At 36.5% G+C, this 144,179-nt stretch overlaps 1 long non-coding RNA gene across 1 annotated transcript; it reads right to left on the bottom strand.

The window, feature by feature from the left end:
* Positions 1–35,956: 35,956 nt before the first annotated feature.
* On the bottom strand, positions 35,957–121,693 carry LOC130454082 (uncharacterized). Its single transcript, XR_008911754.1, has 5 exons — positions 121,603–121,693; positions 105,370–105,431; positions 103,669–103,842; positions 36,966–37,063; positions 35,957–36,506 (listed from the first exon to the last, which is right to left on the bottom strand). It is a non-coding gene; the product is annotated as an uncharacterized LOC130454082 (long non-coding RNA).
* Positions 121,694–144,179: the final 22,486 nt, after the last annotated feature.

The following is a 144,179-nucleotide window of genomic DNA, read 5'->3' as shown; positions in this document are numbered from 1 at the left end:
CAGACACTATCTGAGTTTGTAACCTATTGGCATAGTTCTTCAAGACAGTTGAATTCAATTCTATTAAATCTGGGAAACATTAGAATAAGACTCTTGTGAATGCCATGGTCTAAAATAATTTGAACCTGAATCTGATTGTAGGTCATATAATCAAACCTTAAAAAACAATACTTTTCCATTATTTATAAATTAGCGTACTTTCCTCTCCTCCCATTTACCACCCACATAATTTCTCTAGCCTGCAACAATTTCCTTTTTACCATTTGTGCCTGTTCAAGGTTAATCTTATTTTTTTAAATCCCATATCATTTGTTGAAGTTGCAAATGTTTACAGGCAATGTATTTTACCTGGTTTTGAACCACACTGAGGGAGGAGATGAACTAGTCAGAGTTTCCCTGAGCTGTTAAATATATTGAAGTAAAATCCTGATAGCTAATATTCAGTCATTTTCCTAAGAAATTATTATCTATCTCCCTATCTATTTTCCTTCCTTCCTTCCTTCCTTCCTTCCTTCCTTCCTTCCTTCCTTCCTTCCTTCCTTCCTTCCTTCCTTCCTTCCTTCCTTCCTTCCTTCCTTCCTTCCTTCCTTCCTTCCTTCTTTCCTATCTACTTACTTAGCCACCTACCTATCTATCTATCTATCTATCTATCTATCTATCTATCTATCTATGTACCTATCTGTCCATCCATCATCTATCTATCTATCTATCTATCTATCTATCTATCTATGTACCTATCTGTCCATCCATCATCTATCTATCTATCTATCTATCTATCTATCTATCTATCTATGTATATATCTATGTACCTATCTATCTATCTATCTATCTATCTATCTATGTATCTATCTATGTATCTATCTATGTATCTATCTATGTATCTATCTATGTACCTATCTATCTATCTATCTATCTATCTATCTATCTATCTATCTATCTATCTATCTATCTATGTATCTATCTATGTATCTATCTATGTACCTATCTCTCTATCCATCCATCTATCTATCTATCTATCTATCTATCTATCTATCTATCTATCTATCCGTCTCTGTAAGCACATGTTGGAAAAAATTAATCTGCTTAGCTTGAGATGGTAGCCATTAGCCATTTTCAGGGAACTCAGTGGCTCTTTTGAATGTTCCATTATCATCTAATTTATAGATTACAGAGCATACCCACAAAATTGATTTCAAGCAGATCAGTAGAGAAGTCGAGTGTATCGGAATGCTGACTTAGTGCTGGGAACACCTGGGTTCTAATTCTGCCTCTTGGCACTCACCTCCTTACTAACTGTGTGACCATGGGTTATTTTTTTATGCCTCAATTTCCTCATCTATAAAAAATGAGGACAACAATACCTGTATTACCTATTTCACAGGGTTGCTAGCGGGCTTAAATGATATAGTGTATGTATAGTGCTTTGCCAACCCTAAAGCACTAAATAAATGTTAGCTATTATTATAGTCCTCATGGCCTGAAGTTCAATTTGAAGACTGACATATTCCTACATTTATGAATTTCTATTTTCCATCTAAGATCACACATTGTTTTGCTTAGCTTTAAATACAGCTTTGTTTTTGCATGGCTGAGAGCTCCCAAGTGGCTGTCTAACACCTTCATCGCACTGGCTGATAGACAGTTGCTAGTCACTTAGAAAATTGTTTAATATTTCTTCTGTGTTCCCTGGAGAGCCTATGGCCCTTCCAATCCCCATTCATCAGTCCCTTTCTGCTTCCTCCCTGGAATTTGTGTGTCCTTTGTATGTCTAAATCCAATGCTTTTGTTTTCTCCATTTGACAAAAGGAATCAGCATTTAATAAGAACCAGTGAAATATCGGTGCTAATCCTGCTGCCCTCAGGGGAGTGGTGTGAGGATTCTTGAAGCTCTTTTATCAGCTCAGAACTGTATTTCTCTAACTAGAACCCTCCTCATATCATAAATACTTGTCACACAGGTGTCTTCAGCTGACAAGATAATGCCTTATCAATCATAAATTTCCCAAGTTATGCAGAAGCCCATTTCCATTCTGTTTGTTTTGTCATTTTTGGATGGTACAAAAGAGAAGTTGGAGGCATCCATCCATCCATCGGGGAAGAGCACCAAGTCACTATCTCCCACCCCCTTTCATTTAAAAAGGCAAATGACACATTTCTCCCTCATTTCAAGCAACAGATCGTCATTCATGCAAAAGCAGTTTCTCCTAATTAGACCATCATTTTGTTCTAGGGTATTGGGGAGACAAAAATGACATGAACGTTGTCTCTGGCAAACTCAAGTCCTAAATTGTTTAGTGAATTGCATATTTATGGAAGGACTAACATTCTAGCTAGGGCCACCACTTATTTCAAAAAGGTCTCACAAGTTGATTTAAAATATTAGGGCAAATATTAGTCTAAACAAGAAAATTCAAGTCTCAAGCAATTGGAACGATGCACCCCCACCCAGGGTGAGCTAGCTTCTAATCAATGCACCTCCTCTGGAGGATGACAGGTTGACTTGACCCAGGCTGCATTTGAAGCTCAGGTCCCAGATACTACAGAGCTAAGTTGGAGATCACTCAGTAATCCCTGCTGGCATATCTCCTCTGCTTAGACGCTGACATTTTTTTATAAGTACTTGGATTGCATTTTTTAAAAAGTGTTCCTCGATAAATAAGGTGAGTGTGACACTTCTCATACATTTTCAAGACCTGTAAGTCATCCCTACCTCATTTAATTGAAAGAACTGATAAGGTTCCAGACTAGAAATGTGCTTTTTCTCTGGCTCTGACCCATGCCTGATATGTTGTCCCTCCTCTATTCTGACTGCAGACTTCCCTGGCTTCATTTAAGTCCCAATTAAAATCTTGCTATCTACAGCAAGCTTTCCTCAACTCCTCCTAATTCCAAAATATTCCATCTTTTAATTATTTCTTCCTTAGCCTGTATATAGCTGGCATAGTATAACATCCATTTGTATGGTGCCTCCTCCATTAGATTAAAAGCCTCTTGAGGGAAGGGGCTGCCTTTTGCTTCTTTGTATCCCTATTCGTGGCTCACAGCATTGATCATTTCATTGATTGTTAGGTAATTGTCTAATCACCTAGTCCAATTCACATCAAATTCAAAGAGAAACTATTTCTTTTAGGATTAAGTCCTAAATGAAGTACAAATGCATGAAAAAATCTTTGATTAAGTATTTCATTTCTGCAAAACAGAGTGCTAAATATTGGAGACCTAAACAGAAAAGTGCTTTCAAGAAGTTCCCATCCTAATAGAGAAGATAACATATAGAGAAAATTTCAGCTGCATGTCGGGTCAAAAATACCTGATGGTCCTCAGGGTACAGGGCAATACAGATGGTAATACCTCTTCTATAAGGTTTTTGCACTGATCAAATCATATTAGTTTCTGACAAACTTTTTGACTGCCAAGCACTTTTGTGTAAGAGAACTCTCTTTTTGAGTCCTCAGTAGCTGTGAATGTAGCACCCACACAGGCAAATGTCAAGCCACAGACAACATTGGATTTATTTCTCAGAAAGATGGCAATGAAAGCTGGGCTAAAAGAGGACCAATAGGGATGGATAGACTGACTTACTCAGAGCTCTCAAGCTAACCTGTCTGTCAGTGACAGTGTGACAGAAATTGATATTTGTAATGTTGAGGAAGGCGAATCCTTCTCTATAGTGATGTCTCCCTTCAAAAACAACGAAAGGGTCTGGTTTAGAAGCAGACTAATGGATCGGAAGGTCCTGCTGCTCCAATGGCTCCATGGCTTACTGGGATACTTCCATTAAACTTTCAGGGGAAGTGGTTTTGGAAGTGTTGATAGTGGTTTAACTTACTTGGCATATGCCACCTTCAACCTTTTCCTCAAGGTGCCTTCATTGGATGAGCTGACTTACCTGCTATGCAGGTGGTAGTTGACTGGCAGTTAGTGAGAAAATATATCCTTTTGTTGATAGTACTTATTTTCCTAAATGATGGCAAGGTTTGGCTGGAACCAATTGGCTGGACCAGTGTTCTGGAAAGCACTATTTTTCTTCAGGTTCTTGGTTTTAGGATATAGGGCTACCAATTGTGAGTCTCATAGCAGGTATAGGTCAATGTGGGGGTGATTTACTTACCTGGTATATGCCACCTCTTCTCTGTCTTTCATGGTACCTTCAGTTTTAGCTAAATACCTTAAAATCAATATTCAAAGCATTTTTCTTCAAGGCACCTACATAAATGCCTTACCAAAAAGATAGAAATACAAAATAGCTCTGTCAAAGACCATATTTTTACAGCTGAAAGGGACTCTAGAGGCCATGTAGTCCAAACTTTTCATAATGCATATGAGGAAACTGAGGCCCAGAGAGGTTAAGGGACTTGCCAAAGATAATACAAGTAGTAAATGCCAGAATCAGGATTTGAATCGAGGTCCCTCTTTTTCCAAGTGAGTAACTAATAATATACTGTCTGCTTCTAACCCCTTTTTTTGATTACCTACATTGCATCAAGCCCTTCCCATGTAAGCATTCATTTTTTACTACCTCTCCAGACATCTCTACCATTATCCCCTTCCTAAACTTTCTTTATTCAATTTGTTTTAATTCAATTTCATTCAGATTCAATTCTCATTATTGGCAAGGCTCTCTGCTAGGTGTGGAGATACAAAAAAACAATGAAAGAATACGACCTGATCTCTGTCCTTGAAGAACTTATAGTAAATGTAGAGGATAGAACTGGTATATACATATTCCAAATATGAAAAAAAAACATAAGCTATGATAAGGATTAAAAAGATCCAAAATGTTCCAAGAAAATGTAAGGGTGGAGATTTGTTTTTGTTGTTGAGATCAGGAAAATATTCATAAAGTAAGAAACGTTTGAACTGATTCTTGAAGGAGGATTGGTGGAGATAGTAGCAGAGCACATTCCAGGAAAGTTTAGTTCATATCTGATGTTCTTTTCTTTTTCCCTTTTTGGTCTCATGTATTCCTTTGGCAATCTGATAAGGCATATAAACCTTTTTCTTCCAAAAATGTTCCTAAATACATAACATAAAATGCATAAGATTGCAAAGGAAACCAATTATGTAGAAATAAAAGAATACTTTTTTCCATCACAAGTGATAGTCCCATAGAAATCTATACTAAGACCCCTCAGAGGATCTATAGATTTGAGTTTTAGAATCTCTGGTAAATACAACTGTAAGGAGGTGAGGCAATGCAGGGCAGAAGGACAAAGTACTAAGTAGTCAAGTCAAGGCAGAAGAATATATGAAGGAGAGGTGTGTGAAACAAGATTGGAGAGGTAGAGAGGAAGAACTTAAATGTTATTCTTAGGAATAAGGTGCCACTGCTGATTTTTGAAAAGGGAAGTGAGATAATTGCATCACTGTCCATCCTTCCTGTTACACTGTCAGTGATTCTTTCCTGTGCACAATATCCACCAGAACTTTATTCCTCTTAACACCTGACAATGATTTAGAAAGTATTGACACTATGACAATCCCCAGGCAGTGGTATGAATGAAAATATAAATTGTCATTCAATTGTTTTAGTTATGTCCAACTTCATGACCCCTTTTGAGGTTCCCTTGACAAAGATACTGGAGTGATTTGGTAATTCCTTCTCCATAAAGTAAAGATGAGGCAAATAGGGTTAAGTGAAATGCCCTGGGTCACATTGCCAAGAAGTGCCAGAGGCTGGATTTGAACTCATGAAGATGAATCATCCCGATTCCAATTTCAGTGCTCTATTCACTGTGCCATATATCTTCCCAAATAGAAATGGGGGCCACTAAAACCTCAAAAAGAGGATCCCTGTAGCTTCAGATAGATGTAGAAAACCACTTCCTAACATCATATAGTTCCATTGTATTTCTATTAATTTTGTTATATGTGTTTTCTAGTTACATTTAATCAGGTTATACCTAACTCAGGAATATTGCTGGTAACATATGGACCTTAATCCCTAGAGAAGGGGAGCAAATAGTTAGATTCTGTGCCCTTTTTTCTAGGCCTGAGCAAGTTGCTAATGCCTAATAATTTCTCCCTAAATCTTCTTAAAATTCAGCCATTTTTGCATAAGAAAACCTTAGAAAGTACTCTATAAACCTAAACATATCAGATGTAATATAAATTGGCAATCTTCTAACTTTTTGCCTCAAGTAAGGCCAGAATCTTAAATTGTGCTGAAAGTTAATGATATGCTTCACTTGATCAACAAGATGGACAAATAGTCACTTTACATATATATGTATTTTAATTTTTAAATCTTCAAAAATGGAATCAGTCACTTGATGTAGAACAAGAATAGTTGAATTAGCTGAAAAAATCATAATTTAATACTAGATTTCCATAATTGCTGAAGTAATTACTAATCAATATCTCCTACCTCTACCGATTGGCCTCCATGATTTTGTCAGGGACACAAGCTGACTCCTGGGTTTGGACTATTTTAGCAATTTCCTTTTAGTTAATAAATTATGATGACCTTAATGGCCCCCTACCGAATCCATGGATGAAAAACAAAGCAATGATGATTTCTATAGTCTACTGGCAAGAATGGGGAGGGGGATTGGTCTTCAGTAGAAGAGAAGAGTCAGTGGTTTGATTCAAGGTAGGGGACTAAAAGTAGATTCTCAACCAACAGAATAAAAGGGTCCTCCTGAAAAGAATTTGATTGGGAGAAAAGTTATGTACCTGCCTTGCTTATTTCATGATGGGTTTAATTTGGACATAGTTGATGAAAAGAGAGACCATATTCTTGTGACTCCATGCATATAATCCTAACCCAGGAGGAAGGATCCCTGAGTTCTTACAGGTTGCTAGTACGCAGAAGCATGAGAAGGGGGCATGGATACAGAGGTGAATTAGCATAACCTTTATGAAGGAGAATTTTGATGGCGAGCTTAGGAAACAGAATTAGACTGCATGATTGGGATACAGAGTAATTTATCCCATATAGTACTGCTTTTATCCCAAATTATTTCCCTCATTAATGGATGCTTCAAAGAGAGAAGTACAGAGGAAGGTAGAGGTGATCAGGCAAGATATATAAAGGTAATAATAGAAACTGGCAAAAAGAGAGCACAAACCTGGTACTTCATAACCCTAAGAGGAACCCAAAGAGATAAAAAGTTGGAGGATAAAAATTCTGAATAGATTGGGATAGAAAAGTATTAATCAAGAGCTCATAGCAAAGAAACAGGCTGGAGGGAAGTACAGTCAGGGAAATTTAACAAATATAAGACATTGGAGGAGAAAATTTTGAACCAAATAAGTTAATGGAAAAATAAATGAGGCAAAAGAGGAAAATAAATAGATGACCCACTAAATAAATGTATTAAAATTTTAAAAAACCAAGTCTAGTAAAAATACAAAGAGAGATAGAATGGATACATAGTAATGAAGGAAGTTGTTAGAGAAGAAATTCTGCATAACAGCAAAATAGTTTAAGCAAAACTAATCATAGGCAAGATATTGACAAAGAATGAGTAAGATTAAAAAAATGAAGGAAAATATGTCTAATTCCAATTGTGAATGATCAATCAATTAAAAAGAGAGAGTGATGCAGGACAGTATAATTTGTACCTTGTAGGAAGCACATCTTAAAAAAAAATAAAGAAGAGCAGCATCAAAATGATAGTATTGAACAAAAATTTACTAGGCTATAGGTGAATTTGAAAGAGCCTGAGTCAATCTCTTTATCATACAAAGGGAAAACAAAAATTCACATTTTGTGATGTTTTTATGCTTTAATTTTCATGCCAATTTTCACAAAGGTGCAACGCACAAGCATTATATATATATATATATATATATATATTCCTTTGTCTTCCAATTCAGTAATTTTCAGAAATAAATAAAAATCTTAATTTTATAAAAGTCATACCTAGTCCTTAACTTGTTTCTTATTTACATTTCATTTAGATTTATCCAGATTTTAGAGGGATATATTCAGATCCTCACTAATATAATTTTACTATTTCTTTCTATAGAGTAACTTATTTAATACTATGCTATTTGGCAAACATGTTAAATATTTATATTAATTCAATGTCAATGGTACCTTAAAACATAATGTAAGAATAAATTCTTATTTATAAGTTTTAATCAAGTCTTTTTATTTTGCCTTGTCTAAGATCATGGTTACTACCCCTGATTTTTTAAATTCACAACAATCACAAGTGATATTTTCTCAGGTTCCTTATTTGAATTCTGTGAATCTTTTTTGGGTCACGTACACTCCTTATAGAAACATATATGCTTGAATTCATCTTTGTTCTATGTGTTACCCACTTCTTTTTCATGGGTGAGTTAATCCCATTTACAGTTTTAATTATTAGTGACATATTTGGCAGCATTCGATCCTTTCCCCTCTCTTCTTTCCTTCCCGCCACTATTACTACTCTTTCCAAAGGAGGTGTTAAGAGAGAAGTTTGCTCAACACTACCAATCTATATTTGATAAAAATATATTTTTTTTCCATTTTTTCTCTTCTTTTCCCTTGCAATAGTCCTCCACCATGGATTATCTCCCTTACTTTCCTTTTCCACATTCCAAAGATGAATTGAATTTCCTCAATGGTTAATAGTCCCTTGCAAATTTCAACCTCTGTGATATCTTCTAACATCTCTCTACATCAATTTCCTTTCCTTTTTTCTGTCTTTAATTGCATTATGTAGCTAATGTATTCCTTCACCAAACTCCTGTGTTTGGATGTATTTGTATATATGTATATTAAACCCTCTTCTGTCCAATTCAGATGAAAGTGAAATTCATATATAGTTTATTTTCTCCAACAATTCCTTCATTTTGAATAATCTTCCTGCTCATCCACCCTGATTAGTAAATTAAATCTAAAAATTCCCCAAAGAATTCCTTTTTTCTTCTTTGTTTGTTTTTCTTTTTCTTTCTTTCTTTCTTTCTTTCTTTCTTTCTTTCTTTCTTTCTTTCTTTCTTTCTTTCTTTCTTTCTTTCTTTCTTTCTTTCTTTCTTTCTTTCTTTCTTTCTTTCTTTCTTTCTTTCTTTCTTTCTTTCTTTCTTTCTTTCTTTCTTTCTTTCTTTCTTTCTTTCTTTCTTTCTTTCTTTCTTTCTTTCTTTCTTTCTTTCTTTCTTTCTTTCTTTCTTTCTTTCTTTCTTTCTCCTCTAAGGGTTATCAACATAAAACAAATTGTTATAAGGCTTTCTATTTTATTTATTCTCTTAACACTTAAAAAAAACCCTCTGTGTTAGAACATAATCATTACATCATTGTATAGTTCCTTCCAATTGTTCAAATGAATTAAAATTTGTGTTTTTCTTGACTTTGTTGATGTCTTTTTTAAAAAAACCTTTACTTTTCATCTTTGAATCAATATTATGTTTTGGTTCTGAGGCAGAAGAGTGGTAAGGGCTAGTGAATGGGGGTCAAGTGACTTGCCCAGGGTCACACAGCTATAAAATATCTGAGGCCAGATTTGAACCCAAGATATCCTGTCTCCATGCCACTGAGCCATCTAGCTTCCCCCTGATGTCTTTCAATGTATTTACTCAGTTCAGTCTCTTTACCTGGAATATGTGAAAGATTTTTTTAAATTACATGAACGGCTCAATCCCCCTACCCCTCTATTCAGCTATCACAAATAAATTAGTGATGTGGGTAAGCTTCTTATTTATTTTGTTTTAATATTTCCTGTCATCTCATAAAGTCATGGATTTCTGTTTGGTCCAATCTAATTTTCAGAAAATATATTACTTGAGTAAGGTTTTACCCCACCTCTTCTAATTTATTTGTAATTGCTTTAAATCATATTATTTTTTCTTGAAAATCATCATATCTTTTTCATTCTTTCCTTTAGAATTCACATTTAATCTGCATAATAATTAAAAAACAAAAAATCAAAAATCCTTCTAGCTTCATTCTTCCCAAATCCTCATAGAATTGCAGAAAATCTTTGTTTTTATTTCCATTGCTTGAAAATGGTGAACCTTTTTTTTCTTTTGAGGTTGCTTTTGAGCATTCCATGCTACTTAATACTTCTGATTCCTTAACATTTTCTTCTGCTAAATAATTTTTCCAGGCTTATTTCCTGAATTGTGAATTTCTTTTAGGACCAGGCTCTGTATACTTATCATAGGTATGCTTCAGTTTTTTTTTTTTTACTAATCTATATCATTTAGGGTCTTGGTGAAGAAAATTGTTTCATTTTGTTTGTTCTTGTGTTCATAGCACAGTACTAGTATATATTGTTCTTCATTTGATTTGCCAGGGGTGGTAAAGACTGGAGTTGATATATGCTGTTCTAGGGTAGGTACTTGAGACTGGCTGTACAAAGGTCAGTGTTTTTCATAGATACTAACACTGAAAATATGTGGCGGTGCCCTGCACAATGCGATTCTGATCAGGGGTCTCTGTCAGTTGATTTCCCAAACTAAATCTTACAGACTTCTGCGTCTAAGATCCTTGAGTAAACTATGGTCCTGGTTTTTAATATTCCTGACATAGAACATAGCTTCAGGCCCTAGACTTCTCTAGTTTATTATACTACCTTCCAAAAGCATTTCCTCTAGCTTGGGTTTTTCTGGCAAGATTCCTTTCCCTGTTCCTCAGTGTTTTTGAAGGAAGATAAAACACAATTACTGTTTTGTATTTCTTGATCATTATTTGTCCTCATGCTCTTTAAATATATACCTATATAAATGTAATATATATATATATATATATATATATATATATATATATATATATATGCATGCTATGGAGTGGGCCAGCCTCCCACAGGGAATGGGGTCTTGGAGGTGGGACAGTGTCAGCGGAATAATGAATGGGATACAGCTTTCTATTCAACCCACAGCACAGGTTTCATAGGATAAACTGCTCTGCCTTGGCTGAGGCTTGGCTTTATTTTATACCCTCATGATCACACATCTACTTGGCACACAGTTTCATTCTCAAAATACATTTTTCCATAAAACCTAATAATAGACATAAAACCTAAGGAGATAGTCAACAAAACATTCTTGCTATGTGCAGGGTCAGAGGGAAGAATTAACATGACCCTTATATAGGTTGGAGAATTCAGAGAACATATTTGCCAGAAGTTTTTATGCCTAGAAAAGAGGATCCTATCTAAGTGGGTTTATAAGAATCCTTAGGTTTAATTTTTTTTTGTTTTTGTTTTGTTTTAGTTTTTTAAAAAATATTTTATTTGGTCATTTTCATACACTATTCATTGGAAACAGAGATCATTTTCTTTTTCTCCTCCCCACCCCCCCCAACCCTCCCCTAGCTGATGCGCGATTCCACTGGGTATCACATGTGTCCTTGCTCTGAACCCATTTCCTTGTTGTTGGTATTTGCATTAGGGTGCTCATTTAGCATCTCTCCTCGATCATGTCCCCTCAACCTCTATAGTCAAGCAGTTGCCTTTCCTAGATGTTTTTACTCTCGTGGTTTGTCCTCTGCTTGAGGATAGTGTTTTTTCTCATAGATCCCTGCAGATTGTTGAGGGACATTGCATTGCCTTTAATGGAGAAGTCCATTACGTTTGATTGTACCACATTGTATCAGTCTCTGTGTACAATGTTCTCCTGCTTCTGCTCCTCTCACTCTGCATTACTTCCTAGAGGTTGTTCCAGTCTCCAAGGAATTCCTCCACTTTATTATTCCTTTTAGCACAATAGTATTCCATCACCAACATATACCACAATTTGTTCAGCCATTCCCCAATTGAAGGGCATCCCCTCATCTTCCAATTTTTGGCCACCACAAAGAATGCAGCTATGAATATTCTTGTACAAGTCTTTTTTCTTATTATCTCTTTGGAGTACAAACCCAGCAGTGCTATGGCTGGATCAAAGGGCAGACAGTCTTTTATTGCCCTTTGGTCATAGTTGCAAATTACCCTCCAGAATGGTTGGATCAATTCACAACTCCATCAGCAATGAATTAATGTCCCTACTTTGCCACATCCCCTCCAGCATTCATTACTTTCCTTTGCTGTCATGTTGGCCAATCTACTAGGTGTGAGGTGATACCTCAGAGTTGTTTTGATTTGCATCTCTCTGATAATAAGAGATGTAGAACACTTTTTCATGTGCTTATTAATAGTTTTGATTTCTTTAACTGAAAATTGCCTATTCATATCCCTTGCCCATTTTTCAATTGGAAAATGGCTTGATTTTTTGTACAACTGGTTTAGCTCTTTATAAATTTGAGTAATTAGACCTTTGTCAGAGGTTTTTGTTATGAAGATTGTTTCCCAATTTGTTGCTTCCCTTCTAATTTTAGTTATATTGGCTTTGTTTGTAGAAAACCTTTTTAATTTGATTTAGTCAAAATTATTTATTTTACTAAGTCTTGCTTGGTTTTAAAATCTTTCCCTTCCCAAAGGTCTGACACGTATACTATTCTTTGTTCACCTAATTTACTTATAGTTTCCTTCTTTATATTCAAGTCATTCACCCATTCTGAGTTTATCTTGGTGTAGAGTGTAAGATGTTGATACAAACCTAATCTCTCCCTCACTGTCTTCCAATTTTCCAAGCAGTTTTTTATCAAATAGTGGATTTTTGTCCCAAAAGCTGGGGTCTTTGGGTTTGTCATAGACTGTCTTGCTGAGGTCATTTACTCCATGTCTATTCCAATGATCCTCCTTTCTGTCTCTTATCCAGTACCAAATTGTTTTGATGGCCATTGCTTTGTAATATAGTTTGAGATCTGGGACTGCAAGGAAACCTTCCTTTGTATTTTTTTTTTCATTATTTCCCTGGATATCCTTGATCCTTTGTTCTTCCAGTTGAACTTTGTTATGGTTTCTTAGGTTTAACTTTATAAGTGGGATCTCCTGGAAATATTCTGGGGGTACAGAGTGAGACTCCTGTATTAACCCTGCAAGCATGTTGATCTCATCTATTTTTTCTCAGCGTTAAGTAAGAATAATAATCATAGCAATTCCAATAATAAGAGAATGTTAATAAGGAAAGTCATGGGGGGGGGGTTTCAGTGGATGTTTCCATCCTTCCTGGGGGCTGCTTTGCAATCCCCAGTTTCCACGTGTGACTGTGTCAAACAGCGTGGTCTTTGATGGCTCCTGGCACAAATATATATACATGCACACAAATATGTACACACACACACACACACACACATATATATATCACTTTTGGAGAAACTATGGGAGAATTGGGCTATTCTAGTTCTTATTCAGTCATCTTGAGGAAAGTCATAGGGATGAATTCTAAGGAAGAAGAGATGAATCAAATTACAAAAAAATGGATTATTTTGACTACAGAAGGGAAGCAGTTGATTGAGAAAAAATGTATTAAACATCTGTGAGAGATCTCTGTCTCTGTCTCTATCTGTTGGTCTCTTTCTCCTTCTCTGTCTTCCTTTCTCTGTTCCTTCTTTGTATATATATTGTGCATGTATATACATATATGTGCAAGATATATAATGTAGTATTGAGTAAACTTCTCTCTAAACACATGTGTATTTCTATTTATATATAATGTACATATAAAGAAGTTATTAGAGATATTATTACATTGTCCCCGAATCAATTGTTTCACTTTTAATCTTATTTGCATGAATTTTGTTTGTGTACAATATTTCCATTTTAGACACATACACACATATTCACATAAGTGTGCATGTGTTCATATCATCATTTCCTGTCTGGCTGTCACTTATACTCCATTATTATCTCTAGAAGTTCATCTTAGAAAGAAGATCACATCAAATGAAATTCACACTATCTCAATATCCTGTGCTTCTCAGTCCCCTTCCTTCTTTTTGCCAAAGGCTCAGGGTGGACATGAGAAAATTCATCACCTCTTCTATTTCTGGTGGGGGACCAGGGTAGCCACTTTCTGATTTCCCACTTAACTATAAGTCTTCATCATGGTATATTAGGTGTCACCTCTCTTCTCTCTCCTTTCCCTCATTTCCTTTTTTATCTCCTTTTAATATGTGTTGTCATTCACAATTACATTATGAGCTCACTGGGACAGGAATTATCTTTTTCTTTGTGTCCCCAGTGCTTGGTGTAGAACTTGGCACATAGTTATTAATAAATGAATATTTATTAGCTGATGCTATACACATGCAGATATATAAGTATATAGGCATAGTTGCTTATATATATGTGAAAAGGAATAAACTTTTTAATAAACAAATAATAGCACTAGACACTGTACCAAATTTGTTTTTACAAATATCTCATTTCAAGCTCACAATACCCTTGTGATTTGGGGCTATAATTAATCCCTCTTTTACAGTTGAAGATGTTAAATGACTTTCACAGGATCACATAATTAGTGTCTGTGTGTATATATACACAGCTACATATACTGACATATAATATATACATATACATAGATAATCCCCAAGTGAAAATTAGTCAATGATATGAACCAACAATTCTTGAATTACATTATTATGAAAATTATATAAAGGAAGATTCTGAATTACTAATAGTAAGAAAATACAGATCAGAGGGTGTAAGGTTTTACCTTACACTCAACAAATTAGCAAAAAATGAAAGGTGAGCATAGTGTGTTGGAAGGCTGTGAGCTTTTGGGTGGTGTTCTAAATTGACCTAAATATTATCAAAAGCAATATGGAATTAGTTAAGAAAGTGACTGAGATTCTCTTACATATGTACCATTAGATATATTCAACAATACAAGAATGACCCTATATGCACCAGAATATTTATTGCAGTATTTTTTAGAACTACAAAAAATGTAGAAGCCTACTGAGTGAGAAATTAATAAACAATTCCTGGTACAGGAATGTAATATAATGTTATCATTAAGAAATAAGGTATAAAAAAGAACTAAGGAATACAATGAAATGGATATGAACTAATGTAATATAGGATAAATAAAATCAGAAAAAAATTTAGTACATGGTGATTACAACAATGCAAATAATAAAAATTTTTAATGGAATGGCAACATATTACCATAGCAAGTTTGACTCCAAAGAAGAACTATTAGAAGGAATCTCCTGTTTATATCTTTATAGATCTGGGGGACTTTTTTATATGTTGTTTAGTTTTCTTAAACCCCCACATCCCCACTTTTATTTTTCTTTGTTATATAGAATGAACTTTTTAGATGGTGAATCATTGGAAAAATCTAGATAATGCATAAACAAAAAGGATAAAACATAATATTTTAATTTTAAAAAGTCTTTAATGGCCTTTATAAAGGCCACTTGTGGTCAGGTCGGAAGCATCATAATCACTATAATGTAGAGAATTAACATAAGAAGTTAGGTTTAATAATAATATCCGATATATCAAATTTTAATTCATTGCTTCCATTGCTGGGTTATTTGTTTTTGGTTTAAAAAGCACTAGACATAAAAGAAAAACCACATTTACTGATTTGTGTTTTCACTGCATTTATGAAATAATTGATAGGTTGTCATTTTGAGTTGACGGGCTTCTTTACAAACTCCCTCTATTAAGTCTACTGTCATATGTGATTTGCTTGCATTTCCAAAATGCCTTACACTTGTTTGATGACCTTAAAGTCATGAAAGATTGGACTCTGGTGATGCTAAGAAATATGACCTTTATATTTAACATTGGGAATATTTCTACATCTATTTAGCTGGAAAGTAAAGATTCTGGATTAGCATTGGTTATGGCTAGAATTCTTTTGATTAGTGGAATCAATCATGAGGGATCTTCAAGGATTTCAAACAATCTGCCACTTCTTTTGGTTTTGCATATAAATAACCAGCTTGAAAGCATGCCTTTGAGAGTACAGTGAAGAGAGGTAACAAGTAATAGCTTGCTTTTGTTTACTTTGTTGTTCTTTTAAGTTATGAAACCCCTGGATACCTTTTTGAAAGTTGCCCTTATTAATGATGCCTACATAACCTCCCGATAGACAAAGAACTTTTAGAGGAAACCCAGGAAGAAAGAAATTAGTGGGCAGGTTTAATTACATAGAACTGTCTAATTAAGTCAGCATATATATATATATATATATATATATATATATATATATATATATATATATATATATATACACACACACACACACACACACACACACATACACATATGTGATTTGTCCACAGCTGCATTAAAAAGGAGTTTTTTGAGAACACACTTTAGAAACTGGCAGAATAGGTGTGACCACATTCCCCATCTGTCTTTCTCAAGTCTGCCACAACTAAAACTTCATTCTTTTCCTATAAATAACCCCTGGGAAAGGTAAGAGAAAAAGCCATAATTTAGAATATAGGATCAATGAATTTATCACTGTTCTTACTTTAATGATTATGAGGTGGGGTGGGGTTAGCAAAAGACAAGTGGGAGGAGAGAAATAATCCCTGGCTACTTGAATAGAAGAATGGAATAGCTCCATGCATTTACAGTATTTACAGTATAGGGAGGCATAGTTTCCATAGAAAGTATATCCCTATAATTTGAGGAAACAATTAAACATTTTCCATTTATGAATTTAAAACTAATGAGAATTCATATAAGTAGATGGGATAGGAATAGCCATATGGATAAAGCTTCTCTGACAATATCCTAAAATGTGATTAACTAAAGTAATTATGTAGTAACACTAAGGTGTCTTCCAATTCTCATCAAGAAGTCCAGATGTCCCATTGCATCCTGTCAGGGAGTTTCTAATCTAAAACATCACAATAAAACTAAATCATTGTCATAGAGACCTGAAATCAACTTAAGTACTTTTAGACCTCCACGCTAAATGTCGAGTTGAAGACACAGAGGCCCAGAGATATTAAGTTGGTCATGGTCATGTAACTAATAAGGGATAAAACTATAAACTGATTCCAAGACCAGTGCTATTTTGTTTTCCAACTGATCTTTAATTATATAGCTCTAAGTCTCCTTACCACCTTGACTGTACTTCCCTTAATGTGTGACAGTCTCCATCCTGAAATATAGTGCCTAGAACAGAACAGAATAACCTACATAAAATCATTATCAGGGCAGAGTTCAATGGGGGTCTATCGCTTACTGTTTTTGACATTATGAATCTATTAATTTGGCTTAGAATTACATTAGCATTTTTGCTGATCATGTCATATTGTTGGCTCATAATGAATTTATGATCCATTAAAAACCCTCAGTCCTTTCCCACATAGAATATATAAGAAAGTATATAACATATAACAATTTATATAGAACATGAACTAGTATTTACCCATTATTTTGCACCATCCTCTACTTATGCATCCAAACTTTCAAAATAGAGTATAGGACTAAATGATTATCCTTATTTCATTTTATATTATTATGCTTTATTTACCAGTTTGACTTGCCAAGACCCTTTTAGTTCCCAATTCTATACAATATCCACACCAGCCCAACTTTGTGTTGTTTCTGCATTTGATAATGAGGCAGCCAGGTGAGTCAGGGGATAGAGCAGTGGGCTTGGAGTCAGGAAGACCAGAGTTCAAATCTGATCTCAACACTTCCTAGAGGTGTGAGCCTAGGTGTCATATAACCTTTGTTTCTGGAGAAAGAAATGGCATACTAGTCAGTATCTGCCAAGAAAACCCTATGGCAATATTGGCATACTATGGTCCACAGGATCACAAAGAGTCATCACAAATGAACAACAATAAATGCATCCGGCAAGTATTACATCTATCTCATCTCATTCTGTAGATAATGTTGAACAGAACATAACTAAGAATAGAACCCAGCTATTGGCATGGGTCCATTAAATATCACTTCTTAAGGCAGTTCATTGTACTACTTCAGAATCCATGACCATCAGGATATCATGAAAGCTTCTCGCTAAAGACTTGTGGAGACACAAATATATTGTGTCTACAGTATTTCACTGGTCTACCAATCTGGTAACTCTGTTTCAAAATAGATTATACTCTCATGATACTTTTTTTTTCTACTCTGGGGGAATCATGTTCCCTGACAAGTAGATAGGAGTCTTCTTGACCAATTGGCTTTGAAGTTAAGATGCATATAAGATGTAGGTGAACTCAGCATTACTTGCCTTCTAACAGAGATATATTAGTCTCAGGATACAGAATTCCTTTTTGATTTGAGAAATGCAGGAGTTTGTTTTGCTTGCCTATACTATATATCAGTGATGGCGAACCTTTTAGAGGCTGTGTGCTGTGACCCACTCCCTGTCCCCCAAGACTGTGTGTCATGCCCTGCCCCCACAAATTGAATTCTGCCTCCACTTTACCCCACACAGGGGAGTGATGAAGTGCCCCCTTTAGACTGCTGGGTGGAGGGATGGGTGAAGTGAAAAGAATGTCCTCAACTCAGGTGAAGAGGGGGAGGGGAGTGGCCCAAGCACTTTGCTCCCCTCCAACTGTGCTACCTGTGAGCCACCAACCTTACCCCCTGTGAGCTTCCATTGGCTGCTGCGCAGAGGGGCAGGGGATGTGAAAAAATGTCTTCAGGCATGGGGGAGAGGTGGAGAGGCATAGCTCCATTTGAGTCCATCTGCCTTTCTAGTAATAAACTGTAGGCAAAGGCATACATGCCGACAGAGAGCACTCTGTGTACCCTCTTTGGCAAATGTGCCATACATTCACCATCACAGGTATATATTGTAACTTTTTTTTTATTCCAGTTGAAGAAGATGAGAAACAAAAAAGATATATTTGTTTATTTAAAGATAATTAAAATTTTACAAAATAGGTGCATCAGGATATTGGAGCTTGATGCTATGGTTTTATTAAGATCATCCTTAGTTTCATTTAAAAAATTATAGACTTGCCTAGATAGTTAAGTTGAAAAACATTGTATTTGACATGAATAAATCTAAGTTTCAATCATAGAGACTTGATTTATTAGCAATCTGATCTTAGACATGTTGCATATCTTTTCTGGACTTCAGTTTTCTCATTTGTTACATGGGAGAAAGAGAGATAGGCTATATGATCTCTAAGGTACCATCTAATTCTCGAGCTATGAGCCTATGAGTCTATATTCCTATGCAATTTTCTTATTCAACAAAGCAACTTTCTTATTTTAATTAGATTTCCCAAACAGACTTTTTTTCTTCTGGGAAAAGAGTGTGTTGATGAGCCTGCTGTAAGAGTCCCAGCCCACTGGGCAGTGATGCTTCTTACAGTAAATTAATAAAGTTACACACTAGTTAATAGTATGTCTCCTGTGAGCTTGGTTAGTGTGATTCCTTTGCCCCCTTGTCCTTGTGTGAAGTCATAAAGTCAAGTTCGCAATATCTGAATGCTAGAACCAGATGCTGGGCCCAGAATAATCCCAAGAAATACTTTAGACTTCCCTTTCAGTGGCCCCCTAGGGGCACACATGCAGGGTCCAAGGGTATTGAACAATATAAACAAAGATAGGAGATCTAGCTAGTATGTTGTTCAGGCACGCTCAACTTTTTGTGATCCCATTTGAGATTTTCTTGGCAAAGACATTGGAATGCTTTGCCTTTGCCTCTCCAGCTCATTTTACAGATGAGGAACTTCGAAGCAAGGGTTAAATGACTTGCCCAGGGTCACACAGCTAGTAATATCTGAGGCTAGATTTGAACTCAGGAAGATGAGTCTTCCTGACTTCAAGCCCAATACTCAGGCTACTGTGTCACCTAACTGCCTCATTGAGAAATAAGTACAAAGTCTCTGTCAGCCCCTTAATCTGCTCAATACACAAAAGATATGACTCAGACTCTCAGGGCTAAATTGTCAGAGGAGATAACCTGGGCAAAATTCACAAGCCCCTTTTTATTCACGCCAGTGTCAAACAGGATCCCCAATCTGCAATTCCAAAGGAAGCACAAATGAACAGAACTTTAATTCTTCAGTTCACCAATTTTTGGTTTCTTTAAACTGTTACCTTCTTTTTTGAATCCATGTTGAAGAAGAACAATAATAGCTAGGCATTTGGAATTAAATGACTTGCCTAGCATCACACAGTTAGGAAGTATTTGAGGTCAAATCTGAACCCAGGACCTCCCATTTCTAAGCCTAGCTCACAATTCACTGAGCCACCTAGCTACTCCCACCAGTTCTGATAATTAGGTTTAAGCACTCACTCTCTCTTACTTCTTTTACTTGCCTTTTCCTGTCACAAACTTTCTAAAAGAAGGGTTGACTCTTTACTTCTGATTACATTTGCTGATTTTTGACATTTTTATCACTTTCCTACGTTGAGGTCATTTGGCATTCTGGTCCGTCCTCATTTCCACATTGTCACCTTCTCGGTTGAATCAGAAACTTCAGAACCTGAGTTCAAATATATAAATAAATGTATCAAAAGTACACTTATTATACCTAAAAAAGTAAGCCAACAAATGAAGTCACCCATGAGACTTAGCCTAAATCACTCTTTGGTTTTTCTTTATCATCATCTTAACTGCATGCCTACTAATAGGGAAATGGTCTTGAAAGGAGTCTTTAAACCAAGGGTTTCTGGGACTTTTCCTATTATGGACCCCTATGGCTCTCTGGGGAAGCCTCTGGATTGCTTCTCAAAACAACGATTTTTATATGTATTACGTGAAATAAACAGAATTACAAAAGCAATCAATTTTAGTGAAATGCATACATACCTATATGTGTATAGATCTAGGTCTGTATGTCCATATATCTATATACATAAACGATTTCACAAAGCCAAGGTTAAAAAGCCTGCTCAGAATTCTTTCTTAACCAGCTTCTCAATCTGGCCAGGGCTGGCCATATTGGTGGTTTGTAGAAGTACAGTATTTCATTTAGAAGTCACTCGTATACAAAAGTCTGAACATAGACTAATGTCTGAGGCAGAGAACAATTAGCAAATTAATGAATTGTGCCAAATTTTATCATCTTCTTCACGAAGGTAATTGTTGACTTAAGAAGTGCATTTTGCCTCGCTGATAGTACATTTGTAAAAGAAAATGTTTTTGCAGCTATTTTGCTGGCATCCTAGAACTTCAAAAGTGAATTAACATTTCACAACAGGGAACAGAGCTCAGTCAACCTTTCTTTTACTAGAACAGTAATGAAACCACAAAGCTTTCCTTAAACAAGCAGTTACCAGTGGGAGGTGAAGTGTTAACTTAAACTCAACTAAGGAATTTATCAATCTTTCCTTCCCCAATGCAGATACTGGTCTTAAAGGAGAGATTATGAAATTCATTAAAAGAATATTTCAGTAATGCTATTTCTTTCTTTTTTTTTTACCTTTTGGGGGGCAGCTGGGTGGCTCAGTGGATTGAGAGTCAGGCTTAGGGACGGGAGGTCCTGGGTTCAAATCTGACCTCAGATACTTCCCAGCTGTGTGACCCTGGGCAAGTCACTTGACCCCCATTGCCTAGCCCTTACCACTCTTCTGCCTTGGAGCCAATACACAGTATTGACTCCAAGACGGAAGTTAAGAGTTAAAACAACAACAACAACAAAAAAAAACCCCTTACCTTTTGTCTTAAATTCAATCCTTGTATTGGTTCCCAGGAAGAAGAGCAATAAGGGCTAGACAGTCAGTGGAGGTTAAGTGACTTGGCCACTATCACACAACTAGGAAATATCTGGAGTCAGATCTGAGTCCAGGACTTCTCATCTCTAGGTCTGAGTCATCTATGTAAATGGTTGCCTTTCCAATTCAATTATTCTCAATAGAGGGTCTATTGGCTTAACCAGGGTACCAAAGGGGATACTGACACACAAAATATTAAAAATGTTTACCATAAAGTTTCAAGTCAACAAATATGCACATGAGTTTTTGTTTGTTTCTTATTTTGGCAAGGCACGTTCCAGCTTGTAAATCCCCTCTACCAATGCAAAGCTATATATAATCTATAATTATGGTCTTGAGTATTTTGGGGAGACACTAAGAGGTTAAAAGTCTTGCCCAGTATAAAACAGCCAGTAATTATCAGAGAAGCAACAGGAATCCAGATCTTCCTTACTCTGAGGCTGGACATTATTCAGGATGTCATTCTGCCTCTCACAAAGTTAATCATGTAAAATGTTCATTTGTGCTAATGATTTGCTTGCAAAATTTTTTCCCTTTTCTTTTTAAAATTAGATTATATTTCTGGGCTGGAGGTTCAGTGACTTGTCCCTTTTTTGACCAGGACACTGATGAGCTCCATGAATTGAAATTTATGGATTCCCTTGTTACTGATATGCCACCTGGCTCCTTTGAATTATTACAGTCACCAAATGAATTTTATAGTCCATTGGGGGCTGTCCATGCTTGTTAAGGTGATATTTCTATCGCTGGCGTTGCATGGAATCTCATCTCCTTCCTGGTGATCATTTTCCTCAATCAGCTGACTCTTATTTTCTTCTTGAAAGGGCCTCTAAACTGGGTGGTTTTTAATTTTTATCAGGCCAGCCAAAGTATGGCGTTTGAATAAAAATACATTTAACTGTAGATTATCCTTCTGGGGATTATTTTCATTGTAGATAACACATCTTTGAAGACATGATAGAGCCCTGGGACCCCATAAAATATGACATGAAAGGGCTACCTTCTCGCTCAACTCCCCTGATTTTGTGAACTAGCCCCCCTGGGTGAGCTGGAGATTGCCCCTTTGCTTCCCTTGGGTCTAGAGGCACTTTCAAAAAACTGTGCTTGCTTTTTCTGTCCTTCTATTGTCCAGCCTAACATAAAAGTCTACCAGCTGGATGTGTGTGTGTGTCAAAGGTCAAGAAGGGAAGAGCTTGGTTTTCCTAAACATTCTCCTAAGCCCTAACCCAATTGTTCTTTAAGAGTCTCTGGAGAATTTGCCATCAGGACATATAACAGAGCTTAAAATGTTTCCTTAAGAGTCTCTGACATTCAGCGTAGTTTAGCCTACCCTCTCCATCTTCTCCCCAAGCAAAAAATGTTTTGCTTTTTTTCATCCCAAATTGGGAAAATTCTGTGTGCCTCCTCAGCAATCTCCTTATTATCCTCCTTGTAGGCAGAGAATTGGAATGGGGTTATTTAAAGGGCAGTCATCAAAGGAGACAAAGAAAAAAAGCCTGAATTTACTGCCCGTCCTCCCTCCCAGTTCTAAACTCTTGCCTGTCACTTTCTTCAAACCCACTCCTTCTCATTCTATTTGATCTCCATATCTGGGACTCAGACATTGCTGTTTTACTCTTTCAAGGAGGAAGGACCTATGCTAATGATCCACTATCTTCCTGCTATTAGCACAGATAATTATGAGTTGAATACAGCAAAAAGTGTGAGTATACATTTAGATCAAGCAAAATAAAGGAAGGACTTTTAGTGAAACACAACTTGATTCTGTTACAAACTTAAATGAGCCAAAATTGATTTTCCTGGATTTTTGGCATGCATCAAGGCATCATACTTTGCAAACTGAAAAGAACCTTCAAGGTCTTCCAGTATAGAAGTGTTAAACACATCACCAACAGGCAAATGCAGGCCACAACACTCTGTAGACCAGCCCAAATAATAATGAAATGCATTTTTCACATTCAACAAAATAAATCAATCACAAGTTACATTAATGTGATGTTTTCTAAGTCAACATGTGGCTAGCAAGAATTCTTGTGTATGGTTTAGTAACTATTTCTATTTGATAGAACCCATTTCTATTTGAATTTGACACCACTGATCCAGTGCAATTTTCTTTCATATATGACAGAATTGAGGTTTAGTTAAGCTATTTGCCTAAAGTTGTATAGATAGTAAGAGACAGAACTGAGATTTGAAATATGGAGAATGCCCATTGATTTTCCAAGTAGAGCAGTATATAATGGAGCTTGCTCCATGCCAAGAGAATCAAGCTTACTTTCTTTATTCTCATCAGGAGAAACAGGCTCTCTAATCTTATTGAAAATAATAAAATAATACTCTAGTGGTTCTATGTTGCATAACATGATCCATGAACTAATTGCTATTATTGGATCATAGCAATCACCAGGGATCCAGTTCAAGATTTTCCAGCAAGATATGAAAGGAACCGAAGTCCCTAGTTTGGCAGTGGAAAAAGAACCAAACTTGAAGTCAGAAGACCGGAATTCAAATCTTGTTTCAGACACTAGCTACTTGACCATGGGCAAATCGTTTAACCTTAACCTCAGTTTTTCCATCTGTAAAATGAGGGGAGTGGACTTAATGGACTCTTTCTAGCTCTAAATCTATGATTCAAGGATTGCATATGATTTTTCTTAGCTCTTTTAGACTAACTAAAGGCATTTGGAAGGTTGCCTTTAAAGAGACCAAATGGCTCAGAGAATCTGGCAACTCCTTTATGGAAGGTTATGCCCTGCTCTAACAGTCTATCATTTTCACTCTGCCTATTGGCTCTTCCCATGTAATATCTAGTCCTAGAGGCTTCTTCTTCCTAATATTTTGAATCTGTTAGAAGCATTTAACAGCATTCACAAAGATTATTTTCTCTTCTGGTGTCTACCATGTTCTTATATCAAATCCCTGATATCCCAATGGCCACTGAAATTACAAGAGTATATTAATGAATGTCTCTATTAGGGACTTAGAATCCTTCAGCATTTTCTGAACAAGGAATCTATGTGATACCATTTAGTGATATGGTCCCTCTAGGCATTCCATCACAAGGCACTGATTCCAGGTTCAATGATGCTTCCTTGGTCCAGGGTGAGTTCTCATATTGTTTAAGGATACCTTCCCTCCTAGGATATAGAGTGTAGATAATAGATAGAGCACTGGAATCGGCGTGAGTAAAATCAAACTTAGAATTTCACTTTAGAGACTTGCTAGCTTTGTGATCTTAGACAAGTCGCTTAATGTCTCTGAGAACCAGTTACCTAAGGTGTAAAATGGAGAAAATAATAACACCTTCCTCAACAGGTTGTTGTAAAGATCAAAAGAGATAATCTATGCCAAGTCCTCTGCAAATCTTAAAACACTGTAAAAACTCAAAGCCCAATATTCTGATTTCTACAGTCCTCTGAAAGGCGCTAGAGAAACTGAGAGTACAAAAGCCTGAGATCTGAATTATCTCATAAACAGCCTACATACAGCCCTAGAAATATCCCCAGGAAGACCATGCTTAAATATAAATGCATAGTTTACCAAAACAAATCAATAAACATTTATAAAACTTTTAAACTATGCCAGGCAGTATGCCAAGTTTTGGGAGTACAGAAAGAGACAAAAGCCAATCCCTGCCCTCAAGAAGCTTTCATTCTCATGGGGGAGACAACATGAAAACAAGTAATTACATGGCAAGCAATAAATAGGATATTTCAAACTTTGATTGTTTAAAAGTGCACAAAAACTTCAAGAACTCCTGAAAGTAATCTTGTTTTGAAAAAGAACCCAGTTCTTACATTTACAAGGAAAAGAAGAGCAGCAAAATTAGATTTTAAATCTTCCATTGTGCTCAGATAATGTCAATGATGTTTATAGCTGACTTTTTTTTAACACTTACCTTCTGTCTTAGAATCAATACTAAATGGTTATTCCAAGGCAGAAGAGCAGTAAAGACAGGCAACTGAGGTTAAGTGATTTGTCCAGGGTACATAGCCATGAAGTATATGAGGTCAAATTTGAACCCAAGACTTCTCCAGGTCAAGCTATCTACTGACACACCTAGCTTCCCTCATCATTCTTTGGAAATTACAAAACATTACACACACACACACACACACACACACACACACACACACACTCATATTATATAGAAAGTAAGAGTTTACATTTAAGGTTTTTTGCTAATATGAAAATTCTAAAGTAGTATTGTAGTCGCTGGTTTAAAGATTCTAAAACTAAGTAAAAAATTACTTTTTGTAGCTTTATTTACAAAGAGATAGAAAGAGTAAAAATGGAAAAAGGGAGCTAAAGAGACAGGTTTAACAAGCCTATTAGCCCTTCTTCACTGAATTTAGGCGCAGCCTTGCAAGTGCTTCCCCATGTCTGGTGGTGTCATCAGCTAGAGTTCCACCACTGCAGCCTCCTCCAAAGCCAAGGCAGGGATTCTCTGGAACCAATTTCTCCAGAAACCAGGAAAAGAACCCACCCAATATGAACTCCAAAGGAGAAGACCAAAGGCCAAGTCACAAAGTAAAGTCCCTCAACGCAAAAGTCCAAAGGAGAAGATCCAACAGCAGTCCTCCAAGAAGCAATCCAAGAGCCAAGGTTGAAGGTCCCCTGGACAAGACGTTCAGGACTTTTTTAGTCCTTTTTCCACCTTACTTCCTGTCCCTTCCTCCACTTTACAGGAAACAATTGCAGTCTTTCAATTTGCGTAGCAATATCCAGGGGGCAGGGTAGGTCACCCATTTTAGTAAGTGACTTGCACACTCTCCTACTTAGTGTTAAGTAAGGATGTTTTTAAATGTTGCTGATTGAAAGACAACGTCTGATTCACTCTTCACAATAGTATATATATATATATATATTATATACAAAGCATTTATATTGTTTATATACACATTTTATATATATCTACAAAGAATTATATATTTATATATACACATACATATTTTATATATATATATATACAAAGTATTTATATACCCACATATATACATGTGTGTTTATATGTAAGTATACACACATTTATATATATGAAATGATAAGATTTGAAATTATATGAAATGAAGATGATATGATATGATATGACATGGAGAAATGGGACTGCAATGATTGAAATGTCAGGAACACTCACTGTCATGAGTTTATATATATATATATACAACAATCTCTTGTGGGCAGTATTGTTGACTCCATTTTACAAATGAGGGAACTGAAGCTGAGAGATTAAGTAACTTGTGCCAAAGCAAACAACTAGGCAGTTCCGGATGGAGAATTTGAACCCAATTCTCTCTTAAATTCAGTTCTCATATTTAGCCCCTGCTAGTATCACTCACTTAGCAAAGTAATTTTCTGTCACTTAAAGCTTCCGTTCAGTATCCAGACTTTCACTGGACGTGAGTAGACTAAATCAGATCACTAATTTCAATGTCTTTTATTTCTCCTGTTAGGTTCTATTAAGAAACCTGTTCACATTTCCCACCTTTCTCTTAGACCTCCATGAAATATTAAAATAATCTCCTTCATGGAGAATCTGTGCAAAGACATAGACAAGGATGAGAAAGGATTGGGAGCCACGGGCTAGGTGGGAGACCCCCACCCCTGATGTCATAATATGTACTTGTCACCCATTTTATTCTCTTGAATTATGGCCAGAGCTTCCATGAGAAGCAAAGCTCTGGGAAGTCCCACAATATTCCTGGATCCCCCTCCAGAAAGGTGATTCACACTGATAATGGGGAAATGAGGGTTCAGTTATTAGGATGTCAGGGCTGGAGTCAGGAAGACTCATCTTCAAGAGTTTAAATCTGACCTTAAATATTTACTAGCTGTGTGACCCTGGGCAAGTCACTTAACCTTTTTGTCTCAGTTTCCTCATCTGTAAAATGAGCTAGAAAAGAAAATGTCAAACCACTCCAGCATCTTTGCCAAGAAAACCTCAAATGGGATCACAAAGTGTCAGACAGGATGGAAAAATGACTGAACAGCAGCAGTAGAGGAATAATGATGGAGCCAAAGTCAGACGCTAAATGAGAGAGTAAAGCAGAAGCCAGACTATGTCAGGAATCAGAGTTTTTCCAAATATCAAGTCCAAAGCGGGAACAATAGAAAGCAGACAGACAGTGCTTTCACAATTCTCCAAGTCACAAAAGTGAGCCCAGGAGTCAAGAAGGGTGCTATCAGCAATATTCAGGAAAAGAACACTTGTCTGATATAACCTTGCTCCTGGAAGCTTCTCCAGCCTCTGGCAGTGGAACTCAAACTTCTCTCCAGTCTTATTCTGATGCATTTGCTCTATGCCCCCTTCTTGCTCAGCTGTGCTAATGCTATAGAATCTATTTCAGAGCATCCCCTCAGAGCTAGGCTCTCTCCATTTCCAATTCGCCTAAGATCAAGAGAATGTGAAGAGGGAAAAATACAAAGGAAAGGAAAGGAAGAGGAAAACTACAGATCACTTGTCAGTGGCAAGGCATTTAGAGGCATTGAGAGATTAGGAAATTTTCTCAGCTTCCTTCCTTGAGTACTATAGACCCTGGATGTAGATTTTTCATCTCTGGCTACAACTGAAATTTCTTGGCTTGGTTTAGGGAAATTAACCCCAGAGAGAATTTCCAGTCACTGCAGAGACTGTTACAGGACTACTTTTTGAGAATATTTAAAGGAGATACAAGCCTAAAAAGGAAAGGTTATATTTGATGCCTTGGGGAACTTTTGAACACAAAGGACTTAGTTATAGCTAAGGTTTACATAGCTATTTAAGATTTATAAAGGGCTTACACACATTATCTCATCTGAGCCTCCCAAGGCATTTGGGTCTTTGGTGCTATTATTATCCCTCAAGACTATCTACGGGCCATTAAAACTCACCACCACTTCCTTGCTATCCTTTGATGGTGACACTCTCATGAAAGATAGAAAAGGCATCAGCAACAGGTGGAAAGAACACTTCAGTCAGCTTCTCAACCGACCCTCTTCAGTTGACCAAAGCGCCCTTGACCAGATCCCCCAAAACCGCTCCACTGAACAACTTGATGTCCCTCCTTCAATAGAGGAAGTCCAAAAAGCCATTAAACAAATGAGTGCAGGCAAGGCACCCGGTAAAGACGGGATCCCAACTGAGGTGTACAAGGCCTTAAATGGAAAGGCGCTCCAGGCATTCCACATAGTGCTGACCAGCATATGGGAAGAGGAAGACATGCCCCCAGAACTCAGAGATGCCTCCATCGTAGCCCTATACAAGAACAAAGGCTCACGAGCAGCCTGTGACAACTACAGAGGCATCTCACTACTCTCCACTGCCGGGAAGATCCTCGCCCATGTTATACTCAACAGACTCCTGTCATCTGTTTCAGAGCAGAACCTGCCTGGATCACAATGTGGCTTCAGACCAGATCGCAGCACCATCGACATGGTCTTCACAGTGAGGCAAATGTAGGAAAAATGCCTTGAGCAGAACCTGAGTCTCTACATTGTCTTCATAGACCTGACAAAGGCGTTCGACACAGTGAACAGAGACGCATTGTGGGTGATCCTCAGCAAGCTCAGTTGCCCAGCAAAATTCGCCAAACTGATCCAGCTCTTTCATGTCGACATGACAGGGGAAGTCCTGGTGGAGAGACTTCTGATTGCTTCAACATCTCCAATGGCGTGAAACAAGGCTGTGTCCTCGCTCCGGTACTATTCAACCTATACTTCACCCAAGTATTACGACATGCTGTGATGGATCTAGACCTGGGCATCTACATCAAATACTGACTGGATGGCTAACTATTTGACCTTCGCTGCCTGACCGCAAAAACAAAGACAACAGAGAGACTCATCCTGGAAGCTCTCTTCGCAGATGACTGTGCTCTCATGGCCCACCAAGAAAATCATTCCCAAACCATTGTGGACAGGTTCTCCACCGCAACAAGACTGTTTGGCCTGACTATCAGCCTCAGCAAAACAGAGGTGCTGTTCCAACCTGCACCAGGGGGGCCAACTAACCAGCCGTGCATTGCAATCAACGGCACGCAGCTTTCTAACGCCAACACTTTCAAGTACCTGGGCAGCACCATCGCCAACGACGGGTCCCTAGAGCACGAGATTAATGCCAGGATCCAAAAGGCCAGCCAGGCACTTGGGCGGCTGCACTGCAAAGTCCTCCAACACAGAGGTGTAAGCACTGCGACGAAGCTCAAAGTGTACAACGCAGCGGTCCTCAGCTCGCTCCTGTACGGTTGTGAGACATGGACACTGTACCGGAAGCACATGAAATAGCTGGAGCAGTTCCACCAACGCTCCCTCCGGTCAAGCATGAGGATCCGATGGCAGGACCAAATCACCAACCAGGAAGTCCTCAATGGAGCCAACTCCACCAGCATCGAAGTCCTGGTCCTCAAGACCCAGCTACGATGGTCTGGACACGTCATCTGCATGGACCCACAGCGAATACCAAGACAGGTATTCTATGGTGAGCTGTCAGCTGGACTCAGGAAACAAGGCCGACCAAAGAAAAGATTCAAGGATCAGCTAAAGTCCAACTTGAAGTGGGCTGGCATGACACCAAAGCAACTAGAACTCGCTGCCTCTCACAGAAGCAGCTGGCGAACCCACATTCACCACGCAGCCACCACCTTTGAAGATGAGCAACGTCGATGTCTTTCCGCTGCGCATGAACGCCGACACCAGGCCACAGCCGCACCTCCAGTAAAAACTGGCATCCCAGGCCCCATGTGCCACAGACTCTGCGCCTCAGTCTTTGGACTCCAAAGCCACATGAGGGTACACCGTAGATGATAATGCACAAAGACAATCGTCATTCTCAGTCACCGAGAGACTACCACTACTACTACTACAGATAAGCAAACTGAGATAAGATAATAATGATTAAGTGGGTTGCCCTCAGGATCATATTTTTAGTATGGGTTGTATATTTACCATTTGGCAACAGAATTTGAGCTTCACTTTGTATAGCTCCAAGCTCAGCACTTTATTCACCATGCCCCCTATCTGCCAAAATCTAATTCAAACTAAGGGACCATCTGTGTCATTTGGGCCAAGCTCCTCAATTGGAAAGTGACTAACTTATCTATGGTTACACGTATTTCCTAACTACAAATCTACTACTCTTAGCATATCACTATTTTTTCAAACCCCTACCTTGCATCTTAGAATAAATACTGCATATTGGTTCCAAGACAGAAGAGTGGTAAGGACTAAGAAATGGGGGACAAATAGCTTGCCCAAAGTCACAGAACTAGAAAGTGTCTGAGGTCAGATTTGAACCCTGAGCCACCTAAATGTCCCTCCTAATCACACCTATTAAAGCATCCAATTTACTCCTGGAGATTTGTATTTTTTAGAGTAAATTTCTTAGTGTAAATATTTTTTTAAAAAAACTGTGTATTGGCTCCAAGGCAGAAGAGTGGCAAGGGCTAGGCAATGGGGGTCAAGTGACTTGCCCAGGGTCACACAGCTGGGAAGTGGCTGAGGCCAGATTGGAACCTAGGACCTCCCATCTCTAGGCCTGGCTCTCAATCCACTGAGCTACCCAGCTGCCCCCCTTAGTGTAAATATTTTGAGATGAATATTTTCTTTATAGAAGATTGGTCTCAATTCTGTGGCTTTCTAAAACTTCTCCCTGAACCATTGACTGCTAAAACCTAGGTATCCAAGAGATGAGTATGGAGAAAATAGGAAATGACTTTCAGAGCTCAATGTTGTCACTGAATTGCTTTCCCTGTGGAGTCATGTTATTATTCACTACATATTAGCATTTTACTTGGTGCTATACTTAATGAAAATAAATACATTCATATGCTTTCTGAGGATGCTTACAGTTTAAAGAGAAAGCACACTGTACTGGGGATATAATTCTTTAGGAAAATTTATAAAATCCCGGAACAGAGGAGCTTTTCTTTTTTTATTTTATTTAGTCAATTTAGAATATTTTCCCTTGGTTACAAGAATCTTGTTCTCTCCCTCCCCTTCCCCAACCCCCTCCTGTAGTCGACACACAATTCCACTGGCTTTTGTCATTATCACTACCACCAATAATACCTCACTGATCAAGAACAAACATTTCTTTCTAGAAGGAAACTGTCAAAGTATCTGATAGGTAATATTTTTCCTGTTGGTAACTTGCCTTAGTCATACCATAATGGAAAGGTTTCTAGAATGGCCGTATTACATTGAAAACTTGGCTAATTTTCATTTATTTGATATATTTTCTGAAGAACTTATATTCTTCAATTCATGGATAAGTTACATTCATGAAAATCTCTGCATCAAATTATGTTGTTGCTTTGATATGTGTAAAGATTCATAATAAAAACTTAACCACCAACTTGCCTTTCTAGCTGGCCTTAATACACCTGTATAATGCTAATTAATAACTCTTAGGGCACACTCGCCTTTTACAAGATCGAGAATCTTTTATAAGAATTTTTATTTTGGATAGTTCATCAAAGCTCCTAAAGTCCTATCTGACATTCAGCTCAGAAGGTGAATTTAATAGCTGCAAGACTCCTTAGAGATCACAAGAAACCATGATATTTCATGGCACACCCTTCACAGACTAATATGTATATATGTATATGTATAATATATAATATGTGCCTATTATACACATATATCTTTAAGATTCATTTTTAACAGGACAAAAGATGGCCCGAAGACATTATAAAATCACACTAAAGAATTCAGCAAGCCTGTTTAAATCACACATTTAAAGAGAAAAAAATTTCCCCTTGATAGAAGAATAATAATGATCTAAATAACTTCCAAAAATAACACACGAACTACACAGGGTTACAATAATAATCCTGAACACATAATGGAATATGCTGAAGAAAAGAGCTGGATAGTCTTATGGAAGACTTCACAAGCTGAGAGAAAAATTTCTTAATATACTGTACCTCGTTATTGGCCCTCAGGAAATGCAACCAGTTGACAGAGAGCTGTAGATCTCATCTTTGACCTTTTATTGAACTAGATGGATTCTGAGGTACCTTCCAATGATTCTGTGTCCAGATTTAGATCTTTTCTTTCAGATGAATTTTTCTTCTCTTCTCTTTTTAAACTTAAAAAATATTTCTTGCTTCAAGATGAATTTATTTACATCTATTAGTAAGGTTTTTTTTTATGTGCATTTTCCCCCTTCTCATGGGTGCTGCCCTCCCTTTGTTGCATCTTATTTTTGAAAAGTCAGCTTTTATTTAATTCAATGCAACAAATTTATTAAGCACTTGGGCTATTTCTAGCTTTTGAAGGGAGGATCCAGGGAATATTTAAGAAAAGAGGAGATGGAGACATTCAGAAATATAGACAAAGAGACAGACACCCAGTGAAACTGAGATTCAAAGAGTAAGGAGAGAGAGGGAGTGGGAGAGGCACAGTGAAAGAGAAATGAAGAGAGAGAGAGAGAGAGAGAGAGAGAGAGAGAGAGAGAGAGAGAGAGAGAGAGAGAGAGAGAGAGAGAGAGAGAGAGAGAGAGAGAGGAAGAGAGAGAGAGGAAAAGAGAGAGAGTGAGGAAGAGAGAGAGGAAGAGAGAGAGACAGAGAGAGAGAGAGAGAGAGAGAGAGAGAGAGAGAGAGAGAGAGAGAGAGAGAGAGAGAGAGAGAGAGAGAGAGAGAGAGAGAGAGAGAGAGAGAGAGAGAGAGAGAGAGAGAGAGGAGAAGGAGGGAGGGGAGAGGGAAACAGGAGACAGAGAGAGAAAGAAGGAAAAAGAGACAGAGAAAGGCAGAGAGAGAGACAAAGAAATAGAGAGAGAGAGAGAGAGAGAGAGAGAGAGAGAGAGAGAGAGAGAGAGAGAGAGAGAGAGAGAGAAAGGAGAAGGAGGGAGGGGAGAGGGAAACAGGAGACAGAGAGAAAGAAGGAAAAAGAGACAAAGAAAGGCAGAGAGAGACAAAGAGAGAAAGAGAGAGAGAGAATAAAAATGTAGTTTTAATGAAATCAAATATCAGGTGAGGCATTAAATAAGGTATAATGTAGACACACCAAATGAATTCACTCCTTTTGCTGATCAAGATATGAATACAGAATGATAATTTTTACCTATCATATTCCAATATGCTACAATCTATAATTTCACCATTGTGTCCAGCCCCTCTATTAGTTCAGATTGCAACCCTACTATGACTTAACATATGGCCTGTGCTATATATCAAGCTGCCATGACCAAATGAAAAAGTGTGACATAATTGTATATAATTATAATGAATTTATTTAACCCAATATCTGTATATTATACTTAAATGATTTTAGTTGAGGTAGTCTTATGCTATTTATGCTCTATAATAATTTACATTTTACTGTGAAATGATACATACATGGGACATCTAAAAATCTTAGTGTGGTATAAAGATTTAATAGTTTAGAATCTCAGAATCTCCTGTACTATCTCTCTTCATTCTAGCCTAGTAGATAAATCCTAAAAGGAAGATTAGGAGTCATCTAGTCCAGTCTTTTTATTTTACTCTTCCCAATAACCCTGAGAGATACATAGAAGTGGTGTTATCAACGGAGTCTCAATAAAATGATTTACTTAACATCTTATGGCTAATAAGTGGCAGATTTTGCCTTTCTAATTGAAGATATACTAGATGTTCTGATACTATGCCAGTGACTTCATGAATTAACACATACAAGAGTTAACAAGTAGAAGAAGCCTATTCTTTGCCATTTAGTTTGGGAGAGGTTTCTTATTTGTTTTTCAGTGATGAAATCTATCATTAACATTCAAAGAAATTGATATATGGGGCAGCGAGGTGACTTAGTGAGTTGAGAACTTGGCCCAGCAACTCTCTTCTCAGATACTTCCCAGCTGTGTGATTCTGGGCAAGTCACTTGACCCCCATTGCCAACCCCTTATTGCTCTTCTGCCTTGGAATCAATACACAGTATTGATCCTAAGAGGGAAGGTAAGGGTTTAAAAAATTAGTATATAAATCTCTGCTATAAATCTAATCTCAACTGAGATACGCAGTCTCCCTGAGAATGACCCTATGACTAGGTTCTAGACTGGAATAGTTAATGGAAAGTTGAATTTCCCTGGAAGTGCTGGGTTCACTTCTGTCCCAATACATACAAAATTATATACCAATCACTTTATCCACTTGAGCCTTAATTTATATGCATTGTGTAATGGGATCCCAATATCTCTAGTAGTCATGAGGCTTAAATGATATCCTGTATGAGAATTTCTTAGAAAGTTATAAAGCACAATATCAGTCTCTTATTATTTTCCTCTTTCTAGAAAAACATACTATCATTTTTAAAAATTTATATCATTAGAAGATTAAGCTTTTTTTATTTTAATCACTTTCCCTCTTAACCTTTGTTGGCCTTAGTTTCCTCATTTGTAAAATGAGGGCATTGGATGAGTAGATCTATGAGATCCCTTGCAATTCTGACATTCCATGGTTCTAGGACTGAGCCCTCATCATTCTTTCAGTAGCCTGCCTGGCAGAGTTCCACAGGTAATTGTTGCCCTCTAAGGAATGCTTTTAGATGATTATGGTGCTTAGGGATGGTTTTCATTTTACCTAAAGCGAACAAGCAGTTGCTCTATTTATTATTTCATGAGGCCCTATTCCCCATTTCTGGATTGCTTCTTTTCTCTATGTTCCTTAATTATTCGGGAAGATTGGGAGGGGTAGGGAGAATGTTTTGGCTTCTCTTTTTCTCCCTCTCTGCCATCCTCATTAAGTCTTCCTTTTATTTTTTTTTCTTTATCTCTGTGTCTTCCCTCCTACTCTGTCACCAAAAAAAAAGTCCTTTTAATGTTAAAAAAATCTTTGAAAATGATACCGTCTCTGTCACTTCCCTCTTTTTAAATTATAAACTAAAATAAAAATTGGCGTATTGATAAAAGCCTCTGAGGCTGTTGCCTGCTGCTTCTTGGTGATTAGGTGTGAGAAGGTGGCCTTTCTCAGTTCTGATAGAAAATATGCAAATGATGATATTTAAACCAAAATGACAGCATGGTAGAGGAGGAGCAGGAGGTGCATTTGTTTTCTCCCTCCCATATTGACTCTCTTTTGTATGGCTGTCCAGGAAACTGCTCAGCCCTCCTTAGACAAAGAATTAGAGATTAAGGGGGGGGGGTGTGCACAACTACATACTAATATTTCTAGTTGGGTAGAAAATATTCTTGGCCTCAGTTCAAGAATTATAAAATTTTCCTTTATTTATATCAAATGCCAGCATTTTATTTCAGACTAATTTTACTTGGTCCAGTGTTTTCTAGTCCCTAAAGGCTTCTTCAGTGGAAAAAAAATGCAGTTTTTACAAGATAGGTCCATATCTGATAATTGCTAAGTGGAAACAAGAGTAGACTTTTAAATTCTGAAATTCCATGATCTTTCCTGAGGACTTAAGTAGCCATTTTGTAGTTCAATCAACTTTCCTTAATAACAGATGTAAAAAAGATTTTTGGCATTTCTGCAATTGGACGTTTTATTGGATTATATATATATATATATGTATACACACACACACACACACACATATATATATATATATGCTGTAAAATTTAATGGAGAAAAGGAGTTGAAACAGGACTTGTGTGCATGCTTTGGGATTCACATATCAAAGATCTGAGATTCCAACTAGTGTGAGATCTCTACCAATGCCATCTATGTTTTTGTTGGTATAAAAAAATCTGCCGGTGAAGTTTCCAGGCCATCTACAACTAAGATCCTTGAAATTTTTAATAGTTTTATATAGTTTAAGAATAATAGTCTAATAGTTTTAATAGTTTTGTTCTTTATATGTGTATCCCCTGTACCTCGGACATGCTAGATATTTATTAAGATATTATTGATCGATTGATTGATTGATTAGTTGAGAGGTCTTAGAGAGTTTCTTGAAACTTAGCTTAATACATATACAGAATATACAATTGGCAATATCAGTCTTGGGATGAAAGTCAGTGACTTCTAACTTTCAGGCTGCTACTGCTGATGATAATGGTGTGGAGATGATGAAGTTGATATAGACTTGCTGATGGTCACGTAGGTAGTAGTGCATGGTGGAGCTGAGATTCAAGTCTAGGTCTTCACACATGCTGTTTCTACTTTATTTTTTCCATGTCAGGATACACTAGAAAGAATTTTCATATGTATAGATTAGGGCTGAAACTAGAACTGATCATAATAGGGGGTGATTATTTTTTCAAACATAACAGTACGCATAGCTGAATTAATTGGACTATTCTCTCCCACAATTTCTTTTATAGTCCTGAAGAATATATCTGGTATATTTGATCCCATTTGAAAAAAGTCTGGAATTATAATTTCATTGGTATAAGGAACAGTTCCAAGAAAACTCATTGTAAGGAAGGTGTCAGCACCTGATCTACTGGAAGTTTCCAGAGGCAGTGAGAGGTTGAATGTCTTGCCCAGAGGCACACAGCCAGTATTTGTCCAAACTGGCCTTGTGTCTTCATCTTCCTGATTCTAATGGCAGGTACAGCTCCCCACTTCCAATACTATGGTCCTTTAGTTTGAATTAAAAGGAACTCTAAGGAGCATTTTCACTTTCAGCATACAAGTATTATACCTGGATGGCTCTGAGAAAATTGGGCAGCTGATCCTCCTTACTGCAGCAAAGGCAGGAGACCACTGAGAATGTGATCTGAGACCATATTTTCCAAGCTCCTGGAAGAAGATCAATTAAACATTAAAATATTTGATTAAAACATAACATAAAATGAGGGAGGGGGGAGCTGTGTCTTTTAAGTTGAGGGATCTGGTATGTGTTCCCCTTGGCATATGGTGTACCAGCCGTTGTCCTTTCTATACCAATGCAACACTGTCACTTCTGAGAAAGTTGAAAGGGCCACGTGTACCTTTCATTTCTTGTGGCATCATTATTAAACAGTGTCTGTTGAAATAGGCCTTTGGGATCCTCTTCACAAAAAAAGATTTACGACTCAGAATGGATGTGGAAGAGAGGAAGTTAGTATTCTTACTGTAACATTTCAAAATCATTTTGGGCTATTATGTTAGATAGGTACATGAAGAAAGGTCCCTCCTAATCTCTAATTTTAGTCACATGAACTAGAAAAATCTGGGAAAAGGAAGGTGTAGATAATTCACAATTGTCTGTTGAAGAATAGCCTTGTTTTTTTCCCTAGATAAAAACAGATCTTTTTCTTCTTTTTATTTTTTCCCCAATAAAATTTATCATTTTCCTAAAGTCTTTAAAAGAAAAAGAGGTCTGGGGAAGAAGAGACTTAAATATCTTTCTGTCTCTGCCCAGTTGTTTAGATATATCCTTTGAATATCTGGGTAATATGGATCAAAAACCCAGCAGTACTATAACCACCTGCCTCCTTCCCACATTGAGATAAAAAGAGAGAAGGGCTCAATGAACTTGGAGTAGGAGGCAATGGATTTTTTGAGGCAGTTGAAATGGTAAGAAACCTTAGTGTTTTACTATAATTATTATTTATTCTATAGTATGAAAAGACTTGGCATAGTCTTCACAAAAACTATTGGGTGCATTTTGAATCATGTACTAAGACTGATAGCTGTATTTGTCATTCTAGGGACAAGTGGAGTTCTAGTAAAATAGAATAGAATAAAAGTCAATAAAATATAGTTACTCAAATATACCACTACCAAACAAACCATATAATCTTTATTAAAATGAAATATTTGACACTATTCACATTCAGAGGAAAAACAATGGGAGTAGAAACACAGAAGAAAAACAACTGCTTGATTTCATGTGTCAGATGGGATGTAATTGGGGATGTAGATTCTAAATGAACATCCTAATGCAAACACCAACAACATGGAAATAGGTTCTGACCAAGAACACATGTAATACCCAGTGGAATTGCATGTGGGCTATGGGAAGGGTGGGGGAGCGGAGGGAGGAATAGAATATGATTTTTGTAACCAAGGAATAATGTTTGAAATTGACCAAATAAACATTAAAAAAAAGAAATATTTATTAATTTTTGAAATTTATATCATTTAAATTTCTTCCCCCATATCACTCTCCTTCCTTCCACTAGAAAGCCATCTCACATAAAAACTTTTTTTTGTTTTACCTACATGTTCTGTTTTAGAGTTCATACAAGTATCAGTTCTAACGTAGAAGAGTGGCAAGGGCTAGGCAATTGGAGTTAAGTGACTTGTCTAGAATCACACAGCTAGGAAATATCTGAGGTCAGATTTAAACCCAGGTCCTACTACTATCTCCAGGCCTAGCTATCATCCACTGAGCAATCTCTCTTTCCCCAAAGCTTGTTTTAAAGAAGAGAAAAATAATAAAGCTCTTTATTGCATTGAATAAATCTAAAAATATATGTTACTCACCTGTGTGCTCCACACCTCTGCAAAGATGAGGATAAAGGTATCTTCTAATTTTTCATCTTTGGAACAAAACTTGTTCTTTTTCATTTTATTTTTTTAATTTTTATATATTTATTTATTGAGTCAATTTAGAACATTATTCCTTGGTTACAAGAATCATATTATTTCCCTCCTTCCCCTCCCCTCACCCTTCCTGTAGCTGATGCACACTTTTACTGGGTATTACATGTGTCCTTGATCAAAACCCATTTCCATGTTGTTGGTGTTTGCATTAGGATGTTCATTTAGAGACTACATTCCCAGCTATGTCCCCTCAACCCATGTAATCAAGCAATTGTTTTTCTTCTGTGTTTCTATTCCCACAGTTTTCCATCTGAACCTGAATAGTGTTCTTTCTCATAGGTCCCTCCAAGTTGTTCAGGATCACTGAATTGCCACTAATGGAGAAGTCCATTATATTTGATTGTACCACAGTGTATCAGTCTCTGTATACAATGTTCTTGTGGTTCTGCTCCTCCCACTCTGCATCAATGCCTGGAGATTGTTCCAGTCTCCATGGAATTCCTCCAGTTTATTATTTCTTTGAGCACAATAGTATTCTATCACCAACATATACCACAATTTGTTCAGCCATTTGCCAATCAAAGGGTATCCCCTCATTTTCCAATTTTTTGCCACCACAAAGAGCACAGCTATGAATATTCTTGTACAAGTCTTTTTCCTTATTATCTCTTTGGGGTACAAACCCAGCAGTGGTATGGCTGGATCAAAGGGCAGACAGTCTTTTAGTGCCCTTTGGGCGTAGTTGCAAATTATCCTTCAGAATGGTTGGATCAATTCACAACTCTACCAGCAATGAATTAATGCCCCAACTTTACCACATCCCCTACAGCATTCATTACTTTCCATTGCTGTCATGTTAACCAATCTGCTGGGTGTGAGGTGATACCTTAGAGTTGTTTTGATTTGCATCTCTCTGATTATAAGAGATTTAGAACACTTCTTCATGTGCTTATTAATTGTTTTGATTTCTTTAACTGAAAATTGCTTATTCATGTCCCTTGCCCATTTATCTATTGGAGAATGGCTTGATTTTTTGTACAATTGATTTAGCTTTTTATAAATTTGAGTAATTAGACCTTTGTCAGAGGTTTTTGTTATGAAGATTGTTTCCCACTTTGTTGCTTCCCTTCTAATTTTGGTTGCATTGGTTTTGTTTGTACAAAAACTTTTTAATTTGATGTAGTCAAAATTATTTATTTTATATTTTGTGATTTTTTTTCTAGCTCTTGCTTGGTTTTAAAGTCTTTCCTTTCCCAAAGATCTGACAAGTATACTATTCTGTGTTCACCTAATTTGCTTATAGTTTCCTTCTTTATATTCAAGTCATTCACCCATTCTGAGTTTATCTTGGTGTAGGGTGTGAGACTTTGATCCAAACCTAATCTCTTCCATACTGTCTTCCAATTTTCCCAGCAATTTTTATCAAATAGTGGATTTTGGTTCCAAAAGCTGGGATCCTTAGGCTAATCATAGACTGTCTTGCTGTGGTCACTTACCCCAAGCCTGTTCCACTGATCCTCCTTTCTGTCTCTTAGCCAGTACCAAATTGTTTTGATGGCTATTTCTTTATCGTATAGTTTGAGACCTGGGACTGCAAGGCCTCCTTCCTTTGCATTTTTTTTTCATTATTTCCCTGGATATCCTTGATCTTTTGTTCTTCCAAATGAATTTTGTTATGTTTTTTTCTAATTCAGTAAAAAAGTTTTTGGTAGTTCAATGGGTATGGCACTAAATAAGTAAATTAATTTGGGTAGGATGGTCATTTTTATTATGTTAGCTCATCATACCCAGGAGCAATCATTGTTTTTCCAATTGTTTAGATCTAGTTTTAATTTTGAGGAAAGTGCTTTGTAGTTGTGTTCATATAGTTCCTATTGGTCTCAGCAGATAGGTTCCTAACTATTTTATATTGTCTAGGGATTATAAATGCAATTTCTCTTTCTAATTTTTGTTGCTGAGATGTGTTGGAAATATATAGAAATGCTGATGACTTATGTGGTTTTATTTTATTTCCTGCAACTTTGCTAAAGTTGTTGATTATTTCTACTAGCTTTTTGGTTGATTCTCTAGGATTATTTAAGTAGACCATCATATCATCTGCAAAGAGTGATAGCTTGGTCTCCTCAATGCCTGTTTTAATACCTTCAATTTCTTTTTCTTCTTTAATTGCTACAGCTAGTGTTTCTAGTACAATGCTACATAATAGAGGTGATAATGAAGTGATAATATAATAATATTATATTAATGAGGTGATAAATAATAGAGGTGATAAACAAGGAGGGCATCCTTGTTTCACTCCTGATCTTATTGAGAAGGCTTCTATTTTATGCTTCTTTTTCATTTTAGAACATTCATATCTTTAATTTTTTGGGTGGTTATTCTTCTCACTTAACATTGCTGTATTCATTGTATATATTTTTCTTTGGCTCCTCTTACTTCACTTTGAATCTGTTCATGTGAATTTTTATATGCTTCTCTGTTTTCATCATATTTGTCATTTCCTACAGGACTGTTTTACAGTATCTTTAATATACATAAGTACACACAAAATCTAATTGATTAGATGTGGAAAACATTCAAAAACAAATAAATATGATCATAAGTGAAACTCTGATACTAAGCTTTTATGCGAATCTTTTTCTGCTTGACGCTTCACTTGGGATAGCTACAATATTTCACAGTCTGACAAAAATTGTAGCTTTTTTTTTTCTAAATCAAAATTGAAATTATTTACCAGTCTATAAGAATTGTTTAATCTTCCTACATTCCTAACTATTCAGGTAATGAAATAAACAGATTATTTAATGGGGGGGAAGGGGAGAGCAATGTAATCTAAAGATTATACTTTGTGTGCATTATCCCAGAGTTTTAAAAGAATGTGGGTGACCATTTCTGATGTATAAAAAGATAAATTTCTTAGTTATGAAGATGTCTTAAAGCAACTCAACATTATCTTTAAGATGAGGGATTTTGGATCCCATTGTGAAGGGACTGCTTCTTTTTTCTTTTATATATTCCACGTGGAAATCTTTTAAATCCCAAACCTTTTTTAGGAAGGAAGAAAGGTGACTGAAAGTTGGAGGTTTTGAAAGAAAGAAGTAAGAGAGTTGAAGTTTTTATGCTTTTATAGCTTAGAAAAGGTTTTCTAGTGTTTGATATGGAAGCATTCTCCTCATATGAGCAAAAGCCAAAATCATTCATTCAAAAAATTTAAGAGTTTAAAAAGACCTCAGTACTCATGGATATAATCTGACAAATAAGTGGAGATAAAATTTCTCTAAAATGTTTCTAGGAATTGCTTTAGCAATATGCATTTATTAATAATTTTGTGGGGTTTTTTTTGTCATTTTTCAGTCCTGTCTGACTTTGTGATCCTGTTCAAGATTTTCTTGGCAAAGATAATGTATTGGTTTGTCATTTCATTTTCCAGCTTATTTTACAGATGAGGAAACTGAGCCAAGCAGGGTTAAGTGACTTGTCCAGTGTTACACAGCTAGAATCTGAGGCCATATTTGAACTCACATCTTCCTTACTCCAGACCTGGCTTTCAATTCATTGTTTCACCTACCTGCTCAATTAAAAGCTTACTACTTGCCATTCTGTGCCAAAAAAAAAAAAGATAAAAATAGTTCCTGCTTTCAAAGAGTTTACATTCTGGTGGTGAAGAAATATGTATGGTGTTAAAAATGAATAAGAGACACAAAAGTAGATACAAGATAACGCTAATGTCGGGGGGGGGCGGGCAACAAGGAAAGGCTTATAGGGGCAACAAGGAAAGGTGGCATATGAGCCAAGGAAAGCAAGTATTCTAAAAGCAGGGTGAGGAGTGAGAGTTTTCCAGGAAAGGGAGATAGTTGTTGCAAGAACCATGTCAATAGGAGATCACATGTCACATGTAATAAATAATACTTACCCCACTATAGATGAATATTAGAGCACATGGAGGAGTAACATATACAATAACTGAGAATAAGGAACGGACCAAGTTGTGAAGAAGTTGAACTTTCTAATAGAAAAATTTTTTTGGTTCCTAAAGTACAAAGGAAAGCACAGGTGAAATGATCATGCCATTGGGCAGATTGCATGTGGTTTAGAAGAGAATGACAAAAGAAGTTCAAGCACTAAATTTAAATAGTTTCTTCAGGGGGGTTATCTGAGAAAGGGGAGAACTGTAAGGCAGCAGTATTGGGGATAGCAGGTTCTAGTTTGGGTTTTTTTTAGGAGAAAGGGAGAGATTTAGGCACAACTATAGGCAACAGAGAAGGAATGAGTAGATAGAGAGACAGTGATAAGAGGGATAATATTCTGGAGAAGATACTATATACTAGAATCAAAGAGACATTTGGCTTTTCAAAAATAATATTTACATCACTATCAGAGTTAGAAGTGAAAGAGGAGAAAGTAGAGAATAATGTTGAGGTTGTGAAATGAGGAAAATAACGATCTCGTAGTCAATGGCCTCAACTTTTCTATGAAGAATGAGGTAAGTTACTTAGCTGAGAGGATGGACTTGAAGAAAGAAGAGCAAGTTTAGAATAGACATTGAAAAGAGTAGGAGACAGGATTGTCTTGTTGCAGTAAGAGATCAGTTGAGATTAAATAATACTGACCCAGCCAGTATGATTTTCTGACTTCTTCTACCACCATTCAGCAGCATGCAAGCAGCATCAAAGGAAGCAGATAATCAGTTTAATCCAAGGCTGGTATGTATCCCAACATGATATGTTGTGGGAAAAGATTATGGAATAAGAAATTTTAGCATATAAGATAGTGGAAATTTGAACTTATTCAAAAGGAATCAAAATTGAAATGGGAGGAAAATCTGGGAAAGTAGGTATTGGAAGTCATAGTGATGATGAATAAATTCAAGGATAATAAAGAGATACAAAGAGATGGGACAAAAAAAAGATTTGATCAGATAAAGAATTTTAGTTCTTCAACATGGAAATGGAAATACATGCTAAATGGCAAGATCAAAGTTATGACTCATCATGTGTAGTGCTAAAATAAAGTTGATAAAGTTTATCAGATTTAGAAAGATTAAGGAACTATATGTTTGGATATTTGAGGGAATATCAACAAGAAGTGATCCCTTCTGGAAGACCTTAAGTGAACAATCCTATATTTTTGTGTAGAAGTCATTCTAGTGCCAGAAAAATTAGGAGATTTCATTCATTATCATAGTTACTGTGATTAGTAACTGGTATGCCCTATAAAGCCCATTCTTATGTATATCAACAGTTCCTAGTCAGGCAGATGATGCCTATGTAGTAAGTTGAGTCTCAGAAGAATGCACAAAAAAGGACCAGTGCTGAAAGTCACTCTCTCCTTTATCCACATACTGAGAAAGTCTCCTACTTTCCATTTGGACATCACAGTTCACAGATCCTGAAGTAAATAGGAAAGAACTGGTGGGTTTTTATTTATTTATTTTATTTTATTTGGTCAATTTCAAATATTATTTCTTGGTTACAAAAATAATATTCTATTCCTTCCTCCTCCCCCCCCCCCAGCCCTGCCCTTTGCCGATGCGCAATTCCACTGGGTATTACATGTGTTCTTGATCAGAACCTATTACCAGGCTATTGGTGTTTGCACTAGGATGTTCATTTAGAGTCTACATCCCCAGTAATATCCCCCTTGACCCATGTAATCAAGCAGTTGTTTTTCTTCTGTGTTTCTACGCCCACAGTTTTTCCTCTGAATGTGGATAGCATCTTTCTCATACATCTCTCCGAGTTGTTCAGGATCACTGCATTGACACTAATGGAGAAGTCCATTGCTTTCGTTTGTACCACAGTGTATCAGTCTCTGTGTACAATATTCTTATGGTTCTGCTATGGCTGGATCAAAGGGCAGACAGTCTTTTAGCACTCTTAGAGCATTGTTCCAAATTGTCCTCCAAAATTGGGTTGGGTCAATTCACAACTCCACCAGCAATGAATTAATGTCCTAACTTTGCCACATCCCCTCCAGCATTCACTACTTTCCTTTGCTGTCATGTTAACCAATCTGCTGGGTGTGAGGTGATACCTCAGACTTGTTTTGATTTGCATCTCTCTGATTATAAGAGATTTAGAACACTTTTTCATGTGCTTATTAATGGTTTTGATTTCTTTGACTGAAAATTGTCCATTCATGTCCCTTACCCATTTATCTATTGGAGAATGACTTGATTTTTTTGTACAATTGATTTAGCTCTTTGTAAATTTCAGTAATTAGACCTTCTTCAGAGGTTTTTCTTATGAAGATTATTTCCCAATTTGATACTTCCCTTCTAATTTTGGTTACATTGGTTTTGTTTGTACAAAACCTTTTTAATTTGATGTAATCAAAATTATTTATTTTACATTTTGTGACTTTTTCTAAGTCTTGCTTGGTTTTAAAATCCTTTCACAAAGGTCTGACATATATACTCTTCTGTGTTCACATAATTTGCTTATAGTGAGGTGTTGATCCAAACCTAATCTCTCCCATACAGTCTTCCAATTTTCTCAGAAGTATTTTATCAATTTTTATCAAATAGTGGATTTTGGTCCCTAAAGCTGGGACCTTTGGGCTTACAATAGATTGTCTAGCTGAAGTCACTTACCCCAAGTTAATTCCACTGATCCTCCTTTCTGTCTCTTAGTCAGTATCATATTGTTTTGATGACCACTGCTTTATAGTATAGTTTGAGATCTGGGACTGCAATGCCATCTTCCTTTGCATTTTTTTTTCATGATTTCCCTGGATATCCTTGATCTTTTTTCTTCCATTTCTTCCAAATTAAATTATAATATATATATATATATATATATTTATATATATAATATAACTTATAACAAAGTTAAACCATAACAGGTTTTTTTCTGGGTATGGCACTAAATAAGTAAATAAGTGTGGGTAGGATGGTCATATTTATTATGTTATCTAATCCTCCTCTTGAGCAATTAATGTTTTTCCAATTGTTTAGATCTAGTTTTAATTGTGTGGAAATGTTTTGTAGTTGTGTTCATATAGTGCCCGTGTTTGTCTCGGCAGATAGATTCCTAAGTATTTTATATTGTCTAGGGTGATTTTAAATGGAATTTCTCTTTCTAATTTTTGCTGCTGAGCTGTGTTGGAGATATATAGAAATGCTGATGACTTATATGGGTTTATTTTATTTCCTGCACCTTTGCTAAAGTTGTTGATTATATCCACTAGCTTTTTAGTTGATTCTCCAGGATTCTTTAAGTAGACCATCATATCATCCACAAAGAAGGATAGCTTGTTCTATTCCTTGCCAATTTTAATACCTTCAATTTATTTTTCTTCTCTAATTGCTACTGCTAGTGTTTCTAGTACAATGTTAAATAATAGCGGTGATGATGGGCATCCTTGTTTCACTCCTGATCTTATTGGGAATGCATCTAGTTTATCCCCATTGCACATGATGTTGGGTGATGGTTTTAGATAGTTTTCAGTAGGAATGAGTGTTGTATTTTGTGAGACTTTTTCTGAGTCTATTGAGATAATCATGTGTTTTTTGTTGGTTTGCTTGTTGATATTGTCAATTATGTGGATGGTTTTCCTAATATTGAACCATCCTTGCATGCCTGATATAAATCCCACCTGACCATAGTGAATAACCCTCCTGATCACTTGCTGGAGTCTTTTTGCTAGTATCTTATTTAAGATTTTTGCATCTATGTTCATTAAGGAAATTGGTCTATAGTTATCTTTCTCTATTTTTGCCCTGCCTGACTTTGGAATCAGTACCATATTTGTGTCATAAAAGGAATTTGGTAGAACTCCGTCTTTGCTTATTATATCAAATAGTTTGTATAGTATTGGGATTAGCTGTTCTTTGAATGTTTGATAAAATTTGCTTGTGAATCCATCAGGCCCTGGGAATTTTTTCTTACGGAGTTCTTTGATGGCTTGTTCAATTTCTTTTTCTGATATGGGGCTATTTAAGAATTTTAATTCTTCTTCTGTTAATCTTGCTAATTTATATTTTTATAAATATTCATCCATATCACCTAGATTGACATATTTATTGCCGTATAATTGGGCAAAATAGTTTTTAATGATTGCCTTAATTTCCTCTTCATTGGAGGTGAGGTCTCCCTTTTAATCTATGATACTGTTAATTTCATTTTCTGCTTTCCTTTTTTAATTAGATTGACAAGTACTTTCTCTATTTTGTTTTTTTTTAATACCAGCTTCTAATCTTATTAATTAGTTCAATAGTTCTATCACTTTTTATTTTATTAATTTTTCCTTAATTTTTAGGATCTCTAAATTAGTTTTCTTCCAGGAGTTTTTAATTTGTTTTCTTTCATTGCAGGTCCAATTCATTTACCTCTGCCCTCCCTAATTTGTTAATATATGAACTCAAGGATATAAATTGCCCCCCGAGTACTGCTTTGGCTGCATCCCATAGATTTTGAAAGGATGTCTAATCACTGTCATTTTCTTCAGTGAAATTATTAATTGTTTCTATGATTTGTTCTCTAACTGATTTTGGCGAATCATATTATTTAATTTCAAATTAAATTTTGATTTGGCTCTCCATGTACCCTTATTCATCATTATTTTTATTGTGTTATGATCTGAAAAGGTTGCATTTATTATTTCTGCTTTACTGCATTTGTTTGCCATGTTTATGTCTTAGTACATGATCAATCTTTGTGAATGTACCATGTGCTGCTGAAAAGAAGGCATATTCCTTTTTGTCCCTCAGTATTTATTTTTCTCCATATATCTATTAGCTCTAATTTTTCTAATATTTCATTCACCACTTTAACCTCTTTCTTATTTATTTTTTATTTGATTTATCTAAATTTGATAGTGGTAGATTCAAGTCTTCCACTACCATAGTTTTACTATCTATTTCCTCCTTCAATTCCACTAGTTTCTCCTTTAGAAATCTGGATGCTATACCATTTGGTGCATACATGTTGATTACTGATATTTCCTCATTGTCTATACTCCCTTTTATCAGGATGTATTTACCTTCCCTATCCCTTTTAATCAGATCTATTTTACTTTGGCTTTTTCAGATATCATGTATGCAACTCCTGCCTTCTTTCTATCAGTTGAGGTCAATGGGTTTTGCTCCAACCTTTAATTCTAACCTTGTGAGTATCTACCCACCTCAGGTGTGTTTCTTGTTGACAACATATGGTAGGATTTTGGATTCTAAGCTACTCTCATATTTGTTTTCATTTTTTTGGGGAGAGTTCATCCCATTCATGTTCAAAGTTATGTGTGTCACTTGTGTATTCCCCATCATTTTGATATTGCTATTTTCTTTTAAACCAGTGGTTTACTTTTGATCAATCACCCTAATCCCCTCCCTTAATATGCTTCCCTTTCTGGCTGCTCCATTTTTGTTCCCTTCTTATTTATTTTTAGGGTCTGTTAAATTCTTTCCCCCCTCTCTTTCCCTCCCTTTTTGTACTCCCCCCTTCCTACCCCACCTTAGTTTTCCCGTATCAATCTCCCTGTAGGATAAGATAGAATTCAAGACCCCAATGGATCTAGATGCTCTTCCCTCTCAGAATTGATTTCTCTGAGAGTAAGGACTAAGTATGAAATATTAGCACTCTCTTCCTTTCTCTCTTATAAGAGTATTCTTCCCCTCCCCTTCCCATGTGTATCTTTGTATGATAAAGATTATCTTATTTATTTTATATCTTCAAGTTTCTCTTGGTGCCATCATCAATTCTCCCCACTCCCTTTTTCTTTTTGCATATCATCTTAAAGCCCTCAATGTCCCAAATTACTCCTGTGAATGATTCTTCTAATTACTATAAAAGTGAATATAATTTTTGAGTTACAAATCATATTTTCTGCATATATAAATATATATAATTTGATCTAATTATAGTCCTTAAAGAAGAGAGTTTGAATAAAAAACATTTTCCCCTTTTTTTCTTAATTACCTTTTCATGTTTCTCTTGATCTTTGAATCCCAAGGGCCTAGAGGTGCCCCTTACTCCCTCGCTGATTCTGGCGCATACTAGCTCTGACTCTGGCTCCGTAGGTGGGGTGGGGAAGGGTAGATCACCTCACGTTTTGATGGGAGATTTCTCACCCCCTTATAGTGTGGAAATGCCCAAATCCCACCTGCCTTTAATGCTGCGCCCTACTGTAGTGTCCCTTCATTCTTATGAATTTGGTTTTTTTGCTCTTTTGAGGTAGTCTACATTGGTGGGTGCTAAGGAGAGGAAGAGTCTTGTGTCTAGACTGCCACCATGTTTATCCAGAAGTCAACTGATGGGTTTTTATTTGAATTATCATACCACTGGGCAGATTGCAGGTGGTTTAGAAAAGAGTGATAAAAGAAGTCCAAGCACTAAATTTCACTGATCTTTATGTAGAAGCCTGAAAGGGAAGAGAAACTTAATTTATTCTAACTAGGCTTATCTAGTTTGAATGACAGAAATGCCTAATCATTTCACACTACTGAAGAGCAGATGTTTTTGAGCAAGTCCTGGTATATACTTGTACAAGCATCTATGGGTCCCAAGTTGATATCCATGGAGGCTCCTGGGCTCTCTTGCAATTAAAGACACTGTCAATTATCATGGCATGTCCTCAAGTCTGGTCTTGTGGCATAAAACTCATCCAGATATAAAGATTCCTGATTTATTTTCTTTCTTATTTTTATATTTCCCCTCTTTCCTAAACTCTAGATATGATACCTCATTTCTATTAAAGTATAGATAGAAATAGTATATTGTAATTTAATTAAAATTGAGAAAATAAAAAAAAATTAAGAAGGTAGGAAATATACCCCTAATTCATTCAGGTATTCTATTATTAGTTGTTTTTTTGTGTTGTTTTTTTTTTCAAAATTGTCAGATGAGTCAGAATTTCAAAAAAGAAAACAATTAAAGTTTGTCATTACAGCTGTAGAAGGAATTGCCTTCTTCCCACTGGAGATCATTAGGGAGCTCAGACAGTTTTTCACAGACCTATGCCACACTATACTACCCTGGGAACTCACTGATAAGTAAACCTGGCTTAGGGAAGTGACTTTTCCCCTATGTCTTTAAATTCTTTCCCAATGTTTATCACTCTCTGCCCTTTCAGGAAAAAATAATCTGGTTTAATGAGTAATGGATTCCTGAAAAGGTCATGGCCCTGAGCAGGAGGTAGACCTGCCACCTAGCTTATCTTTGCTCTGGTTTCCTCATTGCTTCCCCCTATAAGTTCTGAAATGATGGAAAGTAGGAAACAGGGACCACTATTTACCTTAGAGAACACATAATCAAGAAGCAAAGGAAAATGAAAGAGTTCTATCACACACAGACCCCAGCAAGAGCCTTGTCACACTGAGTCCTTATTTAGTTCTCTCACACCTGGTGGTACTAGTTTATTTTCGGGAGAGGCTACTATAATACTTAAAAGAAGTCCTAAATTTGTGGATAATCCATTCTAAGGGTTCTAGCTATTTTTTGTGTGATGGATACCTTTGGAAATCTGGTGAAGCTGATATACCCATTCTCAGAATAAGGTATTTAAATGCATAAAGTAAAATGCATAGAATTACAAAGGAAACCAATTATATTGAAATACATTAATCTAAATATTTTTTAAAGTTCTTTGTCCCAAAGATAGAAATCCTGTATTGTCCAATCTCCTAATTTTACACATGAGAAATCTGAGAACTAAAGGAGAAGTGAATTACCCAGTATCATCAAGAAATCCAGTATCAACAAATGCACTGATGCAGAGTGAAATAAGCAGAACCAGGAGAACATTGTACACAATAACAGCAATATTTGTGAAATGATCAAATGTGAGAGAATTAGATATTGTCAGCAATACAAAGATGTAGGACAATTCTGAGGGACTTATGAGAAAGATGCTATCCACCTCCAGAGAAAGCACTGTTGGAGTTGGAATGTAGATGAAAGGATATGATTTTTCAATTGTTTCTTTGGATATGTCTTGAGGTTTTGTTTTATAATATTATTCACTTATGAAAATGAATACTATAGAAACATGTTTTATGTGATAATACATGTTTAACCCAAATAGAATTGCTTGCCAGCACCAGGAGAGGAGAGGGAAGAAGAGAGAAGGTTTGGATCATATGACTTTGGAAAATTAATGTGGAAATTTGTTATTACATTTAATTAGTAAAAAGAAAGAAAAAAAAGCAAAAAAACCCTGAAAAAAATAATGAAATTTAATGTTAGTTCTGGGATTCAAACTAGGATTAGTTCTTAAACCAAAGTTTCCTAACTCCAATTTCAGCATTCTGCATTACTGGATCACATTCCAGTCCTGAGGTTTGCATCATACACTATAACCAAATGGACCACTGATTGCACTGTGGGAAATAAGTTCTGTGAGCAGTAAGTCCAAGTTCTCACACACCATTCCCATCCCATTTTTTTTTAAAGAAAAGACTAGAAATATATGAGGAAGGCAAGAGACAAGGGTGGATATTTGGGGACTGAGAGAAATGAAATGTTTAGAAGGTCCAGAAAAAGATTTGAGTTATCTTTCCTGACCCTCCTACTTTCTTTACACTTTCTTATCCCTAGACTTGAAAAAATGGGATTTTCTCACTAGAGAATATATATCTTTTAGACATCTTGACCTAGAGGCTAACAACAGTAAGGGGATTTTTTAGTGTGCCATAGGAATGTGGCATTTTATCATAAAGCTAGGAAGAGTGAAAGAGATGGAAAACTGAGTTAGCACTATCTTAATTTTTCTGTTCTCAAGGGTTCCACTTGAGATCCAGTGTTTAGTATAAAAGTCTCTACTACTTGAGATTATATCTTCCTAAACATCTAGCAGGCTTATAACCAATGTGTTCAAATTCTTCCTCTGGTCCTCTTGACATTTCATGGACAAAAGTATAACATATAGACTGTACATTATTGTGCAAACATAATTAGGCAAATATGGATCAGACCTCATATGTAGTAAAAAAATCCCTACAAAGTGGCCAAAGTTTGCTTATAAATAAAATAATATTTTTATGAATTGTAAATGTTTATTTTGTATTTCAGTGAAAACTGAGTCTAACAAGATGAAATTTTGTAGTGAGATCCTAAATAAAAGGACGGGCTTATATGCATTTCATTTGTAAGAGATTCATGATGTTCTTAATGGTCATACCCCTACCTGCATTCCACTTATGAACTGTTTAACAACTACAGAATATCAGAAGTTATTGAATTTTTTCAAGATCTTTTAGGTCTTTCTTCAGGTTATAATACATTAAGAAAATTTCAATTAAAAAAGAATCTAAAGTAAATATGTAGGAAAAATCAAGTAGTACAATAATGTCCAATTCTGTCCATTCCTGCTTATATAAGAAGCGGTTTAATTTAATGCAAACTCTCATATTGGTAGTGCTCAAGGTTGTTTGTAAGAAGGGGTTGTGTTGTAGTTGGAATATTTCTCAGGATTCACCACCTGCCAACAACACTGCCTTGCTACCTGTTGGTGACACCAATCACAGGTCCTTTTGCATGCTCCCTTAAAGCCTTTTGACACTGTGGCTCTGTTTAGCTCTAACAACATCCTCTCCCTCCATTTCTACTGGTAATGTTATATGAAATTTTGTTCTTTGTTTGAAGCTATTATTTACTAAGATCCTTTGGAACTATTATTTTTTGGGGGGGGGCTTCTTCCTATGTGGGAGTAAGGAAGAATGTTGTGACTCTTTTATGTTACTGCCTGGTGACAAATAACTATTAAAAAGGTGGTCATGGAGGGTAGCTCTTTTATTAATAATATTTTTTAATTATACCAGTCAGGACACAAAAGAGCTATGTGGGAATTCCCTCAAGACCTTTAATTAATCAATTAATTAACTAATTAAATTAAAAGTTTGTTCACTCATTTATTTATTTATTCATTCATTCATTTATCATGTGTTATTTTATTTATTTATCCATGTATTCATGTATTCATTCATTCCTTCCTTCATTTATTTATTATGATCTCCCATCCTCCCTCCAACATCAAGGAGTGGAAAGTCTCTTAGTTATTACTCCTTTTCAGATTAGAGTAAGTCATTTCATCTCCTATGATGTCCAGACAACTAGGCTCATAGGCCCTACAAATTGCTTGTAAGTTTCAATAAGCCTACCAGATTTTATGAAAAGGAGAAGAAAAGGAGATGAAATGGTCACCTTTATTCTGCCTTCTTGATGCTGAGCCAAGATTCTCTCTTATACTGTTTCTTAGAGTTATGGAAGTTGAGCTTAAGAATGTTTCCTTGCTTTTAGAAAGGCTTTTTATACTTTTCCTATGTATAGCCCTTTAGAGTGTCCTCATTTTTGTTCCCACAAATCTTCTGTTTTCTTTTTTTCTTCAGAGTTTCCATGCTCTAACAAGACCGTTGCCCTTTATCTTCTTTTATCTACCTCCTATCCCTTAGGAATACAAACAGTGGGCTAGGACCTTTCCTATTAGTTCTATAAGAGCTAATTTCCTGGGCTACTCTAATTTTGTACCTGGTAGAGGTCCATTGGGACTTCTGTCCCTGGCACCCAAAAAGATTCATTGGAATCGCTGGAACAGTGTATTCCTCTCCTTATGAGAATAGTTATCAAATGAGCAATAGGTAGGGCCTGTGTTGGAGATATAATTTCTAAAGGAAAGACATTATTTGGTAGCACTAATGCCAGCTCCTGATTGTATAGAACTTTACAGGATATAATTTAATTTAATGAGCATTTATGTGCCAGACATTATGCTATTTGTAGGAGTTACAAAACCAAAAACGAAACAGTCTGTTCCTTCAAGGATCTTATATTCTAATGCAGAAAACAACATAAACACAAGTAAGAAATATAAAACACATTCAAAGTAAATTCTGTAGGTGTGGATAATGGGAACATTAACTATAGGGGGAATCAGAAAATGACTTATGTAGAAGCTAGACATTTAGTTGTTCATTGAACTGAACCAGAAATTCCAAGAGAAAGATAAGAATGGAGAATATTATAGGAAAAGACAGTTATTTCCTCACAACAACCCTGATTTTGCATGTTTGTTTTTAAGTTAAAATGTCTTCCAAACTAACCAATAGGAATTTTAGTCATATATATTCAATAGCTGAATAGTCTTGTTTTCAAAGAAAATTCTCTTTGTTATGTGATTTGTCATATTCCATGTGCCTCATCTTATTATAGCCAATTATTAAAAAAAATTCTATGGTTTTCATTCCTAGTTCTAGTGGGAAATTTGGGGTGTGGTTTCATTTTCAAAGATTTTCAAAGGGAGTTAGAATAATTATATTGTTGTTCTGTTGTTTGGGTCATTTCCAATTCTCCATGATTCTATTTTTGGGTTTTCTTGGCAAACTGCTATAGTGGTTTGCTATTTCCTTCTCCAACTCATTTTATAGATGAAGAAATTGAAGCAAACAGGGTTATATGACTTGCAAAGGATCACATAGTAAATGTCTAAGGCTAATTTGAACTCAAGAATATAAATCTTTCTGACTCCAGGAATGACTATTTATCTACTGTTTTACGTAAATTTCCAGAGAGATAATTGCTAACATTTATGCAGTGTTTTAAAAGTGTCTTTATGAAACCCTTTACATATATCATCTAATTTAGTATTTGACTTACATAGAAAACATGAACCATAATATGATTTGCTTTAGGGCATAATTTGCTGCACTGGTAATACTTTAGGACTTTTTTGTTGACTACAGTGATCCCTCACCTATTGCATGAGTTATGCTCCAGAGACCAGCCCTGCCTCCCATGATAGGTGAAAATCCAGGAAGTAGAGGGAGAGGAAACAGACTGATGCTCCAGTCATTGAGTCAATCAGTGCCCAGGATACAGAACACAGCTCTGTAGTTGATTTTTCATTCCTTTCATTCCCTAAGACAATAGTGTGCCATGTACAATCTCACATTGGCTAAGTTGCAAAAACAGTAGTACTGCATTTCCATTGTATACAATAACATGTATTCATCTGCAAAATCCCACAATATAATGAAAACTCCACGATACAGAATTAGATTTTTTTTTAACCCATGATACAGTGAAGCCGCAATAAATGAACCACAATATAGCAAGGGACAACTCTTAGCTGTCTAATGTTTTTGGGTACAATTATATGACCAATATTGGCCTTCTTTAGCACTTTTCAAAGGAGTGGCTGTTCTAAAACTGCATAGGGGTGTCTTTTACCTGATCCTCACCTGAGGTTTTCTCTGTCCCTTTTACCTTAATGATCATTGTTTGTTTTATAACAAATAAAATTGCATTTGGTTAAAAAAAGTTGTGTCCCACAACACTGCTTCAACAAAAGTGGTATAAGTTTAATGACCCCCACTTGATAGATGAAGAAATTAAGACTGAGAAAATTTCCTGTCCCTGTTCACATAGCTAATAAGTAGTAGACCTCAGGTCCAATTCTGTCCTTATGTTAAGTCCAATTCTCTTCCCACTCTAAAATGGTATGTTGTCAGGGTACTCTTGGCAGAAAGGAAGCAGGTCTGGCAATATTTTCTGTCTTTAGTGCCTTACTCTTTATGGATACCCTTTCTAAAAACTAGCTCAAAACCATGATGATCAGTCATTGACTTTTAGAAGTATTCACTCATTTTTTAATATCTTTGCTATGTATTTCTTCCCACCAAAGAATCAGTCTATTCTTCCTCTCTTTACCTGGTAAGTCTGGCTATCCAAGGCCTTGAGAATGTTATGGGGTCACATAAACAGAGAGGAAAGAATTCCTAATTCCATAGAGAACATTTAAACCGAAAATTGCAGACACATCTGTGTGATTCACTCAGAGCGGAAATGAAACTTATAGATTGCTCTTGCTGCCCTCCTCTTTCCCTGACGCTTTACTTTTGAGTTGTTACTGAGAGAGCGATGGCACAATGTCAAGCTATTTTTGTCAAGTATGGAAAACTCTATTAGCCACATTAAGCAAAGCAGAACTTATTCTGGTCACTACATATATTAGCCAATAGACACTTCCTAATATACTAGGCACCAACAAAAATGTGTTTATATAGTCATCGTGGAAATTGTCAGACAATATATCACTCGACAGCTGTCACATAAAGTAAAGCATTAAGGAGAATGCTTAGGGAGATTTTTATGTTGTTCTAGAAACTCAATCCTAATAAATCATCTTGCTGAATGGGGCCCTCTTTCTAGCTTTCTGTTATAGACATTGTACATAATCATATTTGGGTTGGCTTATGGAATACTCAAGCTACAGGGAGATGATGACCAAGCTGACTTGATAGAGTATGTTACTTTTCCTCTCGGTTATCATCCTTTGGGATGGTACACATAATGACAAATAATTGATACCTACCAAATAATTGCACATATTTTCAAGTTCTGAAAAAAGCATAACATGTGGAGTCAAGAAGAGTATGACATGCTTTGAATTCCATCATGGAAATTTACTGGCTGATTGAACATTAGCAAGTCATTTAACTCAGTTCAAAAATCTAGTAGGTAAGTCATCTGTCTAGCATAATAATTTAGAAGCAGTATGATGTAGTAGATAGAGTCCTGAACTTGGAGTCAAGAAAACTTGGGTTCAAATCTTTCCCATGACATTTGCTAGTTCTGGGGTCCTGGAGGAGTTAACCACTGTGGAATTCAATTCCCCCTCTGAAAATGAGGGGGTAAATGACCTTTGAGATATTTTTCCAAGTAATAACCAATATAGTCTATCACACATGATTGTTATAAGGATTACTCAATCATAAACTTTTATTAATTACCGATGTAAAAGTCAGCCCCTGCCCTCAAGGTGCCCGTAACGGAGTGAGACAGTTTATGTTTAACAATTTGCAAACTAAAAGTGCAATATCAATGAAGGCAATTGATATTATTGCCATTATGATTTTTGTTGCATGCTTCAACCTTGAGGGATTCCAGTGGAAGGCAAAGAGGAATGTGTCTCTTTAGAAGTTCAGATATAAATGATTTCTTCTCCCTTGTCCTCATTACAAAATGAGTTTCTCCCACCATCTTCCACCAAAACTTCCTTTCAGCCATATTCTGACAGAAACAAGAAGCAAGGTGAAGTACAATGTTATGATGATCTCTATAGAAATATATTTTTGAAGTTTAATTTGGGTTCATCTTTTACCTGGCAAAATGATGGGAAAAACTATGTAATAACTTTTCCCTGCTCTCTTCCTCAGCTCCTAAAGGTAAATATAGCTACACCATTCTAATTTTTTTTCTAACCTCGCATTTTCTTTCCATTATTTTTAATTAGATTTCTAAAAGAGGCGCTTTTGGGGGTAGGGATCAATTCTCTTTTTTTCCCCAGTATCTTTCCCTGTCACATGTGATTTGTCATTTCCTATGTTGCACACACACACACCCCACACTCACACACACACTCACACACTACATGCATGAAATTAAAACCAGTTACTTTAATGAAGATCTGAGTATATAATACAGAAAACAATCTGATCCCCAAAAAGCAGCCCTGGAAAACTGAAAACTAAAAAGATACGAGGCAGGAAGCTGGCATCTTGACAGTGTACTGGCATGGAACAGTTAGAGACATCACAATAACAGTTTGGATTTCAACATTGTTGTTAAATAAAAAGACTATCTTAGTGTAAGCAACTGGAGACCACTCTTACAGTCTCCAGTGTGGGGCTCAGTCTTGTGGCAGTTTCTAGCATACACTCCTGACTGAATTGTAGGAAGATGGAATAAAAGCATCAGGAGCTCTCACTCAACCAAATACCACATTTAGGAAGGGAATAAAACAGCGAACTGGCATTTCTGTTTGTAATTTAGTAGTAGTCAACTGAGGTAATTATTATCAGCCACATTACTGTTTACCATACTTTCTAAGGTATTTCATCCCATTCCCCAAATGTAGCATACCTAAAATGGATTAGTATGAAGAAATTGCTTTGTGAAACTTATAGCTTTATACAAATTATTATTATTATTATTAATTAAAGATTTTTTAAATATTGGTCATATTCATGAAACTATTTTAAACTATTAAAGCTTAAAACTGTATTAAGACCTTTGGGATACTCGATATATGTAGCCATATAAGTTTACTTGAAATCTTTTTAAAACAGTACATTTATTTATTAAATTATTTCATGTTCTTTCTTCACCTGCAGAGTAAAACTCTCCTTTCTTAAAAAAGGAATAAAGCAAGAAAAGAATTAAGTGAAAAAATTTTAAATGATTTTATTTGATTATCAACATAGCATTCTCTCCTAGTAGTTCATTCCCCCTCTCTTCCATAGAGATATGCTTTATTATCCATTCTCTGAGACCCTTAATGGTTTTCATTTATTGATCTTTTCATTTTTTACATTATTTATCATGTCTACTGTTCTTTTGGTTCTGCATATTAGACTTTGCATCTGTTCATTCAAGTCTTCCCAAATTTCACTGACATATTCCTAGTGACATTCTTAATGTTCCATTCTACAATAATATCTCATTACTTTCCTGTGCCATAGTTTAAAAAATACTTATAACATTATTATATTACTTCGGGGTTTTAGTCACAGAATTCTAAGATTTAGAACTAGAAGGAAATTTAATGATTAACCTCCTTAATTTTACACCTCTGCAAATCAGTGGCTAAATAGATGAAGCTATTTGCCTATTAAGAATCAGAAATGATGTTCAAACCCAAATATGATAATCCTTTATCTTTTAACTCTTTTAGTTGAGGAGTTCAGACAATTCACAGTTTAGAAGAAAAAGAAAATAATTTGTACTCAGGTCGGGATGCAATTAATATTCAGTCCATACACTCACAGTGGGGAACCTTGACTAACAAGAAAGGCAGGTGTTTAGGAAAGCTCAATATTCAAGAAAGCAGGGTTCTACATAGCTCCCTGCCATCATTTGTATTTCATCTGAGTATGTATTGTTATTTTCATTATAATACGTGGCACAAGAGAAAATTGGTTATCTGATCCTCATTTGTTTACTCATCTATCTATCTATCTGTTTTGGTACTTTTATGAGTTGATACTTTATGATCAAATATAGATATCATTTCTTAAAGGATTCTGTAAATCTAGAAAATAATCAGCAAGTCAGCAATTTGCTAAAAATAAAAATAAAAATACTACAATAATTTAGCCTTAAGACCTAAAAGGGAAAAAAAAATGAGAGACTGTGTAAACAAAGTGACAGTTCCCATGGGCTAGGTATGTATTGGATGGTGCATCTGGAGGAATATCCATGCACTCTTGGCACAGTGCTTCGTGGGAACTATTGAGAAGCAAAATGCCAGTTAATTGGACAATTAATACAGGTATTATATATTTCAGCACTACACTAAGGTCTATAGGGGTTAGATCAATGCATGTGTGATGATTGTCTTGGGTGTTGCTATAGTCCGCTGCTCAACAAAAATTATTTTTCTGAAAGCTCTTAGATTTAGAAATTCTTTCGACTGCCTTGAGTTTTGCTAGGTTCATGAGACTTCATGACCCCAGGGCTTTATATAGATGTAGGAGTTTAACAGATTATATTAAACATTTGATAAAAATATAATAATCTGACACCCTTAATCTGAGCTTCCATCAGAATTTTGGGAGTGTCTTTCTCTTTTGGCAGTTCAATCTCATATTTTCTATATTTCATAACCTTTCACAGGTAGTTCATACTCTAGAAATATATATTTCATTGTGTAACAATTCAGAAATCAGATTACTTCTCTGTATCATAAACAATTTGGATTAAATAGTCTCAAATATTCCTTCTGACTATAAAAATCACTGAATATGACAGGATTATCTTTACATGTAATCTTAGGTATGACATAGTCAAACACCCATTAATTCTATCCAATAGCTTAAGAAATAGACCACTAAAACTGATTTCTTGAGCTTAGGGAACACCTTAGTGTTTATGATTTGGTAGACAAATCTGGTGTTACCTGATATACAAAGAGCTTAGTAAATTGCCCAGGGGATTGGAATCTATGTCTTCCTGAAACTGAACCTAAAACTCTCTCCACTATGCCAAGTTGCCTTGCTGAATATATAGCATCTTTTACCCCATAGTCCTAGCATAGTGAGAGCCAAATTACATATTTAAATTGAGGAAATGTAACCATTAGTTTATAATTTACAGATGTCGACATGATTTACATTGCATGAAAAATCATGTACATATTTGAAAATTATAGGTTAATGGGTGTACTTCTCCAATTTGAACATATGCTTTAGATTTCTGTATGTTGAAGAATTGCACATTACAAGAGAATGCCATGCATTCAGCAATGGTTTTCTCAGACCTTGTCAGAAATCAGGGTAAATTTATATTAATGCCATACATACTCACGCATTAACAAGTAAATATTTTTGTTTGTTATTCTGTGTATGCAATAGGGAGGTAGCATATTTTATTTAAAATAATGATGAAAATTGAAGCTTGCACAAATTTATATATTGCTTACTACATAAATAGTAAATTTACTACGTGATAGTAAATTTATATAGTGCTTACTACATATACAAATTAGAAACACCATTGGATACCAGAAGGAGAAATTGCCTAATGATTAGAGCAGAGGGCTAAGAGTCATGCACCATGGATTTGACTCATCACTGTTCCAAGCTTACTGTGGAAGTAAAGTTCCTTAACCTTTGTATCTTTTTTTACCCTATTTGTAGAGTGATAGTTGTCATATAATCAGGGTCTGAAATAGTCTCTGCTTCAGCCTGTGACTTGTCCTAGGGCACTAGGATAGACATGGGTAGTACTGGCTCAATAGCCTCAAGCAGGACTATCTTGCTATTGTTGTGTAGTTTTTCAGACATGTCTTACTCTTCCTGACCCCATTTTTGGGTTTTCTTGTCAAAAATATTGGAGTAGTTTGCCATTTTCTTCTCCAGGTCATTTTATAGATGAGGAAACTGAGGCAAACAGGGTGAAGTGACTTGCCCACCATGGTCACATAGCTAGTAAGTCTTGTGAGGTCAGATTTGAACTTACTATGGCATGATATTAAATGGGAGCAGGGCAATGTCTTTCATATCTCCCTATATCAGGGAATCCTTCTTAACCCTTTCAAATTCTAGTATTTGAGGTAGAAATGTGGGTTCAGCAACTGATCTCTGAGTCTGACAATGTATTATACATGGAAAATATGGTGAGAAGGAAGCTTCCATGACGAAGGCATTGAGAAGCAGCCTCCCTCAATGGTTGCTACAGTTTGAAGATATTTCCACCAGTTAATGGTGATGAGGTGATTTTGTCTGTGACACAGAAAACCCCAGGCATTTGGGAATACCTGTGGAAACCAGAAAGAAAAAACTAGGGAATTTCACTTATATTAACTCTCCCTGCTAACTCAGTTTACCCTTTTAAAACTAGTTTATTACTCTTAAATTTGCCTCAGGACATTAATTTAATTCTACATACCTAAAATATCTTTTTTTTTTTTTTACTGAGCTCCCTCAAAGAAGGGAAAATAAAGAAAGATTCCAATGAAACAAAGTCAAAAATGAACCCAGATAGTTAGGTACAGTCATGAAAATTAGGGTATAGTTATTACTGAGCTATGAATCTAGGAAAGGCTACTGAAATGCTTGTGTTCTGAGGATGTTCAGTTGGTACCGAGCTGATAGCTACAAGTGGGAATGCTATTTACCATCAGCACACAGAATAAAAGTGAAATGATGCTTTCCCTCTTGTGTCAAGTGACAACTTACACAGTCAGCAAGTCTCCAAACAATTATTAATTTATTACTATTTCCTAGACACTGTGTGAAGCACTGGGGATGTGAGAAAAGGAGGAGTAAGTCTCTGTACCAAAGAGCTAACAATTTAATGGAGGAGACAATACCCAGGCAACTCTGTACAAAAGAAAAATGCAGAGGGTAAATTGAGGGTAATGCCAGAGAGAAGGACGAAAACAAACATTTATTGTCTATTATTTGAATTAAATTGTGCTAATCGTTTTATAAATAACTCATTAACCTTCTAGCTTTTAAATTATAGTTCATTAGCATAAATGTTTTATTGGTATATATGAACCCTTTGAAGTCAGGGTTGTCTTATTTATTTTTTATCTATTCTATAGTCTAGCACAATGCTTCATATGGAACGAATGCCTGATTTATGTATGTTGAATGTTTCATGCTAATGCCATTCACTTAATTCTTATGGGTTAATGTGTTAGCTATCCTGGGTCATATAGTCATATATTAAAGGCTTTCTACACTGTCGTGCAAAGGGTTGTCTTTTAAAGAATTTTCAGGTATCATGACTAGGTCTATATCCCAAAAAGATCAGAAAAGGGGAAAGGACATATTTGTATAGAAATATTTATAGAAGCTCTTTTTGTGTTATCAAGGAATTAGAAATTGAAGGATTCTATGTGACCCTGGGCAAGTCACTTGACCCCCATTGCCTAGCCCTTACCACTCTTCTACCTTGGAGCCAATACACAGTATTGACTCCAAGACAGAAGGTAAGGGTTTAATAAAAAAGAAATTGAAGGATTAATTGGAGAATGGCTAAACAGATCATGGTTTATGATTAAGATGGAATACTATTGCAATATAAGAAATCATGAGCAGGATGATTTCAGAAAAAGCTGTAAAAACCTATATGAACTGATATAGAATGAAGTAAGAAGAAACAGGAGAACATTATAAACTGTAAAATACTGTACATCAATCAACTGTAATAGACTTAGCTACTCTCAGCAATATAATGATTCGGGACAGTCGTGAAGGACTCATGACAAAGAATGCTCTTCACTGCTGGTCAGAAGATAGATCAAAGCATATTGTTTTTCATTTTAGTTCATTTGTTTTTAGTAGGGGGGTTTGGTTTTGAAATGAGAATTCTTTCACAACAATGAACAATACTGAAATATTTTTTGTGTGATCATACATGTATAATGCAGACCAATTTGTTTGTCATCTTTGGGAGTGGGGAATGAAGGGAGCGAGGGAAGGAGACAATTTGAATCTTATAATTTCAGAAAACATGTTAAAAATTATAAAAACATGTTATTGGGAAAGTAAAGTATTTTCTAAAAATTTCAGATATTTTGTCAGGCGGTTGGCACAAATATCTTTTTGCCATGGCATAGCTTCAGTTACACTATATAGACATCCTGTAATTGCTGCTAACTCCTAGAACCAAGCTAAACTAAATAGATCAATGACACTGGCTTGATGGAACAGCTCTTGGGCTAGCACTTTGGGGAGGGGAATATCTGGTAAGTGGGATTCTTAATAGATTCAATCATTCTCATCTGACAGCAAGATTGGGATGACAGTTTGGAGGGCCTGTACTGCAGTCGTATTACAAAAAGTTCTGTGCTGTCTAGTGAAATAAAATAGTAGGCACTGATTTGCATATAATCTGCATATGATTTACAGGCAATTCAGTTATTGTGCAAATGTACAGAAATATACTTTTCCCTTCATCCCCCTAGCGTTATTCCATGTGATGTTTACTCTTGTCACTGAAAAACAAATCTGGTTTAATTTTCTGTTCAAAGGTATTGTTATTTAAAAAAAAAACAATTTGTCACTGTCTTAAAGGAATTTCTAAGAAAAACCACCTAAATCTGGCACAAATCAGTTAACTTAGAGTTTTCTCCTTTTTGGAAACTCAAGTATTGCATCCTCTCAAGGAGAGATATGTTAGAGAGCAAGAACATACTAAACAAACTATTCAAGGCAAAGATGTAATAGCCTAGAAAAAAGTTCCTTTGATTGTGTGACAGAAACCAGAGAAAGAGGATTCTTTCTTTCTTTCAAAACAAAAACAAACAAAATACCTTACCTTCTATCTTAGAATCAATGTTAAGTATTAGTTCCAAGAGAGAAGAATGGGAAGGGCTAGACAATTGGAGTTAAGTGATTTGCCTACCATCACACAGAGGGCTAAGGAGATCACATTTGAACCCAGGTTCTCCTGTCTCCTGAACCTGGCTCTTTATCTACCAAGTTAGCTGCCCTTTGAAAAAGGGTTCTTTCAGAAAGGATTTTGGCACCGACAGAGAACAGTCATTTGAGATTGAGTTAAGTCAAGAATGACAGGGAAAAATGTATCTAATTTTTTTGTAGAATGGAATAATGGAGGACTTGAACATGAAAACTTGACTCAGATACTTTCTAGTATAAATTGTTACTTTAGTATTGAAGTTTTGTGCCAGTATCATATTTATTAACTTGTGAATAATTCATAAATGCTTGTTGATAGTTATTGAAGTATTTCTCCACCATTCTCTCATCAATGTTGCTAAAATTTTCTCTTACCCTTCCTCCTCATGTACCAGATCGTTATTCATTCAAACAGATCTGTCTATATCTGTATCTGTCTCTATATATCATCTCTTTATATATCCATATGCATTTCTAGATCTAAAATTAGAAATAGACATAAACATAGACACAGATATAGATATCACATAAATCCTGCTTGGTTCATTAGCACTACCACATTCCTTTTCAAACCTCCTCAGTGCTAATCTTTTGGATCAGTCTCAAAGACATGGAGAGTAGTATCACTTATTTCCCTAATAATAGTATTTCTGTCCTGTTCATCTATGACAAAGCCCCTTCCCATAACTTGAAAAAATACACTCTTTGACCATAATCTCATCTCCTTCTACTTCCTCTTTTTTCACTAATTCTGAACCAAGAAGATTTATTTTCTAGCTTCTTCTGTTCTACTGTTGCTGCAATGACATACAGTTCAGCCAGAATCCAGATTAAAAGTATTACCTAAGAAATGGAAAATACTTAAAGCAAAGATCCAGGCAAATTCAACAACAACTTAGTGGTCCTGTTTTTCATGCTTATCTAAATAGAAACATTCCCAGGAGTCCCAAATCAGTAGAGAAGCAAACATTACTGTTTTTCAAATCATCTTTCCCCTTGTCTGCCTCCAACCTTTCTGCTTTCCTCTTTATTTTCAATTCCATGTCAAATAGCTTTCTGTGTGTTGCCTTCTCATCCCAAAGCCCTGCCTCTCTTTGGACCTTTGGTTTTAGACTCACAAACACACACACACACACACACACACACACACACACACACACACACGCAATTAAATGCAGGCTTTGACTTTTCGCCTGGGAAACTGGAGGGATAAGGTGAGCTAAGCTTTTAATTACAAGTACCCATTCTGGGAGGCAGGGAATTTGAGCTGCAGGCAAACCACTGCTGCTCTGCTTAATCCCGTCTTTCAGGGAAGCAAAATAAAAAAAAGTCCATCTATGAAAGGTTGACTTAATATATTGGACATTATTCTTTTTTAGATTTTTCTGAGTAGACAGTGCTTTAAAACCTTGTGAAATTATTATTGTTGTTATTAAAGTGACATCCTAATGTGTCTATAGTCCTTTGATCATTTTTAGTTTATTCTATTATTGTTCTAGCTCCTTTGTCAAAAGTTGTCTCTTCATCGACTGGGATGTTAGCATTCTGCACTTTTGTAACCCCTTTCATCCAGAATCCCAAATTACTTTGCAAATACTAATTATTGTAATTGAATGTCACAGGCAAATTGTTTAGAGTGGTTAAGCTGTTTCACTCCCAATTTACAGATTAAAGACTAGAATATAGAGAGTTTAGCAAGTTTTTGGAGACTTCACTAGTTTTGGTGGAGCAGCTGGCTATGACTTCTACTGACCTTATCCTCTAGGATATCTTCGTTCAATGTACATGTTAGATAATAATCCATCTCTGAATTATAATCCGAGTGAGAGATGATACTGTCATAGACTGTCACTAAGGATTCAAGTATAGGAACATTTTTCCCTGGAACATAGTAAGCATTAAAACTTCATGCCCATCTTTATCAATCAAATATTCAATTAGTATTTGTTATTTCCCTACCATGTTACAGGCATTATGATAGGTCTAAGGATTTATAGATATTAAAAAAAAACTGTTCCTGCCCTCAAGTAGTCTTATTCATTCTTGTAAGGAGCATTTTAAAGTTTATACATGTTATACATATTCAAAATAAATACAAAGTAATTTTGAAGGGAAAACTAAGTAGGAGTCAGATCTAATTGACTTCAGAATTTGCAATCCCTACAAAACAAGAATGAATTTGTTATTTTCTAGATCTTCTAGATGTGAAAAAATGTTAATAAAAGACATTGAATTGTAAATTCTGTAGATGTGCAGACATTCTACTCATCAATATATTGTTAAACTTTTACCACCATACTCCTAAATGTGTTAATTACCACAACCATTTACCACCACCCCCTGAGGGTGGAGGGAAATGGGAGAAGGATCAAGAGAGCACTCATGTAGAATGTGGCAGATGGACTGGAAAGACACTTGGCATCCAAATAGTTGGAGGTAAGGAGGAAGTGAATACCAAGCATAGACTGGGGGTGGAGATATACTTTTATGTGTAAGAAAGTACATTTTGTGACTGTAGAGTGATTGAAGGAGAATATTGTAATAAACCTGAAAAAGTTTGGCCAGAACCAAGTTAGGAAGGGCTAGATCTGCGGAATCAGAGAGTGTATATTTGATCCTAGAGATAATTGGAAGACACTGTAATTTATTGAAGACTGGGAAGTGACATATACCTATAATTTATAAATGTCACTTTGGCAGCTATATGGAAGATGAATTATAGGGGGAGGGGAAGAGAATTAGACAAGGATCATTTAGCAGGCTATTGGAATAGTTTTAGCAAATTACATTAAGGTCAGAACTAGGATGGTGGTCCTATGAATTCAGAGAAGGATTTAGATGCAAGACATTCTGTGAAAGTTTAATAAATAAGACTTAGAAACTGGATATCTGATGTGAGGGAAAAGGAAAAGGCAAGGATGACATTGAGGTTGTAAACCTGGGGGTCTGGAATAATGGTGGTGACCTCAATAGAAATCAGGGTCTATTATTTTAAAATGTTCATTCACTTCATTGCTAAGTTACATATAAGGAATACAAGACTTAGTAGGGCTATGTTACTTACTCAAGATGATAATGTAGTTGTGGCAAACAAAAAGGTGACCTCCTCTCCCTCCCTCTTTTCTCTCCCTCCTTCCCCTCCCTCCCTCAGTCCCTCCGTCCCTCTCTCTCTCTCTCTCTCTCTCTCTCTCTCTCTCTCTCTCTCTCTCTCTCTCTCTCTCTCTCTCTCTGTGTCTGTCTCTCTCTGTCTCTCTCTCTTTGTCTCTCTGTCTCTGTCTCTGTCTCTCTCTTTCTCTCTGTCTCTCTGTCTCTCTGTCTCTCTCTCTCTCTCTCTCTCTCTCTCTCTCTCTCTCTGTCTCTCTCTCTCCCTCCTTCTCTCTGTTCCCCTCCACCCTTCTCCTGTCTGTCTGTCTGTCTCTGGGTGTGTCTGTCTGCCTCTTTCTCTCTCTCATTTATCTACAAATGAAGCATCTATTTAGTGCTTAATATGTGTACAGTACCATCATAAGGGATATGGCTACAAACAAAAGTGAGACAGTCCTTGCTCTCAAAGAACTCCCATTCTAATGAAGAAGAGAACACAGAAGAATTCAGCTGCAAGTCAGATGGAAAAGTCCCATGATCCTTAAGGACCAGCAGCAAAGCAGATGGTGATGCCTCATCTTAACATCATTCCCACTGACAAAATAACATTAATTTCTCATGTCGAACCATTTGACAATGCCAAGGACTTTGATGGCAGTAACCTTCTTTTCTGGGCCTTTAGTCACTGTGGCTTTTATACCTACAGGAACATTTCCCAGGATGCCTCTGCAAAGGAGTTCATTCCTAGAATGATGGTTGAAGGCACTGGCTTGAAAGTGTCTTTATTATCAAGGCTCTAAGTTAGGTCCAAGTCTGTGGTGTATATCCCTCAGAGTCAGAAGCAAAATGGTGGCTATGGTAATGATGGTGTGACTTTCTAGACACAGGATAACCCCTGTCTCTCCTTCAGGGTACCATGCTGCTTCAGCTGTGCTGGTTTGCCTGCTTTGTGTGTGGCAGTTGGTGAGCAATTTGTGGGGACAGTGGCCCCTTCTCCTCAGGATTTACTTCCCCATATGATTGTTGCAAAGTAAAGGCTTAAAGCAGGACTGCTAATCTGGGGAATGCAGCCATTTCCAGAGTTTCTTAGTCTATTGGCCATCTGGTGGAAGACTTATTATTATTTTTAAACACCCACTGTATGCCAGTCACTGTGCTAAGGGTAGTTTAGCTTAGTATTTAAGCCATTTTGTTAAATCTTTCCAAGTGTCAGAATAGACTCCTACAGACATCTGGGGCAGAAATACAGAACCAAGGGCAACAAAGTACAAGCAAGACAACTTGCTGATACCTCGCAAACTTAATAGCAGGGAAGAAAAAGAATATCTGGGCTCTAGATGGCACAAGAAAAGGTCAAATATTTTTTCAGGGACATTTGACATCTTTGATGTCATGGGCAGAGAAAGGTCAGGATTAGCTGGCTATAAAGGCATAGGTGTATAAGTTCCAAGCAAATCACTAAAAATGCCAAGAAGTATTGGTCCCAAAGAAGAGAAATCCTGCTTTAAAAGAGATTAAGAACAAAATGTCAGAGTCCATTTTTTTAACCGACTAACATGAAATAATAAGAATTATTCCCATTTCAGAAATGAGATGAAACTCAGGTGGATGGAACAAAGTCTTAGGAATGTGAGTATATCTTGAAACTGTTTATGCATCAGGACCTCAACAAGGAATATAGAGGAGATATCCATCATCTTTGGTAACTACTCATTAATCCTTTGCCATACGGACTCTTGCTTTTCACACGGCCCATTCACCTGCCTTCTCTAGTCACAGTAGCTGAAGGTACCCCAGAGACCACAGCAAGCTATTTAATCTGCAAAGCTAGACTAACCTATATGTACAGGAAGATAAGCGTAGAGAAAGAGGCCTTTTACCACAGGTAATAGGTGGCCAGAGACTCTGCTGGACATTAAGATTCTAAGTAAACTAACATGACATTAAGAAATATCAAGTTCTTTTTGTTTCCAGGTAGATATTTAGAGGCTGACAGTAAGCCTATGCAGTGTGGTCTCTTTTGCCTAGAGTCAGGGGAAATTAAAAGGCTCACTTTGGCCTGAATGAATTTTTATCAGAATTGCAAAGCCTTCCCAGTGAAATGAGCAAGTGTTGCCTCATTTCCTCTTGGGCTGAGTTTCATAGAGAATTGACCCACTGTGTCTTAACCTAGGGGAAATTCTTTTCTTGGCTCCCCTTTGAATCAGGTGCATTTATTACTTGGATCTTTCTGAAGTGCTGGATAGTATGTGGAAGAAGAAAAGGGAGCAGCTAAATGATTGGGAGAACAATGTTAATAAAAAGCTTTAATCAGGAGCAATATACTACAGGAAATTTTATTCTTGACACACAGTTTCTTTAATTCATTTCTCACTTATGGCCAGATGATTGCTAGAAACTTTGTTTAGAGGCATCTTTACGTCACAAAATTGATCCACAGACTATAACTATCACCTAATTTCTGCAGCCCACTCAAATAAATTTCATTAAATTTCTTTCTCATTCTCTGCTTTCCCCCCTACTCCCCACAATTATGCATGGAACAGTTAATAATAGTTTGAAGCATTCTCAATGTGACTGTGGTTTGGGAGGTGGGATGGGGATGTGAGAATGCCTATTAGTAATTTGGTATGCTGCCAGCCAAGGCTCTGGATTCAAAAAGTTCCCATAAGCCCTCCATTCTCTTTTTCATATTTATTGTCACCCAGCAAAACACCCTGGCCCATAGCACTCATTCTGAGGTAACTACTAATTCTTTTGGGTGATATATCTATGATCAGGTCAAATATGGGCAGCCTGTTACAACTCTTTGAAGGTTGAGGAAAGAGAACATTTATTGGCTCAAGCTTCACTTATTTCATAAGTAAATCCGGTTAGCTGGAGGACTTTTAAAAAAATCCTTGGAAATGCCAGGAAATTCTGCTTGGTCTCCAACCCCAGGATTTCCTTGGAATCACATTATTCTGAATTACATTAGTCTTTTGAAATTTAGATTTTTCTTTTCCTTACCCTGCTCTTAGTGATTTTCTGATGAAAACCAGAACAGTAAATGGAAGTAGGGCCCCTGTAATGGTTCTTATTTTGAAAAAAAAATTCTTCCCCTCTACTTCCTTCTTTCTTCTTCTTCCTCCTTCTCTTCATTCCTCTGCTCTGAGATTTATGTAATACTTTAAAGATTGCTTAATATGGATACTGAGTGTATCTACAAGTTATCACTGTATTCAGGATGTTGGCCAACATGCTTTAAAAGATATCTCTAATTATAATATTCCTGTGGCAAATGGATTTATGGAAAAAAACAGAACAATATGTATTTTATACAAAAACTAGTAGCAGACATTGAGATGATCCTCAGGGTTTTTGGAATGAGATTGGGAAATTTGCCCTGAATACATTCTGGACTAAGAATTCCAACCTAGTTATCCTAATCTTCTGATGAAAGGACCATTAAAAGAAACCCTACACATAACCCAGTAGGGTTAGGTACTTATAAGTCTGGGGTTCAACAAGTATCATGGATATAAATAGTGGGTGTACTGATTAGACAGATAGGATCTATAGATAAATGTTATAACAGCTTAGAGGTAGTTTGTTTTTCTTGCTCCAAAGGATGGAGCAAGGAATAAATGGTCAAAATTGCAAAGGGACAATTTGAGGTTTAATGGAAAAAAAACAAAGCAAAACAATCTTTATTTATTTTTGTATTTTATTTATTTGTTTTTTCCCATGAAATTGATTTTTAATTGAGTAATCTTATAAGACCAAATCCTCCAAACATAGATCCAAATAAACAAGTGAAAATCCTATACTTTCATCTTCATTCTGACTCCAAAAGTTTTTTTTTTCCTTTGGAGGTAGATGGCACTCCACATTCTAAGTTCCTCAGAATTGTCCTGGATCTTTCTATTGCTGAGAGGAGCTACGTGCATCATAGCTGATCCTTTCACAATATTGCACTTACTCTGTATAATGTTCTCCTTGCTTTGCTTATTTCACTCTGTGTAAATTCAGGAAAGTCTTTCCAGCTGTTTCAGAAATCATCCTGTTCATCATTCCTTACAGCACAATAATATTCAATCATCATCATCTATCACAGTTTGTTCAGCCATTCCCCAACTGATGGACATCCCTTCAATTTACAATTTTTTGCCACCACAAAAAAGCAGGTATTTTTTTTTGTACAAGTAACTCTTTCCTTCCTTTTTTGAACTCTTTGGGATAAAGGCAATGCATTGCATAACAAACATTCTTAACCATTGAAGTTGATCCAAAGCAGAATGGTCATCTTTAGAAGTTAGCAAATATCTCTTACTGGTGAAGGTGGATGTAATGGGGTTGGGGAAGAGTCAATAATTAAAAAACAAGTCAACTAGCATTTATTAAATGATTAAAATGTGCCAAGTACTAGGCTAAGTGCTTGGGATACAAAGAAATGAGGGAAAAGTCCTTGCCTTTAAGAACCTCATATCAAACGAAGGAAACAAAATGAAAACAACAGATAATCTTAGAAGGAAGAGACTATTATTGAGTGAAACTGAGAATATCTTTTTGGGGAAGATTTTCCTACAAAACTTGAAAGACCACTTAGGTTGTAAAGGAGATTCATATTCAGTTATCAGTTGGATAAGATGACTTCCAAGATTTCTACCAACTTTAGGCATCTGTAATTCTATGACATGACTAGGCTTAATATCCCATGATTAATCAGGAAGAGCAGGAACTCATTGATTACCAAAGCTTTGCTCCCCAAGTTTAGGTAAAGATTATCTTTCAGGATGGAAGGCCATCATTGTGGGGCACTGAATGCCAGGGCTATGAATGACACCCAGTTTTGATTCAAACAATGTAGTCTTTATCAAGGACAATGGGAACCCATTGGATAAACACATCAAGGTACTAATTCCAACAAGTCTCCAGTGACTGGAGGGCAAGCATTCTAAATTCCTTACCAAGCCAGACCTTCCTTTGACAGGCCAGGGACTATGACTACAGGAGGGAGACAATTTACAGAGCAGTCCCCAACTAAGAATAGGACCTGGGAAAAGGAGAGGATTTTCCCTTTCCATTCTTACTGCCTTCCAGGATGGAGGGAAAATCAAATTCTGTAAAGTAATAAAAAATATTTTATATATTTAAAAAAACCCAACTTGATTATGAATCACTTTCCCCCTAATTCTTCATAAGCTCAGAAATGTTCCCTTCCCATAAACCTGAAAAGATTCCAGAACTGACCCAAGTAGCTGTGTGGCCAAAGAGTCACCCCAGAAGGTATTTAGCTAGTCAGCCATGAGTATGAAAAATGGAACAAAGTGTTTATGGACAGTTTTTGAACTCAGGGCCTGTGCTGGCATCATATCAACCCAAAAGTTAGTATTTATGCATTCCTGCTCATAGCATTTTAAAATGATATAAAGCAATAATTAGTCCCTGAAGAGGACTGTGTGTGAGTAGAAGAAAGCAAAGGATGGTTGAGGTGAGCAACAGCCATTTCAGTGAAATCCATTTGAATAATTGTTGCAGAGATTGAATGATAGTTACTTTGTATGGGTCAGTTTCTTAGAGGATTTTATTTATGAATATCTCTCTCAAAGTAGAATCTCTAAAAAGTGACTCTTTCTAACCTAAAACTACCAGTAGACATACTTGTCTCTGCATTGGAAAACAATCACCACACTCTCTCTAAGAGTGTTTAGTCATTCTTTTTTTTTTAACCTTCTACCCTAGAATCAATGGTGTGATTTGGTTCCAAGGCAGAAGAGCAGGAAAGGCTAGGCAATGGGTGTTAAATGACTTGCCCAGGGTCACACAGCTAGGAAGTGTCCGAGTCACATTTGAACCCAGGACCTCCCATCTCTAGGCCTGGGTTCTAAGAGTGTTTATACTTACTGATATTTTAACCTCTCTAAATTCACCTGCTCCACAGAAGGACATAAAGCAGAGTTAGACCTTATCTAGCCTGAACTTCCATTCTAAAAATATTCCATTGAATTTAAAGCAAATGGGGGATGGAATATGAATACATTTTATTATATTTATACTCACCCCCCATTATGTATTTACCTATATATACCTACATATGTGGGTGTACATGTATATATGTCTAGTGTCTAGATATATGCATGTGTATATAGGTATGTATACATCATATATTTATATATGTATATAAACTTACATGTTTACATACTATATAAAACATACAGTATACATGGGCTTGCATATACACATAAGCCTATAAATATACATACACATTTATTTGTTTATATACATATATATATATATATATATATCCTGCCATGATCTGTAGGACCGAAGGACTGAGGACAGGAAAAAAAAGTTATTGTTCTATCCAGAGATCTTGATTGTCAGAAAAAAAATCTTTCACTAATTATGGTTAATATTCCTGAATAACATTTCTCCAAACTAGATGAGGCTTCAGACAAGGAGAGAGAACAACACTTAAATTCTTGTTGGTGTTGGTGTTGTCATTCTAAAGCATTTATAAAGTGTGTAATGAAATAGATTTTTTCTCAAGAGGCACATTTCTCTGAGTCAGAGATAAAGAGAATAGCAGATTTGTTTCAGAAGCCAAAAAAAAATCGACACCCAATACATTTGTTAAATTATAAGTGATCATAAAAACTAAGTCTAAACATTCCTCTTTCCAAGTACTAATCATAACTGACCTTAGCTTTAAAAAAGCTGCCAAGAAAAAAATTCCTTCTTCATAATACCATAGCTTATGCTTACACATATATCATCTAGAAGAGCATTACAGGAGCCAAAGCATTTGGGGCTAGAATTATAGATGAGATTAGCTGGATTCTACTCCAAGAATATCTTTATGGTGATCACTTGTCACTTGTCATTACACATAAATCCCATTGGTCTTCTGCTCTCCGTTTCAGTTTGGGCTTAACTTACACTTGAAAAATCATTTTTTATCTCCATCCTCTCTTTTTCTAGATCATGTGAGTCAGTTTATTCATCTGACTGACTGCCAATTTGCCCTGACTTTACTGTTACCAGTCCCATCCAATTTCCCTGTTTCTTCCTTTAAGCTTGAGCCATAAAAGGAATTTTTCATTTACTTATTATCAGTGACTGAAAGCATACATGTGTTGAAGCAGTGTGTTGAACACGTTGATAAGTTCTAATAAGTGACTCAGGACAGCTTGCTCCAGCTAGCATGCTATATGTGGCCTTGTTAAGAGAACACTTTTCTTAGAGTTGGAAGATTTGGGTTCAAGTCCAGACCTTGTCACTTACTTGATGTAATTAATTAAATTATTTTACCTTTTGACCTTCATTTTTTTCATGTTTAAAATAAAGGGTTGGGCTTAGTGGGGAAAACTCTATTGAATTTGAAACCAGGGTTCCTGGAATCAAATCCTGCTTCTTTTAAAATCCTACATGATAGACTGGGTTGCCTTAAATTAAAACAGAATAGTTTGTCATTTACTCTGGACCGGAGAGAAATAAGTAAAATCTACTTGAAAACATCTTGCTTGTAAATATTTGTCAGATTCTGTTTTTCTTTTTTGTATTAAAATCCAAAAGATGGATGCATACAAAACAAAATAAATGAAGATAATTTTCTCCCATAAAATTCTGTATGACATTTAATAATAATGATAATATAATAATAGATATAGAAGCAGTAGAAGCTAGCATAACATATTGTTTATGAAGCACTTTACATATGATATCTCATTGATCTCTACCCCACACCCCCCAGAAAACTTAGAAAGTATATTATTATCATCCCCAATTTACAGATGAGGAAACTGGGGCAGACTTGGTTTATGACTTGCTGAGGTTCACAGTTAGAATGTGTCTGAGTCTGGTTTTGAACCAGCTCCAAGTCCAACTCTCTATCTTGTTTGCCACCTGATTGTCACTTAATATCACTAAACTTCAATTGCATCATTGATATAATGGAGAGATTGGACTGGATGACTCATTAAGGTTCCTTCCCACTGTAAACCTACAATCTGATGATGACTGAGTTCCTTCCCAGCTTTAGCACTCTGTGATTCTCTAGCTTATTGAGGAAAGAACAACAAAAATGTATTTCAGTGTGTTCAGATGTCCTATTATGATACTGTAGAAAAATGTATAAGTAAATGTATGTATACACACATAGAGAGAGAGAGAAGCATATATATATATATATGTATATATATATATATACACATAGAGAAAAAAATGTAAAATAAAAAAAAATCTTCCCCTCCAAAAAATACGAGTATATGAGTATTTTGGAGTCAAATTCCGTCAATAGATCACAGTATATTTGTTTCTAGATACACTAATATTTCGTTTTATCATTTTCTCTGTGACAACTGAGGTTTGAAAATGATCTGAGCTGGTTTAGGATAGAAGAAAGCTTTCTTTCCAGAGAAACTGAGATTTTTAGCTTTGAGTTCCCCAAATCAGGATGATTTAATGCAGGTCTTGAGGCTTCTTGGAGCAGCTATTTTAGGAACCTTGAAAAGTTAGAACAGCTCAGAGGTACCGACCCCAGTCTTTGAGTGCCCAGGAGAGGAAAGATGAATCTAATCATGTTGCTAAATTCCACCTTGGTTATCTATGAGGATGATAGGTTTAAGGAAGAAGCTTAGGGGTGGAGCTAGGCACTGAGAGGAAAATTAATAAATACATAAATAAACCACACTTCCTATGTGGCTAGAATAGCTGGTATTTATATAGCATTTTTGAAGTTTGACAAAGAGCTTTACATACATTTTCTCATTTGATCTTCAATCAATAAATTCCTATGAGATAATACTGTGGTTTAAATTGGGAAGTAGAGCTCTAATAGCACTGAGGGCCTAAACCTTCTTTATACCTGGAGCTTGCTCAACTTATATATATACATAGAGAGAATGGAATGTACATTTCCTGAGAGCAGGAATTATTTTTCTTTGTATCCTGTAGGACCGAAGAGAATATCTGGAACAGAATAATAAGCCAACAAGTCAACAAATATGCACTTAACACCTGCCATATGCCAGACACTTTCTTGGGTGCTAGGAAGACAAAGAAAGGCAAAAGACAGCCCCTATCCTTAAAGAACTTATAATTTAATGATGGATATTTAGGCTTTGTTGATTGGGGCAGCTTGGTGGCACAATGGAGATATTATCAGACCTGAAGACTATAAGACTCACCTTCAAGAGTTCATGTATTCATGTATGTATATACTTATACTACATATATACTGTATGTATATACTTATATACATATGTATATAAATATTTGTAAATATATATATATATATATATATCTTTAGATACCCAGACATGTACTGTCTGTGTGTCTCAAAGCAAGCCAACTAAGCTGTTTGCCTTAATCCAATCAAGAAGGGAATGACAAGCTATTCCAATATTTTTGCCAAGAAAACACCATTATTAGAGTTGATGGTCCATTGAGTCACAAAGAGTTGCACCTGACCAATGACTTAACAACTTCCTGAACCCTAGCAGATCCTTGATCCAATCTGCCATGTCTTGGTGACTCTCCCAATAAACCATTCTGCCATTTAATACTCATAATTTAATGGGCAGACTTGATACATGAATATTTATAGAGTAAGACTCCCACAAAGGCTGAGTAGGTTTTTTTTCTGTATAAATGGTTCACTTAAACATAAAATTAATGAGTATTTATTGAACTAACTGTATCAACTCATGACTCAAATAGCTAAAGAGTCAAAAATACTTCTTTCCTTCATAATCCCCAAAGGCTCATTAGGAAACAATTCAATGGTCAGTAGTGAAAATCAATTCATTTTCAAACAAAATGATAAATCTATAGTGTCTGTGAGTAGGAGCTTAAAGCTAGCCTATGGCTATGGCCTCAACTGCCTTCTCAGTACAATTTTTCAAAGCTTAAAATGGTCTCTTCATCAATCTTCACATTCTCCCTTGCTTCCTTCATTCTAGCTTCCTCATTCTAGGTTCAATACTCTTATCTTTTGGGTCTGCACAACATATTTCAGTGTGTAATTAATGTAGTGGGTGACAATCTCCATTTCACAGATGGGTACTCCTAAGCATATCGTTTCCTTTCTCCAATTTTCTTTTGTAAATACTAAGTTAAACTATGAGCTAATTTCACTTAAATGCCATTTAGGGTTTTTGGATGTTTAAATGGCTTTCCTAGGGTTCTTGAACAGATTAAACACAAGGACCTGAATAGTTTACCCCATATCACTTACTTTGTCACCTCTTTCCTCTTCCAAATTCCTCTTAAAAACCAATTTCTTCTGCACTCTAAGAATAATGCAATCAGGGCAACAGGATCAAATGGACTCCAGTAGTAATTAGTTTACCTTGGAAATTTTTTTAAGAAAGTTCAAAAGCAAGAGAATGTTTCACCAACATAAATTAGCCACTTTTTTCAGCTGAAAGGCTTTCTTTCTAAAACATCTCTACTGTCTGTCATCTTTGGACTTATAGGCCTTAGAAGTCCCTTCTACCTTTCCATATCCAGTATAATGCTAAGTATATATAAGGAAATTACTAGACTCTGAGGCCCATTTCCTTCCCTGTACCTTCTGGTTAGCCATTGGAAGGTAATAGAGGGAATATGGAGAAGTAGAAGAATTTTTTTTCCTTTTACAAGGAAAATAATCCCATTATTTTTTCCCTTTGCTTCTTAATTTGGTTTGAATAGATTCAACATGAATTTGTAATACCTAATAATAAAAGCAATAACTGTTCCTGATGCCATGCTCTAAGGTTTACAAAGTACTTTAACACATTACTATCTTCATTTTACACATGAGGAAAAAGAGGTAGCAAGAGGTTAAGTGTCTTGCACACTGTCATACAACTAGTGTGTTAGGCAAGATTTGAATTCAGAGCTTTTTTACTCTAGTATCACTGTACCACCTAGTTTCCACCCAATCATACAATTCTGTGAGAAGAGCACAGAATCAATTTGGGTAGAGAAAACTGAAGTCTGGAAACATTAAGGAACTTGCTCAAGGTGACATTGGCAGTGTTAGAGGTGGATTTGTATCTAGGATTATTGATTTCTGACCTAGCTCTCTTTCTCTTGCAACATTTTTTTTTGCCTTCATGATCCTCTACTGTTAGACATCAACTGACCTTACAAATTTTAACCTCCTCTATGGTCTCCTCACTACCTCCAAATTAGTCAAAACATGTATTAAGCACCTATTTTGTGAGAAGCACTGTGCTAAATATTTCAGATATCAAAAAGAGGCAAAAGATAGTCTGTCCTCAAGGACCTTACACTCTAACACATACGATCATATTTTTAACCTCTAAGCTTTGGTTTGCTCTCTTAGTGGTGTATATTTCCTTGACTTCCCTCCAAATAGAGCATGGTACCAACTTTTCTGTGAGCCTTTCACTAAATATGCAGCAGATGATGAATCATTGTTGATTCTTTATTCATCTAATGTCTCTTCAATTCATGCATTCCTTTTCATTTCCATTTCTATTTTCTAATAAATATCCTCAATCCCCTTTTTGCCACTGTAATAGTTTACTAACTAGTGTCTCTGGCTCTACTCTCTCCCCTTTCCAATCAAATTAAACATAATTTCCAATGACCCTTCCCCAAATTAGTCTTCACTGAATTCAAGGTAAATCTAAACTCCATTCTCTTACATTGTCGCAGAGATTGCATTACTTGGGTCAAAATGGAAAAGTATTCTGGTTGCCACTGGTGTGAAATTCAATAAGTATATTGTGAAAATGGAGTAAATTTTTAAATATTTGAGTGTGAATAAATCTACTTTGTCTATTATAAAGATGTTTTAATTTTCATGTAGATTTATTTTATCCCCCTTTCCTAGATTACCTCTTCTCATGCATATATGTTCATGCTCAGCTTATGAATTCATTTTGGTCTTAGAATAGGCAAAGTATAATTTAAAATGACAACTTGTTAAAAAATAAGTGTTAAAAAACAAATATTAGTAATCCTTGTTTATGTGGTAGTATGTCCTAGAAATCATATTATAAATCACATCTTATTTTCTCAAAAAAACAAAATATTTTATTTCAGATTTGTTTTCCTGGACAAGGACTTAGCATAAAATAAAGATTTATTTAATACTGTTATAAAGAATATGTGACCTTAAATGAGTGATTTCTCTTCAATAGACTCCATTTTTTTTCAACTCTACTACATTTTGTAGTTATTTTGCATCCTGGACTGCTTTGAAAGTCTGGTGAAGTCTCTCAATCCCTTCTCAGAATAGTGTTTTCAACAACATTAGATAAAATACAGAGGATTAAAAAGGAAAACAAATGTATTGAAATAATTGTTAATTTTTTTTTCAAAAGTAAGTTCACTTTGCCCTGGTTAAGATTTCCTGGCAGATGAACCCTGAGAGCTCTTCAGGATCCAAAATCTATGACCCTGTTATCTCAAGGTTAATAAGTCCAAGCTTCTCAGTTTAACATTCACAGCTTTACATGAGCTTGTCTTAATCTCTCTATATCTATTACACTGCATTCTTCTCTTATTGACCCAATCATTTGCTTATTTTCTCTCCAATTATTTTGTGAGCTCATTGAGGCCAAGAACTCGGTTTACTTTTTTGGGGGGATACATAACCTGGCACATAGTAAATGCTGAAAAAATGACTGACCACTGTTTCATATGAAATCTTCCCTTTCACTCAAACTGATCCATTCTTAATTCTCCGAACTCAACATGATCATTTCTTCCATTCACAATGTCGCTTCTTGTAAAGTTCTCCCTCTTCCTTTCCACTTTTGTAAGTCCTGCTCTTCTTTGATACCTCAAGTTCCTCAAGCCCTTAGCATGCCAGCTCTTGATGATAATGCTCTTTTGAGGACACCTATATGATATCTACTCTTTTCATTGAGTATAGCAAGCTATGCTATAACTCATTGCCATTTGTTCTATTAAGCACATGTTCCAACTTCCTTATTAAATGAGAAATCCCAGGAAGACAGACCATCATTTATTTTTTATTTTAGTATAGAACTTTAAGTGACTAGTATAAAAAGGGTGATCAAAAACATCTATTGATACTATGAGAAAAGTTCAAGGATTTCATTTAATTATCATAGACCTATAGATTTAGAGATTGAAGGTATTGAAATTTCATGTAGCCCAATGTTCACACTTAAAATTTTGTAGTCCTCAGTTTCATCAGGTGTAAAGTATGTATATATATGTATATATATGTATGCATATGTAATTGTCTATTAAAAATGTTATACTTTGAAATTCAGAGCTCTCTCCCAGATTAGAATATAGCATCCTTTGAATTTAGGAAACAGAATCCATGGCCATAGTCTCAGAGGCAGGAAAAAAATCACATTATCCCCACTGGAGCATGCCAATTCAAAGGCTGATTCACATTCCAAACTGAGTTGTTTTGCCTTTCTTAGCTGGCTTTTGAATCTATTTCCAAGTAATAATCTTCAGACAACTGCTCGCCCACATACCTGTAGTTAGGGCATTGTGAGACAGCTTCCTTTTTATTTCTCTTTAAATGCAAAAATTACTTTAATGCAGCATTGAAATAAAAAAAGGTATAGGCATGATGCAAGATGGAAATTTCCCAGTTAATGGTCCTGGACCAACTAAAGCTCTACCACACTGTGTGCCCTGTGCTTGTCACTTGCATATCTAACATAAATATGATAAACTAGATAAACTACTTTTACTCAACTTCTAGTGATCCAGCACAAGGAAAATACATCTAATGTTGTCCTATTTCCCTCTCTCTCCCTCCACCGTTACCTATCATGTAGGTTTCCTTGGATAGGAATACAGTCAGTCTTTCTTCCCTATTTAGTACAATCATGAGAGAGAGAGAGAGAGAGAGGTGGGGGGGAGAGGGAGAGGGAGAGGGAGAGGGAGAGGGAGAGGGAGAGGGAGAGGGAGAGGGAGAGAGAGAGGGGGGGGAGAAGGAGGAGGAGGAGGAGGAGAGGGGAGGGGAGGAAGAGGAGAGCAAAGAGAATCAGTTTAAAAATGGATGACTGGAAGCAGCTGGGTAGATCAGTGGATTGAGAGCCAGGTTTAGAGACAGGAGGTCCTAGGTTCAAATTTGGCCTCAGATACTTTCCAGCTGTGTGACCCTGGGCAAGTCACTTGACCCCCATTGCCTAGCCCTTACCACTCTTCTGCCTTGGAGTCAATACACAGTATTGACTCCAAGATGGAAGGTCAGGATTTAAAAAAGTAAAAAATAAAAATGAATGACAGAAATAAATATATTCTTGCCCTTATAGGTTCTGACTAACCTTAATTGATACTGAAACTTAATACTCATGGGATTGAAAGATAGCACAATTCAGTAGTGTTGGAGAAGAAGATAAGACTCCAGTTAAATCTCTTTCACAATTATTTACTCAATATGAGACTCTGCATAAATCATCCTCTTAGCCCAAATACTCATTTGTAAAATGAAGAGGTTGGATTTGATAGTATGATTTTATAAGTGGAATGGAATGGAACTCATCTACTCCATTGAGCTCCTCTTATCTATGTAGAACCTAAGGCTTAAAATATTGAAGTGGCTTTCCCAAAATCTCATGGGGAATAAGTTACCTGTATTACTGATATCATTACGTATTTATAAAATATTTACTGAAGACCTTAGACAAGTATATAGTTCTATATTTGCTGATCTCCTGGTTTTTAAAAAAGAAATAGAGTCAACATGCAATGATATTTGAAGGCCATAAAAGTAGAAAGGAATTTCCTGCAGAAAAGAAAGTATCATTTCTGCCAAGATATAAGGAAATAAATCCAAGTTTATGCTGGGAAAATCCAAAAATGTCCAACCAGAAGACCAAATTCAGAGGAACAAGACCAGAAATTAGTTCATGGAAGAGTTTCCCAAATTGGGAAATCAACACAGACCATGTCTGAGTGAAAGCACTATCAAGGGGAAAGGTAGGCTTCATTATATGATACTTTATTACTGAGCATTTTCCCTACTCAAGTCAGAATTTCTGAGTGTGTGTTTGTTTTATAGCAGTGGTACAATCTCTTTTCTCCAAAGTATCATCATTGTTGTGGAATTGTACAATAAAAGTGTATATTAGAGAGAAAAAAAGCTTATACTCTATATAAGGATGTAAAACATGTGCCTAAAAAGTTATGTAAAATACAAGCCAGTGTTATATTAAATGATAAATGAGTGATAAAATAAGCATTATAAAATTTAAAAGAAAACAATCATAGATTGCCATGCTCAGGAAAATCTCATGGAAATAGTGAGATTTAAGATGGACATTAAAGAATTGGAGGAGAAGAGAGAGGAAGATATTAAAAAAGGTTTAATTAAATGAGGAAAAAGACAGATGTGACCAAGATATGAGGTCAGAGTAGGTAGTTCAGTAAGTATATCTTCCCCATTCCTACTCTCAACCTTACATTTCATATCTCTTTTATGTGTTGACTTGCTTTATCAGAGCATACGTTTACTGAAGGCAGAGGCTGTCTCTGTGTTTGTTTGTTTTCACAGCACTAAAAGTAGTCCCTGACATAGAACTATTAAGTGTGTTATCTCCATATCTATGTAAAGACAAACTTTCCTTTGAAGAAACTGTGGGAGATATGTTTGGAAAGCAGATCTCAATGAAAGGGCTAATGAATTTGTATTTTATATAGTAATGAGAAGAGGGCCATTGAACATTTTTGCACAAGGGAAGTAAGATGATGAAAACAATTTTCAGGGAGATTAAACAGGATGTGGAAATAGAAATTAAAGGAAGCATGATTGTCAGAAGGTTAATGTGATAATACATGTATCAAAATAAGAAAATGAATTAGGGTTAGTAGTTAGTGGTAGTCAGAATGGAAAGGAAAGAAGACATTTAAGAGATATTAAAAAAGAGAATGGGAGAGAACAAAATGTTATAGAAAGATCAGTAGAGAGACGTGTAGGAATTCTGAGTTCCAGACCTGGTTCTCCTATTAATTAGGTATATGTCTCTGAGAGTCAAATAGGTGACTTCCTCAAATTATTCATTTATAAAATTAGGACATTGGACTAGGCAATACAGAGTTTGATTCTACTTTCAATATTTAATGATCTGTGATTATTGCTTCAATATGTGATAAAGAACAGAAAGGAATGAAAGTTGATCTAGAAATTTTAAGCCTAAGAGATTAAGAGCATGGTTTCATTAGTTTTAGACATACTAATTCTGAGTCAATAAAAGCTCGCTGAAATAAAGATAGGGTCTATTAATATAGGATAGGAGTTTGGAAGAAAAATGTTGGTTGTAGATAAGGATCCAGAAGTCAGACATATAAGGCCATAATTAAAATTGCGATAGAGTATGCCCCCTTTGAGAAAATAAATGTTGAGAAAGAAAAAGGGTTAAAGTCTGAATCACTCTGTCAAAGAAATAGGAAGCCAGAAGACAAGAAGCAAGAAAGGGAGCAATTGGATATGTAGAGGGCCAGGAAGAAGAGTAAGGTCATGATGCATGGAACATAATAGAAACTTAATAAATGTTAGTTTGCTGACTTATACAGGTCAGGAAGAGGATTTGGGGGTGGAATAGGGAATGAGGAGAGTTTAATAATGCCAAATGCCACAAAACAGGTCAAGATACATAAAAACTGAAAAAGGCAACTGGATTTTAAAAAGCTTTTCATGGAAGAAACTGCTACTACACTTTGCCATTGATGCCAAGGGCTGGATTTATAGAGCTCCCTATCCCTGTTCCAGGGGGGTAGTTGAGTCTTAAATCCAGACTATTCATGGTACAGTCATAAATTCTGTGTGTGAACAACATTCTATATGAACTTTTCCCTAGGTAAAACTTATCAATTCTATAAATTAACCATTTCTACCAAGTATTCTCAAAGCTGCCATTACTCATAAAAAAGACAATTGGATTCAATAATTTGTTGGTGATCAGCAATATTCTAGAAGGTGCATTTTCCAAAAGAATCAACATTTTAATTTCTATTTTGACAATATACAAAATATATTTAAAATGGTAAAATTGCCTGTTATTTTATTATGCACTCATTGTTTGCAAAGTAGTTTGCTCTCTACATCAAAGAGGAGTTTGATTTATACAGTTGTCATGCACATATGCCCTTTTTACATATTTTTGTATACATAAGACAGAGGTTGTACTATGTAGGACTTGAGCAGTGTGGTAAAAACTTTTGATCTCTTCTCATATTGTTCTCAAATAAATAAGCTAAAATAAAATGGATTAAAATTATACAAAATATACTTAAATAATTATAAAATGTCAAAAAACCAAGCTTATGGATCCTAGATTAAGAACTCCCAATATTGTCTATTATATTAAAATAAATATGAAACACTAGGCTTTTTAATTGAGTTTAGGGTCTAGTTGGGAAACAAGACAAAAAAGAATGAAATAAATAAAATGAACAAAATGCAAATAAAATAAAAGCACAAAACAAAAGAAATTCAAAAACATTTTGTATGTGAGTTAATATTATGTAATCAACTGTAATCTTAGAATTATTAGAGAGAAGTAGAGTCAGTCTGAAAAGGCTTTATAGAAGTAGGAAATTGGTAGTGTCATTGGTAGCAGGGATATGAGTAATTCAGGTGAAAAAAGAAAGAAATCATGGAAAGCAGAGGAAAACATTATGCAAAGATCTGAATTACATGCATGGAAGAAAATTCAGTATAAGCAGAACTGCTTGGCAAGAGAAAAGGTCATGAGCTATAGTGGACAAGAGGTGAAGGTAGTTAGGTAAGAGAAGGGCAGAAGGTTGAAGACTTTAAAGTCTATGGTCAATTTTTTTTACTTAATTCAAATAGTAATTAGGAACCACTATATGGGCTTCTGACAGAGAGTATGGCAGGGTTAGAATAATCAGATGACACTGTCTGACCAGAGCTCAGATTGAGACAATTACTGTGATAATTAAAGATAAGGAGAAAAAAATGTTCTGTCTGAAATGATGCTTATAAAAGCCAAATATATCCAAACATATTCCATTATTAGAGAGTTTTCTTTCTTAGCAGTACTCATAATTAAAACAGTCAGATATTCTTGAATGTATAATAATATTGTAGTGCAGAATTTTTTAAATGTTGCTTCATTTTAATAAATCAACAGAAGTGGCTTCTATCATTTGGTTCTGTGAACTCTGAGGAAAGTATGATGAGAAGCTATAAGTTCTCAGAAAATGTTGGCAATTATGTTAGTGACCTTGTGGTAGTGTTATAACCAAATCCTGCAAGTTCCCATTCTCAAAACCTTGGACAGCTCCCAACTCTGCTGCCTGACACATAGTATTTCCCCAAGGCTAGACTTAAACTAGGGGAACAGAAACACTCCCCTCTCCTCTCCTCTCCTTTCCTCTCCTCTCCTTTCCTCTTCTTTCATCTTCTCTGCTCTCCTCTTCTCTCCCTAATCTCATTTCTGCTTCCTTTTTTCTCCTCCAGTCAACTCTTCTCCCCTCTCCTCCTGCCTCCTCTGTTTCACCTCCCTCATTCCCCAAATCTTTTAATGTCCATGATAGACAATCACCTCTATAAAGAGTAATGTGATACTGGAAGATCAGTCCAGACATTTGACTTACCATATTTTTGTCTAGTGTCCACAAGCAGCCTCAAAATAAGAGAAAGATTAAAATTTTGCTAGGAATTTTGCCAGCTTCTATGGCTAGCTGGTCTTCAAAGTATGAATGCCTCTTATTCATTGACTATGGTTACATTTTGGATCAATTTTGCACCTTCAAACTGTCTGTAAGCCCCCCCTCAATTACCTCAGTGTCCATATGGTGACAAAGTAATGATAGACTTTTAACATGGAGTTACATTTGCAAGGTGGATGTCACAGAAATCAGTTCAAAATGAGAACTACAAATATATACATCTCATATATTATAAAATCAACAATTATTTAGAAATATTTTGGCATTATCAATTTAAAGTATTACTGTCCTAATTTTATCCTAATTTTAAATTTTATCCTAATTTTAAATGTCCTATTTTCCACTCTTCTACTTAAAAATTAAAAAAAATTTAAAAAAAAGTTAGAGGTGTCATAATCATGTTAGATTGTTTAATTTGAGAAGCTGCATTGTCATGGAATTGATACAAACTAATCAATGGTTAATCAGTTTAAACAGCAATCATTACTGAACATATTTATGAGAACTTAATTACTGTACAGTGCAAGTTTAGAGAACTATTAAAAATACTAAAATGTGTCAAAAATACTAAAATGTGTTAGAGAGCTCAGTGGTCTATGAACCTATTAAGTTTTTAGATTTTAAAGCATTTTTACTTCAACATATCATCAAATCCTAGTGATAACTTGCAAAACATCTTAATTAGTATTATTGCACTGCTAAAAAAGGAAGACACATTCTTGGCCTATTTGGATATGTAATGTAGTTTGCATATAACGTGGGGGTCACAAATTCCCTAGTGTTGCAGTTAAAGAATCTTGATGTATTGAACCTGTTTCTGCAGCTATTATATGATGAAGTTGACCTTGATGATCCCTTATTTTTACACCCTCTCTTTCTGCCTTGTAATCTATACTAAGCATTTTTTCAAAGTCAGAAGAGTGGTAAGGGTGAGACAATGGGGCTTAGGTGACTTGCCCAAGGTCAAAGAACTAAGAATATTTGAGGTCAAAATTTAACTCAGGACCTCCTATCTCTAGATGTACACAACCCACTATTCTACTCAGCTGCCCCTTCTAGATGATCCTTAAAACTCTTTCGAGTTCCATGATTCTTTGTGTAAGAGAAGTAGGTAGATTGTAGATTTTTATGAAGTATGATGTCAACACACCTGGCTCTCCGAAATCTGTCTCCTTGGCCTACCATAATTCTGAAATTCTCATTATGAGAAACATTCTTTCAAATTAAGGAATTATGATTCTAGGAGACTCCTTTTAAAAATCAAATTTATCAACTTGTGATGACACCCAATTAGCAAACAATAGCAATCAATTAGCAACAATAATATTTTAGCCCAGCGTCCTTTATAGCAACTAATTTCCTCATAGAAAACAAGTCTTGAGGGAATGAGGCAGGCATATAGTTACCTAAGACAGTTTTACCTAGGGAGGTAAAATGATGTAGGACGAATTGTGCTAGATATGAAATCAAGATTGAATTGAAACCTCAAACTCTTCCCCTCTTCAGCTATGTGACTAGTCAGTTAATTTCCCTCTCTGAAACTCAGTTTTCTCTGTACATTGGGAATAATCATATTTCCCATGCCAATCCCATGGCATTGTCCAAAAAAGCACTTTATAAACCCTAAATCCTAGTAAATATGAACAATCATTAAGCTTATAAATATTATAAGTTGCAGTTTTGCCTTAATTCAGCCCTCTTGCAATCCCCATGTCAATAATGCACCAGCATACAAACATGCAACCTCCTACATATAGAAATTGCTAACACATTTATATATGTTAGTCTTTTTCTGTTTCCTATCAAAGTCAGAAAATAAATGATTTGAACAGCCCCCTTAGATTTCTTCATAACAGCAAATCTTCACACTTTTTTTAGTTGCTTCTATTGTTTTAGTTGGCTTAATCTCTGTCTTTGAGTTTCTCATCAAGCCTGAATATCAGTTTGGCACAGGGAATTCTACTGCCAGCAAACAGGGTCCTTCTCTTTTCTCTTCCTTATTTAAAGCTAAGGTAAAGAAAGGAATAAGGAACAGCACACTCCTTTTAGCATTTTTTTTTTTTTGGTGATAGAGACTGCAGTTTATTGGCAAGAACACCAGTGTCTTTAGGGCTTTTAGTTTGCATCTGCTGCAGCATTCTTCATTAGCATTAATGAAAGGTGATAGTTCTACATTTTTTCCCAAACTACCCCATCACTGTGTAAGAAGAGCAGGGAGGGGGTGTGGATCTCAGATACAGGAATTCATGAAATTAAGGGAAAGAAAAGGCATGAGGTGGAGGAGGAGATATCAGTGTATGTGACATTTACTAAATCAAAATTGAGAGTGACATGCATGACAAGAGAGAGGGCAAAAAAGTATCTGTGATGAGGAAGTGGGGGTGAGGGGGTATTCCAGTAGAGGAGGAAGAAATGAAATTCAAAGAGACATTCATTAGCCCACAAGTTATATCATGAAAGCTATTGGAGGAAGATATTTCTGTCTTCATGTCTATACTGACCTCGCATTCCCTCAGTGTCTTCCATATCCATCCCATTCCCCAAAAGAAAAACAACAATTTTTTCTACTGGGGTGATTGATATCACTAAACACACAGCTCTTATTCATAAAGTTAGATTTCCCTGAACCTAAAGATGCAGGTGAATTGGTAGATGAAGATTCTAAGTTGAAGTAAAAAAACAACCTGCCTAAAGGGGAAAAAATGAAATTTCAACTAATCTAAGAGATGTTGGACTTTGTGTTTGTGTGATCATGTCATCTCTAACTTTCATGACCTCAGCATATGCCACTCAAGACCTTCTCAAAATATTGTCTTAAAGAGATATAACCAGTGAGGACTTGCACAAGAGAAAAATCCCACCACCAACTACTTGGCAAACAAAAGGGAGGAACAGTTAGCTAGTATGATCACACTAGTCTGGCAGCATGTAGGATCTTGATTTTTATTGCTATTAGCCAAGCAGAAGAGTAACAACATGAAAATAAAATGTATAAAAGAAATTGGACACCATCTAACCCTTCAGGCTAATGCATATGAAGGTATCTATTATTATAGTAAAAATATATGAATAGATAGACAAGGAGAAAAAGAAAAGTATTTCCCAGTCTGAGTTCAGAGAAAATAAGCTGTAGAAAACAGAAGGGATGAATTGAGTACAGGATGTATACAGGAAAAATAAAGGGGAGTGATAAACTAAATTTTTAGACAATGAACATTGTTAATCAAAAACTCCTTACTTAGTGGACCAAATTATCAAGATTGACTCTCCATATAGGTCAGATTCTTTCCCTTCCTCCCCCTAAAAGAAATTATCAACACCCTTCTCTTCACTTTTTGTGTTTTGATATAGGCCAGAATATTCATCTAACAAAATCGGATTCTCAAAATGGGGAGAAGCTTCCTTTCCACCAAAAATAAAGATGACCTTAAAAGTCTAGGCTTTTGGAATCAATATTTACAGAGAAGAGCTATTGCTATTGCTTGGACAGCCAGTGGAACATGAAATCTATACCAGTTCATTAAAAACCTAGACTTCTCAAGGCCCATCAGTAATAATGACAAGTTGTAATCAATTTTTATTATAGAATCTACCTTTATGCATGTATATGCATACTTGTGTTTGTAGTAAACTGTGGAGAGATCTGAATTATTTCAATAGCTGATCTGCTTTCTCAAGATTTTCAGAAGATTCATGGAACCTATCACACTATTTTGTTGAACTGAGTGAATACTGACTAGAAAAGACACTGTTACTGGATTTACAGAATGATGGAGTAGGAAAGAATCATAGATTGATAGCTGGAATAGATTTTAGAGATCGAGTCTAACTAACTCATTTTACAGATAAGGAAATAGTAGGACATGAATAAAGTACTTTACCTAAGATCATAGGGTTCTAATAGCTCATCTTGGAATAATTCATCATTTTATTGATGAGGAAAGGGAAGCCTAAAAAGGTGAAGTAAATAATGTGACCAACTTCATTGAGTTGTATGCTAAGTGATGTGTCAGTGCCAAAATTCAAACTCAGTGCTCTTGACTGTATTTACTAGGGTTTTTTCCCATTACCCTATATTTGCCCTTTCAAGAATCTAACTATAGAGAGCAAGATTTGAAGTCATTCCTCCAGAGGAAACTGCAACCTGAACATAGTACCTTAGACTACTAGGCTATCTCCCTTTTCTAAAATGCCTTACTCATACTATGACCTGAGTTTGCCCAACCCAATGCCCTCAGCCCCTAATGTAATGCCCACATGTAAGTCCTAATGCTATTCAATAATGGTGTCCAGGGAGGATACAGTTAGCAGAGCTTTCCTTCTGGGAAGACTCTAAGGCTCCCAATTACTCTAAATCAAGAGAGAAGTCAGTCAGGCTTGAAGTAAGAGCCTTGCATTGAAAATCAGCAAAGAGAGAAAAGTTTGATGAACAGATGAAGTTTCTTGACTTGTCAGAACTGTTGAAAACTGTTATTGTCAAATACAGCATATCCCTTCTTTCCCCTTTAGTTATTGATAGGATACACTAGCAAATCTGTTTTTCTTTCTCTTTCTGAAAGCAAACCAGGCTTCTCACTGCCATCCTGTCACTTTAAGCCAGATTTTAAAAGCAGATTCTTTGACTCATGGAATCTGGAGAAACCTTCAACTCCTGTTCAGTCAGAATCAACCCCGGACTATGAAAGGCTTCTCAGTAAAGAGACAGAAAGAATGTCCTGCTGGAATCACTCACTATCCTAGCTCTTGATGGCAGATGATAAGTACCATTTCCTCTTTAATTGAACTCCAACTTGTTTCACACAAAGAAGTCCTGATTGTCACAAGGGAATTATAGTGAAAGGTATCGCCCTTCACGGCTATGGTATAGAGTATATGAAACCCATTACTCATGGAGATTGTCCAGAGCTCCTTGAAGGAGAGTCAGGTGGCCAGGGTCCTTGAGCAGACAGAAATCAGGCCATGGTCTCCATGATTCATTGGCAGTCTCCTTAGGCAGCACTGGTTCTATGAATCTCTCAGCTGTAGTTGAATTCAGAAACAGTTCAGATTTCACATGTTAATTTTTCTTCTTTTGCTTTGGCGGTGAATAAAGATCAGATGTTGCTACTGACCCTTCTTGGAGATTTAGCCATCTTGGCTTGAGCCACTTTATTGTTGATTCAGGTTGATATTTTACAGTCATGAAGTATTTATTGAGTACCCACCATGTGTCCAGAACTACTAGATGAGGTGCTAAGCACAGATCAATCTGAAAATGCACACTGGTATTCACTGAAGGGTTATGGAAAACTTGATGGAAGTTATGAGGACTGGATTAGAGCTTCAAACAGTGTGTTGTGGTAAATAAATACTGAGCTCTATGAAAAGGGCAAGCCTCTCTCATCTTCCTTAGCCCTCTCTTGACCTTAAGAACAAGACTTTTAATGAGCCCATCATTTTGTTGATTCTGCTTCTCAGTATTCAGAGGCAACTTGACATGGGTATTACCAATAATTCTCTGTCACAGTGTCTTGACATGCCTAACACTCCTATATTATAAAGGATCTATGATTACCTCCCTATGGCCCTACCTACTGATTGGAGAAGTCCTGGTCCATACTAGCATTTAATGAGACACTCCAGGCAATGCTCATTTCCTTCATTTCCAGTACTATTTTTCACTCTCCATAATTCTCCACCCCTTTGACAGAAGCCTTGCCTTTGCCAGGCTATTCACCTCCCCCAATTACATTTTTCTAGATACTCTTTCTGTGCTGTTTTCCACATTAGAATATAATGTTCCTTGAGAGTAGGGAACATTGCATTTACTTGTATTTTTTAGATTTTAATTTATTATTTACTTTTATCATTCTTTTCTTCTTAAATTTGAATTCCAAATTTTCTACCTCCCTTCCATCTCTTTCCCTCCATACATTGAAAAGGCAAACAATATGATATCAATTATAAATGTGAGTCATGCAAAATATATCTATATTAATCATATATGTATATTAAAGCAAGAAAAGGAAAGTGAGAAAAATAAGTTTCATTTTGCACTCATCATTCACTGATTCTCTCCGTTGGGGTAAATAGTATTTTTTCATCATGAGTCCTTTGGAACTCTCTTGGAAATTATATTGATCAGTGACCAACACTTTCACAGTTCATCATTATCACAACATTGCTTTTATAGTACACAATCTTCTCAATTTACCTTGTATTAGTCCACATAGGTGATTTGATGTTTTTCTGAAATCACCCCCACCCTGTTATTTCTTATAGCATAATAATCTATCAGAATCATATGCTACAACTTATTCAACCATTCCTCATATGATAAGGAACCCCCTGATTTTCAGTTCTTTGCCAGCACAAAAAGGTGCTCTAAATATTTTTGTACAAGTACATCTCTTTCCTTTTTTATATCATTGGGATACAGACCTAATAGAGGTATTGATGAGTCAAGGGGTATATAGCCATGTTGGTGAGGCCTTGGTTCCCCCTCTCCATAGTGCCTGAGGACATTTTTCACATGCCTGCACCCTCTACCCAGCAGCCCAATGGAATCACTTCCTCCCTCTGCTGTCTGGATTAATTCAGGGGGAGAGGGATTTGTGATAGAGACATGAAGAGAGAGAGGTTTTGCAGGACAAGCCAGGATGCAAGAACTAAGGCTGAGGACCTGGCTGTCAATCAAGAAGAAGGTTCCCAAATGGAATATTCCCAGGACTTGGCAGTTGAGGCTGGCTGAGGACCCTTGTGGGACTGACTTGGTTTTGGGGAGGTTTCTGACCAAGAGAGAAACTTGTGCTAACTCTGAGATTTGACTGACCAAGAGTTGGAGGAAAGCCAAGCTGAAAGAGAGACTTTTCTTGGTAGTTTTGTGAAGAAGAAAGAAAATTCTAACTGTTGTCCTCCATCTCTGACTGTCTCTCTGTAACAGTTTGTGACAAGACTGATTATTTCCATAACCCTCCTAAATTCTCCTTATAGTTTAGGGAAACCCTCATTCCTCTTACCTCAGTCTCCCATTCTGTTATCACAATAAACCTCTTACCTGAGAAAGAAAACTAGAGTATTTTATAGTTCACTCAGGGAGGAGGGAAGAAACCAAAGGCTTCAAAAAGAACTAGGGGGTGAGGGAGACAGGAAGGAGAGGGTAAAGGAAGGAGGGAGAGAGGGTAGGAGGAGATTAGGAGAAATATTGATCCACTACTTATCAATAGGGATCAGTAGGCAAATCCCAGAGCATTCCCCAGTATCTATCTAGAGCAATCCCCTGTGGCAGCATTCCCCTGTAGCAGCAGTGTCTCTCATCTCTCCACCTTTACAAATAGGCAGGTGTGTCCCTATACTTAGTAGCAGCTCTCTCTAGGCTGACAGAGTACCACTGCAGCAACAAGTAATAGTGTCACACAGATTAACATTTCTATTTCAATAAGAAATAGTTTACACAGATCACCTTTTCTATTTCAGGTTACAGACAGTTTGAAGGTGAAGTTTGGACACATGATCTCTAAAAGTTTTGTCATTACCGGTAGATAGTGTTTTATAGTCCTTTGGGCATAGTTCAAAATACTTCTCCAGAATGGTTAGACCAATTCACCACTCCACCAACAGTTCATTAGTGTTCCTATTTTGTCCTCACTTTCCCCAACACTTGTCATTTCTGAGGTGGTACCTCAGATTTGTATTAATTTGCATTTCTCCCATCAATAGTGACCCTAGAGTTTCTTTCATATAAAGCTTTGATTTTTTCTTCTAAAATTGCCCATTTATTTTGACAATTTATCAGCTGAGGAATGGTTCTTATTTTTAGAAATTTGACTCAATTCTATGCTCAGAACACTTTTGAGAAATGAAGGCTTTGTCAGAGAAACTTGCTGTAAAATTTTTTTATATTAATTCATTGTCTCTGTTTACCTGTTAGCATAATGTAGTTTCTTTGATTATGTCTTCAATTGGGCCTATTTTTTATTTTTCTGAGATTATGATTGCCACCCCTGTATTTTTTACTTCCACAGAAGCATAACAAATTCTGCTTCAACCTTTTATTTTAACTCTGTGTATGTATGTGTGTGTTTGCTTCAAGTGTGTATCTTGTAAGAAGGAACTATTGTATTCTTGTTTCTAATCTATTCTACTATCTACTTCCATTTTGTGGGTGAGTTCATTCCTTTTACCTTCAGTTATGACTGTGCATTTCCCTCTATCCATTTGCTTCTTTGTTTCTTGGTTTCTTGCTCATTTTTTTCCAGTCTTCACTTTAAACTTTACATTAAAGTGGGGATCTTTTCATCTTGGCATTGAGGAGACACTCTCCCAAGTCTAATGCTTTTGTGCTGCTATTTTTTGAGCTGGTTCTTGGGGATCCTCAAATTTTTGTTGCTTCCAGGGTGGTTTGATTCTTGGAGAGGTATGTGGTTATAGTCCTCCTGTTCTTTTCTTTGGTCTTTACGCAGGAAGGGTATCTTGGTCTCTTGCAACCCCCCAAACTATTATTTCTCTCTTCTTTGGAATTGTGACCAGTTCCCCTGATCCCTTTTGACAGACTCCCACCACTTCCCTCTACAGTATAACTGAAAACCAGAACTACATATGGGCAAAAGAATGGTCATTCAGCTACAGCTGTACCCATTGTTAGCCAAAGTTCCCTGTAATCTCTTCCTGCTCATTTATCTGACCCGCAACCATCCCTGGACTGAGAATTCAGCTGTTGCTGCCACATTGTCTATAGGCTCTATACAGGATTCTACCTTGGTGTCACAAACACCTGAAAAGCTCTTAAATTTTCCTAGGCTGAAAAAAATGTCTCATCTCAAATTTTTGTTGTCTCTGACACTCCAAAATTAGATTTAAGGATTTATTTTAAAGTTATTTTGAGGGGAATGTTAAGAGACCTAAACTGAGTGTATTTCCTTAATCCTGTGGTAGTAAACCTATGGCATGCATGCCAGAGGAGGTACTTACAGCCCTCTTTATGGGCACACACATTGCTGCTCCAGCACAAAATTTGCCAGAGATTTCACATCATTACTAGAAAGTCAGAGGGACTTTGGACTGGACTTCTCCCCTCCCCTTTTCCACATCTGCCTGAAGACATTTTTTCACATCATCCACCCCTATAAAAGGTTTGCCATCACTGCCTTAATCTATCATTTTGGTTTCTTGATCCTTGTTTGTATTTCTAGTCCCAGTTCCTGACACAAAATGCTAAATCTCTCTCTCTCTCTCTCTCTCTCTCTCTCTCTCTCTCTCTCTCTCTCTCTCTCTCTCTCTCTCTCTCTCTCTCTCTCTCTCTCTCTCTTCCTCTCTCTCTCTCTGTCTCTCTCTCTTTCTGTAAGTCTATCTCATTACTATGAGTATTCCCTGCAAAAAAGCAAATCACAATCACTCACATTCTCCAATTCTTATTTACTGCCTCCTAGATATTTATGCTGGGGATCTTCATTAGATTAATACTTTATTGAGTTTTATTTGGCTTTAAAAGGATCTAAAAGGATGAGGAATAGACCAGGATCTTGAGAATTTGACTTTATGAGATATGAGGTATTTCAGAAATCAGATATGAATTCATCAAAAAGATCATGGTGACTTAATGAAGGACAGTTTTGTAGAAACAGTAGTGATTTTTGTTAGACCACACAGCCATGACAATTGTCCCATAGGTAGAAAGGTGTGATTTGGAATGTACTCTAAATATACCATTCAAAATCTGGCCCCAGACACTTCCCAGCTGTGTGACCCTGGGCAAGTCACTTGACCCCCATTGCCTAGCCCTTACCACTCTTCTGCCTTGGAGGCAATATGCAATATTCACTTCAAGACAGAAGGTAAGGATCTTTAAAAACAAACAAACAAACCAACAAACAAATGAATGAATGAATAGATAAATAAATAAACCATTCAAACAGGACTATCACATTGAGTGCTCATAAAGTTGACTTTATAAAATAAGCATTTGCTACATGCTTGCTATGTTCTATGAACTGTTTTAGGCCCTTTAAAATATTACTTTATTTGATCTTCAAAACAACTTTGGGAGGTATTAAAAATGTCCCCGATTTATGTTTGAGGAAACTGAGGCAGATAGTATTTAAATGCCTTTCGCAGGATCCCACAGCTAGTGAGAGTATCTAAGGTCATATTTGAACCTTCCTCATCCTAGGTCAAATACTCCATCCACTCTACTATGCAATCCTTGCTCAGCTTCTTAGTACTTCTCATTATCTGTGTAATCTCACATCATATATAGCCTCTCCCGGCCTCAGTTCCCCACCTGAAAAGGGAAGGGACTGAACTGGATGATGCTATGGCCCGACAGTTCACATCAAGGACTTTTTTGGAGGTCATGCGATGGTGAAGTGGTATATTGGGAGCGGGCAGCTAACTGCTAAATTGTGCTCTCCCACCCCTGCGGTGATTATTCATTTGTTTAGTGTTACTGACAGCCTCAATATGGCACAAGACTTTTTTCCCTCTTCATTTTGTTTCCTTGCCTGAATGATGGTCTTGGTTGGAAAAGGGATGGCAGTGACTCCGAATACATTGGATTATTTATCTTTTCATTTAGTAATTACTGCATTGCAGCAAACAGAGGTGGCTCTGAGTGAATGTTGACATCTAATTTTCAGGTTCTGTGTTACTCTGATAAAGGTAGATTTCTCTGGTTTTCATCCACAAACTTTCAGTGAGGTAATTATGTTTAGCACAGTGCAGTATTGAATAGGGTTTAACACTGACATGTCACAAAGGGTCTGGAAAGGGGACCATGCTTCTAGTTTAGCTGAAGGGCCAAAAGATGATGTCATTTAATAGGCATACAAAAGAAATAAATTGTATTCTTGAAATCTCTATTGGTAAATTATGTGCCCTCTGCTTCTTCTACACCCATCATAAACCATAAATATAATTCATGAAGAAAAGAATGCCCCAACTTTCCATTGTCTGCATGGGCTGTATTATCTCTGTGGGCAAAATAATGCCTTCTGGATAGACTGGGTCGTGATGATGCTCTAGTTATTCTAAGGAAATTGATAATCAAGGGGTATTATTTAATGGCTAATGGCTCGAATAGGACAAGAGTGATTATTAGACTGATTGGCCTTAAGTGGCTAGCGGAAGAATAGAGAAGGATCTTGAGAATTTGACTTCATGAGGTATTTAGGAAATCACATATTAGTTAGTCAAAAAGACTGAGGTGACTTAATGAAGGGCAGATTTGTAGAAACAGTAGTGATTCTTGGGAGCCTGCTAAGCCTTGACAATTGTCCCATAGAATTATATTTCAGAAGAGACATTAAAGGCCATTTATTCCAACTCCCTCATTTTATAGATAAGGAAATTTAAGCCTATAAAAGTATATACTCTCAGGGAGTATGTGGAATCTTTTGAATTCACTTTTTCCATTGTGCTATAGGTTTTCTTTCTCTAGCTACAGATTCTGAGCATTCAGAATCCCTCCTATCAAGCTCTCATCAGCCCAGGTGAGGATTTTTAAAAGTTCTCTTGTCTTTTGGAGTACCTTTTTTACAATTCTTTTTAATTCCATGATACAGTTGAAGGTGCTTGGGGTGGTGCTTCCAACCAATTTTCAGGGCTTCTCAGTCCATCAACAAGATGATATTTAATGATTTTAATATGGCCATTCCTGTATAGATAGCCATAATGTTTATCATTAGGGCCTCTAGTCAATTATTTTCACCTAAGATCTGTCAAACCCTGGCTTCTAGTGATATAGTCTTCAAGAAGGCAGACTCACTTCCATATTTCAGTAAATCATCAGAGTAAGACTTTGTGAAAGTAAGTCCTTCATACCTGTCATTTCATTGGTAAAGGAAGCTCTTAATGATGAAATCCCTCAATCAAAAAATTAACAAGTGTTTCTTAAGCAGCTGCTATGTGTCAAACATTGTGCCAGGTTCTGGGAACATAAAGATATAATTAAAATGGTCCTGACCCTCTAGGAATTTGGCTTTTAAAAGGCGAGCAATAAAAGAGATATGCCATAACATTTGAGGGAGAATGAGAGAGAGAGAAAGAAAGCACTAACAGCTTTTCTTTGAGTTTATGATTTCTCTATCCTTTTGGATTCTAAATTGCCTTAATAAATAGTATAGATGAGTTCTTGTGACCAAAACATCCACCCTTAGAAAATGTACCTTTATGTTTCTGACATATTCAATTTAATTAAATAATTATTAGATGCCTACTAGGAATCAAAAATTCTGTGCTTTGGGATTTGGTGAGATATTACTTAAATAGGAAATAGTCATAGAAGTAACTTTCAGTCTCCCAGGGAGATGATACATACATAGAAATACTATATATATATGTGCATATATATAAGATGTTTATATGTTTATATATATCTACACACACATCATTAGCTCCATATATAGACTCAGCCTAAGGTACTAAGTTCAGAGGGCACAGGTCAGTAAAATATGGTATTTTGGGGGGGGGGTTCAAGGATTTATTAATATAAATCTTGCTCTTTGAGTACTCTCAGGGATGTCATGTATTCAGATCAGGAGTGGAATTTGAGACTTTACTGTACCTTTTGGAAAAATCTCAATTAAAATTAATCCATGCATAAGCATCTCATATGTTTAAAAGGATTGGAGAGAAAAGAACAGAAGAAAGGGCGATGGTGATCATTATATTCCTTCATGTGCAAAATGTATGTGTCAAAATGTTGTTTTTCTGCATACATATAATCTGTATATTTATATACATACATATTGATTGGAGCATTAAAATATCATAGATTTAGTAATAGAAAGGATATTAGAGATCTCCTAGTCTTGTTCCTTCATTTTTCAGATGACACAAAACTCAAAGTGCTTATATAACTTGCCCATATCATACCAATAGGAAGTAGCAGAGCTTGGATCTGAACCCAATTCCTCTGACTACAAATCCATCAAGTTCTTGAAATTTCCTTGCCTTTTCTTTTTTTAAAAAAAAGTAACTTTAAAAATGTAAACCTTTATGTTCTATCTTATTATCAGTTCTTTTTTTTTTTTTAATCCTTACCTTCTGTCTTAGAATTAATATTAAATATTTGTTCCAAGGAAGAAGAGAGTAAGGGCTATGCAGTTGGGGTTAAGTCACTTGCCCAAGGATGCATAGCTAGGAAGTTCCTAAGGTCACATTTGAACCCAGGCCCTTCCAACTTCAAGCCTGGTAGGTACTCTTTTCTCTGTGCTACCTAACGTCCCTCTTGACTTTTTACTACCTCATCCAAGCACCATAGTTCAATTCATCTTCTCCTCTGGCTTCCCTTATAGGCATTCTTTTCTTTTTTTCCCCTGCCCTCTTTTATCCCTCCCTTTTGCTTCTCTATTTGTTCTCTTTCTCTTTCCCCATTTTTTTTAAAATAAAAACTCTTAACTCCAAGGCAGAAGAGTGGTAAGGGCTAGGCAATGGGGGTCAAGTGACTTGCCCAAGGTCACACAGCTAGGAAGTGTCTGAGGCCAGATTTGAACCTAGGACCTCCCTTCTCTAGGCGTCATTCTCAATCCACTAAGCAACCCAGCTGCCCCCTCTCTTTCCCCATTTTTAATCACCACCTTGCCTCTCTTTTAGAATCTGTAGTTGTCTGCTTCCTTGGGTCTTGAGTAATTTATTACCATTTGAGACTTTGGATCCCTCCCTCCCAACCATCCCAGGGATTTCCCCACATTATCTAGTGGAAGAAGTCAAATGCTAAAGGGGTGACAATTTTTAAATCAAATCTATTATGTATTTTATAAAGGAAATTTCCACTGAGCACTAGAGATGAGTTGCTGTTTTTCAACTTCAAGTTTATGGGGTCACAAAGATAATAAATGACTTGCTCAAGATCACATATCCAATATATTTGTAAGAGGGAGGATTAAACAGAGATTATGTTATTTCTGATTCTAAAGCCATCTCTATTTCACTGTGACTACCTCCTTTTGATTTATAAAAATAGAATATCTAATTGTTTTAGTTTTCTGTGCAATTTTGTATTAATAGAACCCCAGAGCTGTTATGGGATATATGAAAAGCACAGAGGGGAAACAAAGATTACCCCTGCCTTGTTTCCACCAATGTCCCTGAACTGTCATTCAGCACTAGGTCTTTAGCTGGATTTAATTCATTGGTTCATTTTTGATAGCTAGATTGATGCCCATTAACAGTCCAGCCAACCAATGATAGAAGATTCAGAAAATACTTGATGTTTTCCTCCTTTCTTTCCTCTCTAGCAATTCAAAACAAGAGGGAAGTTTCAGGTAGTCATTTATATAGTGACTGATATCATTCAAGAAATACCTAACAACAAAAGGCATTTTTGCATATCTATCTTGACAATTCATATGTAATGGAGAATAATAAGGGACTATATTTGATGTTAATGATAACTGATAGATCAGGCACTTATCTTATTTCTTCTGTCTTTCCCTCCTCCCTCTACACCTCCCTTCCTCCTGTTTCTTCCCTCTTCAGCTTCTTCAGCCTCTTCAGCTTCCCTCCCCCCTTCTTCCTCTTTCTATATCACTCAGGGTGAACTATGATGTTTCAAATGAAATATACTTTTCTGTTCTTTATCTTAAGCAAGGGGTTTATTTGGGTAAGACAGGAAAAGATTGGGAGAGAATGGAGGCAAGAGGGTTGGGGATTTCCCTAACATTACTGGGTGGAGGATATTGGGACAGAGTTCAAATTGAGAGAAATGTCTTTCATCCACCGAGCAAGTCAGAGAGATATCTGGACTATTGTCCTTCTTTTTTAAGTCACCAGGGACCACCACTCCTTTCTGTCTTCTTCCTTCCCTGATACAAGGCAACAGGAAAAAACCAGAGTGCAGCCAGCTGTTGGCTTTTGCCTCCAACTGTTTTCCCTGTAACATTCTAAATCAGAACCTCTCCTTTAACTGACAGGTCACCACTCAGCCACTGCTTCTGCCTTTTGCATGCTTCCCAATTCCTCTCTTTCACATATAAGAAATGTATTGGAGGGGGCAGCTGGTTGGCTCAGGGGATTGAGAGCCAGACCTATTGACAGGAGGTCCTAGGTTCAAATATGACTTCAGACACTTCCCACCTGTGTGATCTTGGGCAAGTCACTTGACCCCCATTGCCTAGCCCTTACCACTCTTCTGCCTTGGAGCCAATATTGGCTCCAAGACAGAAGGTAAGGATTAAAAAAAAAAAAAAGAAATGTATTGGAGAGTAAAGGAGTCAGAGTTAGGCCTTGGGCATACTCCAATGTCCCCATGGTTTTATCTTCCGAATTATACTTTAATTTTTCATGTTCTTGAAAATGTCTCTTCCTCAAGATTTTTGGAAGCTCCCTTCTGATTTCAGTTAATCTATCAATCAGTCAATCAGGCCCAAAACACTTTAAGTGACTACTTTGAACTAGGCAAAATGCTAGATTCTTGGGATACAAAGACAAAAGCAAAAGATTTAAGGTTCCTGACCTGATTACATAGGACAACACGCATCTATATTAATAGATCAATACAAAATGATTTGGCAAGTGTATTCTAAGTGTGCCCTTGGAGCCTATTGGGTGTCATGGCATCCCGTTGGCCATAATAACTCTTATTTTCCATTATCTAATTAGATAGTATTTAAAAAAAAACCATTACTTCCTAAATTCTTATTTCTTCCTTGATACAACCACATATTTTGTCACCTGTTGGAGAGTGATTCTTGGCCTATGGCTCCATAATTTAAATAGCCAATGTTTTCACAGACATAAATAACTAAAAGAAAATTTAGCACCATTTTCTCATTCAATTATTCATTGGATGGCATATCACGTATAGCCACAATGTCATCTGAATGTGACAATGGGAAAATATCCATTTGAGAATGCTGGAAACCCTGGCTTTTCACATGAACTAGCTGCCGAGTTGATGTTGGCTTGTTGATTTTGGATCTAAGACAAGCAGATAGCCTGGGGCAGGGGAGGCAACTGAAGGGAGTCAGTGGCCTAGAATAATAGCTTCTCCCCTTAGCCTTGGAATGTTTTGCTCCTTTGCTCAGTTCATTGAATAGCCTCTTGCAAAATAGATGAAATGTTTCAGCAAGTGATGAATTGTGTTTGTTGGTGGACAGTTCAGTTGCATTTTTCCAGTGATTGCTGATCGGAAGGAGATGCTATGTGATAAATGCCAAACCATAGACATGTTTTGGATCAATCAGTGGAGGGCCATGTGCATCCTCTGACTTCTGCACTTCTAGTTTCTGACTTGAAGAAGGGAATAGTACCCAGATCATCTATTAGTTTTCATGCAGGAATGAATGGCTTTGTCTATAGCCTCCATGTTAAAGCATTTAAAAATATATTTTTTGGACCCAGGCAGAAAAGAGTCTATTTAAAAAACATTACATCAATTCTGCATTCTTTATGCTAATGAAAGGAACAGAGGCACATGGATAATCCAAAACAGTGGATAATCAAAATATCATTTACATTTGGCTCTGTGCTACATCATATCAATTTGGCAGCAGCAGGCTTGCCTCTTTAATTATGTTTAGCTGAAGCTGGTATTAAGATGAATTTTCATTTCTTGAGAATGAACCAAATTATGGAACTTGGGTGACTAGTTGAATGCATATCTAGTAAGCAAGGGCACTCAGTCCAGGGTTTAAGAAAAATAACTAGAGGTACTGGTAGTAGAGTCATAGTTAGCAAGAGTAACTAGGTAGATCGATGGGTAAAGCCTTGAGGCTGGAGTTAAAAAGGTTTACGTTCAAATTTGTCCTCTGATACTGATTTTCTGTTTCACCCTTGCCAAGTCACTTCACTTCTGTCTACCTGAGTTTCTTCAGTTTTCTGGGAGATGGGAACAGTTACAGAATTTTTCTCTCAGGATTGTTATGAGAATAAAATGTGATAACATTTGAAAAGTGCTTAGCAGAGTACCTGCTCTATCTATAAATGCCTGTTCTCTTCCTTTCCCGAAGGCATACTAGATAGACAACTTCCACAGATATCTTCAATAGTCACAAGCCCCAGAAAGAGGGATAGACTTGGAGGCAGAGTACCTAGGCTTTAATTCAAGTTGTTGTACTAATTATGTCTATGTTCTTGAGTAAGTTTTTTTCCCTTCCCAAGGCCTAATCTATAAGATGAGCCACATGTTTAGAAAATGTTTTAGATTTCAAGTCAGAGAACTTAGGTTTAATTTAACTTTTTTTTAAACCCTTACCTTCCATCTTAGAGTCACTACTGTGTATTGGCTCCAAGGCAGAAGAGTGGTAAGGGCTAGGCAATGGGGGTCAAGTGACTTGCCCAGGGTCACACAGCTGGGAAGTATCTAAGGTCGGATTTGAACCTAGGACCTCCCATCTCTAGGCCTGGCTCTCAATCCACTGAGCGACCCAACTGCCCCCAATTTCACTTTTTAAACTTACTAAATGTCTAGTTCAGTTATTTCAGTGGTGTGACTATTTCTGATCTTTTTGGGGGTTTTCTTGGCAAAGATACTGGAGTACTTTGCCATTTCTTTCCCCAGTTCATTTTACAGGTGAAACAATTGAGGAAAACAGGGGTAAATAGTACACACAGAGCTAGTCACTGTTTGAGGCCAGATTTAAACTCACTAAGTTGTTTCTTCCTGACTCCAGGGCTGTCTATTGTGTAACTTAGCTGCTGTTGCCTTGATTGAATGTGAGCCACAATTTCTTTGAGTCTCAGTTTCCACATCTATAAAATGTGGGGAGTGTTCATATGCCTTCTAACTAGATTCCTGATACATAAGGGTGGACTTTACTAATTATGTATGGATTAGCCAGTCATTAATGTGATGCTCCTTTTGTCCTTCTGGAGGAATCACAGTCAAATCCTGCGCCAAACCCATACTTAATTCCATCCACAGAATATCCACTGAGTGGAGCACATGCCTTTCCCCTCCCTCCATCCTCTTTTAATGTTGGTTTCATTGTAATGCAGCCAGCTTTAATAAACAACATGACACCTCATTAACAGGTATATCACTGCAAAAATGCTCCATACAAGAAAGCAAGGAGGCTGCTGTGTCCAATCCCAAGTATAGGCGATATTCAGGACGGCATCGCCATTATTAATATATAATTGACAAGCTCTGGCAGTGTGTATGTGACAACCTATAGGAGCAGTTTAGCATGTTTCCCTACTTCATTGAAATCTGTTCTTCCCTTACCACAGTCAGGGAGTCGAAATAGCTGAACTGTGAGGGCATGAAGGGAGCAGCCAATGAGCCCAACGAGGACACCAACCTCCCTTCAATTCTGAGGCTACCCACAGCCCATAAGTAAAACCAAGAAGAGTCAAAGCCTCTGAGCTCGTATGGTAGGCTTACCTTTTAGATAGAAGTTGCAAAGATGTGGATATTGCAAAGTATGAAACGAAGGAAGTCAAAGAAGGTTTCTTCATGTCATTCCAGGGGGTTGTTGTTCCTTGGTGGTCTTCCCTGGGTGCATATTCTTTTCTGTTTCTGGGAAACTCATTTGTGTCAGGCTGTGCTGAAAAATGCCTGAATTGAAAAGGCATGGTTTAATGAAAAGAGAAGAAATTTTGGAGTCAGAAAACCATTAGATTTAAAGTTGAGAGAGACCACTCAGATCACTAAGTGTAATCCCCTTTTCTTCATATTGGGAAAGCAAGGCACAGTAATGCTGCGATTTCCCCTGTCTCCCAGCTAGGTCTTATGTTGTAGCATTTAAATCCAGGTCCCTTGACCCTAAATCTAGGACTATTTACAATTCACAATTTCAGGATTGGGGTTCTAATCCCAGCTCTATCATTTACAAGGTTTCTTCAGGAAAAAGTCACTTCTTAGCTCTAGACCTCAGTTTTCTTATATATAAAAATGGGAGAGTACACCTTAATGATAACTATGAAGTTGTTGGTTACAGAGAACATCCAAACCCTGAGTGATGATAAATCTGTGCCCCAAGGTCAAAGACATTTTGGCTTAATAGATTCCTAGCTATATGACCTAACCCTTACCTGTCTGTCTTAGTTGTTGCTAAAACAGAAAGTTAAGGCTTAAAAAACAACCTTGTACAAAAGAAAGTGGGCTTATAAAATTAGAAGTCTTGTGATGGCATTCCACCTCAGATTCTTACTACCCAAGTAACCTTGAGAAAGTCATCTAAACTCACCAAGTCTTGTTTCCTCACTTGCAAAAGTCGAGGCTTGTAGTAGATTCACTAGTCTAAGTTCTCCTCTAGTCCTAGGACCTATAATTTATGATCTCATGAATACCTCCTGAGTTTTCCCTATTTACTCACATATTCTTGTGTCAAAGGTTGATGGTCCATTATAGTAAAAAGTTATAGAGCCTAATAACCTTCTCTTTTAAAACAGCATCCATATGAGGAGAAATCCAAGGCTAGAGACCAAGGATGGAACTGAGTAAAATAAGAGGAAAAGTCTGCTCTAAAGATATCTTCTTATTCACTTGAGCCGACTAGTCTGCCACCCATTACTTCTATCCAACTCTCCAATGATTTCAAGGGAAGTTGCATAAAGTCATAAGGTACCACTCCTACTGGCTTTGCTTTTTATGACTCCTGGCACAACATAGTCCCAATCAAGAGATTCCATCCTAAGAACATCCAGAACAAAAGGGAAGAACTACTCTTTCTTAGGTAAAATACTGCATTTAGATCTGTGGTTAAAGTAGTCTTCATAATATTTCTTACCTAACAGTATAAACATGATTCGGGATGAGGGATATCAAATCATGTAAGAAACAGTTTCTACTCATCTGGAGTTTATACTATTAAAATTATCATTTATTGGTGAGATTCTGTGTGACTCCTTCATTGGTGGAGGAGGATAATTTTGATATAGAAATTTTCCTTAAGTCACACTATGCAGATGATTGACTATTCTAAGAATAAAAGAAATGCAGTTTTTAACTATGATTCTCTTTTAGCCTGAAACTTTGAAGCATATAACTTTAGATTGTAACTTCCTTTTTCAATGGACTACATCTGAATTCTTATGTCATTAGAGCTTCATCTTTAAATTAAATCTGACCTTGAGCACTTACTATGTGATCATGGGCAAGTCACTTAACTGTGTTTCCTTCCATTTCTTCATCTTTAATATGATCTGGAGAAGGAAATGGCAAAACACTCAGTATCTGCCAAGAAGATTCCAAATAGGGTCATGAAGAATTTGACACAACTTAAAACAAGTGAACAACAATAAGTCCTTGACTCATAAATGTATATATAGTATAGGTATAAGTACAGGAGACACTGAAGGAAAAAGAGGAAACCCTTGAAAACAACTATTGCTAACTAGCTGTCTTCCCAGATGGGTAAATTTCTAGGAAAGTTCAAAGAATAACCATGAAAAGGAGAAATCCTGATGAGCTGACGGCTGTAGATGGGATCCAAACTAGGAATTTGTGTCTAGAGGAAGTAGTAGGCATTATTTTCAAATAAGGCATTTCCCCTCTACAATTATTGTTCCTTTATTGTGTGTGCATCAGTTTTTTCCAGGCTGATTCAAGGCTGATACCATTTTAAATCATTATTTTTGGAAATTTTCTAACTTGGGTTCTCTCTCTCCCTTCTACTCCTTCCCCATCCCCAAGAGGGCAGTTATACAATATAGGTTTTGTGTATCATACCATAAAATACATAGTTCCATGTTCATTATGTTGTAAAAGAAGATACATATTGCTTATACTAGAGAAAAATTCATGTAGGAAATAAAGTAAAGAATGGTATGCTTCAAACTGCATTCAGACTCAATCTGTTCCTTCTGTGGTAGTGGATAGCCCTTTTTGTCCTAAGTCCCTTGGAGCTGTCCTAGATCCTTTCCTTGTTGATAATAGGCAAGTCATGCACAGTAGGTCATCTTACACTACTGTTGTCATTGTATTATTCAATGTTCTGATTCTACTCACTTCACCTTGCGTCCCTTCATATAAGTCTTTCCAGGTTTGTTTTTGTGGCCATCTTATTTGTCATTTCTTATGATACAATAGCATTTCATTATTATATACCATAACTTGTTCAGTCATTTTCCAATTGATGGATATTCTTTCAGTATCCAGTCTGCTACAAATATGTTTATGCAAGTATGTCCTTTCCCCCTTTCTTTGATCTCTTTGAGACACATACCTAGTAGGGCTATTACTACATCCAAAGATATATACAGTTTGATGGTTTGGGGGGCATAGTTCCAGATTGCTCTCCAGAATAGTTTTATTCGTTCCCAGCTCCATCAATATTGTATGGGGGTCACAGTTTTTCCACATTGCCTCTAACATTTATCATTTTCATTTTTTTTAATCATGTTAGACAATGTGATAGCTGTTAGGTGGCATTTCAGAGTTGTTTTAATTTCCATTTCTCTAATTAATACTGATTTGGAGTATATTTTTCATGTGACTAATAATAGTTTTAATTTCCTCATATGAGAATTTTTTGTTTATATCTTTTGACTCTTTGTCAACTGATGAATGCGTTGTATTCTTACAAATTTGACTCAATTCTCAGAAATCAGTACTTTGTCAAAGATATTTACTTTAAGGATTTTTTTTCTCCCAGTTTGTTGTTTGTGTTTTAATCTTGGTTACATTGCTTTTGTTTGTGCAAAAACTTTTAATTCAGTGATACTTGGTGTACATCCTGTAGGGGCCTCTTTATAGGCATGATGCCTTTCCTATTTGAATGTAAACTCTTTTTTCACATTTTAAATATATTTTACTTTCCCAATTACAGGCAATAATTTTCAACATACATTTTCCAAAATTATAAGATCCAAATATTCTCCCTCCTTCCTTTTCCTTAACCCTTCCAGAAATGGTAAGCAATTTAAACTGGGTTATAGACATATTATCATGCAAAATGTATTTCCATAGTGGTCATTGTTATAAATGAATACTCATATAAAACCAAAACCCCAAAGGTAAACACAAATAAATTATATGCTTTGATTTGCTCTCCAACTCTAGTAGCTATTTTTTGGGAGGTCAGCATTCTTTGTCATAAGTCTTCAAAATTGTCTTTGATCATTGTATTGCTGAGAATAGCTGAGTCTTTCACATTTGATCATCCCACAAAATTGCTGTTATTATCTACAACGTTCCCCAAGTTTTGCTTACTTCACTCTGCATCAATTCAGGTAGGTCTTTTTAATTTTTTTCTGAAATCATTCTGCTTTTCTTATAGCACAGTAGCATTCCATCACCAACATTTACTACAATTTGTTCAGCCCTTTTGCAATCGATGGCCACCCCTTCAGTTTCCAATTCTTTGCTGCCACTAAAAGAGGATTGTAAGCTCTTTTGAGAGCAGTGACTGCTTTTGCTTTATTTTGTGGTATCCATACTTAGCATAATGTCTGTTACAAAGCAATCATTTTTTAAAAAAGATTTGTTTGTTGATTGATTATGATGAGAGTAGAAAAGTTAGTTCGTGGTTCTATTGGGGAGGGAAAGATGTCAGGAAATCTACCTCCCCTGGACAAAAAGATACTGAGATATCACTGTCTGAAGAGAGAGGGGATGAGGTAGGGTTAAGAAGAGGATGATACTTTTCCAAGTTTCATCTTAGTTTGGTGGGGGAACAATTTTCCATTTGGTTGCTTCCTACCTTAATTATTCTTCCTACTTATGTACAACGTTCAGTTCATTCTATCCCATTAAAATAATGTAAGTTCTGCTAGCACCCTCTACATTTTTATGTCCTAGGACAAAGCCCCAGTTTTCTCACTCTCATTATAGTTCTGACTATAGCAATAACCCTTCCATGAATATAGAAAGTTTCCCTGAGTCTTTCATTAGTAAATCAGTTTCTCCCAAAGGCAATAAGATCGGAGCTAATCTTTCTGTAGTAACTTCCTTTCCTCCTTTCATCTCCTTAGATACTCTAACTAAACATTTCCTTTGGTCCTTAGACTGGTCACTAAATTACTTACTAAACACTTATAACTGCTCTTCTCTTTTCCCTAACTCAGCTGGGTTCCAAGAGTTACCATGTTAATCTACTCTCTATTTCAAATGAAGGATAGGTAAATGGATAGAAGAAAATGGATTCAAGGGGACCTGATGATTTCTCCTTGACACTTCATTTGGTTTTAAATGGATGTAAAAAAGACTCCGCTATTTGGGCAAGATGTTATAACCAATTGTAGATGAATTCTTTCTAAATGTACCATCGAGGTGGTAAATTCCATTGCTGAATTTTAAGCAAGACTTCATTTTGCTAGAGCCTGAGCACTCTCTCTTTTTGCAAATCAGGGAATGCCAGGTTCAAATTTCGCTAGAACCTCAGAAGATGATTTTATTTCTATTTTCTTCAACAGATCCCCTGTGTATTAAATGTTTATTAAATGTGAGCATATTTAACAATAAACATGTATATACATATTCACATATATATATGTGTATATATATATAAACATATTCATTTTCATACTGATAATAGTTATTAGGTCATAGTTGCTAGAAAAGTATAGCAAACAGGGCCTTTCCTGTCATAGCTTCTGGGAAATTATAGCAAGCAGAAAACATAGTATCTCACATTAAAAATTACAATGGCTTTGGAAACAGAGGATCAGAGTTCCAATTTTACTTTTCCTTAAATAAACCATTTCAGTGTTTCCATCAGCTACAATTCATCTAAAAATAACTACTAATTAGCTACTGTTGGTAAACTTAGTCTCAAGTACAAATCAGTACCATTGCTTGCAGATCTCAATAGTGAACCATTTACCACTTTTGCATTGAACTTTCCTCAGATGTAAGATGAGCACGTTGAACAAAATGTCCTCAAACATCTCATTCATTCCTAAATCTTTAACTTCATGATGGTGTTGTACAATGGATGCATAGTTTTTATTTACTCAAATTGTCTTTCCTCAATATTTACCCCAGTGAAATAATTTAATTACCAAAGGCAATCATAAGGAAGGGCAGATGGAGAGAAGAAATGAAAAAATATGGATGTTATTTTCAGCCTGAGTTCTAAATGAGATGGAGAGTCAATGATGTGATACATGCTGCTCCAATGAGCAGAAGCCTCACAGAAAATTCTCATGTCAGGAGTTATCATACTATTGGATAGATAAAAATAATGACACCCAGGAACCCAGCATATAGAATGGTAACCTAAAGAATGGACAGAAGAGGGCTTTTGAGAAAGGGACTTGTATCCCCAATTCTTCTCATTAGCCAGACTTTCATAGAAGGTTATAACTATTGTTAGATTCAAATTTAGGGTTAAAGTCTGATTATATTAATTATAGGTTGCCAAGGATTTCACTTAAAAAATCCTAAATGAAACACTCAAGTCAGAATGGAGTTTTATGGAGATTTAATTACAACAGGAGAAAGAAATTATTAGAGGGAGAGAAAGAGAGCGAGGGAGAGAAGGAAAGAGGGAGGGAAGGAAAGGAGTTTAACTCAGAACCACTCTGGCTCAGGCTGAGCCAAAGTGGGAGTTAAGGTCTTGGAGAGCCAAGGCAGAGAAGGGAGTCAGTCCTCATCACTCACGTGACTGATCTGAAGAGAAGCTGTCTGCAGGGCTCCTCCAAGCATGAGTTCCAGGATAGAACTGGTGTCTAGCCATTTCCACAAGAAGTGAGAGAACTCCAGAGGCTGTTCTCTACCTCACTTCCTGTGTCTCACATGTGCCAATGGTGGCTCAAGCTTGGCTTAGGACAGCCTAGGGAGGCAGTTAATTGTTTCTGATTTGTCATTAGCTAGCACATGCCCGTGTAGTGTGGGTGTGCACATTCTTGGGTGCAAGATCAAGCAAGATGGAGGAAATTTAAAAATTACACTATACAACTAAAAGCTATCATGTTAAAGGAACATTCAACCTCTATTATCCAAAACAAGGAATATGTGTGTGTATGTATATGTGTATATGTAGCTAATGCATGTTTGTGTGTGTATATATATGTGTGTATAGCCTTTTCTTTTTGCATTTTGCATCCTTAGTAAAGAGAATACCTGTACCTTATATGTAGCCATGTCATCTGCCTTAAAGATAGCTTAACTTGAATGAAATAGAATGATAGTAAATATAAACACACAGAGTAGAATATCTTGGGGGTGGCGCTGTTCACTTATGTCTTCTCTTGGCATAGGGAAGGGTGGCGTAAATATTCACATAACCAAAGGGATCTGTCATCTTTTCAATGTGGTTATTCCCTACAATGACACCATTAAGATACATGCTATTCCTTAGAGGTAATTTGGTATAACAGACAGAGGTCTGGATCCAAAGTCAGGAAAACTTGATTTTGATTTCCATCTCAAACACTTGTTAACTGTGTAACTTTCAGCAAAGGGGTCCTCCCAATATATTGGGTCTTTTTTTAAATGAGATCCTGAGGATACTTAGAGAGAGTTTACTGGCTATTCATAAGTTATTCTTTACTCTTAACTAAGGGGAAAATAAGTAGGGACTTATGTGTATGTGTGTATGTGTGTGTGTGTATCTATCAATTTCCCTGTCCCTGACCCCCTGTCCCTGTCTCTGTCTGTCTTGATCTCTGTCTCTCTCTGTCTCTGTATATGTATGTATGTATAAAGCCATGCATGATTCTATGCATAGCCATTTTCCTAAACCATTGCCTTCATTTTATGGTTCTTACCCATAACATTTTCTGTCATCAGTACAATCCAATGCACACTCAATATTTCCCTGTGAGCCAGAAGCACTTATATGCATACCGGACAGCCTGGCTCATCATATCCCCATTCTTCTTATTACTTAGTCTAATTGGGAAGAACTGAGTTTCTTGGAACCCAAACCGTCAAAACTGTTTTTCTGATGTGTCTGTAACTATAGAGATCTGCAAGCAGTGGGAGCCAGATCAGCGAGGTACCGACTTGTGCTTGAGACTAAGTTTACCAACTGTAGCTAATTAGTGGTTGTATTTCGATGAATTGTAACTGATGGAAACGCTGCAAATTAGAAACTGGGACTCCCATACCAGGAGCTGATCTTTGTTGCATTCATAAACATAGGAAGCATCAGCCTTGTGATTCTTCTAGTTATGTGTGGAGAACAAAATGTATCTCAAGATGACAAGAACTTAAAAGCTCGGCATTGTAGCACTTAGCTTCTTTGAAGGTGGGTCTAAAGAAATAAGACTTAAAGCTGAGGCAAGGCTGAGTTCAGCTATACTTGCTTAGTGATACTTTTTTAAAGAGCTCTTTATAAGTACAAAGCATATTCTCATCCAATCCTCAACCGAATCCTATAAAGTACAGAGGTTAGATGATTATATTCATTTTTATGGATGGAGATTAAGAAGCCCAGGGATGTAAAGACACTTGCCCAAAATGAAATAGCCATGAAGAGGCAGAACCAAGACCCAGGTCTATTGACTCCAATCCCAGTCCCTTTCCACGTTACCTTTTGAATTTGTGAATTCACATTTCCCATCTTAACTTATTTTACTCAGCCTAATAAAAACTAACACTGAATTTCATGCTGCCTTTACTTGATTATTTGGCAGTTTCAACAATTGGAAGAGGCAAAAGTAACAATGTATGCCCAGTGGGGATGAAGGATAGGTGCAATAAGGATTTTGCCTTAGATGCAGCCACTTTAAGATTTGAGCCCCCAGAAATATATCACATCTATGAGGGAGGTTTAAATGCAAAAAAAAATGTCAGATAGATGGGTTCTGAATTAGTTAATGAATAAATGAATCAAACTAATTCATTGTGTTTACTACCTATAAATCAACATTCCAAGTGTTGATGATGTTACTAGAAATGCAAAACAATGAATACAATGCATATAGAATTTTCATTCTTCGAGAGTCCTTTGTAAATAGTATATATTTATAGATATAAATTTATAGATAGATATATAGATATAGATGTATAAATTTATACGTATAAATTTATAGATACAAATATAGAGGATTTTCTGTTTTTGATGTTTGTAGCCACCTGCCTAAATATTGGATCAATCAGCTATTCATACCTATAATTTATGAATGAAATAATTTCAAGTATTTATTAACAATTTAATTCAAATAATTCAATTTGTCAACATTTTCAATGACCACATTCATCTTTGATTATTTCAATTATCCACATTTAATTTTTTTTTTTTTTAGAATCAGAAAGGTACCTTTAACTTTGGAACTCACTTAGGCTAAGCCCCTTATTTTATAAGGAAAAAAAATTCAATTCAGGAAAGAGAAGTCATTCATCTAAATTTATGCAGCTAATTAACTGCAAAATCTGAGACTGTAATCCAGGGTCCCTGACTCCCAAGTGGATGCTTCCAATGTCTCACTGCTTCTGTGCTTGGCACCCAAATGAAAGATAACAGTTTAATCACCAAATGTGTGATTTGTGTATGTATGTGTTCGTGTGATCAAATGTACTACTGTAGAATATAGAGAGAACATAATCCTTCCAGGTTGGCTAGCATTATTAGCTGGGCATTGTCAAAACAACATAATCCCAAACTACACTATGCAAAAACTAGAAGACACCCTATTATGAGCATCAAGTCTGACTGTCTCATTTTATAGATGTGAAAAATTAAGATCCAGAGAGGCAAATCCCATTTGCTAGGTTGCACAGGTAGCTAAGTAGTCAAGTTGGATGGTTTTAGAATTATTTGTTGTAATTCAGTAATTTCAGACATGTCTGATTCTTTGTAATCCCATTTGGGGGTTTCTTAGCAAAGACTATAGTGGTTTGCCATTTCCTTTCCAGCTCATTTTATAAACAAGGAAACTGAGGCCAGCAGGGTTAAGTGACTTGCTCAGGATTACACAACTATTAAGTGGCTGAGGCCAGATTTGAACTCAGGAAGAATCTTCCTGACTCCAGACTCTAAACACTACACCACCTAGCTGTTCTTTTAGATTATAGCAGGAAGTTATTTTCTATACCAAAGATACATCGGACGAGGAGAACAAATATATCGATTTTGTAGCTTTATAGCAGAAGCCAACACCATCAAGTGACCCAGCACTAGCTGTACACACACAAGCAACAGTGGTTGCCCAGAGAAAGTCCCAAAGCCTAGATATAGGTAACATGACTGATGACGTCAGGGCTGTTCAGCCTAAACCTCATCATCAGTAAACTGAAGCAAGTTTGATAGGACATTCATTGACTCCATTTACTCTAGACAATTGTCCTTGAGGACATAAGAAGCCTGAAAGCTGATGTCCACTCCTCCAAAATACTGTTTTAGCTCAATAGTCTATGAACATCATTAAAAGTTCTTGAGACAATCCTTTGGGAGCTGTCGTGTCCCAAAGACTGTACTCACTAAGAATACAAGCAGTCTGACATGAAAACACTCAAAGACGCCTTGTGTAATCAGAGCTATATTAAAGCCTATCAAGAAGCCCTTCAAATCTTAAGGTTAGAGTCCAGCCCATATCCAGAATCATATCAACCAAGTTTTCTATTTTCTTATGTGAAAACTCTGTTGCCCTTCAGAGCACCCTAGAACACAGTGCAAAGGACATTTGACTAATAAAAAAGTAGAAAAATGAAATTGATAAGGCCAAGCATATCTGTTTCCACAATGAAATAAGGAAAAACAAAACAAAACAAGATATGTGGTCATCAAGCTTAACTGTTAGTTTAAGAAGGATAGGGGCTTCAAAAGTGCATTACTGTTTCAACTGAAGGGTAAAAGGGATGGTTGATCCATCACATATGTTCAATTGAACATCATCAACAATACTACCAATAATTCATATTTGTAGGTTATTATCCCTAACAAACAGCATGGCCTTGGGGAAAGATGAATTGATTTGGACTCAGGAGATCTAGGTCCTAATCTAACCACTGCCACTTATTCCCTAAATGACCTTGAAAAGGACATTTAACTTTTCTCAGCTTCACTTCCCACATCTGAAAAATGAAATGTTTGAACTAGATGACCAATAGGGTTGCTTCTGGCTCTAAGTGGTGCATGGGATAGTTTAAATCCTGCCTCAGGCACTTTCAAGCTGTATGACCTTAGGAAGGTCAAATAACTTTTGTTTGCTTCAGTTTCCCCATCTATAAAATGGGATAATAACAGTATCTTCCTAACAAAGTTGTGGTGAGGATGAAATGAGTTAATAGATGTAAAGCATTTTATAAAATTCAAGATACTATTTATTATTGTTCTTGTATTTATGATGCTAAGGTCCTGTGGCACAGGCATTGTTGGAACTATATTTTATTCATTGATACATTTTTAGATCACTTTTAAAAATTTTATTTAGTCAATTTAGAACATTATTCCTTGGTCACAAGAATCATATTCTTTCTCCTCCCTCCCCTCCCCCTACCCTTCTAGTTGCCAACTCAAAATTCCACTGGGTTTTACTTCTCTCCTTGATCAGAACCTATTTCCATGTTGTTGGTATTTGCATTAGGGTGTTCATTTAGAGTCTCTCCTCAATCATATCCCCTCAACTCCTGTAGTCACGCAGTTGCTTTTCCTCGGTGTTTTTACTCCCACAGTTTGTCCTCTGCTTATGGATAGTGTTTTTTCTCCTAGATTCCTGCAGATTGTTCAGGAACATTGCATTGACACTAATGAAAAAGTCCATTACATTCAATTGTACCCCAGTGTATCAGTCTCTGTGTACAGTGTTCTCCTGGTTCTGCTCCTTTCGCTCTGCATCATTTCCTGGAGGTTGTTCCAGTCTCCATGGAATTCCTCCACTTTAGTATTCCATTTAGCACAATAGTATTCCATCACCAACATATACCATAATTTGCTCAGCCATTCCACAATTGAAGGGCATTCCCCCATTTTCCAATTTTTGGCCACCACAAAGAGCGCAGCCATGAATATTCTTGTACAAGTCTTTTTCCTTATTATCTCTTTGGGGTACATTACCAATGATTCTTAAGTTGTCTCTCCTGGAACAATTTTCTAAATCTTCTGTTTTGTGAATGAGATGTTTCATATTTTCCTCAATTTTTTTCATTCTTTTGATTTTGTTTTATAGTTTCCTGCTGCCTTGTGAAGTCACTTGCTTCTAATTGTATTCTGGTTCTTAAAGATTGAATTTCATGTCTGACTTTTTGGTCATCCTTCTTCTGTTCTGATTTTCTTTGGAGGTCATCTTTCATCTTCTTTGCCTCATCTTTCATCTCCTTTGTCTCATCTTTCATTTTATTTGCCTCATCCTTCATCTTCTTTGCCTCATTTTCAAGCTGATTAATTTTGGCTTTCAAGACACTATTTTCTCGTTTTAGTCCATGTGCCTCTGTTTCCAGATGACTTATCTTGCTTTTTAAGTTCTTTTCCCTGTTGTCTTCAGCCTCTCTTAATTGTGTTTTGAATTGAATTTTGAGTTCTTCCAAAGCCTGTGTCCAATTCACTGGAGTTTCTGTGTTTTCCTTTGTGTTCCTTGATCTTCCTCTATTACATTTGCTCTTTGTTCATTGTCTGGATAGAAGCCGTTGATTGTAATTTCTTTTTTCTTTTTCTGTTGTTTGCTCATATTTGCCCCTTCTTTTTCTTGCTCCTCTCATTGTGTGCTTGATCTGTGGGTTTGGGCTTTTATGTTAGCCTTCACCCTTGGAACTTAGCAGGGCACTCAGAGCAGTCTATGGGGTGAGGGGTGTTGGAGCTTGAGCTTCCTCTCTGAAGGTTTGATGAGATTAAGCCCAGCTGAGTTTAACTTGCAGTGCAGGATGTGCCCTGATGCCAAAACCTCAAGGTGGGGGGTGGGGGAATATGGAGTGTCTCCACTGCTAGGACTAGGTTGCCTCCTCTGTGCTTGTCCTTGAGTGGCCTCCCAGCCACCTGTGTTTGGAGCCCTGAGCATGGCACAGCTTTGCCCATAAGATACTCCTTCCACACTAGTGCCCTTGCCTGCCCAGAAATTCCAGCCACTGCTAGAGGCTCAGTACTGTGGGTGGGGGAGGGGTCCTGGGACCTTCCATCTTCCTTTCCCTTAAACTGAAGTGTTATCAAATTCAGGCTTTTGGGGGGGCATACCTTTTAAGTTGAGTCCAGCAGGAGGGTTCCTTAGTTCTGTCCTATTGTTAAGTTTGGTTTTCAGTCCCCTAGGAGCATTTGGTTTTCAATCGGTGAGGAAGGGTTTTCTGAGGTCTGAACTTTGGCTGCCTCAATGCCTCCTCATTGATACATTTTTATATCACCAAAGCCACCCTTCAGTATCCCTTTCTCCACCACTCCCAGAAAACTAACATAGATATTAAATAATATTTTAAAGAAAAAAAGTTCAAAAACTGATTAATAATTCAAAAATGTCTGAAAAATACATGAATTTCCCCTACTCATCTACCTCCTACCTCTACAAATATATGGATGAAAGTATCTTCTCTTTATTACTTCTTAGGAACCCCGTGTCTTGTTTCTGCTTACCTTAATCTGCATTAGTTCATACAAATCTTTCTATGTTTCTCTGTATTCATTGTATTTGTCATTCCTTATAATACAGAAATATTCTCACCCATTCATTTAACACATTTTTAGTCAATCCCAAATCAATGGACATCCACTATTTTTTCCAATTGTTTTATTACAAAAATGTGCTGCTGTAAATATTTCAGTGTTTATTGAGACCACCTTCTTATTAATGGCATCCTTGGTGTATAAATCTAATCATTGATTCCCTGAACCAAAGCATATGATTTTTCAATCATTTTATAGATATTCTTTCCACATCTTGACTTCCCCATTATGGTTTTGATATATCCTGAATCAGCATAAAAAAAATAAATGGAATTTTTTGGGAGTTCTACAGAAGCTGCAGACAATTCATGAAGGCCAACAGATGACAGAAAAAGTTTAAAAACTCATAAATGCATAAAATATATAGTAATATAAAATATACAATATACATATATAATATTGTTAATGCCATAAATATACACAATATCATTTTTAAAAAGTTAAAATAAGTAAAAAGTTAATGTTTGAAAAAAGAACACAAAAGAACACAAAGGCTAGAAATGTACAGATATCTTAAGTTTAAACTAAATATGGCCTAGGATCAAATATTTAACCCAAATTTTACAAGAAGTTATTGTAAACACTCCATTAAAAAAAAGAAAAATTTCTAAGTTCTTCTCTGATTTGAATGGTGGTAAAAAAAATTTACATGGATTTTCCAAAATCAAAGGGTCTCCAAGACCCTAACCCCTAGAATGTGGAAGAGATATGTGTATTTGCATAAATCCACCATGCTTTCCAAAACAATTTTGTGGTTTTTGACAACATGGCTAATATGGAAATATCCTTTGCTTGATTTTACAAGTATAAATGATATCACACTGCTTGCCTTTTCAATGGGTTAGGGAGAGAGGGCGGGAGAGAATTTGAAACTCAAAAGTCTAAAAAAAATTAATTTTTTAAGAAATGCAGTTGGGGGGGAAATAACACATCACTTACTCAGAGGTGGTTAGAAGCCCTGCCTTTTTCTAACTAGCTGAACTAATTTGCAAGGAACTCAACATAATCAAGTTAATATTAACATTTATATCAAAAGAACTCTTTTTAGAGTCCACAGTGCCAGTTTTATTGCAATGAATTCACTTGATGATTTTTTTCTATAATTGTAAATCTGTTTGTTTTTGAGACTATTACAGTACAGGATCCTAAAGGAGTATAACATTTTTTAACAGTGAGATTTGATTGAATTGATCAATCTCCCTCTATGTAATTAATATAAATAATAATCATCTCTAAGCTAATGATTCTCAAATGTATTTGGCCAGCCTTTACCCTCTCTCCAACTAATGTTGAGACATTTTAATTTAGATGTCCCATAAATATTTTAAACTCAACTTGTCAAAAATTAGCTTCATTACCCAAACTCTCTCAAAAAGCAATCCCTTACCCACTCCAAACTTGCATTCTAGGGGTTACCCTCAGCTCCTCACTTCTTATCTCCCAATAGCCAATTTGTTATCAAGACCTGTAATTATGACTTTTTGAAACTTCTCTTTAATATTCCTGCTTTTTTCCCTTGGACATTGCCATCACTCTACTGCAGGTCCTACTACCTCCTGTCTAAACCGCTGAAGTATCTTCAGTGTTGGTCTCTGCCTCAAGTTACTACCCTCTGCAGTTCATCCACTCAACTGTCAAATGAATCTTCTGAGTAACTGTGGCAGAAAACCTGTCCAGAAAACTCCAGTAGTTTCTCTATCAATGATCAAACATAAAATCCCATTTGGCCTTCATAACCTGGCCCCTTCCTATTCTTCTAGTGGTAGTCTCTCGGTTACCGATAATGACGATTGTCTTTGTGCAGTTTCATCTACAGTGTACCCTCATGTGGCTTTGGAGTCCAAAGGCTGAGGCGCACAGTTTGTGGCACATGGAGCCTGGGACACCAGTTGTTATGGGAGGTGCGGTTACGGCCTGGGGTCAGCGTTCTATTCTTCTACATTTTATTCATTCATACACACTGGGTGATCTAGTCCTAAAGGCATCATTTGTTCCTTGCAAAACACACTCCAATTCTTCACTTCATGTATTTTCCCTCCCCATTTTTATTGATTATCTCCTGCTTATCCAATATGTATTTTATTTGTACATATTTGCTTTAGTTTTGCCTCCTCCAACCCCCACCCTCCCTCCCTTATATGGTGAGGTCTTAGATAGCAAGGAGCAGACAGAAAGGCTGACTTTTGCCTTTTTGCCTATCCCTAAGTCTCTTATCACAGTGTATAGCACATAGTAGGCTCATTATATATATATATATGTATATATATATGTCACACAGTAGGCACTTAATAAATGCCTATTGACTTTTTAACAAACAAAATACTACACATCTGTTACCTAATCAGGTAAAAACGCCTGTGTTGAATAAACAAATCCCCCTGAGGCATTAAATTCAGTGTAAACACATAGTTAATCCAGTCTGAAAGCAGTAGAGAGTTTCAACCAATTGGATGAAATGAAGTGATATTATACAAGAAGTATATTGGGATTGCTTGAAGGATATATTGGAACCCATACTCTATGGAGCTTGGATAACAAAGAAATCCAGTTAAGACTTGGCATTCTTTTATATGGCCAATAGAGGAAGGAAAAATACAGAGGCAAGTGCCTAAGAGGGAATTTCTTGAGGGCTCTGGAGGGGGACAATCCTCAGCCTTCTCCTCCACACTTCTAACAGAAGATCACTTTATAAACTTGAAAGGTAAGAAATTCGTATATGAGTAAGGTTTCTGGAAGATTATTGTCTGGGGGCAGTATTTATACTGGATATGGAAGACAAACTAGGAACACTGATGTAAGTTAGCATCAGGACTCAGAAAGGAGGACACAAATATGTCCGAGAAGACTTTCATGGGGACTCCATAAAAGGAGAAACAGACTTCTAGCAGCTTTGTGAGTTACCTTTTTACTAAATGAGGACCCTAAGCTGAAGCCCACTTTCTGTGGGACTCTTCCTAGGTTTGTGAACTATTATGTCCCAGAATTGAAAGGAATGTTTTATAACAAGCATTTTCACTATATGACAAAAGCTAATACTCTAACTCAAAGCTCATTGAGTTCAGATTACTAACTGTTATGAGCAGATCAGGAGGGAAACCTATTTATGGGGCTTCGTGATCAACTAGTAACCTACTGTCCTTATTGATAAAAACCTGAGAGGAGAAGGAGCCCTCTGCCCTCTGCAGACTGTCTGCCAGCACAAGTTAAGGTCAGGAGAAAGTGTTCCCTCTATATAAACAGAACTCAGAGGTCCAAATTCATGGAAAGAGTTCCTTCAGGGCCTAGTGCCTGTAAGAGCAGGGGACGATCCATCATGTCAGTGAGGCAGAGGAGAAACGTCACTGTTTTTGGACTCAAAATCAGACTACTTTGAGACTTGCCACAGTATAGTTAGATTCAGTTCTCAGAGTCTCCATTGATTTATCTTTGAAGAGAGGGTTAGATAACTTCCAAAAGACTTCTCTATTCTTAAATATTAGGAATTCATTTCTTTTTTAGATGGGCTTTAAGGAACATTTCTTTATAAAGTTGTTTTTTTTTTAAACTCTTACCTTCCATCTTTGAGTCAATTCTGTGTATTGGCTCCAAGGCAGGAGAGTGGTAAGGGCTAGGCAATGAGGGTCAAGTGACTTGCCCAGGGTCACACAGCTGGAAAGTGGCTGAGGCCAGATTTGAACCTAGGACCTCCTGTCTCTAGGCCTGACTCTCCATCTACTGAGCCACCCAGCTGCCCCCTTTACAAAGTTTTGCTTAGGGATCTGGAATGGAAACTAACAACAATGTTATCCTACACCCACCTCCATACTTAACCCAAGATAGCTACCTGGCTCTGATCTAAGGAACAACTACTTCTGTATAGAAAGCATGGGATACATGGGGGCTCTGAATGAATAAATATAAAGAAAAAGCATACAAAGAGAGGCCAAAATGTAGAGAAGACAAAGAAAAGATGTCCTACGACACAGAGCTGACTATCAATGCTTATTTGCCAAAGCCACCAACAAAAGGCACAGGATGGAGGCTAGAGTGAAATCATAGATCAAAGGTTAAAAATGTGTCTATTTCTGCTTTCCTGTGACATTGAAGAGCTTTGCTTACATTAGACCAGTTTTTCTTCATTAATAGATATGTTGGTTAACTCGTCTGTGGACCAGAGTTCATGTAACTCATTGGCTTTTTAACAGAGCCCATCAAGGGAGTTCAAGCCTGATACTTTCTAGTTCTTAACCCCGGTGTGCTGGGTGCAGTTGACTAAGTGCAGTCCCTACCAATATTTCTTTCCCATATATAATGCAAGATACAAGTGCCCTATTTTAACTAGATAGTTCAGAATCCCAACACTTAATTTGCCTGTGAGAACTCAGCTCTAGCCATCTGCCTTTGAACCCACTATGGTTTAACACACAAATCAAATACTTTAAACAGCCTCCAGTGCATTTGCCTTCCACATGAATGGCCCCTGGGTAATTTATTGATTGGCTATAGCTGGGCCCTGGGGAAGATATTGTGGCTACCCTAGCCACTATATTAATAAGTCCACATTGTTGGAGGACAGGCTGTGGCATTCAGTATCACAGAACAGAATACAATCTTGATGCGAACTGACAGTGGGCAGTAATGGGTAGTAATAGGAACACGACCCTCTTCTGAAATCTTGCATTTCTTACTAGTTAAACATCAGCTGTAAAACCTGTAGTTTCAACATTTAGTCAATTATGAATTGCAGATTGACCCACGCTGTGTACGTACTGGATCTGTTGTGTTCTATACGGAGCATCGGCTTTTTGCCTAATCTGTTTTATTAACTACTCATCACATTGTTCTTAGAAATAATTAATTACCTGTAGTGGTCCTCCCAGGTGCCACAGCCCATCCCCATGTTCTCATTCTAGATTGCTCCTGCATTGACAAATGATGACTAAGTAGACGATGGGGCAACATGGAACCTGCACACACTAGAGACTGGCATTCCGGAAGAATCCCCCAATCTTGTACATGTTCCTTATTCCCTATGGAAACAAACCCCAAAACATAATTCCACCTGTGATGGGAATAGGTGTTGCCAGGCTACCAATATATATGCCAACCCTAGCCATAGGGTGTAGAGGATGCCACTCTACAGTGAGCTGCTACTTCTCACTATCAGTGCCAAAGAGGCTATTTTACTAGCCCCTGGGCTTGTCCATCAGTCACAAGGCTACCTGATTAGCCCCCCTCCCAGACTATGTGACCAGCTATTAGGCTATTATACCACCAAAAACCACTTCTTCAAATAAAATTCTTTTCTTACTTCTGGAATGAATGGAGTTTAGTCTCTCATTCTTGGGGTGAGATCCTGCCCTACTACAGTCTTGGGTGTGTTTTTCCCAAATCAATCAGAATACAGTCTCTAGTTTAAGGAGAACATGACAGGTTATCTTGAGCCATTTTGTAGACTGTCAAATAATGACTCCCATTTATATAGCACTTCACAGATTCTATTTCATTTAATCCTCGCCTCAACATTGGGAGATAAGTGCTATCACTATCTCCATTTTGTAGATGAGGAAACTGAGGCAAACAGAGATTAAGTGACTTGCCCAGAGTCATATCATTTGCACAAGCTTGAAAATTGCCTGGGCTCTTTGCCTCTCCAAGTACTTTAAATATAGATGTCACCATAATTGTCTAAGGTCAAATTTGGACTCAGGTCTTTCTGATTCTAGTCTCAGCAGTAGTACTCTATCCATTGTTTCACCTCATTGTCTATGCCTCTAGCTATGCAGACTGAGGAAGTCCATGAGAATCTGCATGTATACAAAATATATACAAAGGAACAGGGGATAAGGGGGATGGTTTCAATAATCAATAAATATTTATTGAGTACCTACTACATGCTAAATCTAATAGCAGCTAGGTGTCAGAGTAAATCGTTTGTTAGGTCTGGAGTCAAGAAGACTCAAAACTTCTCTTTAGCTAGTTACTAGCTGTGAGACCCTTGGCAAGTCACTTAACTGTATCTACCTCAGTTTCCTCATCTGTAAAATGAGCCAGAGAAAGAAATGGCAAACCAGTAGAGTATCTTTTTCAAGAAAACCCCAAATGGGGACAGAAAGGGTAGGACACAACTGAAACAATTGAACAAGAAGAACAACTATGTGTTAAATGCATTGGTTTAACAATGTTATTATGAAAAGTCAAAGTATTTTCCACATTGCATATGTAGCTGGAAGGTCAATGAGCAGTTTATAGATCAGTAGCCTATTACCTAAAGAAGATCTCATGCTTTACGGCATAATCTGATTAGCTATAGGAGTCAGTAAAGACTTGTGTACCGTTTTCCTTCCTTTTCCAGTTTGAATATCAGAACCAGTGGCAGACTAGTCTGACTTTTTGCATCCTTCAAACCCCACCAAAAGCCACTGCCTTCTACATCTGCCAGTTCTGATCTCAGAACTAAAGCCAATAAGGACCAGATCATTGAGGCCATGAAAGGATTTCACTCCTAGTGCAAGGACTTTCAATGTTAGCATGGTATTAGGAAACTGTTTAAAATATTGCATGAAAAAAAGAGGATAGGACAAGTAACTGAGGGGAATGAATCATCATCTTTAAAAGGTGAGTCTCCCTCTCTCTGAGGTAAAATATCAGATCAAATGGCATCCTATTGGCTTTTTAGCCAGAAGGTCAGCCCCTCCTGTTAGGAGGGCCCCCTCCACAGTTTGATGTGTTCTAGTTAGTTCTCTTTGACTTGATGATTATTTGGAGGCTTTGGGGGCTTGGGATTCTTAAATGTCTCTACGAAGCATTTGGAAGTTAGAAAAATATTCTTTTTTCTCTCTGAAAATGTGAATAAACAAAGCCAAAGGTTCAGAAACTAAGGAATTTTCAGCTGCCTCACCTTTCTGCCCCAAATCACGGGGTGGCACAATCAGTACTCCCTCTTAATTCTTCCAGAGACCTGCAATTGAAGACTTGGAACAAAAAAGGAAAGGAGCACTGAGGTCCCAAATATATTAGAGAGCATTAAGGAAGTAATTTTCAATAGAACTCGAGGAAAGGAAAAATTGACTACCAAAAAAGAGCCAATATTCAGAATCTCCTACCTTTCATTTCATAGGTACTGGAAGTGCAAAAGGAAAGGAAGAATCAAAGCTTGGAGAACTGGGGGTAGGGATGTGCTAATTTTTTCCCCTCAAAGGGGAATGAGGTAGTCTGGAAGTGCCCTGAAAGTGGTACTTTTTGTGGGAGTGGTTTCCCTTTAAGGGCTGTTGCAACAAGAAAAAATGGAGAGAGATGATAGTGACATTCCAAAGCACAGTGATTCCCAGGGGTCTGTCAGTCATTATATTCCATGCCCATTCTATCCCAGCTGAATAAATTGGCCCCAGGGTGTAGTATTTGACATAGAGAGGCTCAGTCTCAGAATACTTCTCTCAACCCAATTTTCCTTCAAATTGGTCTGACTATTAAGCTAGAAGACAGAAAATATAACCTTAGTAAGGCAGATGCATTCATAGGGACACCTGCCATTCAAAATGACTGCACTTCCACAGGAAAGCGTGTATGCCAGAGAGCAAGAAATGCCACTGTACATGAAGGAGGAACATCTCCAATATTAGATTTCAGGAACTGCTGGCACATGAGCACAGGGACTCTGCTAGGGATGGCTTTGTTTGAGAAAATGGGGAGCTCTCCCACCCACTGACTATAAAAGTTCTCGTTACACTCCATGGGAGTCATTTCTCAATTCTCTTGCTATGCTAACTAAATTATTTATTAAAGCAAGCTTACTACAAAATCCCCTTAAAATGCCATAAAATATAAATATCATAAAATATTCCACACCTTTTGGGATAGTAAATCTTTACATCAACTTGACTGGTTTTCAGCTAATGGATGCTCTTGGGCAGCTGTAACTTCTTAACAGTTCAACCTCACTTGGCTTTTGAGTACTCAAGAGGGACAGGCGCCGGAGCATCTGTGCACCTTGAAATGTTTGAGAGATCTATGAAAGGAGTGAAGTGTTTCCTTGAAGAGTAGTGGGGGTGATCCTGGCTATGCGTCCTCTCCTGTCCCGTGAACCTCACTGACGATTAATGTTTTACAGTAAACATCAGTTATGGAGCATCAGTAACAACAACAATATCCTACAGATAGCATGGACTAATTGAATAAGGAGCTGATTTCCTCAAAATCAGGCAGACCTGGACACAGGCCCTCCTGCTAGCACCTCTCAACTGTGTGACCCCAGACAAGTCACTTGCCTTTTCAATGTTTTAAATCATTCTCTAAGACTAAATTGCTGAAATAGTGCAGCTCTGCATTGGCAGACGTTTCGTCATCTAGCAACCCCCTACAGAAATGAAATCACAGCCTCAGTTATTATTCCTTTCCTAAGAACAGATTAAATTTCTATAATGTTTTGAAAATGAATCAAATTCCTTGGTTATGTGCAATTGCATCAAGAAAGATAGGTCAGCTGGGTTGTTTCAGTTCAGTGAAAAAAAATTTCTAACAACTGGAGCTATCCAAACATTAAATGGGCTGCTGTGCAAGGCACAGGCTTCCTAGTCACTAGAGGTCTTAAAGTAGATGCTGCCTAAGTAACTCAAGTTGTAAAGGGAATTCCTTCTTCAGGTACAACCTGGAGGGCATGAAACTTGAGGTCTAGCAATCAGGTTCTATGATTCTAGGTTGCCAAATGCTCTTGAAGCCTACTAGATTTTTGAGCATACTCCTAGGATTATTGCACAATGATCTTCATTGAGAGATCTGGAGATATTCGTTGAAGTTAATTTAGTCAACCAATAAGCATTATTCATTCAGAACCTCTGATGTGGCAGGTATTGTGGTACGGGCAGAAAGGCAAAAATCAAACAGCCATGCAGAATTCCAGATAAGACCACTGAGGACCAAGAAGATTTAGTGATGGTTCATACCTAGTTTGCATCTGAGGCAAGATTTGGATTCAGATCACCTAAACTAAACTAAACCTAAACTAAAAGTTAGTGCTTTCCCACTATACCATGCTACCTAAGGCTACATTTTATAAACACCAAAAGGACCTCAAGGATCGTGGGCTACATTGGATTGAAAAGATTGAAGCTGGGGTAGCTTTTTACTGGAGTACAACAGAGACTAATCTCCTTAAGGGCAGGGACAGCATGACTTTGTCTCCCTAGATTCATCAACCATAATTGTTTGGTTGTTGTCTTTCATACTCAAAGAGGAAGAAAAAGATGCCACTATGTCAGGGTCAATGTACAAAGTGTCCACCTGTGGCTGATCAGACTCTACCACAGGTAAGGCACAAATAGCCTTTATGAGCATTTGGAATGGAAATACCTCTAAATTTGTACATCTTGTGTTTCTTTAGAGCTATTGAAATTCAGCTTTGCTTTTAGAACTACACCACCCTTTCTTTGACATGGTCACACCATGCTGGACAGTTCTGTGCCAGTGTTTCCCATGTTTCACAATTGATACCGAAGTTATTCAGAGAGACGTTGACAGTGTTGTTGTATCGCTTCTTCTGCCCTCCCAGTGGGTACTTGCCTTGTGTGAGTTCTCTGTAAAATAGTCTTTTAGGGAAGCGCACCTTTGGTTTTCAAACTCTGTGGTCAGTCCATACAAATTGTACTGTCTGCAGCAGAGTTTGAGTACTGGGCAGTTCAACATGAGAAAGGATTTTCAGTGTCGGATACTCTGAAGGTATTGATAGTATAACTTCATTTTTGTCTCCCCAGGTTCTTCATCAGACTAGGAGCCTTATAAATGATTGTTGATTGTATCATTGATCTTCATTTGGTTTGTTTTTCCTTACTCTGCATTTCTCTCTGTGCTACTATAACCTTCTACTTTGTCACCAAACTTCTTCTCTCCCCTTTGACGTGTCATGCCCCCTCCTCTCTTCCCCACCACCTCTTTTTTTTCCTGAATGTCACTCTATGGCATCTGTCACCATAGTACCCAGGTGCTCAATGTAGTTGCTACTTGGTGGGCTTTGTTGAGCATTCATCAGTGTTTCCATCAAAGGACCAATTAACTCCCTGCTGCCCCTTCCCAACCTGTAGCATAGACCCATGCTGTTCTTGGTTAGTTTAAGGCAGCAGGGAGCTAATTGTTCCATTCCTCAGTATGGCTTAAACTCCCTTTTATGATGTTCACAGGTACACATCCTACTTTAAAAAGAACCTATTTTTACTAACTTCTTGGCTGATTACCACGCTGCCTGTAATCTACCCTTATGGTAGGAAAGGTGCTGTCAAGGCAGCTCCAGGCAAAATGGGATAATACTGTATTTCCTGACACCTTTCAGTGTGAGTTTAGGCTTCCTTAAACTATAGAGACAGCTTGCATCATTATTTCTATGGAGAAAGATGTCACTATGTGGCTGAGTTTGTGTTCACTAATATACAGATTTGGTAGACCATCATTTTCTCTGTACTAGTAATGCATTCTCAAGAGCTAGATGTAACAAAGGGAGCAATGAATCAAATTCACCACTAGTGGGACTCAGAGTTTGGACTTGATCAACTTGAATCCTTCCTCCTTATAGAATTCAAGATATAGAATTAAAAAGAACCCATGCAGAATTACAGATAAGACCACTGAGGACCAAGAAGATTTAGGGATGGTTCATACCTAGTTTGCATCTGAGGCAAGATTTGAATTCAGATCACCTAACTCTAAAGTTAGTGCTTTCTCACTATACCATGCTACCTAAGGCTACATTTTATAAACACTGTATTAACACTAAAAATGTAAAGTTCATTTCTCAATAAATGAATAATTATTGAATATCTACTATGTGTCAGGCACTGTGATAGGCTCTGGAGGCATTAAAAAATGAAAACATCTCTACTTAACTTATATTCTAACAGGGAGATTGACATTATATATATATATATATATATATATGTATGTATAAAATATATAGCAAGTTGAAAAATCTCCACTTCATTGTGTGTGTGTGTGTGTATGCCTACTTCTGCACTTTTTTCTCTGTCTGCCCCTCTCTCTTTCCTCTTTTTATTTATTTTCAGTTGTTTTCAGTCCTATTCTTCCTAACCCCATTTGGGATTTTCTTGGCAAAGAAAGTGGAGTTGTTTGCCATTTCCTTCTTCAGGTCATTTTTTCAGATGAGGAACTGAGGCAAACAGGGAGAAATTATTTTCTCAGGGCCACCCAGCTAGTGAGTGTCTGAAGATGGATTTGAACTCATGAACATGAGTGTCCCTGATTCCAAGTTCAATGCTCTCTCCATTATGTCACCTAGCAGCCCACCTCTCTCAATGAATCAAGTAGTCAAATGTAAAAATGCAAGGTTCTTTGAGCAGGTGGGGATTCGCAGATTAGCAGATGGAGATCAAGAAAGGCTTTATTCAATCTTTAAGGAAGAAAAACACTTTTAGAAGTAGAGGTACAGAGGGAGTATTTTCAAGTATTGGGACCAACTAGGGCAAAGGTAGGGATAAAAACATAGGAGATGGAATGTTGTTGTGGCAGAACAAAGAGAAGGCTAGTCCGAATTGACAGCAGAGTATAAAATGGGGTATAGTAATTACCAGTGAGCTTGAAAAGGAAGTTTGGGACTAGGTTGCATAGCTAAGCATAAGGCTAAGCAGAGAAATGTACACTTTATTCTACAGCAATAGGAAGCCACTGGAATTCATTGAGTAGAAGAGTCAGATGATTACTACTCCTATTAGGAAGATTACTTTGGCAGCAAAGTGGAGAATGGACAGAAGTGAGCAAGTTGAGGCTGGGGCTAATTAGCAAGTTTTTGCTATGGTTTAGGCAACAGGTGATGAGTCCCTGAACTAAGATGGCAGCTGTGTGAGGAGAGAAAAGGTATCATACTAGAGAAATATTGTGAAGGTCGAAAAGGCAAGATTTGGAAATCAAGGTTGCAAGAGAGAAAAGAAATGGGGATAAGGAACCTTGTATGTTGGCGCCTTCCAAAAGAAATAGCGATATTTGGAAGAGGAATCAAAAAGAAAATGAGTTCTACTTTTGATGTTAAGTTTTGGATGTACCCAAGACATAGAAGCTTTTTCTCAAGGAATATATATGTATCCATATATGCATATACCCACATACACATTCATTTAAGTGCATATGTATATTAGTGCATTGTAAAAGAGTATTAGAAATATTTAAAGGAATTGTAAATATAGATAAACATATATTATACATACACATATGTACATATATTGTTTTACACTTCAATTCCATCAATCTTCCACCAAAATCTCAGAAGCATGCTTTATAAGTCTGAGGGAGCATTGATCAAAGTTATCTTTTAAAACTTATTTCCATTACAATGCAGTGGCCATTATAGTCAATAAATATGTAAGTGTCTATTATGTGCTAGGCTCTGTGCTAAACAGTAGGAATAAGATAGTCCCTGCCCTCAAGGAGTTTAAAATCTAATGGAGGAAGATGGTACACAGAAGGAAGATGAGAAGCAGGTTGGTTGGGGGAGGAGAAGGTACTGGTGGAGTCCAATCCAAGCAGTGCAACTGATGAGTAGTGAAGAAGTGAGGCCAGAAATGGGGGCTTTGAGGGGGGATTCTTTGTTCTAACGTTCAGCCCTCCAATCAAAGGAGCAACAGATACTGAGAGTAATCCTAAGTTCCGAGTACCAAAGATGACACAGTCTTGCAGACAATGAATTTCCAGATGACAAGCTTCCATAGGGCATGATTGTTATAGAGTCTAATTCAAGAAATGCAGGCTGTTTGAGGTGGGGGGTATTATAAACAGTCTCACTTCACTTTTTATGAGTTTATACCAGTCTCCAAATTTCCCTTAATCTGTCTTTGTCCTCATTTCTCACAAAATGATAATGCTGAATTTTATTGAACATATATAATCAGTTGTTTAATCATTCCTCAACTTATGGTGGTCTATTAATTTCCAGTTTTTTCCATAACAAAAAAAGTTCCACTATTATTAATATTAAGAACAGAGCATTCTAGAGAGACTTGCAGATATCTCCAATTTTATATGCATTTTTTTTACCTAATTTCACTTTCAAATGCTTAGGGAATGATCTAGTTTATATGGATCTCACGGCTAGTTTTTCAATAGCTAAAAATCCCACTTAACAGCATTTTTTTTCAAACCCTTATCTTCTGTCTTGGTTTCAATATTGTGTATTGGTTCCAAGGCAGAAGAGTGGCAAGGGCTAGGCAATGGGGGTCAAGTGACTTGCCCAGGGTCACACAGCTGGGAAGTGTCTAAGGTCAGATTTGAACCCAGGACCTCTTGTCTCTAGGCCTGGATCTCAATCCACTAAGCTTCCTAGCTGCCCCCTTAACAGCATTTTGCAAGGCAAAATTTCTAATATTACATCATTCTTTTCCTTATTTAAAAATGAGTTTATTCTCTAAATGATTGCCAGTTTGGATGTTAAATCTCCCCTCTTAAGATGAAGTTCAAGTGTTGGTTTTGGGGGTTTTTTTGGTTTGTTTTTGGACTCTTTCAAGCATCTTGTTGTGGTTACTGTTTTGTACCCATTAAACTCCTTTAAGAAATGGTCATAGAGTCAATGTCTATATTTTTGTCAATTTTTTTTTTATTTTGGGTCTCAACAGTTTGTTTAATTAGGTTAGGTTAGAGAAGGTAAAGAGCCCACAGATTTACTATAGCTAAGCAAACATACACACACCCATTTTATATATATATCTATATATCTATATATTAGGATAGATGAATAACAAAGCAAAAAGTCATAAATGGCTAAATGCTGAAGATCCATAGATAGTAATGACAGTCATAGAAAATAACAGAAGTTTTCACTAATTAATCAGTCAAAATTACAAACCTCAAGTTATATTGTGACAGAATCATAATATTTTAGAATTAGAAAGGATGTTATGAGATTAGTAAATTCAAACATTTATTTTATACATAAAGAAACTGAGGCCTAGGGAATTTGTCTAAGGCTACATAAGATGTAGAACTAGAATCCAGATCTCTGAATCTTCCTCCATTTGCTCTTTCCATTTCCAATGTGCCAAAAGTCAAATAAGTTGAAAGAAATAATCATTAAAGTGTGAAATTAAAAATCTGGGATAGACAAGAAACAGATCCAGCATTTTCAGAACATTCAGCAGTATATTCATCCTTTCTCGTTCATCATTTCAGAATGGGGGACATATATGCTACTCAAAAAAAAATACGACCATCAAACAGTCAAAGAATTATGGATCCATCACTTCTCTTTGCTGTTTACACACTTTAGCTATTATATCAAAATGAATTTGCATGTTTCAGATAGTAATGTCTTGATTACAGAAGAAAATGCTTTGGGGAGTGTGACTCAGCAATGTAATAAAAATTGATGATTGACTGTCCTATTTCCAATCAAGTGAAACACAAGAATTACAGCATTTCTGAGTTATTAACCAAAAGAACATTGGACCCCATTCCATAGCCATAATTCCTCAAGATTCACAGTGAACAGATCAGCCCTCAGACGAGAGAACATCCATATTGGGAAACCAGGAATCCTGACTTCCATTTGAGAATGGATGGAGGCCAACCTCCTTCCCACAACGAGTCTGTATAGAAATGTTGTTGATGCAGGAGCTCTTAATGATTTTTCTTCGTTTCGAGTCACCTAACGCGATGCTTACAAGGTTGAAATATTGCTCCTGCTAGGGAGAGAGATTAGACTTCAGAACTCAGCATCTCTGGTTCTCCAGCACTCGTCATGTCAGTCCACAAATGCACAGTTTTTACTCTGCTCCATTCTTAGCTGTTTGCTTGTTCAGAGCACCTCGCAGTGGTAGGAAGATCAAACACTCACGCAGATTATGTATTCACACGAGGTCACAGGTAAGCCAGAGTCAGAAGGAAGATGATAATGGAGTGCCCCAGAATCAGGATAGTCTTTGAATTGCAGGCCTTCTCCAGGATTGTATGTTTCATTCAGATTCCTAAACACTGAAGGGAGATTGTGCTCATACCCAGAGGAACAGGAGCTATTTGCTGCCTGCATATTCCTTCATTAATGTGCCTCTTTGTGGACACATTCATTCTTAAACTCTTTCTGTCCCTTATTCTCCCCCTCTATTTCTCTGCCTATCTCCTCCACCCCCATCCCTTTCTTTATTACAAGGGACCACAAAGCAAAGTTTCTATCATAAAAAGGATGGCCTGTGCCCCTTGCACATACGCCCACTCATCCACATACTCCCTTGGTTTGACAGCAAAATCAATTAATCATTACCAGTCTCCTCCTGGCACCAGCACAGAAGGCCTTTCACTTGCCAGAAGACAAAAAAGAGTACATAAAGGAAAATAACAAAACAAACACTGGAGTAGAATTATAGTTCATTTGCATTCATCCCTCCCACTCTCCCCATATACATTACATTAAAAAAGAGAGTTTTCTAATGAGATAGATTTCCTCATCAGCCAAAGAGGGCAAAAACGACTTTAATAGGTAAAAATCTGGTTCTTATATACTGTGGTGACTGTCTTAATTGGACTCTGAGCACTTTAAACACACACACACACACACACACACACACAGAGTAATTATTCTTCAAAATGCTTTAATAAGATAGCCAAGTAGGAAGTTCTCATTATTTGATTATATACAATGACCACACCAAGGACTAAGCAGGGACACAAGGGATTCTTTGCTTCCAACAGGACTCTGACAGGCTACCTTCTATCCCAGGTTCTTGGTTTAGTTATAACTATATCTTTTTTAATAGGGAAAAATCACACTGATTTCCAAAGGTAATAAACTGATTCTATCTCTTAGGTCCTACCAATGCCTCTATGAGTTTATATGTTCTGACCTTCTTGTTAGATAGATAGACAGACAGACAGACAGACAGACAGATAGATAGATTGATTGATAGATGATAGACAAACAGGCAAAGATAGAGATAGATAGACAGACAGACAGACAGACAGATAGATAGATAGATAGATAGATAGATAGATAGATGGATAGATATAGAGATAGAACATTTATTAGATGCTTACTCTGTGCCAGGTTCTGTATTAAGCACTGGGAATACACATAAAAGCAAAAAAAATAGTTACTATCTTCAAAGAAGTTGCATTTTTTTGGAGGAATACAACATATAAATCTGGAAAAGCTAAGGGTGGGATCAAGACTTTAGGGGAGGAGGTGAAAAAATATGGAAAAGGAAGAGTGAAGCCAGAAATCAAGTGAATATGGCTTGAGTGCCTCATGAAAAGAAAATCCAGATTATGGAACCACCAATAAGAAAAAAGAGCTACATATTGGAGGCATCTTCAGGATGAAAAGGGTCCTGGTAGGGAGACAAAGTCATCGAGAAATTTCAGAATAGACTTGGGAATTTCTATGAATGAATACTATGAGCTTTTTAAAATTCGTCTCAGCTCCAGGGAGCTGAACTCAACCTGAAGAGGCCCTATCACTGAGAAAGATGCTAGTTTTCCATTAATCTGAAGGATTCCTAGAAATTTAATTGACTTTGAGGATAAGATAGTACTTTAGTTTTACTCTAAAGGAGACTAAAAAGTCTAGGGCCAAGTGTGTCACTCCAAACTTGCCAGGGCAATATGAATTAATTATACTTGGTCCAATTTAGCATCGTGTGTGTGTGTGTGTGTGTGTGTGTGTGTGTGTGTGTGTGTGTGTGTGTGTGTGTGTGTGTGTGCTTGTGTTTTGACCTCTGCAGTCACCAGAGGAATGCTGGTCATAGTGAATTTGTTTTTCCCAGGGGCACTGAGATACATGAACAGTCATGAGGCCAAATAGATTCCATGGCCACCTTGCAGAGGTCAGATCTTCTTGAGGGTTCTAGATGTTTCCACATGAACTTATGGCAATGTTCTGGCACCTTGGACGGTACTGTATATGAGATCTTTTCTTTCCTTTCAGAAGTGATTTCAGGTCAGACTTGTTTAGCAGGGCCCAGATGATGGAACTACCTCCTCATTAAACCATACCCCAACCCATAGTAGTGGAAAAAGAATTCTCCTGGGGGTTGGGAAATGACACTGTACTAAATCATATCTCCAACCTTTTTCAGCCCTAAAGTTCTGCCTCTGGAATAAGCCATCTTAATGCTTCCACAGAGTCAATACAACTGGAAAGAATGCCTCAGGTTTTCTCTTCTTAGTCCCCAAATAAGTATATAGAATAGTATGCCCAGAGATTATAGTTTGTATTGTTTTTTTTAAGTTAAGTTTCACTCTTTTTTTTTAAATTTCAAATAAGTTGTCTTTGAGTAACAGAAGAGATAGGAAGAAAAGTGGTTTATGAAGAAGTATTAACCTTTTTAAGAAGTTGAATTTGATAGGTCCTTATCATCAATGTTAAGGACACTCAATAAAGTTTTTATTAATAAATAGAAGTTTTAGAATGAAAATGAGAAAAAAACATTTGTGTATAAAATGAAATCTCTAGAGACTAAGAAATAGAGTTTAGAAAGCTGGAACACAGCTCATGCTGATATAAGTAGAATGTACTTGTAAATGAATACTTTTACTTTAATTTATTATTTGAATACAACAAAAAGTTAGCTTTGACTTTTAAGTATTTTATCAGTTTCCTTCTGATGCTTAGTATCAAAAATCAAAGGTTTGATATTGTGGAAAGAGCACTAGATTGCCAGACTACTTAAGATTGATTTTATTAACTGGCTTTGGTACTAGTAGGTCTTTAATTAGGTTACCTCTTTCCCAGGACTCAGTTTCTACATCCTTACAAGGATGACATTGAACGAACTCATCTCTAAGTTTCTCTCCAATTCTTATTTTATAGTTTATTTTTAATGAATTGTTAACAGTCAAATTTGGAAATATTTCAACTGTCTATATTTAAATGGACATCAAGTCTCTTTCAGAAGAGACTGGTCAGAAAAATTAAATGATTTTTATTACTCTTTTTAATTGCATATGTTTTTATGAATTTTAGTCAGAAATATGTCAGGGAAAACATATATTTTTTATAATTATAATTATATATATGATTATATATAATAAAAATATAAAATATATAATATATAATATAAATATAAAATAATAAATAGTATAAATATAAAATAATAAATATATAAAAATATATAAAATTATAAACTACATGAACTTTGAAGTTTAGTTTTTCCAGATCATGGGAATTTACTACAAGGCCCTACTTTTAGTGATTTGAGATCAACTTATTCTTAATTCCATATAAAAACTCCTAGAGACTCAAACAAGGCTCAAGGCCTCAGAATTTTGGATGATTTCTTTCTTTTATTTTTTCCCCATGTATCCTGTCCATCTCAATCATGTCGACATTGCCTTAACCATGTCTCTATAATTATGTCATTTAAAAAATATTTACACTTGATCACTTTATTCTATGCTCCCATCACCTTAGCCTGAATTATCAGAGGCACCTTGCTTTTACTCTTTATATTTATTTGTTTCAGATTACATGTCAATACTATTTTAAAAAATCATTTTCTGACATGTTCCAGTCCATGTCCATTCCCTCCAATCCCTCCCCGAGAAGGTGGGTAATATGATATTGGTCATATATATGTTATCGTACAATAACATTTGCATGTCCATTATGTTGTAAAACAAGACACACATTGCTTCCTTGCATTAGAGAAAAATTCATGGAGGAAATAAAGTGATAAAAAATAAAGTAAAAGTCATAAAAATAAAACTGGTTTTAGATTGATTTTTCAAAATTATTTCTTTGAGCAAGTTATGTTTCTTCTTAAAAATATCCAGGAGTCTCCCATTATGTCCTGGGAAGAATTCAGACTCCTTGACCTGATATACATGAATATACCTAGCCTGACCTCAAATTACCTTTTTTGTGATGTCATCTAATATTTCCAAACATGAATACTGAATCCTATTTAGACTGATCTCACAGTTCCCCAAACATGCTATATCCATTCTCCTATCCATCTCTTTTCTGATTTTCTACATTTTGTTTGGGATTCCTTCACCTTCCTTCTCACCCACTCACTCAAGTCAACTCTCTGCAGCCTTCTAATTCTTTCTTTCATTAAAATTCTCTGTGACTTACCTATGTATAGTATTCTCTCCCACATAATTCTTATACTACTTAATATACATTCCATTCATTTTGAGATTTAATCATATTTTATCTAGTAGCATTTAAATATTTCATGTCTTTTGTCTCCGTAACTTTATTTCTCTTAAATTACCAATGAGAGGCAATATGGTGTATTGGACCTAGGATTTTTCCTTGTGTTCAGGAAGACCTCAGTTCAAATTCTACTTCATGTACATATTAACTAAATGGCCCTAGGCAAACCACTTGGCCTCCCAGTTCTCTTAAAAACTCTAAAAGTATGAATTATAATAAATGTCCAATCTAAATCAGTAGAAATACCTTCCTGACCTGGAATTTACCACACTGATGCAATTCTAGTTTTTTTTTATCCAACTCCTCTAACCACATTCCAACCAAAAAAAAAAAAACTAATATGTCTTGAATGAATAAAGGAATTGATGAATAGCATGAGATGGTTGCTCCATAATGTTCAGCTCTATCCATTGTCTTTGGAATTCCAAAGTAGACTCTGATTTGGCTATTATAGGCTCTAAAAGGCAAAGGATAAGAGAGAATTAATGAAAATGAGAATGCTATACTTATCTGCCTTTATCTTAGTCCCAAGAAAAGGAGCTACTCACTCTCAGTTCCACTCCCAACTTCACCCTTTCAGCTTGAACATGATTTCATAGCTGTACCATATTCTTTTGGGGACTGCCTTTGACTGTAACAGAAATGACACCAGAATCTTGCCCAGATCACCATGTATGCTTCAGAGTTAGCACATGGAACAAGGAGAATAGGATTCTGGAAACTTTCTTTTGAGGGAAGCAAATTATATGTTTCTAAATCTACCAAAAAGACTTGTGATTTTCATGAAATGATTAAAAAATGATTGTACTAGCAGATTCTGCAGTATTATATTTACTCTAATATTTTACCCACTCACATATTATTCGACTATCCTATTTGGGGAAAAATGTTTTTCTCATATAATTAATTCTTCTCTGACCCAAGTTCTTTCCCACCTCTTGTACTTTGAAAAAGAAAATATAGAAACAGCAGGCATCTCTCTAAAAATATATTTTGTTTTTCTGTGACCAAGGTAGGTGGTTGGACTGAGGAAAGGATAAGGAAGGAACACCTAGTTACTTTTTTAACTGATTGTAGTAAGAACAGCCAGCACCTAGTCACGTCTATTTGTCTATTCTTGTCTCAATTTATCATTTCTTCTCAGATGGAGTATTATATACCTCCAAAGTTAAGGGGAGGTTCTAGTTCTCTGAGTGGAACTCAGAACTTTTGGCTCTCCTTCCCCTTGATTTAAAGCTTCAAATATAAAAATTGAAAACTTAGCATATATTTAATATGAAATGATTTTTATATTCTTTGCCAATCATCTTCTTCTCCCTATATTTTTCTCTGTGTTAGAGACTCTGTGTGTAATTTTTAGAAGTGCAAAAGTATCTAGCACATACCTTGGTTGTCAGAAGAGCTTATTTAGTTTAACTTATCATTTTATTGAGGAATATACTAAGTCCAAGAAAAGTAAGTTATATGTACAAGGTCAATGAGCAAGCCACAAACATTATATTTTTCTTTTAAAGGAAGGGAACATTATGAAAAAAGTAGTTTCCAATTTACTTCATGAATTTACAACTCATTTCATCCCAGCCATCAGAGGTGAAAATCTCAGCTTCATGAAATCAATATGTACACATTTCCTCCTTCCTTTAATAACATTATCAAATAATAATTGGTATTCATATAGTATTTGGATATTTTAAAAGAAGTGTACAACATTATTCCATTTGATTCTCACAACAACACAATGAAATTGGTCATGCTATTATTCTTCCCATTTGACAGTGAGAAAACTTGGGCTGAGAGAGCTTAAATGAGCCACACAGGTAACATGTTTTTTTAAGCATGATTCAAATTCAGATCTTTCTGATGCTAAACACAATGTTTTTACCCACTGTGCCACCTAGCTATAAGATATCAGGGAGAAATCGTCTCCGGATATATGGAATATAGTATCCATATAATTTTATTCATAAAATAAATGTCATAGGTGATGGATAAAATAAAGGTAAAAGCTAAAAGGAGAAAACAATATATGTCTACAAGCAAAAGAATATTATTAAAGAACAAACAATATTTTAAAATAATTGGAGTCTGAAAGTAATGAGAACATTCGGATGTTAACCTAACTGGATGGTACAATCAAGAAAAGGGTAGGGAGAAGAGTCAATGCAGAAGGAAAAATTTAAAATGATACAGACAGAAAAGGAATAATCAAAGGAGGCACACTACAAGAAGAGAGGAGAAAAGGGAAGGGAATAAGACCAAGGATCTAAAAGGAGAGATTAATCTTGGCAAGGAGAAAGAAAAGACCACCTCCTTTTCTGATACTGTATTTCTAAATGAGATAATAAGAAGGTAATTTTTCTTATTTGAAGAGTAGAATTGGGTAGAAAAGTGACCTCATTATGGCTATACTCAATTGAATAGTGAGCCAAAGTCCTCATCTAAGGGGGGATGGAGAGATAGTGACATTGATAGTTTGAATACTGAAGAAAAATTACTGTGAGGAGTGAAATAGCAAATCAACAAAGGAAGAGTAAAAAGATTGTCATAGAGCAATAAGGGATCAAATAAATGGCACAATGTAAATTTATAGAAACCATAGTCATCACGTTTCTGTAGAATCCTCCATCAGTGTTTATCCAACTGAGTCAGAGAAGAGAATGTGAATGGTAAGAGTAACCATAATTTGTGTGATTGAAAAAAATGACAAGGGAATAAGAGAAAAAGGACAACTATGTTGCAAGTTGAAATGTTTAACAGTAGTTAACTAAAAGTTTATTGGAGGGGAGGAATGCAGCCACAGACTGGGCCATGGCTAAGTAAAAAGGGGGGGGGGTCAGGAGAATTGTCAAGAGGCTAGAGATTAGGAAGAAGGACAGGTTTAAGAGGGACTAGACAGAGAAAAAAGAGGAAAAAGAGCTTTCCTCCACCCCACCCCTTCTCTTTGTAGAGTACTATATAAATATAAAGTATTATTATATGATATGACTTATAACTGCAGTCTACAGTAGAATTTATTTTTTAAATGAGGAGAAAATTTATGTATACATATACACAAATTTTCCAATTCCCATCTCATTATCTCTTTCTATTTTTCCCCTTGGCATTTTAAAAATATAAATGCTTTGTTAGTAATTCCCTGATATTGACCACAGCTTGCCCGTGCTGCATCTCCTGAGCGTTTCAAACACATCACATCACTGCGAGACATTTGACTTCTTTTTTGTTTTTTTACTGGCAATCATAGTAGGTAATAGTGTGAGATCTCAATTCTGACAAGTGACTTTATACTCCTCATGGGCAAAATAAAAAAAAATAACCTTACACTCACCCATGCTCTCTCCCTCTGTCTTCTGTCTTTTTCTTCACACACTGTGTTCTATTGAGTTGTGTCTTTGATTAGAGTACCTGAAGCAGAAAAGAAGAATGGACTCTTGCTGAAGAGAAGAAAATCTCTTTGACAACTCTTAGGTTGTTTGCTCACCTACCTGGAAGTTGATCAAAGAAACACAGGATTAAAACCTGAACTGGACTTTTCTTCCTGTACTTCCCAAGAGTTCTACAACTAGTAGATTAAAGAATATCCCATTTCCTAATTAATTTCCTGAAGACAGTCTGTGATTATGACAGAAACAGATCATGGCGTAGTTATTTTTAGTTTAGAGCCTGCTTTGACCACCGTCATGTCTGTTGGTACAAATTATTCTTATCTACCTCTTGGACCAGGGGAAGTCTTCACCTGCCTGGGTTTGACACTTCTCTAACTCACTGAGAGGCACGGAACCTGTTGTAATCCTCAAACTGGACAGTTTACTGGGGTGTTGCTACTGTAGAGAATACAGCTTCTGGGAGCCACAGGAAAGAGCTAGGGGGAAGGCAGATATCAAAGGAGGAAGGAAGCTCAGAAAAGTGCTCAGGATGCCCTCACACCAAAGGTAGCAAATGCTTTTTAACAGGATAAGCTCTTAGGTCTTCCTGACTGAGCTCAGTGCATTAACAATGCAATTATTATTTAAAAATGTCCATCTCCAATGTTGTAAATATAATTAAAAATTCTAGTGGCCTTTCTCTACTCTTTAACATAAATAGATGGTCATTTGAACATAATTATATATAATATATATGCATTGACCATCATTGTTTTATTTATTATTTATTCAATCATTATATACCCCAACAATACCCAGATTATTGGTAAATAGATTCTTAGGACTAGAAGGGGTCCAGAACCTTGCTTTTTCATATAGATATGCTGAAACTTTCTTGGGGAAAAGTGAAAATAAAAGGGTTTATTTGGTAGGTGTTGGAGGTTTGAGAAGTTCTTTGTTTTGTAGGGGATTTTATTTGTTTATTTTCCTCAGGGAAGCAGGGAAACTAAAATAGAAGAAATCCTTAGGAACCATGGTAGTATTATCTATACACTTTAAGGCCTTTTCTAATGATGTTGCCTGAAAAAATGTAGCAGCAGCATCATATGGTAAAGAGTGTTTGATCTAGGAAGCAGTTGTTCAGTCATTTTTCAGTTGTGTCTGACTATTCTTGATTCCATTTGGCGTTTTCTTGGCTGGAGTGATTTGCCATTTCCATCTCCAGCTCATTTTATAGATGAAGAAACTGAGGCAAAGAGGGTTAAGTGACCTGTCCAGGTTATACAACTAATAAGAAAGTATCTGAGGCTGGATTTGATCTCAAAATGGTCTTGTTGACCAGAACTAAGAAGAAATGGCTTCAAATTCCATCTCTGAAACCTGGATAAATAGTTTAAGTGTTATTATATTCCTCAGGTACCTTCCTAAGATCTATTTAGTAAACTACAGCAAGTTTACTTTTATATGGAAGAAATTCTCTACATGCACAAAATCAAAAATCCTGTTTCTAAACAAAATCAGTTGGAGAGACAAACAGTCTCAGGTCTGAGTCCTGGAGTACAAATCTAGATCTTTCACTAACTTGACTTGCAATCTCAAACGTGTTTAGGTTTCTGACCTCAGTTTCCTCATCTGTAAAATGAGAATATGAAATCACACGAGTAAATGACCCTCTCTTACTCTGATGCTCTATGACTACCAATCAGTTAGATTGAAAATGCCCAAGTACACTCCCCTCTCTAATAAATCTGCCCATTGTAAACCTGGGTCTGGACCAGGGTCACAAGAATAATGTGATCCTAAAGATTTTCACTCTCCTTTGGTATCATGCAAACAGAAGCTAGGCACTAAAGCCTTGTCCTTGCACGTAAAAAGAGCCCATTTGTCTGTTTCGAATCATAGGGTAGGTGTTTGGGGTGTCTTTTAAAAATGCATTTTCTGGTTAGAGGGGAGAAAGAGAAAGAAAGAGGAAAAGAGATAACCCCCAAGAAAGTCAAACTATCTATTTATTTAGTTATGTGTTTTGGGTTGCATTTTGCATTAATCGCTGCCACACACGGGAGCCCTGCAATTTATTATTGGTGATAAGTGTGGACAGTAGCTATTATTTTCTCTCCCTGTTCTAAAATGTGGCATAGTGGGACACTTAGATTTATGGAACATGCATTATTCAAAACTCCAGTCCTGGCTGCAATGGCTCAGCAGGAACCGTCCCAGCTATTTGCAGAACCTTTCCTCTCCTCCTGTGTCATACACTTCTCCAAAAATAGTGGGGACTTTCACTGTGTCACACGCTTCTCCAGAAATGGAGGAGGGAGCCTTCAGAGAGGACGGACCATCAGGAGCGTAGTCTTTCATGGAGGGGAGTGACGGGCAGCCCTCATTTAACCGGGCACTGGAGGATTCCCAGTCAAAGTGAGCAGTGTCTTGTGGGATGTAATTAGGGGGAGATGATATTTTAATGCTATAACAAACTGTATAATAAAAGTTGACATTTATGAAGTGCTTCACAGTTTACCAAGCATTTTATGTATATTAACTCATTTAATCCTCACAGAAATCCCTGGAGGAAGAGCGTACATGTGTTTTTCTTTTCTTTTATGGGGGAAGAAATAAATGCCCCACAGAGGTGAATGACTTACCCAAGGCAAAATACTCATTGAAGCCAGAACTCTCACCCAGGTTCCTTATTCCTAATTCAGTGATTTTTCTTTCTGCTCTCTCTGACTACCATATTTTTTAAGGTTCTATAAAAGGAAGATTCATGGTACAGTAGATAGAGTTCCAGGTCTAGCCAGAACCAGGAAGACCTGAGTTCAGATATTTACTAGCTGTATGAACTTGGGCAAGCCACCAAACTGTTTGCCTCAGTTTCCTCATTTGTAAAGTGAGCTGGAGAAGGAAATGAGAAACTACTCCAGTATTTTTACCAAGAAAATCCTAAAAGGGGGTTATGAAGAGCCAAATATGACTGAAAAATAACTAAATAGTAATGATAGTAACAAAAGAGGAAGGGAAAAAGCATTTATACAGCACTGTGCACTTTGATAAATAATTTACAACTATTAATTCATTTAGTCCTTATAACAACTCTGGAAGCTAGTACCTGTCTTTGTCTCTATTTGATAGTTGAGGAAACTGAGGTAAACAGAGATTAAGTGATTTACCCAGGGCCAAACAATAAGTGTCTGAGTTTGGATTTGAACTCACATCTTCCTGACTCCAGATCAAGTGCTCCATCCATTATAGCACCTAGCTACCTCAAAAGCATAAAACTCAGTTCCTTCCTTTTGGAAGTTTAAGAGTATTCTAATCTCTATGAATTAATCATTAAAGTACCTTTCTCTCCTTTCTCTCATATATATCTAGTTTTTAATATATGGCCAAGAGACTAAAAGTGCTGAAAAAATGATTAAGGTCTTGAAAAAGAATTACTAGGAAATTTGCTAGGGAATTGAAATGGGAAAATATAAATATATCCATAGGGATAGAAATTGGTCCTGTGATTTCATTGGTATAGTGAACTCCCAGATGAGGAATGTCCTTCTATCAATACAGGTATTCATTTTATCTGCAATTTATAGTCTTAGTTCCCTAGTACTGCAGTTCTCAAACTTTTTGGTCTCAGGGTACCTTTGCATTCTTAAATATTATTGAGGATGCACTAATACTCTTAAAATGATCAAGAACCCTAAATAACTTTTATTTATGCAGGTTATCTCTATGAAAATTTATTTAAAATAATAAAATCAGATCTATTATATGAAAACAAAGCAATTATAGATATAATTACACTTCAAAACCAAAAAATTGGAGAGAAGAGCAGAGATTTTATCAATTTTTCAAGTCTCCTTAATGTCTGATTTAATTGAAGACAACTAGGTTCTTATGTTTGCTTCTATCATTAATCTGTTAGACTATGTACTCTTGAGTGAAGAATATAAAGAAAATCTGGCCTCAAATCCATTTGTAGAGAAAGGAAGAATATTTTCAAAAGTAAATAATTTCTTAGTATTAACATGAAATTAGCTTTGACTTCAGATACCCCAAGAGTCTTAGGGACCCCAGTAGGACCATGGATCCTATTTTGAAAACCACCAGCCTAGGACACTGAGAGTTTGGACTCTTCAGGGTCCTCTAGCCAGTTTGTGTAATTGTGTGTCTTCCTGGCTTCAAGGCCTGCTCTTCATTCATTATGCCATAAGGCAAATAATATCAATAAAATAATAACAAATTCAAAGAGCTTTTCAATTAAAAAAATCTTTATATATTATTAATCAATCATCAAGCATTATTGTTAAATATTTACTGTTACCAGAGGAGCAACTAGGTGGAACACTGGGCATGGAATCAGGAAGACTCATCTTTTTTTTTTTTAATCTGAAATATTTATTTAATTAATGAATTTAGAATATTTTTCCATGGTTATATGATTTATGTTCTTTCCCTCTCCTCCTCCCCCAACCTGTAGCCAACAAACAACTCCACTAGGTTTTACATATGTCATTGATCAAGACCTATTTCCATATTATTAATATTTGCATTAGGGTGAAGGAAGACTCATCTTTATGTGTTCAAATCCCACCTCAGATATTTACTAGCTGTGAGACTCTGGGCAAGTAACTTAACTCTCTTTGTCTCAGTTTTCTCATTTATAAAATTAGCTGAAGAAGGAAATAGCAAACCACTCCAGTATCTTTGCCAGGAAAAAAAAAAAAACTCACTTGGGTTCATGGAGAGTAGGACATGGCTGAAAAACATGAGTAATAGTAACGTGTGTTACAAGGACTGCTAAATGATGAGTAAACCAGTAAGATATATATTTTGCATGTTATTGCCACCTTTTACAGTTAAAGAATCTGTAAATCAGCCAAATTCAGTACTTTGTCTTTGGGCACACAACTAGGAAGTGGCAAACAGAATTCATACCCAACTC

This window comes from Monodelphis domestica, chromosome 4 (assembly GCF_027887165.1).
Source record: "Monodelphis domestica isolate mMonDom1 chromosome 4, mMonDom1.pri, whole genome shotgun sequence".
In the NCBI taxonomy this organism is placed as follows: domain Eukaryota; kingdom Metazoa; phylum Chordata; class Mammalia; order Didelphimorphia; family Didelphidae; genus Monodelphis; species Monodelphis domestica.
Note: the sequence above shows the minus strand (reverse complement) of the source record. Positions and strands in the feature narration are given on the sequence as shown.